Below are 133,651 nucleotides of genomic sequence, written 5' to 3'. Positions count from 1 at the left end.
TTTATTGAGTGCTTACTGTGAGCAGGGCACTGTACTAAGCGCTTGAGAGAGTATAATATAGCAATAAATGGACACATTCCCTGCTCACAGCGAGTTTAAAGTCTAGAGAGGAAGACAGACATTAATATAATAAATAAATTACAGATCCGTACATAAGTGTTGTGGGGCTGGGGAGGCAATGAACAAAGGGAGCAAGTCAGGGTGACGCAGAAGGAAGTGGGAGAAGAGGAAAGGGGGGCTTAGTCAGGGAAGGCCTCGGAGGAGATATGCCTTCAGAAAGGCTCTGAAAGTGGGGAGCGTGATTGTCGGATAGGAGTAATTAGTAATTCTTAGTTTCCATTTTAAAGCAACATCAGTAATCTGGCTCTCTTACCCATCTGTCCAGGGATGAGCTTCAGCTCGGGAACATATTGAATCTGCCAGAATTTCTCGGCCAGCGCCGGCCTCCGGCTGATAGAGAACCAAGGAACCAGCCATCCTACCCGTCCACATCATGTGCAGGTAAAGATCGGCCCGGGCCGCGAGGTGCTCGGAGCCAGGTGGGCTCCGTTCTTGAGCGCCGGTAGTTGTCGTTTGGTCCGGGTGACCGGGTTTTCTCATTGCTGGTGTTCTGCTTTCACAGTTACCTTTGTATTTCTAAAGCAGTCGGTGATTTTAAAAATCACCCGATCTGAGGCAGCGAGGGGTTTGTACACTTGGACACCACATGACTATTGTTTGCGTAGGTAGAAGTTTTCCTCTCCTTCCTTCAGTACGTACCCTGTGGCGAAGCCCGCCCTGTCTGTGGTGTCTGTTTGTGTCCCGAATCCGGTAGTATTGGTCTCAGAGATAAGATGGAGGGCAATTTTCCAAACGGATTCACAGTGATAGAAAGAGGAACGAGCCAGAAACGAAATGTTATTTGCCCAAACGTCCCCTCACCCCCATATTTTGTCCCAAGGGTTCTGAGAAGCCGACAAAACAGCTACAGTCCTTCCTTCAAAACGTTGGGAATGAGGGTCACCGTGGAAAACGTTCCTTCCGTGTGCTTCAGTGTTCCAAGAGGGGTTCTGTAGCCCGACCTCTGCCTGATGGAAATGGTCATCTGGGCAATTAAAGAGCTGTTTTTTTCCGGGATAGTATCCATAGCTTTGGTGAACTTGCTGTAGAAATGTTTGCTGCGTATCATCTTGGCTAGCCTCAGCAGATAATTAGCTTCCGCAGGGCAGAGCCAAATCTGCCTCACGGCACCGCAGCCATGAGCAGTGTCGAAAAACATGATGGTTTTGTGGGGGGTGATGCAATAATTGTGTTCAAACGGCTGCACTGCTCTGTTGGTCCCCCCAGTTAACACCGAGTGGAAACGACTGAGGAACAAAATCAGGCAGTGAGTCGAAGAGATATTCAGTACACTCTGAACCGTCTTTCTGGTCTGGTTTTTTGTTTTGCTTTCATGGTGGTTTGTAGAGAAACTGCCAGTGCTCCTTGCCTCCCTCCAAGTCGAATCAAAGTTCCTAAACATTGAGAAGCAGTGTGGCCTTAGTGGATAGAGCATGGGCCTAGGAGCCAGAAGGACCTGGGTTCTAGTCCCGGCTCTGCCACTTGTCTGCTGTGTGACCCTGTGCCTCAGTTACTTCATCTGTAAAATGAGGATTAAGACGGTGAGCCCCATATGGGATAGGAACTGTGTCATAGTAACTGCTTAACAGATGCCACGCGTATAAAAAAAAGGCTGTTCACCAGCTCTCTCACCTTTCGACTTATCTGCCTTCTTGACTTGCCGTTCCTCAGCGTATGCTCTACCATCCTCAAGGCGCTTAACAAATACCATCATTATTATTGTTAACAAAACTCAGTACAAGCCCTGAAATGATTTCATCTAAGGGGTAGTGGCTTTCACTGTTTAGACTGGTGAAAGTTTGCAGAAAGAGACATTTGTGAGGTAAATAAGAGAAATGAAACAAAACGGTCCCTTCTTCCATTTATACCTGACAAAATTGAACAAGTTGTAAAAATACCCATTAGGACAGAAGAGTTCATTGATCACTTTCCATGGGTGAAAACATTTCAAGCCCAAGGGTCCAGTGAAGTGACCGAACTGCAAGTGGTAGCTGCCAGTATTTCATTTTGGCACATTTTTAAGTGGGCATAGAGGCTTTTGGAAGGAACCCTAGAAATAATAGCACAGAGAAGTTAAGTGACTTGCCCAAAGTCACACAGCTGACAATTGGCGGAGTTGGGATTTGAACCCATGACCTCAGACTCCAGAGCCCGGGCTTTTTCCACTGAGCCACGCTGCTTCTCCAAGCAGAGCAACCGAGTCCCCTCGGTGTCTAGGGTAGGAAACACATCTGTCTTCCGTCAGTTTCTTCTTTAAATATCTCCCCAAGTCGACTTTTATGGGGGCGGGTGGGGGAGACGGTGACTATCCCTTTCTCTCTGGATCCTCAAGTTAACAATACCCCCTGGGACTCGAAACACAAGATGTTTCATTCAGGAAAGAGGTGCACTCAAGTAAGCAGAGATCTTTGTGACAGTGTCTCCCCTACGCACCGCTGCCCCATGCCCAGCTAATCACATTACCATGAGAGTGAGGAGGTGACGGCAGTCAGCAAAATAAAGAGGAGGAGAAAAGCAAGACTAATCTTGTTAAAAGGGAAGCAAAGATAGACGCTACTTTTACACAGCAGCTTAAGACGTCCCAATTTTCCCAGGACTGGCATCACCTGTACGCTGAGGACCGTGGGGGCGGCTGGGTTCGGGAGTATTGTAAGGACAGGCCGACTCCACTTCACAGTTTTCTGTGAAAAGGGACAAAAAGCCCAACTTCCGGGAGCCCCCTGCCCTTCTCTCCTTCCTCTTGCTTTCAGACACGTAAGGCGAAACGTTTTTTAGCTCCGGAATATCTGGCAAGAAAAATATTGATGATGAAATGCCCTGTGCGTGCATGTGCTCTCTCTCCTCCCTCCCCAGCATGTTTCATCAAAAACAATGAACACAAAAAGATAAGCTGCATTATCTGTATTCTGAATCTTTCAGAGAATGATGGGCGGTATTTAAAGCAGATTTGGCTCCAATTATTCCTCCCCATACACCTGACACCCGATCAGCCTTCAGAACAGCTTGTGCCACAAGTTCCTCTGATTAAAAACGAGCAAACGTTTCATTTTCTCCAATTTGAGAACTGTGTTTTACGGGCTAAGAAAATAGTCGCAAAGGTGAAATGTGGATTTAGTGTACTTCGAATGTGAGCCCCATGTGGGAGAGGGACCATGTCCAAACTGATTAACTCGTATCTGCCCCAGTGCTTAGAATAGTGCTTGACAAATAGTAGACACATAAGTACCATAATAATAATAAGTTATTGAGCACCTTTGCCTACAAAGGTGCTTATATTCTACAAGGGAGGCAGACATAATAATAATGATGCTGACAAAACAGGTACTCAGAATAAACCAATTGACTATACAACTGATTTTATATATGTGTGTATATGTGTCTGTGTATGTACGTATATATATATGTGCTGAGGGAGGACATAAAGAACTAAATGTGTAACTGCAAGAGGTGATGAAATCTTGATCAAGGAGAGGGGCATAACTATTCTCAGCTGCCTATGGAACACCTTGGAAATAAAAATAGGAAGTATTGTGCTCTCCCAAACGCTTAGTACAGTGCTTTGCATGAAGTAGGCACTCAGTAAATACCTTTGATTGATTGATTAAATGATAGTAAGCAGCAGCCCAGAAGGAGGGAGAGGAAAAGAGGAGGAAGGGCCTCCTGACTTGGCTGAGAACTGGATGTCTGGTTGGTGTTCTCAGCCACCACCCTGGTCCTGCCAAAGAGAGTGGCATCAATCAATCAATCAATCAATCATATTTATTGAGCGCTTACTGTGTGCAGAGCACTGTACTAAGCGCTTGGGAAGTACAAGCCCAGGGGACCCCGCCAAGTGCCAGCTCATCCCTCAGCATCATCAGCCGCATCGCCAATCTATTTACGTAGGCAAAGCCCGTGTTCTGTGCCCTCAAGGAGCTTACAGTCAAACTGGGCTTAACTGCCAGGTTATTGCAATTGGCTTGCCTTTCACCTTGAAGAATTTTATTTTCTTTGGCCGGGAAATGAGAAACTTTATACCGAGTTAGTAGTACCATTCATTTATTTTAGTGCTTATAAAAAAAGCCAGTGAGCCCCATTCAGTCAGGTCTGTAGATCCTGGAACCTTCCCCAAGGTTGATGTTAATCTTCTGCCCAGAAGAGGTGGGGTTGGGGGGCTCCAGGATTCAAGCACCCACTGCTTTCCCCTAAACAAACCACTTCTGAGTTATTGTGTATGCACCCCAGCCCCTAGTCCAGGGCCTGCCACAGAGTAAGTGCTTAATGCCATTATCAACCCGTCAACGTAACAACTCCCCCAAAAATGCAGGTGGACATATGACCCCCAAAGTCTTGAGCAGATCGAATGGACTATTGGTCTTTAAAAAGTCAAACGGAAGAAGTTACTTCCTCCTTCCTTCCTTCCTTCCTACTTCCTTCCTTCCTCTCCCCCTCGTCCCCTTCTCCATCCCCCCATCTTACCTCCTTCCCTTCCCCACAGCACCTGTATATATGTATATATGTTTGTACATATATATTACTCTATTTATTTATTTATTTATTTTACTTGTACATATCTATTCTATTTATTTTATTTTGTTAGTATGTTTGGTTTTGTTCTCTGTCTCCCCCTTTTAGACTGTGAGCCCACTGTTGGGTAGGGACTGTCTCTATACGTTGCCAATTTGTACTTCCCAAGCGCTTAGTACAGTGCTCTGCACACAGTAAGCGCTCAATAAATACGATTGATGATGATGATGATGATGAAGTTACAAGAGAACAGGACACCTCTGCCATTTACACTCCACGGCATCCTATGTCAGTCATTCAATCAGTTACTGAGCACATGCTGTGTGCAGAGCACTGCACTATTTATTATTGTTTGAAAACAAATTCATCCATGAAAGGGAGGTGTTTCCTCTCAAATGTTAAGTATTTCGATTGGGTAACTTACTTCCTTTCTATTTCCCTTGATGGGATAAAATGTATCAGATGATTAAAGGAGCCAGCAACCCTCCCCAAACAAACCGACCCAAGTCGAATAAATATTTCAGTAGCAAAGAAGAGATGTTCAAATGAGCATCAGTGTTTTTGTGAGAATTCAGCATCTGGAGGCACAGTAGAGGGAACAATTTAGAAATCAAAAACCACAAAGAATAATGAAGGAAAAAGCATTTCATGGAGCTTTTTGCTTTCCCAAGGTGAGTCATTCCCAAGCACAACAGTAATGTGCTCTCAGCATGGCTTCTGGAGCCAGCAAGTTACCTCTCTATTAAGCACAAATAGCTGGCTCCAGGCCATTATAACATCTTTGCAGGGGGGCTTCTTCACTGGACCCCGTTTATCAATCAGTCAGTCCATCCATCAGCATTTAAACACCTTCTGTGCCCAGAGCACCGAGTTAAAAGACACCATCCCCGCCCTTAAGGAGTTTACAATCCAATCGATCAATCGATTGCTTGTGTTTATTGAGTGCTTGCCATGTGCAGAGCACCATATTAAGCTCTTGGGAGAGAACAATCCCTGCCCGCAGTGAGCCTACAGTCTAGAGGGTCACAGTTATGGGGAAAGTGAAGGAGTTGCAGAACAAAGTCAACATGTGGGCAATAAGTAACCAGATGTCTACTGACCACAATTTAATGGACTTTGGAGGATGGCACCAGCTTGAAGCATCTCTTCAGGTCCTCCATGGTGAGAGATTTGGGTCGGGGGATAATGGAGGGGTACAGTGTAACAGAGCTGGTAGACACGTTCCCTGCCCGCATTGAGCTTACAGTCTGTAAGCGTGGAGGCAATGCAGAAGTGCTGAAGTGGTAGTTGGAGGAAAAGAAAGTTACGTTGGGGAAGGGTCTAAGTCGGTAGAAATTATCTTCCTTTCACCTCTCTGGACACTGGCTCTTGGAGGCACCAGTGTGTCTGGGGACAGGGCTGGGGCAGAGGGGAAAGGCCCATTTATTACCTAAAGGTCACTTGGATTGCCTTTCTTTTGTTCAAGGCAGTATCACTGGTGATTTTTCAAAGTCCCCTCCCCTGTCCCGGCTCCCCAGGCCAGGCCGGGCCCCGGGCGCTGTTTGCGAAGGTTCTTGGGGTGGGCAGTGGGGTGGTGACGACTTCACCCACGGGCACGGTGTCCTGGGGCTCTGAGGAGCGACTCAAGTCTTGTTGGTGTTAGCCCAGTGACCACCAGTCCCTTTCCTGGAGGAAGAGCTCGAGGCCCAGTGGCTCTGATCTCGTTCTTTCATATCGGGAGATTAAACCAGCCCCAGGAATGTAACCCAACCCAGGGGAACAGACTGGTCGGTGTCAGGAAGGGGGGCACTTGGAAACCAGGCACCCAGAAACCTCCCAAGATGTGAAGTTTGGTGCCTTGCCATCTTCTAGACTGTGAGCCCGCTGTTGGGTAGGGACCGTCTCTATATGTTGCCAACTTGGACTTCCCAAGCGCTTAGTACAGTGCTCTGCACACTGTAAGCGCTCAATAAATACGACTGATTGATTGAATGAGCCCACTGTTGGGTAGGGACCATCTCTATATGTTGCCAACTTGGACTTCCCAAGTGCTCAGTACAGTGCTCTGCACACTGTAAGCGCTCGATAAATACGATTGATTGATTGATTGAGCCCACTGTTGGGTAGGGACTGTATATGTTGCCAACTTGGACTTCCCAAGCGCTTAGTACAGTGCTCTGCACACTGTAAGCGCTCAATAAATACGATTGAATGAATGAGTGAATCATCATTATCGTACCTCACATCTGGAGGACACTTTTTTTATTTTCCAGAAAAACTGTCCTACCAGTTGCCTTGTTTCGTAATAACCGTGGTATTTGTTAAGCACCTATTATGCGCCGAATGAATGAATGAATCATCATTATCGTACCTCACATCCGGAGGACACTTTTTTTATTTTCCAGAAAAACTGTCATACCAGTTGCCTTGTTTCATAATAACCGTGGTATTTGTTAAGCACCTATTATGCGCCGAATGAATGAATGAATCATCATTATCGTACCTCACATCCGGAGGACACTTTTTTTATTTTCCAGAAAAACTGTCCTACCAGTTGCCTTGTTTCGTAATAACCGTGGTATTTGTTAAGCACCTATTATGCGCCGAACGCTGTTCTAAGCTCTGGGGTAAATGCAAGTTCATCAGGTCAAACACAGTCCCTGTCCCTCCAGGGGCTCAGAGTCTAAGTAGGAAGGAGAACGGATATTGAATCTTCATTTTGCAGGTGAGGGAACTGAAGCACAGAGAGAATTAAGGTCTGGGGAGATTTTGGGGTCCAGTTTGGGGTGTCGTTTGCCCTTAGAGCTGCTTTGCCAAAGGCAGGCAGGTTGGGAAAACCTCTCTCGGAAGTTGTTCGTAGCAGTTTGTTCATGGTGATCTGTACCAACCTCACTTGCACTGAGAGGGCTCTGAGAGGGCACAAGGGGAACGGGGTTGGGGGGGGGGGTGCTTAGTACAGTGCTCCGTACACAGTAGGCACTCAGTAAATACCCCTGATTGATCATCATCATCAATCGTATTTATTGAGCGCTTACTATGTGCAGAGCACTGTACTAAGCGCTTGGGAAGTACAAATTGGCAACATATAGAGACAGTCCCTACCCAACAGTGGGCTCACAGTCTGAAAGGGGGAGACAGAGAACAAAACCAAACATACTAACAAAATAAAATAAATATTGATCAATCCCAAAGCATCCAGAGAATGAGGGGCAGTTTCCAACTAAGCCACTGAGGGTTTAGAAGCGTGAGCCCCTTTGGCTTCTCTACCCCTGGATTTAGGGATGTCTCCCGAGCCTCAATTTCACCTCCTTCAGTGAGCATGATCAGGGTTATAAAAAAAGGCCTAGTGCAATCCTTCAATTAAAAGGGATAATAGAATTATTATTCCCCTTTCTTCAATGGCACCAACTTGTGTTTTCTAAGTTCCTGAGGGTTTAAAAGGTTAGAGTTTGCCTTAAGGTATTTCACCAAGGAGATTAGGGAGATGCCCTAAAGCCTTATTCACACATTGCTGCCCTCTGAAGACCCTGACAACCTGGATCTGCTCCCTAAAATTGATTTTAACCTAGACCTGGGCCCCCCCTAGGTTTTGCTGATTTGGTTCTTAGCTCCACAGTATTTGTCCAGGCAAAGTAAACTTTGAGAGATAGGGAATGAGGTCAAAAGGGCTTAGTTATTCCAGGTCTGGAGCCACAGGGCTGGCCTCCCCCCATCTGAACCCTACTCCACTGAAATCTACCCCATTGGATCTACTCCGTTGGATCTATCCCAGTTTCCTTAAGGGATCACCCCCTCTGGGAACTCAGGCCAGGAGCCTCCCGGGAGTAGATTCTTATCTTACAGTTGTGCAACAAGTTGTGCTAAGCACTGTTCATAGCTTTGGAGTAGATACAAGCAAATCAGTGTGGATACAATTCGTGTCCCACGTGGGGCTCACAGTCTTAATCCCCGTTTTACAAATGAGAGAACTGAGGCACGGAGAAGTCATCATCATCATCATCAATCGTATTTATTGAGCACTTACTATGTGCAGAGCACTGTACTAAGCTCTTGGGAAGTCCAAATTGGCAACATATAGAGACGGTCCCTACCCAACAGTGGGCTCACAGTCTAAAAGGGGGAGACAGAGAACAAAACCAAACATACTAACAAAATAAAATAAATAAAATGGATATGTACAAGTAGAATAAATAAATAAAATCTAATTGCCATTCAGGTGGGTGTTGGGGAGACTGGACTCCAGTGTTCCAGTGTTCGAATTCTCATCCAATCAATAATAATAATAATGGTATTTGTTAAGCATTTACTATGTGCTAAGAACTGTTCTAAGTGCTGGGGAAGATACAAGATAATTGGGTTGGACTACGTTCCTGCCCCATATAGGGTTCACGGTCCCCGTGTAATCCCCGTTTTACAGATGAGGTAACTGAGGCCCAGAGAAGTTAAGTGACTTGCCCAGGGTCACACAGCAGACATGTGACAGAGCCGGGATTAGCACCACGTCCTCTGATTCGTGCTCTTGTGAGTTGCCCCAAGTCACACAGCAGACAAGTGGCAGAGCTGGGGTTAGAACCCGGGTCCTCCCCACAATGTCGGGGACCGCGACCAACTCGATTTGTTTGTATCCACACCAGCACTTAGTACAGTGCCTGGCACATAGTAAGCGCTTGACAAAAGCCATCATTATTATTATTATTAGGTGCTTCTGACTCCAGGGCCTTTGCACTACCCATTAGGCCATGCTGCTTCTCAGGTTCGCTGAGCTGCCTGGTGGGAGGCCAGAGCTGGGGCAGACAGGTGGGGGCATGTGGACCCAATTGACGGGGGCAAACCTGAGGGAGGTGGCCCATGGGGGGCCCAGGGCACTCCAAGGGGGCTGGAGTGTTGCCAACTTGTACTATAAGTTGCCAACTTGTACTTCCCAAGCGCTTAGTACAGTGCTCCGCACACAGTAAGCGCTCAATAAATACGATTGATTGATCAGAACGTTAGGAAGCTTACAGTCCATCTATCAGTGGTATTTACTGAGCCCTTACTTCATGCAAAACCTTGTGCTAAGCCCTTGGGAGAATGCAACAGGTTTGGGAGACGCAATCCTGACTTGGAGCATACGGTCACTGGAGCGGAAGGTTCCCGGGCAGAAATGGGGCCTAACCAGAGCCCCCCCAAATATTCAACAGAGACTCCTTTCTAGACTGTGAGCCCACTGTTGGGTAGGGACTGTCTCTCTATGTTGCCAACTTGTACTTCCCAAGCGCTTAGTACAGTGCTCTGCACACAGTAAGCGCTAAATAAATACGATTGATTGATTGGAAGGGAGAGGCTTCTGTGGCTGCCTCCTACTCCAGGGGGATGGAGAAGAAACCAGCTCTGGCCTCTGGACTGTAAGTTCACTGAGGGCAGGGATTGTGTCAGTTATATTGTTATATTGTACTCTCCCAAGCACTTAGTACGGTGCTCTGCACACGGTAAGTGCTCAATAAATACGATTGACTGACCGACAGACTCTGGCTATGGTATGTGGCACCAGGCGCCCACTGATCCAGGGGGACGATCTCCCTGACCCCCACAGTCCCCTCCCCACCCCCTCATACGAGGAGGAGCTTGAAGAGAAACACGTTTACTAAAAGAAGTCAGAATTATTTCCAAGGAGAAGCGAGGAGCAGCCTGCCCTAGTCGAGAGAGCGCAGGCCTGCGAGTCAGAAGGACCTGGGTTCTAATCCCGGCTCTGCCAGCTGCCTGCTGTGTGGCCTTGGGCAAGTCGCTTCACTTCTCTGGGCCTCAGTTTCCTCAACTGTTAAACGGGGAGACCCGTTCTTCCTCCTACTTAGACTGTGAGCCCACTGTTTGGTAGGGACTGTCTCTATGTGTTGCCAATTTGTACTTCCCAAGTGCTTAGTACAGTGCTCTGCACATAGTAAGCGCTCAATAAATACGATTGATTGATTGATTGATTGACTGTGAGCCCCATGCGGGACAGAGCCGCGTCTGACCTAAGAAACCTATACCTACCCCAGCACTTAAAACAGCGTTTGACACATAGTGAACACCTAACTCAATGGAAAGAACACGGGCTTTGGAGTCAGAGGTCATGGATTCAAATCCCGCCTCCGCCAATTGCCAGCTGTGTGACTTTGGGCAAGTCACTTAACTTCTCTGTGCCTCAGTTCCCTCATCTGTAAAATGGGGATTAAGACTGTGAGCCCCCCCCGTGGGACAACCTGATCACCTTGTAACCTCCCCAGCGCTTAGAACAGTGCTTTGCACATAGTAAGCGCTTAATAAATGTCATCATCATTATTATTGTTAACAAATGCCATAAAAAAGAGCTAACTCCTGCCTGCCCTTGAGAGTCTGTGTCATCTTGCTGAGTTTTGAGATTATTATGAGTGCGCATTGGCATTTACCGAGTGCTGTGAGTTGCCTGCTGTTTAATAAGAACAACTCCGGTGTTTGTCAAATGCTTCCTTTTTCCTTGAGGTGGAGGGGAATTGGGAGCCCTTGTGGGGATTTGAGGAGAGGGGAGCTGTGGATTACTCTATTTATTTATTTATTTTACTTGTACATATCTATTCTATTTATTTTATTTTGTTAGTGTGTTTGGTTTTGTTCTCTGTCTCCCCCTTTTAGACTGTGAGCCCAATGTTGGGTAGGGACTGTCTCTATATGTTGCCAATTTGTACTTCCCAAGAGCTTAGTACAGGGCTCTGCACATAGTAAGCGCTCAATAAATATGATTGCTTGATTGATTGGATTGACAGATCCGTCAAGAAGGCGATCTTTGACACCCCACTGAGGCGTGAAGCCTCGAGAAAGGTCCCCGGTGGCTTTGCTGTACCCCGGTGTTTGTCGCCAGGCCTGGCACATCTGAACCCCCCGTTCTTAGGAGCCCGGAGCTTACCGGCTGCAGGGAGCAGTTGGAGGGGGTGAATTTGGGGTTCAGCAGTGATCAGTGCGGCCGGCAGCGTCTGAGAAGGGAGTGGGGGGCGAGAATCAATTCTCAGGGGCCTGTCAATCCAGTCCGGGCGGCGCGTTACCTCTGTGTGAATGGACTGTTTTATTCCTTGGTTGTGGCTGAAACTGTTTATTGAAAGACTGTGCAAATATGATTAGCCAGCTCCGGGGCCATTAATAACCCCGCCGGACGGGGCCGGCCGCCTACCGATTGATTTTCTCCTGAAAAAAATGATGGAAACCTTGCTGTGCCGGTGTTCAGCAACCAGATCCACTTACTGGGAAAGAGATCACACATCAGTGTTCGCCCCAGACGGGGCCTGGGCGGGTATTCCACTCCTGCCCCGTGCTGGTAGCCAGGACTGGATGTCATTGTTTATTGTTGTAGTGTTCTTTCCCAAGCGCTTAGCATCATCATCATCATCAATCGTATTTATTGAGCGCTTACTGTGTGCAGAGCACTGTACTAAGCGCTTGGGAAGTACAAATTGGCAACGTAGACAGTCCCTACCCAACAGTGGGCTCACAGTCTAAAAGACTGTGACACAGTCACACAATAGACACAGTCCCTGCCCACACAGGGTTTACAGTCTAGAAGGGGGGCGGGGGGCGGGACAGACATCAAAACAAGTAAACAGGCATTGATATAAGTGGTATTATAGGTATATACACATCTGTATATATGGTTTATATATGTATATATGGTTTATATATGTATATATGGTTGTACATATTTATTACTCTATTTATTTATTTATTTATTTATTTTACTTGTACATTTCTATCCTACTTATTTTATGTTGTTGGTATGTTTGGTTCTGTTCTCTGTCTCCCCCTTTTAGACTGTGAGCCCACTGTTGGGTAGGGACTGTCTCTATGTGATGCCAATTTGTACTTCCCAAGCGCTTAGTACAGTGCTCTGCACATAGTAAGCGCTCAATAAATACGATTGATTGATTGATTGATCTGCAAGGCACTGCACTAAGCTCTTGGGAGAGTACAATGTAACAGTAAACAAACACATTCCCAGCCCACAACGAACTGAGGGCTGGCTTAGACTGGAAACTCATTGAGGGACCCAGCCAGCTAATTCTGTTGTATCGTACTCTGCCAAGCGCTTAGTACACAGTGCTCTGCACCCAGTAAGCGCTTAATAAGGACGATCGAATGAATCGAACTCCCGTTACCTGGTTAACTCACACCTACAACGGTCCTTAGTACAGGGTTCGGCACATAGTAAGCACTTACTCGTATTTATTGAGCGCTGACTATGTGCAGAGCACTCTGCTAAGTGCTCGGGAGAGCACAATACAACAGAATTAGCAGAAGCGTTCCCCGCCTAATGCGCTTAACTAATTCCACAGGTAACTATTGTACTACCCTCCCACAGACCCAGAGTCTGAGGACCAGATGGCAGGAAGATTTCATGAACTGCACCCCCAGATCGGAAGCAGTGACTCCCATATCGGGTGGGGCCCAAAACGGGGCGATATAGGGGACAGTTGACCCCGGTTTTCTGAGGCCACAAATGACTTCCGCATCCGACAGGCTCCGAAACGCCACCCGACTTCCCGACTTTAGGAATTGACTCTGCGGCTGAGGGCGGGAATTTCCTTTTCCTCCTCTGCGGCCTCGCCTCTCCCGCTCTCCGTGATCCCTGGTGATACTTGGGGCGCTAAGCAGCATAGCACAGAATCCCCCAACTTTTCCACAAATGACACTGCACCAAAATCTGGGGAGTCATTCCGAGGGCTCATTCCTAGAGCAACAAATATAGCCAAGGATGAAAAGGTCTGAAACTGATAAGTGACGTTTTTATCAGTGGTGGGTGTGTACTGCGCTTATCGAATAGCAGGACAAAGTGTGCAATCATAAGGCCCTGCCAGACACTGTTCTCAGCCTTGATGTAGATACAAGATACTCAGGTTGGACGTAGTCCTTGTCCTGCATGTCGCTCGGAGTCTAAATAGGAGACAAACAGGAGAATTATTATTAGTAATAATAATAATTGTGGTATTTGTTAAGCATTTACTGTGTGTCAGGCACTGTACTAAGCCCAGGGGTGGGTACAAGCAATTCGAGTTGGACACAGTCCCTACCCGATATGGGGCTTACAGTCTCACTCCCCGTTTCACGGAGGAGGTAACTGAGGCACAGAGAAGTGAAGTGCCTTGCCCAAGGTCACACAGCAGACGAGTGGTGGAGCCGGAATCAGAACTCAGCTATCTACCAGGCCACGCTGCTAGCCTGGAGAGGGCAGGAAAGTGGGGAGCGAGCTGTGGCCAGTGGGAGAGGAGAGTGATATTACTTTATTTATTTATTTATTTATTTATTCATTCATTCATTCATTCATTCATTTCTCTATTTATTATTACTCTATTTATTTATTTATTACTCTATTACTCTATTTTACTTGTACATATCTATTCTATTTATTTTGTTCACATGTTTGGTTCTGTTCTCTGTCTCCCCCTTCTAGACTGTGAGCCCACTGTTGGGTAGGGACCGTCTCTCTATGTTGCCAACTTGGACTTCCCAAGCGCTTAGTACAGTGCTCTGCACACAGTAAGCCCTTAATAAATTGGTTGATTGATTGATTGGAGGGGGAAGAGAGGAGATTAGGAGCCCCCAAAATGGTGGAAAGGTAGGAAAGGGGGAGGCATATTCCCAACCTCCCGCAGTCCTTGTGAACATGTCCTATTGACCTGGCTTCTCAAGCACTAGGTCGTATACTTTTAGACTGTGAGCCCACTGTTGGGTAGGGACTGTCTCTATATGTTGCCAATTTGTACTTCCCAAGGGCTTAGTACAGTGTTCTGCACATAGTAAGCGCTCAATAAATACGATTGATGATACACAGTCCCTTTTCTTTCCTTGTCTATCTGTACATTATCTTGGTGTCTTTCTCCCCTGCTAGATTGTAAACTCTTCTAGGGCAGGGATCATATCTGCTAATCTTTACCATACCCTCCCCCGGTGCTCAGTACAATGCTTTGTACCTCAGTTTACCACGGCAGCTATCAAGGACTCAGTCAGCTCCCCCCAACCCCTTACCTCGCTGCTTTCCTACTGCAATCCAGCTCACACACTCTGCTCCTCTAACACCAACCTACTCACTGTACCTCGGTCTTGTCTGTGGTGACGCCAACTTTTTGCCCACATCCTCCCTCTGAAAGACCACCACTCATCCCTACTTCAAAGCCTTATTCAAATCAAATCTCCTGCGAGAGACCTTCCCCATCTAAGCCCTCATTTCATTGGCAACATCTAGAGATGGTCCCTACCCAACAGCGGGCTCACAGTCTGGAAGGGGGAGACAGACAACAAAACAAAACATTTTAAAACTCTATTTTACTTGTACATATTTACTATTCCATTTATTTTATTTTGTTAATTTCTTAACAAAACATATTTATTTTACTTGTACATATTTAGTTTTATTTTGTTAATTTGCTTTGTTGTCCGTCTCCCCCTTCTAGACTGGGGGCCCGCTGTTGGGTAGGGACTGTCTCTAGATGTTGCTAACTTGTACTTCCCAAGCGCTCAGTGCAGTGCTCTGCACACAGTAAGTGCTCAATAAATACGATTGAATGAATGAATTTCCCCTACTCCCTCTCCCTTCAGCGTCGCCTACGCATTTAGACCTGTTTCCTCTCAGTCCCAAAGCGCTTACGGATATATCTGCAATTTATTTTATTTTAATGTCTGTCTCCGCCGGTAGACCGTAAGCGCCTTGTGGGTACCTACTGACTGTTGTAGTGTGGTCTCCCAGGCGCTTAGTAGAGGAATGGCTAACTTAACCAATTAATGCCCCAAGATTGCCCTAGTTACCAGGTTGTTGGTCGGCCTTAAGACAACCAAGACTAACCCTTGGAGGGCCTCTCGAAGCCAAAGACAAGGGAATTCTCCGGGCATCTTGTGGAAAGGTGAGACACCTATTGGCTTCCATGCCTCCCTCCGTCTCATCCTGGGAAGATCTTTCCTCCAGAAATATCCCCCCCCCCAACCTGACAATAATAATAATAATATTTATTAAGCGCTTACTATGTGCAAAGCACTGTTCTAAGCGCTAGGGAGGTTACGAGGTGATCAGGTTGTCCCACGGGGGGGCTCACAGTCTTCATCCCCATTTTACAGATGAGCTGAGGCACAGAGAAGTTAAGTGACTTGCCCAAAGTCACACAGCTGGCAGTTGGCGGAGCCAGGATTTGAACCCATGACCTCTGACTCCAAAGCCCGGGCTCTTTCCACTGATAACCTCCCCAGCGCTTAGAACAGTGCTTTGCACATAGCAAGCGCTTACCAAATGCCATCATTATTATTATTATTCTCTTCTGACTCGCTCTGTCCTCACTCCCAACACCCCCAGGGCACCAACCCCAATTTAAGGAAGGCTGGGTTTGGGATAAGAAAGATAAGCGCTTAGGGCAGTACTCCGCACCCAGTAAGCGCTCAATAAATACGATTGAATGAATGAATCTCCCGGACCCTGAGATTCTAGGATTCGGTGACCCCCTTTCCCACCTCAGGGCCTGTAAGGCCACCAAGACTTCTATCAATGTTTTCTCCTCCAGGATCCGGGTTATCAGCCCTAGAAGGGGTGGCCGAGTCTTTAGGAATCAATCCGTTTATGGCCGCAGTTCGGATGAGCATATTTCCCTGGCTCCGCGGAATCCGTTGGAGAACTTATTGGTCTTATCTGGACTCTCCCCTGGAACTCGGGCCAGGCCGTGCAAAGAGCAGGTTGCCTCCGTTCACTTCTCCAGCGGGAAGTTCATAGCCGGGCCAAAGCCATTAAACAGATTACGGAAAATATATCTGGATCTGCTCATTCACTTGAGTGCTGCTTTCTCTCGTTCCCTCTCTCCCAGACCAGTGGGCTGGTTTGGGTCCCAGTGTCCGGTTATTTTCCTTCCGCTCGTTTCTGCTGGGTCGGAATGCATAATAGCACCTTTTCATTCATTCATTCATTCAGTCGTATTTATTCAATCAATCAATCAATCAATCAATCGTATTTATTGAGCGCTTACTGTGTGCAGAGCACTCTACTAAGCGCTTGGGAAGTACAAATTGGCAACACATAGAGACAGTCCCTACCCAACAGTGGGCTCACGGTCTAAAAGGGGGAGACAGAGAACAGAACCAAACACACCAACAAAATAAAATAAATAGGATAGAAATGTACAAGTAAAATAAATAAATAAATAGAGTAATAAATATGTACAACCATATATACATCTATACAGGTGCTGTGGGGAAGGGAAGGAGGTAAGATGGGGGGATGGAGAGGGGGACGAGGGGGAGAGGAAGGAAGGGGCTCAGTCTGGGAAGGCCTCCTGGAGGAGGTGAGCTCTCAGCAGGGCCTTGAAGGGAGGAAGAGAGCTAGCTTGGCGGAGGGGCAGAGGGAGGGCATTCCAGGCCCGGGGGATTTATTGAGCGCTTACTGGGTTCAGAGCACCGTACTAAGCGCTTGGAAAGTACAATTCGGCAGCAAATGGAGACCGTCCCTCCCCAACAATGTGCTCACAGTCTGGGGGTGGGGGGGGGACAGGCAACAAAACAAAGCAAGTTTTTGTAAATTTGCCTTAACTTAGTTTTGAGGCTCCGGAGTTCTTCACTTCCCCTTTACCTCCCTCAGCCTCACGGAGCAACAGAACATGACCGAATCAGATTCAGTACCTTCGGAAGCAATGCCTGGGTGTGTTTTGGGCATTTTGATGGTAATAATAATGGTAATGGTGATATTTTTTAAGTGCCTCCTACCTGCCAAACGCTGTAGTCAGTCTGTCAGTTGCCTTATTTTACTTGTAGATGTCTATTCTATTTATTTTATTTTGTTAGTATGTTTGGTTTTGTTCTCTGTCTCCCCCTTTTAGACTGTGAGCCCACTGTTGGGTAGGGACTGTCTCTATATGTTGCCAATTTGTACTTCCCAAGCGCTTAGTACAGTGCTCTGCACATAGTAAGCGCTCAATAAATACGATTGATGATGATGATGATGATGAATAATAACACTAACGATGGTAGTACATGAATAATAATACTAATAAACCGTGCCCAGCGCCTAGAACAGTGCACATAGTAAGCGCTTAACAAATACCAAATTATTATTATTATTATTATAATCAGGACACAATCCCCATCCCTCCTCGAGCTCACGGTTTAAGTGGGCGGGAGAACAGATATTGAGACCACATTTTATAATAACGGGGAATAAATGGGAAAGGGGAAGGGGTGTCCTCCACCCCCCTCCCGTTCCCCCACTCCTCTAATAATAATAATGATGGTATTTGTTAATCAATCAATCAATCATATTTATTGAGCGCTTACTGTGTGCAGAGCACTGTACTAAGCGCTTGGGAAGTACAAGTTGGCAGCATATAGAGACAGTCCCTACCTAACAGTGGGCTCACAGTCTAAAAGGGGGAGACAGAGAACAAAACCAAACATACTAACAAAATAAAATAAACCTACTATGTGCCAGGCACTGTTCTAAACAAGGTAATCAGGTTGTCTCACGTAGGGCCCATTTTACAGATGAGGTAACTGAGGCAGAGAGACGTTAAGTGACTTGCCTAAGGTCACGTAGCAAACAAGTGGCAGAGCCGGAATTAGAACCCATGACCTCTGACTCCCAAATCTGTGCTCTTTCCACTAAGCCGTGCTGCTCCCTAGACTCTAGCCTGTAAGCTCACTGTGGTGAGGGAAGGTGTCTTTTTATTGTTTTATATTTTACTCTCCCAAGCGCTTAGTACAGTGCTCTGCACACAGTAAGCGCCCAATAAATACGATTGACTGACTCCGCTGGGTCCCGGGTTCGACGAGTGCTTGGCACATAGTAAGCGCTTAACAAATTCCATCATTATTATTGTCCTGTGCTAATCTAGAGGCACTGGGGAAGCAGCGTGGCTCAGTGGAAAGAGGCCTGGCTTTGGAGTCAGAGGTCACGGGTTCAAATCCCGGCTCCGCCAACTGGCAGCTGTGTGACTTCGGGCAAGTCCCTTCACTTTATTACTCTATTTGTACATATTTATTCTATTTATTTTATTTTGTTAATATGTTTGGTTTTGTTCTCTGTCTCCCCCTTCTAGACTGTGAGCCCACTGTTGGGTAGGGACCGTCTCTGTATGTTGCCAACTTGTACTTCCCAAGCGCTTAGTCCAGTGCTCTGCACACAGTAAGCGCTCAATAAATACGATTGAGTGAATGAATGAATGAATGAACTTCTCTGGGCCTCAGTTACCTCATCTGTAAAACGGGGATTAAAACTGTGAGCGCCCTGTGGGACAACCTGATCACCTTGTAACCTCCCCAGCGCTTAGAACAGTGTTTTGTACATAGTAAGTGCTTAACAATTATTATTATTATTATTATTATTATTGTTATTATTATTATTGAATTCGGTTCTGAGAGGGTGGGGGCCACTTGGAGTCCACCAGGTGGCGCCAGCAGCCCACCAAGTTGAACCTGCCAATCTAAAACAATTCGATTTTGGCCCCACAAAGCCCAATTACCCGGTCTTTTCCATCAATCAGTGGTATTTATTGAGTGCTTACTATGTGCAGGGCACCGTACTAAGCGCTTGGGAGAGCACAGTACAACAGAATTAGCAGACATGTTCCCTGCACATAACGAGGTTACTCTTTTCAGTCAGTCAGAGAAGCAGCGTGGCTCAGTGGAAAGAGCCCGGGCTTTGGAGTCAGAGGTCATGGGTTCAAACCCCGGCTCTGCCAGTTGTCAGCTGTGTGACTTTGGGCAAGTCACTTCACTTCTCTGGGCCTCACTTACCTCATCTGTAAAATGGGGATGAAGACCGTGAGCCCCCCGTGGGACAACCTGATCACCTTGTAACCTCCCCAGCACTTAGAACAGTGCTTTGCACATAGTAAGCACTTAAGAAATGCCATTATTATTATTATTTTCCCAGAGAAGAACCCCCATTGGATAGGGACTGTCTCCATATGTTTCCAACTTGTACTTCCCAAGTGCTTAGTACAGTGCTCTGCACACAGTAAGTGCTCAATAAATACGATTGATTGATTGAAAACTTCCTCAGGGTTGCTTTTCTAGGTTTTCAAGATCCCTGGCAGAATATTAGACACTTGGGGTGGTTCGTACCGTCTAGTAGTGGCCCAATATTTCAGTCTAATTATTTTGCCTCTCCAGGAAGAATCTATCAAGTTCTGTATAGGATGGTGAGTGGCATAACTTAACAGCTCTTAACCCATAGGATCAAACTCTCAAAAGTCATTACGCCGACAGGCCTCAAGATACAGCCAGACAGGCGTGAAGTTCCTTTTCCTTCTTCATCAGTGAGGTGATGTAGTTTTGAGAACTTCCCGGGAAAGCTCTTCCTCACCCTTGCTCAGGAATTCGGACCAAACAAAGAAAACGGTTTTAGCTTGGCCTGATCCTCCGCAATATTCAGAATGGAAGCCAGGTCTGAATGGGAGAAGGCAGAGGGTTGGTGGCTCAAGTTCCTCCACCTTCACCGCTTCTCGGGGTCCATCATCATCATCATCAATCGTATTTATTGAGCGCTTACTATGTGCAGAGCACTGTACTAAGCGCTTGGGAAGTACAAATTGGCAACACACAGAGACAGTCCCTACCCAACAGTGGGCTCACAGTCTAAAAGGGGGAGACAGAGAACAAAACCAAACATACCAACAAAATAAAATAAATAGGATTGATATGTACAAGTAAAATAAGTAAATAAATAAATAGAGTAATAAATATGTACAACCATATATACATATATACAGGTGCTGTGGGGAAGCCACAGTTGGGTCCAAAGCCAACAGGGATCGGGTCCACCTGCCCCATGTACTAAGCGCTGAGGTAGAGTTACTCATTAATTAATTCATTCGTATTTTTTGAGTGCTTACTGTGTGCAGAGCATTGTACTAAGCGCTTGGGAGAGGACAGTGCAACAATAAACAGAAACATTCCCTGCCCACAACGAGCTTACAATCTAGAGTGGACTGCACGGTCACGCCAGAGCGGAAAGAAAAGCTAATAATTTATTTGTACACATCTATTTATTTTATTTTGTTAGTATGTTTGGTTTTGTTCTCTGTCTCCCCCTTTTAGACTGTGAGCCCACTGTTGGGTAGGGACTGTCTCTCTATGTTGCCAATTTGTACTTCCCAAGCGCTTAGTACAGTGCTCTGCACATAGTAAGCGCTCAATAAATACGATTGACGATGATGATGATGATGATTATTCAGAGACTTCAAGCAGTGTAGATGGCAAATCCAGCTCATCTGGGGCAAAACACCTGTTTTTTCCTCTGACAGCGGGTATAATTGGGCAAAAGCAGGGACTTATTATCTGGGTGACTACAGAGGTACTTATTGTCTTTATTATTCTTAAGTATGTTTATTAAGCATTTACTATGTACTAAGTACTGGGATAGATGCAAGAGAATTAGAGTAGATACAGTCCCTCCCAGTCTAAAAAGGGAGGGAGGGAAAATATCTTATCCCCATTTTACAGATGAGAAAATGGAGGCCTGGAGAGGTTAAGTGATGTAATAGTACATCCGGGGAAAGATTTTTTTTTTCCCCCACATCAGGGTTTGTTTGTGTTTTCGACCTCTCTCGTCTCTGTCACTTTCAGTGTCTCCTCTCTACTCTCGGAGGTAATATTGGAAGCGGAGACTACTAAATGGCAAATTTAAAGTGAGAAGATCCCATTTCTAATTTCCTGCTCCCAGAGAAGGAGCATCTGTGCTCACCAAGAGCATCACAAATGCTCTTCCTTTGTGGGAAGCTGTTTGAAGGCAATCGGCACCCTGGGTGAGGATTAATGCTCTCGTGTCTGTGAAGTCCTCTCCATTCTTTGGAGAAAAGCCTGATTGTTATCATCACCAGTATCCACAGCCAGACCTGTCAGATTGGAGTTTTCTGGGGTTTCGGGCGCACGCCCAGCACTCGAGTTTAGATCAGTTGGAGTAATAATAATAATAATGGCATTTATTAAGCACTTACTATGTGCAAAGCACTGTTCTAAGCGCTGGGAGGTTACAAGGTGATCAGGTTGTCCCACGGGGGGCTCACAGTCTTAATCCCCATTTTACAGATGAGGTAACTGAGGCCCAGAGATGTGAAGCGACTTGCCCAAAGTCACACAGCTGACAATTGGCAGAGTCAGGATTTGAACCCATGACCTCTGACTCCAAAACCCACACTCTTTCCACTGAGCCACGCTGCTTCTCCAGCTTCCAAGCTTCTCTGAGCCTCTTGGATGAGGTTGGGAGCTTCATCTCCACAGCCTCATCTCCACTGCCTCACTGCTCGGGGCAGAAGAATGGTAGGAGAGGTGCGGAGAAAAAGACGTCTGTGAAACCGTGCAGGTCGGACCCATCAACGGCATTTAAAAACGAGACCACTCCAGCCTCCACGTCCAGGAAAACTCCCACCCCCTGGAGAGGATTTTCCCCATGAATGTAGAAGAAAAAGATGTCTGTGAAACCGTACAGGTCGGACCCATCAACGGCATTTAAAAACGGGACCACTCCAGCCTCCACGTCCAGGAAAATTCCCACCCCCTGGAGAGGATTTTCCCCATGAATATTCATTCATTCATTCAATCGTATTTATTGAGCGCTTACTGTGTGCAGAACACTGTACTAAGCACTTGGGAGAGGACAAGTCGGCAACAGATAGAGACGGTCCCTACCCAACATCAGGCTCACAGTCTAGAAGTGGGAGACAGACAGCAAAACAAAACATAACCACGTAATCACAACCGGGGAACCCTAGGGACCTTCTGTGTGCCAAGCATTGACAAGAGAATCAAATCAGATGGCATCCCTGTCACACACGGGGCTCTCAATCTAAGAGGGAGGGAGAGCAGGGATCTTGTACTCATTTACCAGATGAGGAAACTGAGGCTCAGAGGGGATAACCGACTTGCCCAAGATCACCCAGCGGGCCTATTTATGAGCTGGGATTAGAACCCAGTTCTGTTGGCTCCCAGAGCATCTTCCCACTGTGCCCCATCCGACTACAATACCCCAGTGCTCACTATGAAATTTGGCACCTAGTAAACACATACTAGTTATTAAGTTAAAAATTAAAAACACTATCTCTGCCCTCAAAGTGCTCCCAATTTAAGGAAGCATGAAAAGAGGAAGGAGTTCAGTAGCTGGGAGGAGAGGATGGTGGAGGTCAGAGCGGGACCTCCCAGCTGCCTCTTGACTGAGGTGCGGCTAGTTCCCCGGAGGTGACTGAGTCAGCCCAGGCAACCGTGGCCACAGACCACCTTCAATCAATCAATCAATCAATCGTATTTATTGAGCGCTTACTATGTGCAGAGCACTGTACTAAGCGCTTGGGAAGTACAAATTGGCATCACATAGAGACAGTCCCTACCCAACAGTGGGCTCACAGTCTAAAAGGGGGAGACAGAGAACAGAACCAAACATACCAACAAAATAAAATAAGTAGGATAGAAATGTACAAGTAAAATAAAGAAATAAATAAATAAATAGAGTAATAAATATGTACAACCAAATATACATATATACAGTTGCTGTGGGGAAGGGAAGGAGGAAGACGGGGGGATGGAGAGGGGGACGAGGGGGAGAGGAAAGAAGGGGCTCAGTCTGGGAAGGCCTCCTGGAGGAGGTGAGCTCTCAGCAGGGCCTTGACGGGAGGAAGAGAGCTAGCTTGGCGGATGGGCAGAGGGATTGGGGGCATTCCAGGCCCGGGGGATGACGTGGGCCGGGGGTCGATGGCGGGAGGCCCCCCGCTTCGCTTCTGAGCAAGGGACAAGCTCGGACAGGCCCAGAGACCCAACATTTGGTTTTAAAAAGCCGCTGAATCTCTAGAGGTCAAGCTCATCTCTCTCCCCGACCGATGGAAGCAGCGGGGCTCAGTGGAAAGAGCTCGGGCTTTGGAGTCGGAGGTCGTGGGTTCAAATGCCGGCTCCGCCACTTGTCATTTCTATCCTAGTTGTTTTATTTTGTTGGTATGTTTGGTTCTGTTCTCTGTCTCCCCCTTTTAGACCGTGAGCCCACTGTTGGGTAGGGACTGTCTCTATGTGTTGCCAATTTGTACTTCCCAAGCGCCTAGTACAGTGCTCTGCACATAGTAAGCGCTCAATAAATACGATTGATTGATTGATTGATTGATTGATTGTCAGCTGGGTGACTTTGGGCAAGTCACTTCTCTGGGCCTCAGTTCCCTCATCTGGGAAATGGGGATGAAGTCTGTGAGCCCCACGTGGGACAACTTGATTACCTTGTATCTACCCCAGCGCTTAGAACAGTGCTTTGCACATAGTAAGCGCTTAATAAGTGCCATCATCATTATTATTATTATTATGGAAACCCCCAGCTTCAGACCCTGGGTCCACCCTCTGTAGCGAAACCAGGGGCCTCTAGACTGTAAGCTTGTTGTGGGCAGGGAATCTGCCTGTTCATCGTTATAGTGTGCTCTCCCAAGTACTTAGTATTCCCCCCAGCGCTTAGAACAGTGCTTTGCACATAGTAAGCGCTTAACAAATACCAACATTATTGGTACAGTGCTCTGCTCACAGTAGGCGCTCAATACATATGCTCGAATGAATGAATGGGCCTGAACCCTCCCCTTCCACAGGCTCAGGCCTCGGGCCTGCGATCCCCGGCTCGCTCAGCAACCACTGGGGAATCCAGCTGCGGCCCCCAGCTCCTCGCCCCCGCTCCCAGGATGATTTCCCTTCTGGTGAATTCGGGAGACGAGGCTCGGGGCCGCCCCTCAGCTCTCCATCTCCTCCCTCTCCCGCCGGGCCCCCGCGCCACACGGCTCTCTCCGTGACCTAAATCCCGTGTTATCGGTAAGTGGATGATTCCCAAATCCCTTGCATTTTAACCCCCCCAAATGCATTCTAAAATCCAGCTAGATCATCACGGATCAGGTCCTTGTTCCTAATCAGTGCTCTGCACACTGTAAGCACTCAATAAATAAGATTGAATGAATAATCTCTAGCTCTGCCCTGCCCCCCACCTTCCCCTCCCCATGACACTTTTGTATATTTGTACGTATTTATTACTCTATTCATTTTATTAATGATGTATTATTTTATCTTATCTTAAGATCTTAAGATATGATCTTACCTCCCTCCCTTCCCCACAGCACCTGTATATAATGTATATATGTTTGTACATATTTTTTTACTCTATTTATTTAATTTATTTGTACATATCTATTCTATTTATTTTATTTTGTTGGTATGTTTGGTTTTGTTCTCTGTCTCCCCCTTTTAGACTGTGAGCCCACTGTTGGGTAGGGACTGTCTCTAGATGTTGCCAATTTGTACTTCCCAAGCGCTTAGTACAGTGCTCTGCACATAGTAAGCGCTCAGTAAATACGATTGATGATGATGGAGGAACTAGGCACCAGGGCCGTTGGCCCGCCGAACTGCCTTAAGCCCAAATCAGCTAATGCCTCCCTCCACTCCTGTAAGAGCGGCAGAGAGCCTTCCACCTAGCACAATCATTATTAGGCAAGCCCTCCCTTTAGGGCCATTTTGCCGTAATGAAGCATGAGGACTAATGATTTTTCCAGCAGCCCTCTCCCTCGGTCCCAATCCAGCATAACCCGGCTGAGTACTCAACGGACTCTTCCCCATTAAAAAGTATTAACACTCCACTTCTCTCCCTTTTACGTGGCAGTGGGCCGATCTGCAGAATCGGGCAAAGTGTAGGAGCCCGAGAAGGGCTATAGGAAGGTAGATAAGTTTGAAAACTTTCCAGGGCTGGTTCCTGCTCCCAGCACAATTCCTCACTATCGATCAGTCAATCTATGGTATTTATTGAGCACTTACTGTGTGCAGAGCGCTGTACTGTTTTGTTTTGTACTGTACATGTTTTATTAGGAGGCGTTCCCAGACTGAGCCCCTTCCTTCCTCTCCCCCTCGTCCCCCTCTCCATCCCCCCCATCTTACCTCCTTCCCTTCCCCACAGCACCTGTATATATGTATATATGTTTGTACATATTTATTACTCTATTTATTTTACTTGTACATATCTATTCTATTTATTTTATTTTGTTAGTATGTTTGGTTTTGTTCTCTGTCTCCCCCTTTTAGACTGTGAGCCCACTGTTGGGTAGGGACTGTCTCTATATGTTGCCAATTTGTACTTCCCAAGCGCTTAGTACAGTGCTCTGCACATAGTAAGCGCTCAATAAATACGATTGATGATGATGATGATGTTTTGTTGTCTGTCTCCCCCTTCTAGACTGTGAGCCCGTTGTTGGGTGGGGACCATCTCTATATGTTGCCGACTTGTACTTCCCAAGCACTTAGTACAGTGCTTTGCACACAGTAAGCGCTCAATAAATATGAATGAAGGAATGAATGTACTCAGCGCCTCGGAAAGTACGGTATAACAGAATTGATAGCCATGTTCCCTGTCCATCACCAAATTCCTGCCAGATTCCCTTTGGCGACTGTATCTGTTCTGATCATCTTGTGTCTACCTCAGCCCTTAGCACAGTGCTTTGGCACTTAGTACTCTTTCATTAATGGTATTTAGTGGGTGCTTACTGTGTGGAGAGCACTGTACTGGGCGCTTGGGAGAATACAATCCAGTTGCATTGGTAGACATTGTCCCAGTCCAGAAGGACCAATGCCCCATTAGCCCAAGATGAAGATGGCCATATTTTGGGGAGGTCAAAGAGTAGGACCCAGAATGGGGCCTCCACAGGGTAGGGCTGAAAACCTAGGGAAGGAAACCAGAAAGAGACAGACAGATAGACACACACACACACACACACACACAAAGATGGGGGAAGAGAGAAAAAAGGGACAAAAACAGATGGAGATGGATGGCTAGGCAAAGAGAAGAGGACAACAGTGACACAAGCACCAAGAGAGACGGTGCGGGGAGCACAGAGCAGGCGAGGGACAAGAGTGAGAAGCAGCGTGACTCAGTGGAAAGAGCCCGGGCTTTGGAGACAGAGGCCATGGGTTCAAATCCCGGCTCCGCCAGTTGTCAGCTATGTGACTTGGGGCAAGTCACTTCACTTCTCTGGGCCTCAGTTCCCTCACCTGTAAAATGGGGATTAAGACGGTGAGCCCCCCTTGGGGCAAACAACCTGATCACCTTAAGTGCTTAACAAATACCATTATTATTACTATTATTATTATTATTATTATTATTATTATTATGTAACCTCCCCAGCGCTTAGAACAGTGCTTAGTAAGTGCTTAACAAATACCATTATAATTATTATTATTATTATTATTACCGTCACCCAGGCGGGGTCCATAGGGCCTCTGCCTCCAGGGCAACCCGGGCCCTGGAAGCCGGGCTCCTCCTGGCAGCCCCTGAAGCCTGGCAGTTTGTGATGGGGTCAGAACTGCGGCAGGAACCTTCAGGGAACCACCGAGTGGCGGCCACTTCCAGCCAGGTCCTACCGGAGGCTTTTTAGGGATGTGGCAGGATCCTCCAAATCACGTCCAACCTGCTCAGCGGGTCTGTTGGGCTTCTAACTTACCCCCGCACCATTAACCTCCCCCTCACTCTCCTCCTCTTCCCAGCACACCCGTTTCATAATTGTCTCCAGGAGAGCTTAGGTTCCCACGGCTTTCGAAGAGTCGTCCCTCCCACGCACTGCTCAGTGAAATTCTCCAGGGAAATCTTTGTTCAGGCCCGCGGCTAGGCCTCAACCGCAATTTAGAACAAGCTCCCAGAGCCCCAAGTGAAGGGGAGGTTTTGTATTTAAATCCCCATCCCCGAGACGGGTCCAGCACCGAAGAAGCCTGGTGGCGGAGATGGTAGGAACCGGGCCCAGGGACTGTGTCCAACGCGATTTGCTGGTATCCACCCCAGCGTTTAGTACAGTGCTTGGCACAGAGTAAGCGCTTAACAAATACCGCAGTTATTATTATTATTATTAAAATAATGCTGATTGATGACTACCCCTCCTGGTTGCCGACGATTGGCAGACAGGAGCATCCAGCACAGAGCCTCTCAGGGAGGTGGGGAGGGCCAGGAACCTCTCTCGTCAGGGAGGACCGATTCACTTCAGAGCCTCAACCCTTTCTGAAATCGAACCAAGAAGTCTCTACTAGGAACCCCACAGAAGGCCCTGGCTTCCCTGTGGGCTCTCCCGAGCCCAGAGGACAATGCCACTTTGGCCCAAAAGGTCGCAGACAAGGCTGGGCCAGAGCGATCCCGCTTCTTTCTTTCCCTCGACAAAGCCCGATGGGGCTATCCCGGATCACACGATGATGGGCAGCACGAAGCATGGATTATTTGGGTCAGCGGAGAGGGAACAAAGGAGGCAAGCGAGGGCAGAAACAAGGGCTTCTGCTCCCCGCATTTGTCTGGGGATGACGTTTATGAGTGGGACCTGTTCTGTACGACGAGGGACAAGCCGATGAGCAGTCCCGTTCCCTTTAGTTGAGGTCGCTCCTGGCTAGGAAAAGGGGAGCTGGAGGGAGTTGACCGGGATCTGTGAGACCACTGTTGGGTAGGGACTGTCTCTATATGTTGCCAACTTGTACTTCCCAAGAGCTTAGTATAGTGCTTTGCACACAGTAAGCATTCAATAAATACGATTGATTGATTGATCGATCTGAGGAGACCAGTCAAGTTTGGTCAGCATCAGACAGAGAATTGAGACTGCTTCCAGATCTTGGAGGGGCTCTCCCATCCCTTCTATAATTTTCTTGAAAAGTCTCCATTGAGCACATCATTAGTCACCCATCCTCCCAAACATTTCCCATTCCTAGGTTTCCATCCAGTTCATCCAGGCCTGGGGCGAAATCTAATCTTGGCCCCCAGAAGTTACCCAGTGGTCAGTAGTCATACCATTACTGAGAAGAAGGATAACAACAGCTTGGGCTTTAGACCACGGACGGCCAGCGCAACGGGGACGATTGATTATTCAAGCCGTAGATTTAAGACGGAAGGTTTGTCGGGTCGACCTCTGACCTGCGATAACCGTAGCATCGGCGATGTGTGACTGACGTCAGCAGCGAGGCATGTCAGCATTTTCAGCGGAGGCAACAGACCCCTCCCACACCGCTCTAGGTTCATTGTGGGCCTCAGCAATGCCGAGCTTCAGAGCTAAAGAGTAAATGGAGATGCTCCGGAGACAGCTGTGCCTTCCAGCTCAGGAATGGCAGTCGGAATCCAGGACAGCATCTGCCTCTGGCAGAGTACTTCTTTTCCAGGGCAGGGAGCAACACCGTTGTCTGTCCTTTGCTTTGAAAGCCGTGGCCCTCTGGCGAAATTGCATCTCCTGATTTAGTTCCCACTCAAACACGTCGGCCTTCGAAAACCACCAGCAACAGGAGAGAAAACAGTCACCCTTCCTCTCCTCCCACAGCTTAGTCACAGAACCTGAAGATGATTTGTCTATGCGTAATTGCCCCCCCCCCCCCCCAAAATAGAAAAGATAAGAGAATTTTTTTGCGGTTCCTGCCAAATGCTGCTAAATACTTTCTTTTAAGAAAAAAAAAACACTTAGGGAGCTATTTGTTAAGCTCTGCCTCCCACTCAGAGATATTCCTTTTATAGCGTTCAGAAGGAATCTGCTTCATTTCCCCAAAGGTTGGTTTTCCTTTTCCCTGGCCTCTTCTCAAAACTCGGATGTTGACAGTGTCCAAAGAGAAGGTGCAGATTAATGGAGATTTGAATGAACCCCACTGTGTCCCCCTCTCCCCCCACCATCCTAGCCCACTGTGCATCCACTGTGCCCCCCAGTTCACAACAACGTACCGACCTGGGTGAGCCGAGGTGAGATACTTAGACCTTGCAAAGGGCCTCATTTTCCCAACAGCCTCTACTGATCTACAAAACCCCACATATGGAAAATAGAGTGGCAGGATTATGCCACTTTTCGTAATGAGTCCAGATTGCCAGTGTCCATTAGCATGTACCCGGGAACAATTATCATTCACCTGAAGCGTCCTGATTACTTCAGTCCGTCTTTAAATGGAAGGCTGGTTTCCAAGGTGATGAAGCTGACCACATCTGCCGTCTTGCAGCCCAGGGGCTGTGAGGAATCTGCCCCCTCCCTGGCCCAGCTGGGGCAATGAGTAGCCAACCCCATCTTCCCTCTCAAAACTGGGTCCCTGTGGAACTGGGGCTGTTCAAGACGATTCTGGGATGTAGAAGGAAAGCATTCTCTAAGCAAAATACCCCAGTGAACCCGGGAACATAAATGTGTTTCCCCAGATGTTAGTGTATACTCTGAAATTCTTAGTATAGTGCTTGGCTCTGTCAACTGATCAATTGATTTAGCTTCAAATTCCAGAACCACAAAATAAGAAAGTAAATCTGACCCAGGTTCCTAATCAGCTCCTTTCTTCAGATTCTCCTACCCCCGTCTTTCTTTCTGCTTCCTTTTTTTTTTCCTCTCTTTCCTGAGGAGTCAGAGTTCCACCTGCCAGCCTTTCAGTCATTTTTTTTATGGTGTCACTCTCGCTTTTAAAATGCGCACTCTGCAGACTGACCTGAAAAGCCTGAATCCTATCAAACCGGACACCCCTGGACATTCCTTTCTTGTCCGTGGGTTCGTTTGATTCTCTTTCTTTCATTCTTCCTCCTTCATTTCACGCATTTCAACTCAGTTTAGAACCCACTCCTTTCCCCTCCAACTCATTCTTGTCGTTCCCGTGTCTATATGAGTACACTTATTTTAATTACATGATGTCTGCCTTGTTTAGCTATTTGATTGTACGTTTTCACGGACAGGAAACATTTTTTTTTAAGCACAAATTTTTAAACATGTTCTAAGAATGGGTGTTGTGTTTGATATGATGTGACGTGCGTGTCGGTTTCTCTGTGCCTCTGCCCCTTTCTGGTCCCTATCTTCTGTCATCTTGTGTCTCTGGCTGCATCTTTTTGTCAATGTTCCACCTGCCTCTTTTCCTAGAATAAAGTGCCTCACTTTGCCCAACTCTTTCCGTACAAATGAGCTTTAAAGCAGAGTGGTTGAGGATTAAAAAGAGTTGGTCGGCCTATTGGTGCCCAGTGAAGCACTGGACGTGTGCTGGAAATGGCAAAACTTAAAGTGAGTGATGAGGGGAGAACGGTTTGTCAAAGCAGCATGGTCCTAGTGGATACTTCACAAGCCTGGGAGACAGAAGGACCTGGGTTCTAATCCAGGCTCCGCCACTTTCTTGCCGTGTGACCTTGGGCAAGCCACCTCACTTCTCTGTGCCTTAGTTACCTAATTTTGTAAAACGGGGATTAAGACTGTGAGCCCCCTGTGGAACATGGACTCTTTCCAAACTGATTATCTTGCATCTACCCCAGTGCTTAGTGCAGGGCCTGGCACACAGTAAGTGCTTAACAAAAACTATTTAAAAAAAGCCAAACTGATCTGGAAAATCTGATTCTACATTGGTATTTATGGTTTCCATTCAACCACATGCGTCCACACGTTTTTTTTTCTTCGACCCAGGTACACGTAGGACCATATTGATCACTGCTAGAGTGGACCCATTTCTGCTCTTTCCCCCCCGGTCATCCTTTCGTTTATTCATGCAGTCATATTTATTGAGCGCTTACTGTGTGCAGAGCACTGTGCTAAGTGCTTGGGAAAGTACAGTACAAAAATAAACGGTGACATTTCTGCCCACAACGAGCTTACAGTCTACAGTGGGGAGAAAGACATCAATGCAAATAGATACGACTATAGAAATGAACCCCCCGGTAGCCTCAGTTCTCTTCCTGGCCGTTCTCTCCAGTTTCTCCCAATTCCCTCAGCCTTCTCCATGGGCCTGATTTATCCCTTCTACTTCCTTTCCCCAGACCAGGATGTCAGCTCCAGCGTCGTAGCAAGATAAACTCGGGGAAGGAATGTCAGCGTTCCGGCAGGCTACAGACGCCGGGAATGCAGAGAGCGGCTTAGGGCCCATTTCCAACCCTGGCAGCTAGCTGAGACTTTGTCAGGAAAAGTCCGTTGGTTTTGATTGGAAAAGCATGTCTGGATAGCCAGCATGTGCCTCTCGCTTCCTAGGGTTTTGTCTGCTGGCTCCAGGGCTAATTGGGCCAGGAGGAAAGTAGCCCCAAGAGCAGAAAAAGGCCGCGGGATGGGCAACCGCGATCCAGGCTGAACGGCAGGAGGACAGCGGGGATTCTCGGAGCTGCAGGGGCGTGAACTGTGGGCTGGAGTCTGGGGGCAATAATCCTCCCTTCCTTTGGCCTTCTAGACTGTGAGCCCACTGTTGGGTAGGGACCGTCTCTATATGTTGCCAACTGGTACTTCCCAAGCGCTTAGTACCGTGCTGTGCACACAGTAAGCGCTCAGTAAATACGATTGATTGATTGGTTTGGCCAGCTGGCAGCTCTTCCTGCATTCGGGAATATATTCCTGTATATATGTATATATGGTTGTACATATTTATTACTCTATTTTACTTGTACATATCTATCCTATTTATTTTATTTTGTTAGTATGTTTGGTTTTGTTCTCTGTCTCCCCCTTTTAGACTGTGAGCCCACTGTTGGGTAGGGTCCGTCTCTATATGTTGCCAATTTGTACTTCCCAAGCGCTTAGTACAGTGCTCTGCACATAGTAAGCGCTCAATAAATACGATTGATGATGATGATGATTCGGAATCCAATCATTAAGTCAATCCATTGGTCCGTCGGGTCGGAGGGCAGTAACTACGCAATGGGTGGGGTGCCAAGAAGACTGCTGGGGGTGGGAGGACTGTCAGACTGAACAGCTGCCATAGCTCGCCCAACTCGACTATGCTGAGGGCTCAGGGAGGACCCTCGTTGGTTTGGGCGCTGACGGCCCTGGAGCACGGAAAGCGGCACACGCCGCTTCTCTCATGCTCTGCACACAATAAGCACTCAATAAATACGATTGAATGAATTCACTCAATCCTATTTATTGAGCGCTTTCCATCGGCGGCCACGAGACGAAGCCTCGGGTGCCGGGGCTTGGAGGAACTCCAAAGAGGCTCAGCGGGTTTGTAGAGAGAATTCCGGCCCCTTCCCACCCGGACATAGGAAGGAGCTCCATAAACCAGCCCCACACAAAGGAGAGAACAAGTCAACTACCCAGCTCGAGGACAACTCCTCCTGTCCGGGGACGAGGGGCCGAGGCGAGCAAAAAAGCAGAGGACGGAGGAGACCGCATCTGGTATTTTCAGACTCGAGGCTGTGGGGTCACGGAGTAGATGTGTCCCAGCCCTTGACTTTTGTGGCTCTGCTTTGACTAACGAGAAACCAAGTGTAAAACATTCACACGCGACCAGGAAAACGGGGCCGATCCTCGGCAAGGCCCAGAGCGGCATCAGAGGCTGACGGGAGGGTGAAAACCGGCTAGAGCTGTTCATCAGGCCTAGACCTGCCTTTCTGGGGAATAAATAATAATAATGATGGCGTTTATTAAGCGCTTACTATGTGCAAAGCACGGTTCTAAGCGCTGGGGTAGATACAAGGTAATCAAGTTGTCCCACGTGGGGCTCACAGACTTAATCCCCATTTTCCAGATGAGGGAACTGAGGCCCAGAGAAGTGAAGTGACTTGCCCAGAGTCACCCAGCTGACAAGTGGCGGAGCTGGGATTTGAACCCATGACCTCTGACTCCAAAGCCCGAGCTCTTTCCACTGAGCCACACTGCTTCTCTGTACTGTGCTCTGCACACAGTAAGCGCTCAATAAATACGATTGATTGATTGATTTAGCGGACAATGCAAGATCTGGGTCTGAGTTCCGGCATCTATTAAGTGCTTACTATGTACAAAGCACTGGGGAGGTTACAAGGTAATCAGATTGTCCCACGTGGGGCTCACAGACTTAATCCCCATTTTCCAGGTGAGGGAACTGAGGCCCAGAGAAGTGACTTGCCCAGAGTCACCCAGCTGACAAGTGGCGGAGCCGGGATTTGAACCCATGACCTCTGACTCCGAAGCCCGAGCTCTTTCCACTGAGCCAAGCTGCTTCTCCATAAATCCTCCATAAATCTTCCAAGAAGGCAACCGCCCGTGAACTGGACGCCAATCCAGGTTGAGGGCTCAGTCTACCAAAACCCCCATCCAACTGTCCAAATGGGAGACAACCCAGGGGGTCAGAGTTCAACCCTGGAAAATGAAAAGGACCCCAGAGTCAAAAGGGGGAGGCAACATGGCCTGGGGGGAAAGCCAGTGACAGGGGGTCAGAAATCCCAGATTCTAGGCCCAGCCCCATTAACGGCCTCCTGTGACCCTGAACAAGTCACTTAAATATTAAGTTGCCGACTTGTACTTCCCAAGCGCTTAGTACAGTGCTCTGCCCACAGTAAGCGCTCAATAAATACGATTGATTGATGGATTAATATCTCTGGGCCTCATTTTCATCAGTAAAATGGGCATGAGACACCAGCCTTCCTTGCCTGTTAGATTGTGAACACTTTGCGGGACTGGATCCGATCCGACTGTCTCGTGTCGAGCCCAGCGCTGAGCACAGTGCTTGGCACTTGGCATTTAAGTGCCCTAATAATGATGATGATAAGAACAATAATAATGATAGTGATAATAATAATGTCCAGCCCTCCCTGGATGTTAGAGGTCAAGGCTGAGGAGCAGTTTGTTGTGGTCACACAACACACCTAGGTGCTAAGTGGGCTTCTGGGATTGAGACACTTTAGGGTGGAGGGAATTCATCAGGGAAGGCTACCCGGAGGAGGTGGCCAGTAAGAACATGAGGGAGGAACAGGGCAAAGAAAATCCGAGCAATTGCTAAGTGCTTGGCATAGGAAAAGTGTCGACCACCTCTGGGCCGTCTCGAATACTCCGGAGAACGCCCAGGTGACCCCCATCTCCGGAACAGTTTTTCTCCGGACCCCATGGGACCGTCTCTATGTGTTGCCAACTTGTACTTCCCAAGCGCTTAGTACAGTGCTCTGCACACAGTAAGCACTCAATAAATACAATTGATTGATTGAACTCCAGAGAAAACCTACTCTTCACCCGCAGCCAGATGAGCTAGAGGACTGCCAGATTGTTCTACAGCTTGGTCTGGTGAGAAGCAGCCTGGCCTAGTGGTTAGAGCACAAGCCTAGAAGTCAGAACTTGTCTGCTGTGTGACCTTGGGCCAGTCAATTCACTTCTCTGGGCCTCAGTTCCCTCATCTGTAAAATGGGGATTAAGACTGGGAGCCCCATGTGGGACACGGACTGTGCCCAACCTGATAAACCTGTCCTTACTCCAGTGCTTAGTACAGTGCCTGGCACATAGTAAGCGCTTATCAAATACCTCTGTTTTTAAAAAAAAGACACAGACTCTGAGTTCAGGATGGGTCCTCTTTTGTCCTCTGGCAGGAAGTGGGCCAGAAGTCAGATTGTGGCCAGATGGCCGTGTGCCATGTCATCATCATCAATCGTATTTATTGAGCGCTTACTATGTGCAGAGCACTGTACTAAGCGCTTGGGAAGTACAAATTGGCAACATATAGAGACAGTCCCTACCCAACAGTGGGCTCACAGTCTAAAAGCAGGGAGACAGAGAACAAAACCAAACATACTAACAAAATAAAATAAATAGAATAGATATGTACAAGTAAAATAAATAAATAGAGTAATAAATATGTACAAACATATATACATATATCCAGGTGCTGTGGGGAAGGGAAGGAGGTAAGATGGGGGGATGGAGAGGGGGACGAGGGGGATAAGAAGGAAGGGGCTCAGTCTGGGAAGGCCTCTTGGAGGAGGTGAGCTCTCAGCAGGGCCATGTGACATAGAAATATGGTAAATGCCCCCAGTACCCAATGTTTGGGTTCTTTTCTCCCTTCATTCATTCAATCGTATTTATTGAGCGCTTACTGTGTGCAGAGCACTGTACTAAGCGCTTGGGGAGTACAAGCTGGCAACATATAGAGTACTTCCCAAGCGCTTAGTACAGTGCTCTGCACACAGTAAGCGCTCAATAAATACGATTGATTGATTGATTGATTAATTTTCATTGCCCTTTAAAGGACCCACAGTCCTTTCATTCCTTCCCCGCTCCTGCCCGCCCGCTGTGTAACGTGCTCAACTGTCAGTGAGTGGCCCCGCCAAGCAAGCATTTGCAAAGAGACAGAAACCTGCCCGTTCCCTGAGAAAGCCGATAGGTTACTCTTTTTATTTATTTGACTTGTACATATCTATTCTATTTTATTTTGTTAGTGTGTTTGCTTTTGTTCTCCGTCTCCCCCTTTTAGACCGTGAGCCCACTGTTGGGTAGGGACCGTCTCTAGATGTTGATAATTTGTACTTCCCAAGCGCTCAGTACAGTGCTGTGCACCTAGTAAGCGCTCAATAAATACGATTGATGATGATGAAGGGTTCACTGGTCCACAATTGACCGCGGAGAGCAGATGACAGAGTCAGCTATGAGCCCTCTGTCCCCTGAAGAAATGAAAGGGCTTTTTTGTGTTCTCTTAAAAGAACGACACGATGAAAAATAGGGTTTTCTGCCCCCATCTTGCCTTCCAGCTCATCCGTTTACCTCAGAGCGTGAGCAGGCGAGAGGTCGGAAACGTCTGTTCTCCCGGCACCCGCTGACGGGCCGGAGACAGTCAAAGCCGACAGGAGACCTGCGGTGGGAAATCCGGGAGACGGGCAGAGAGAATGCTCCCACTTATCAACCTCTTGGGATCCTGTTCTTCCAAAGTCCTCTAACTTGGCAATGCCTGTCAGTGTCCAATCGAGCCAAGCGGCATGGCTTAGAGGAAAGAGCATGAATCAGAGGAAATGGTGCTAATCACATGTCTGCTGTGTGACCCTGGGCAAGTCACTTAACTTCTCTGGGCCTCAGTTACCTCATCTGTAAATCGGGGATTAAGACCGTGAACCCTATATGGTACAGGAACTTACTCCAACCCAATTATCTTGTATGTTCCCCAGCACTTAGAGCAGTTCTTAGCACATAGTAAATGCTTAACAAATACCATTATTATTATTACTGATTGGACGAGAATTCGAACACTGGAACACTGGAGTCCACTCTCCCCAACACCCACCTGAATGGCAATTAGATTTTATTTATTTATTCTACTTGTACATATCCATTCTATTTATTTTCTTTTGTTAGTATGTTTGGTTTTGTTCTCTGTCTCCCCCTTTTAGACTGTGAGCCCACTGTTGGGTAGGGACTGTCTCTATATGTTGCCAATTTGTACTTCCCAAGCGCTTAGTACAGTGCTCTGCACATAGTAAGCGCTCAATAAATACGATTGATGATGATGATGATTTGCACCATATTTATATAATAAATATATATTATAATATAATGTATATTTATATATTTATATAGACCTGTACATATGTATATATGTTTGTACATGTTTATTACTCTATTTTACTTGTACATATCTATTCTATTTATTTTATTTTGTTAGTATGTTTGGTTTTGTTCTCTGTCTCCCCCTTTTAGACTGTGAGCCCACTGTTGGGTAGGGACCGTCTCTGTATGTTGCCAATTTGTACTTCCCAAGCGCTTAGTACAGTGCTCTGCACATAGTAAGTGCTCAATAAATACGATTGATGATGATGATGATTTGCACCATATTTATATAATAAATATATATTATAATATAATGTATATTTATATATTTATACAGACCTGTACATATGTATATATGTTTGTACATGTTTATTACTCTATTTATTTTACTTGTACATATTTATTCTATTTATTTTATTCTGTCAGTATGTTTTGTTTTGTTGTCTGTCTCCCCCTTCTAGACTGTGAACCCACTGTTGGGTAGGGACCATCTCTACATGTTGCCAACTTGTACTTCCCAAGCGCTTAGTACAGTGCTCTGCACACAGTAAGCGCTCAATAAATACGATTGAATGAATGAATGAATGAATGAATTTGCAGCAAACCTCCTTGTGCTGATTATAGCCAGGCATCCCTTTCACTATCTGTGGAATTTGGGTGGTTTTTTCCCCCCATCTCTCAGTTCCGTTGAAATACAAAATGGCCCAAAGAGAAAATTGCACTACACATAGAGTTGCCAGTTGCCCTGGTCCACCCTTCTGAAGCAAATAAAGCAATGTAATATATTATTATGCCTAGTTTAAAAAAAATAAAATAGTTCCCTTTTTTTCCCTAGAGATGAACTGTTTGGGGAGCCTGTCATTCTTTAGGTGTTTAAAGATGCAGCATAAACAGGGGAAACTAGCGAAGTCAACTTGTGATCCAACCTCCCCTCCTTCCCTGACTTAACTGGGGCCTGAACAATGTCCCTTAGTAAGAATAATCATAATAAAAATAATGGTATTTGTTAAGCACTTACTATGTGCCAAGCACTGTTCTAAGCGCTGGTATAGATACGAGGTAATCAGGTTGGACACAGTCCCTGTCCCACATGGGGCTCACAGTCTCATCATCATCATCATCATCAATCGTATTTATTGAGCGCTTACTGTGTGCAGAGCACTGTACTAAGCGCTTGGGAAGTACAAGTTGGCAACATATAGAGACAGTCCCTACCCAACAGTGGGCTCACAGTCTAAAAGGGGGAGACAGAGAACAAAACCAAACATACTAACAAAATAAAATAAATAGGATAGATATGTACAAGTAAAATAAATCAATAAATAAATAGAGTAATAAATATGTACAGACATATATACATATATACAGGTGCTGTGGGGAAGGGAAGGAGGTAAGATGGGGGGATGGAGAGGGGGACGAGGGGGAGAGGAAGGAAGGGGCTCAGTGTGGGAAGACCTCAATCCCCATTGTACAGATGAGGTAACTGAGGCCCAGAGAAGTGAAGTGAGTTTCCCAAGGTCACACAGCAGATGAGTAGCAGAGCCAGGATTAAAACCCATGGCCTTCTGACTCCCAGCCCCATGCTCTGCCCACTGTGCCATGCTGCTTCTCTCGGTCTCTTTGAGTTTCAGTTTCCCCATCTGTGGAGGCCTTCCCCGATTTAATAATAATAATAATAATAATAATGGCATTTATTAAGCGCCTGCTATGTGCAAAGCACTGTTCTAAGCGCTGGGGAGGATACAAAGTGATTAGGTTGTCCCACGTGGGGCTCACAGACTTAACCCCCATTTTACAGATGAGGGAACGGAGCACAGAGAAGTCAAGTAACCTGCCCAAAGTCACACAGCTGACAAGTGGCGGAGCCGGGATTTGAACCCGTGACCTCCGGCTCCAAAGCCCGGGCTCTTTCCACTGAGCCACGCGGCTTCTCTGCGTGAAGATTTAAGCCAGCTTTTCCCAGGCTCCCTCTCCCTTCCGCGTCACCTACGCACTTGGATCTGTGCCCCTTTGGCCAGTTGGCGTTCGCCCCACCTTCAGTCCCACGGTACTTTGAGACATAAATGTCTGTCTCCCACTCTAGACTATAAGCTCGGTGTGGGCAGGGAACCCTTGTCGTACTCTCCCAGGAGCTTAGTACAGTCCTCTGCACACAGTATGCGCTCAACAAATACCGTTGACTGATCTGTAAAACTCCACTAATATTCCCTTCTAGTGACACAGGGACTTTTGGAGGATTAAAAAGGGATAGGTTTGCAGCACTTGAACTTTCGGTGTTTTCTAAATCAACTCTGAAAACGGGCTCTCAGGAGATAAAAAGGGCCAGCTGGGAAGCGGAGCAGCAGCCAATGTGTTGTTGTTTTTTTTTAATGGTACTTGTTAAGCGCTTACTATGTGCCAGGCACTGTACTCAGCTCTGGGGTAATAATAACAATAATAATAATAATAATGGGATTTATTAAGCGCTTACTATGTGCAAGCACTATTCTAAGCGCTGGGGAGGTTACAAGGTGATCAGGTTGTCCCACTTGGGGCTCGCAGTCTTCATCCCCAGGTAACTGAGGCACAGAGAAGTTAAGTGACTTGCCCAAGGTCACACAGCTGTCAGTTGGAGGAGCCAATTAGGTACAAATAGGCGCAAACTAATCAGTACAAGCTTGTCAATCAATCAGCCGTATTTATGGAGCTCTTACTGTGCGCAGAGCGCGCAGCACCTGACCATTTCTTCCCTCACCGGCTCTACTTGGGCCAACTTGTGGGTCCTTTTAGATGGCTCATACTGGGGACCGTCTCTATATGTTGCCAACTTGTACTTCCCAAGCGCTTAGTACAGTGCTCTGCACACAGTCAGTGCTCAATAAATACAATTGATTGATTGATGGATTGATGAGAATAGACTCACATGGTGGGGAGAACTGGCCCCCATCCTTTCAGCACATTTTAGCCAAACAGTGTAATGAAGTTGTATGCCCTGGCAGAACTGACTCTACTTTGTGCAGGGGTCTTCCCTCAATTATCCCAGAGAAGTTAAGTGACTTGCCCAAAGTCACACAGCTGTCAATTGGCGGAGCCAATTAGGTACAAATAGGGGCAAACTAATCAGTACAAGCTTGTCAATCAATCAGCCGTATTTATGGAGCTTTTACTGTGTGCAGAGCGTGCAGCACTTGACCATTTCTGCCCTCATCGGCTCTACTTGGGCCAACTTGTGGGTCCTTTTAGATGATTCATACTGGGGACCGTCTCTATATGTTGCCAACTTGTACTTCCCAAGCGCTTAGTACAGTGCTCTGCACACAGTAAGCGCTCAATAAATACGATTGATTGATTGATTGATTGATGAGAACAGACTCACACGGTGGGGAGAACTGGCCCCCATCCTTTCAGCGCATTTTAGCCAAACAGGGTAATGAAGTTGTATGCCCTGGCAGAACTGACTGTTACTTTGTGCAGGGGTCTTCCCTCAATTATCCCAGACAATTGTCAGGACCGGGTTCTCTCATGCTGCCATTTCTGGCCATTTCTGGCTCTCCCGTGAGCCACTGCCCCCAACTTAAGCATGAACCACGTCCTCTTTGAACAGGGAAGACCCTCTTTCTTGATGAACTTCCTCCTGCAAAAGGACTCGAGTCACCAAAGCAGAGACAGATGATGCCACTCCTCCATCTACATTTATTTTGCTCAAAACGTTCCGTGCAGATGGAGCAATTTCCTGAATGGAGGAAAGTTGGGAGAAAACATACGACTGCCTGAAGAGCAACGCTCAAGGGAGTTCGTCAGCCTAGCCTAGGCTTCAGGGAGTGTGACGCAGTTGGAAGTGAAATTTTACTAATATCGTCTTCTGTTAAGTGGTTTCTGTGTGCTGAGGCCTGAGGTAAATACAGGTACCAAGATCGGGCCCAGTTCCTGCCCCTCATGGGGGCTCACAGTTGAAGAGGGAGGTAGAGCGGGGATCGCATCCCCATTTCCCGGATGAGGAAACTGAAACCCAGAGAGGTTATGCGACTTGCCCGGGTCACGCAGGAGGTTGTTCGCAGAGCTGGGATTGCCAAGTCACTAGCAGTGACGTGTGAGAGGAAACGGGTTCGAATTGCAGCAGGGGAGAGTTTGGTCGAGCACAAAACCGCACAGGATCATCATCATCATCAATCGTATTTATTGAGCGCTTACTATGTGCAGAGCACAGTACTAAGCGCTTGGGAAGTACAAATTGGCAACATCTAGAGACAGTCCCTACCCAACAGTGGGCTCACAGTCTAAAAGGGGGAGACAGAGAACAAAACCAAACATACGAACAAAATAAAATAAATAGAATAGATAGGTACAAGTAAAATAGAGTAATAAATATGTACAAACATATATACAGGTGCTGTGGGGAAGGGAAGGAGGTAAGATGGGGGGATGGGGAGGGGGACAGGGGGAGAGGAAGGAAGGGGCTCAGTCTGGGAAGGCCTCCTGGAGGAGGTGAGCTCTCAGTAGGGCCTTGAAGGGAGGAAGAGAGCGAGCTTGGCGGATGTCTATTGAGATGACCCAACGCTGGTGGAGACCGCTAAGAAACTCTGGGAAACCGCTCTCTCTGAAGATCAGTGTGAAAGAGAGCCAGCCAGGTGTCCAGGATGAAGCAGGCTTCCACTTACCTGCAGCAAACTATTTGATCACGTGTCTCTGCACTTTCTCTGCCATAGCCGTTCAGTTGGGTTTTTTTTTAATGACATTTATTAGGTACCTACTGTATGCCATGCATTGGGTTAGATATAGTGAAATCGAACAAAGTCCCTGTCCCACATGGGCTTATAATCCAGGAGGAAGAGAGAGCGAGTATCATATCCCCACACTGTCACCCAGAAAGGTTAAGCGACTCTCCCAAGATCACACCACAGGGCAGAGACAGAGCTGGGATTCAAATACTGGTCTCTGGATTCCCAACATCCTTTCCACTAAGACAGGCTGGGCTCTCTTTTTCGGCCCAGCAGGTTCTGAGAATAATAATAATCATAATGATGGCATTTATTAAGCGCTTACTATGTGCAAAGCACTGTTCTAAGCGCTGGGGAGGTTACAAGGTGATCAGGTTGTCCCACGGGGGGCTCACAGTCTTAATCCCCATTTTCCAGATGAGGTAACGGAGGCACAGAGAAGTTCAGCGACTTGCCCAAAGTCACACAGCTGACAATTGGCGGAGCCGGGATTTGAACCCATGGCCTCTGACTCCAAAGCCCAGGCTCTTTCCACTGAGCCACACTGCTACTTAAGCACTGTAGTCCTGGAGCTGGTTACCTAGGAAGTAAAAACAGGAGGAGGAGGTGCAGGAGAATTTTTCTCCAAGGTTTCAGTCCGCTTGTGTTGGTTTCTATTGGGTTGGGGGAGAGAGTTGATTGATAAATATCCCCCCACTTAAATGCTAAGTACCTCCGAGAGCCTTTCTTACCAAACTCTGGGGGAAATAAATCCATTCGTTGGAAATCAGGGTCACGGGAACAGGTTCTTCCAAAACAGTCCATCGCAGCTTCACTGTGAAAACTGATTATTTCAGAGCATCCCACTCCATTTCTGTTGATCCACGTTCTGTCACCATGGCAACTGGACTTTCAGCAAGCATCGGGCATTTCAGTGACTAAAGGCATTTCAGTGACTAAACGCTCAGGGAAAGTAAAGATCATTTCTCCAAAACACAAAACGCTCTGTGGATCTCAGCGCTCCCCGTCACCGAGATCTGTGTTGGTGGAGAAATTGCATCGGGGGCGGTCGGGGAGAGGTGTCTAAAATTTCCATAGTTTGGCTTGAAGGGACTATGTTTATAAAACTGTTTTTCTACAGATTGATTAAGGAATTTTGAAAAATGGTGTTGGCAGAGAATAATGATAGCCAAACTACGGATTGTTTGAAGTCATTGAAAGTGAGAGAGCTGAGCGGCTCCAGAATTTTCAGGTGTCTGCTACTTTCGGGCCCCTGAGTTATCATGCTGAGATGGCTCAGTGGAAAGAGCCCGGGTTTTGGAATCGGAGGCCATGGGTTCAAATGCCGGCTCTGCCAACTGTCAGCTGCGTGACTTTGGGCAAGTCACTTCACTTCTCCGTGCCTCGGTTCCCTCATCTGGAAAATGGGGATTAAGACTGTGAGCCCCCTGTGGGACAACCTGATCACCTTGTAACCCTCCCAGCGCTTAGAACAGTGCTTTGCACATAGTAAGCGCTTAATAAATGCCATTATTATTATTATTAATATTATTATTATTATCAGGGAATCCCAGCTCAGGGAGAGCCTTTAGAGAGTATTGCATTGCTCTCCCATGCAGGTTCTCCGGGAAGGTTATTGACTGACCGTTTCCCGATGATGTCTCCAGCCGGATGAATATAGAGCACTTGCCCAAAATCACACAGCAGGCCAGTAGCAGAATTAGGATTAGAACCCAGGTGTCCTGACCCCAAGCCCCAGGCCCTTTCCACCAAGCCACGATGCCTCCTCATCATCAATCGTCATCAGTCGTATTTATTGAGCGCTTACTATGTGCAGAGCACTGTACTAAGTGCTTGGGAAGTACAAATTGGCAATATATAGAGACAGTCCCTACCCAACAGTGGGCTCACAGTCTAAAAGTCCTCCTAACCCACCTGAGTACCCTGGGATCAATCCGTTCCCTGGTGGACGTTTGAGTCTTCCAGCTTCCAGGTCTACCTTCCTTCTTCCGCTTAGTAGAGAAGCAGCGTGGCTCAGTGGAAACAGCCCGGGCTTTGGAGTCAGAGGTCATGGGTTCAAATCCCGACTCCGCCACCTGTCAGCTGGGTGGCTTGGGGCAAGTCACTTCACTTCTCTGGGCCTCAGTTCCCTCATCTGTAAAATGGGGATTAAGACTGTGAGCCCCACGTGGGACAACCTGATCGCCTTGTAACCTCCCCAGTGCTTTGTACATAGTAAGCACTTAATAAATGCCGTCATTATTATTATTATTACAAGCTCTTAGTACAGTGTTCTGCATACAGTAAGCGCTCAATAAATGGGCCTTCAATAAGGCTTTGAAGGTGGGGAGCGTCATTGTCAGTCAGATTTGAGGAGGGAGGGCATTCCATTCATTAATTCATTCATTCAATTGTATTTATTGAGCGCTTACTGTGTGCAGAGCATTGTACTAAGTGCTTGGGAAGTACAAGTTGGGAACATGTAGAGACGGTCCCTACCCAACAGTGGGCTCACAGTCTAGAAGGGGGAGACAGAGAACAAAACGAAACATACTAACAAAATGACATAAATAGAATAAATATGTACAAATAAAATAGAGTAATAAATATGTATAAACATATATACCGGTGCTGTGGGGAGGGGAAGGAGGTAAGTTGGGGGGGATGGGGAGGGGAGGACATGGCATTCCAGCACAGAGGCAGGACATGGGCGAGGGGTCGGCAGCGAGACGGGAGATATCGAGGCGGGGCAGGCGAGATGGAGGCCCAGTGAGAAGGTTACGGGTAAAGGAGGGAAGTGTGCGGCCTGGGTTGTAGAAGGAAAGGAGCCAGCCGCCAAGTAGGAAGGGGGCAAGGTGGTGGGCTACTTCAAAGCCAACGGTGAGGAGTTTCTGTTTGATGTGGAATGGATGTTGAGCCTGGAATGCCCTCCCTCTGCCCATCTGCCAAGCTAGCTCTCTTCCTCCCTTCAAGGCCCTGCTGAGAGCTCACCTCCTCCAGGAGGCCTTCCCACACTGAGCCCCTTCCTTCCTCTCCCCTTCATCCCCCTCTCCATCCCCCCATCTTACCTCCTTCCCTTCCCCACAGCACCTGTATATATGTATATATGTTTGTACATATTTTTTACTCTATTTATTTATTTATTTGTACATGTCTATTCTATTTATTTTATTTTGTTAGTATGTTTGGTTTTGTTCTCTGTCTCCCCCTTTTACACTGTGAGCCCACTGTTGGGTAGGGACTGTCTCTATATGTTGCCAATTTGTACTTCCCAAGCGCTTAGTACAGTGCTCTGCACATAGTAAGCGCTCAATAAATACGATTGATGATGATGATGATGAGGATGTATATATGGTTGTACATATTTATTACTCTATTTTACTTGTACATATCTATCCTATTTATTTTATTTTGTTGGTACGTTTGGTTTTGTTCTCTGTCTCCCCCTTTTAGACTGTGAGCCCACTGTTGGGTAGGGACTGTCTCTATGTGTTGCCAATTTGTACTTCCCAAGGGCTTAGTACAGTGCTCTGCACATAGTAAGCGCTCAATAAATGCGATTGATGATGATGATGATGATGATGATGTGGAGGTGGATGGGCAACCACTGGATTTTTCTGAGGGGCGGTGTGACATATCCTGAACGTAGGCCGTCTCTCCCTCCTCCATCCCCCTCCCATGGCCCGAGGACCACAGCGCCGAAAGGGGACGGTCCCAGAACCATCACCCTCTCCCGGACTCCTTCCGAGAGGGTGCGGGAAACTCACCGGGAGGTGAGGGCGCCTTGGCCTCGGCTTCAAGAAACGGGCCAGGAAGCTGTACTGGAACAATTTAGAGGGAGAAGGAAGCAAGAAATAAGAAAACAAAACACCCACCAACCACATCTTGGGCCCTTTTCCCTGGAGTTTTCTGCCAACGATTTCCTGGTACTAAATAACATCTTGTGTTTAGAACATAATTCTAGGACTCCACCTCCCTGCGATTTCCTGTCCGACTTTCAGAGTTTGACGCGTCACGTCGTGTTACTATTTCAGAGTCCTTCGTAGTGCCGTGGCGACCCGAGAGGGTTAATGCCCGTTCCTTCGTGGTGCCGTGGCGACCCAAAAGGGTTAATGCCCCTTCCCTTTCCTCCCAGCTGCAGTCTTGGGCCCAGGGAGAATCTGGCTTTTTGGGTGTCGGTGTAATCTTTTGATCTCCTTCTCTGAATAATCAGTGTAATCGGTCCATCAATCAGTCATATTTATTGATCACTTAGCGCAGAGCGCTGTGCAAAACACTTTGGAGAGTACACTTGTCCCTGCCCTTGAGGAGCCTATAGTCTGAGCAATCAATCAATCAATCAATCGATCGTATTTATTGAGCGCTTACTATGTGCAGAGCACTGTACTAAGCGCTTGGGAAGTACAAATTGGCAACACATAGAGACAGTCCCTACCCAACAGTGGGCTCACAGTCTAAAAGGGGGAGACAGAGAACAAAACCAAACATACCAACAAAGTAAAATAAATAGGATAGAAATGTACAAGTAAAATAAATAAATAAATAAATAGAGTAATAAATATGTGCAACCATATATACATATATACAGGTGCTGTGGGGAAGGGAAGGAGGTAAGATGGGGGGATGGAGAGGGGGACGAGGGGGAGATAGCAGGGAGATAGACACTAAAATAAACTACAGGTTAGGGGGTTGGAAGGGGTCATCATCATCATCATCAATAGTATTTATTGAGCGCTTACTGTGTGCAGAGCACTGTACTTGGGGTCAAGATCTATATTGACAGCACTTATGTACACATTTGTAACTTTATATTAATGTCTGTCTTCCCTTCTGGACTATAAGCTTCCTGTGGGCAGGGAATGGGTCTGCTGTATTGTACTCTCCCAAGCACTTAGTACAGTGCCCTGCACACAGTAAGTGCTCAATAAATACAGTTGATTGATTATATTTAAGTGTTTTGGAGAGGGGGGAGAGAGCGCTGGTGTGACCGTAGAGAGGGCAGTAGTGTGGGGGAGCGAGGGATGAATCCGGGAAGGCCTCTTGGAAGGGATGGGATTTCAGAAAGGCCGGGAAGATGGGGTGAGCCACAGCCTGCTGGATGTGAAGGGAGGGGAAGGTAGGTCCCTCACAGAATACAGAATTGTGAGATCAGAAACCTTCGCCACTGATTGCCGACCCCAGCAAGCTCTCCCTCAGTCGTGGGGGGCTGTTTCAGCCCCATCCCGCCACCTCGGGAGGCTCTGAGTCGGAATTTGCAGGGAACCCCTCACTGTAAATGACCCCGACCACCAGAGGACTGGCAGATGACCAGTGGGACTCCGGCCTGTAAGAACATTTCCAGCAGCGACCCTCTAGAACTCTAAATGGGTTTTTTCCCACTTCTAAACCGGGCAAACAAGCGCTTAGTCCAGTGCTCCGCACACAGTAAGCGCTCAGTAAATACGATTGAATGGATGAAAAACGGGGAGACTCTTTCATCGAATGTAGGCTCAGGGAGCGATTGGGAAAACCCAACCCACAGAGGGAGAGACCCTCCGGTTTCCGGAGGGGGAAATCACACTTCATTGATTTCCGGGAGTCCCCTGAAAGAGTGAGGAGGCATCATCATCATCATCAATTGTATTTATTGAGCGCTTACTATGTGCAGAGCACTGCACTAAGCGCTTGGGAAGTACAAATTGGCAACATCTAGAGACAGTCCCTACCCAACAGTGGGCTCACAGTCTAAAAGGGGGAGACAGAGAACAAAACCAAGCATACTAACAAAATAAAATAAATAGGATAGATATGTACAAGTAAAATAAATAAATAAATAGAGTAATAAATATGTACAACCATATATCCATATATACAGGTGTTGTGGGGAAGGGAAGGAGGTAAGACGGGGGGGATGGAGAGGGGGACGAGGGGGAGAGGAAGGAAGAGGCAGAAATGGGTAGGCTTAATGTATTGACTGGCCATCAGTCTGACCCCGCGTGCTCGGTGTGGCTTGAGATTTCGGAGTCTTGTGACTCGGTGGGACCCTTTCAAACTGAGCCTCGCATTCTGGGAACTCTTGGGTGGACTGAAAACAGGTCATGCCCTTTGGAGCTAAAGAAACTCTTCACTTTCATCATCAATCGTATTTATTGAGCGCTTACTATGTGCAGAGCACTGTACTAAGCGCTTGGGAAGTACAAATTGGCAACATATAGAGACAGTCGTCATCATCAATCGTATTTATTGAGCGCTTACTCTGGGCAGAGCACTGTAATAAGCGCTTGGGAAGTACAAATTGGCAACATATAGAGACAGGCATCATCAGCAATCGTATTTATTGAGCGCTTACTATGTGCAGAGCACTGTACTAAGCGCTTGGGAAGTACAAATTGGCAACATATAGAGACAGTCATCATCATCAATCGTATTGAGCGCTTACTATGTGCAGAGCACTGTACTAAGCGCTTGGGAAGTACAAATTGGCAACGTATAGAGACAGTCCCTACCCAACAGTGGGCTCACAGTCTTAAAGGGGGAGACGGAGAACAAAACCAAACATACTGACAAAATAAAATAAATAGAATAGATATGTACAAGTAAAATAAATACAGTAATAAATATGTACAAACATATAGACATATATACAGGTGCTGTGGGGAAGGGAAGGAGGTAAGATGGGGGGGGATGGAGAGGGGGACGAGGGGGGAGAGGAAGGAAGGGGCCCACTTTCACCCCCACACCTCAACTTCTGTTCCTATGTGGAGTTCAGCTCCCCTGGCTGGCCCACCAAACCACAGCTGTCTTTTCCTCGGTCTCTCCTCTTTCTCCCCACATTTCTCCAAACCATCTATTCCCTGGCCCCGATCCACTTGAGAGCCTTTTCTCGTGGCCCCAGCTGGAAAAAAGCCACACCGTGGTAGGCTCGGCATGGGTGAGGATATTTTTAGCGCGGATGTTTTCGCTGGAAATAGCTGCTTTTGAGCTGAATCTGCGCAGTGACAAATCAATCAATCATATTTATTGAGCGCTTACTGTGTGCAGGGCACGGTACTAAGTGCTTGGGAAGTACAAGTTGGCAACATAGAGAGACAGTCCCTACCCAACAGTGGGCTCACAGTCTGAAAGGGGGAGACAGAGAACAAAACCAAACATACTAACAAAATAAAATAAATAGAAATGTACAAGTAAAATAAATAAATGACTCTACCCCAGGTAAACACCTCAGGCAGGCAAGAGAAACCAGTCAACCCTCCTTTTAATAATGACTGATTAAAATGCTTACTGTGCGCCGAACTCTGCGCTTAGCGGTGCGGTAGATACAGGACAATCAGATCAGACACAGTCCCTGCCCTACACGGGGTTTATGGTTTAAAAGGAAGGGAGAGCGGATATATCCCCATTTTACAGCTGAGGCTTCTGAGGCCCAGAGAGGTTAAATCACTTACCCAAAGTCACACAGCAGGCCAGTAGCTGAAGTAGGATTAGAACTCAGGTGTCCCGACCGCAAGCCCCAGGCTCTTTCCACCAAGTCACGCTGCCTCCTCGTAGCCCGCCTGAGCACCCTGAGGCCAACCCATTCCCTGGTCGACATTTGAGTCTTCCAGCCTCCAGGTCTACCTGCCCTTTTCCACCGGCTCGTGAAGATCCTTGGAGCAGCCTTTGGAGTTCCGGGAAACTGGAGAAGGCCAGCAAGCAGCCACTGACCTCAGTATGGACGCCCAGCCCCAAACCTCCTGCCCAGGTTACCTTAGTAAGACATCATCATCATCAATCGTATTTATTGAGCGCTTACTGTGCGCAGAGCCCTGTACTAAGCGCTTGGGAAGTACAAATTGGCAACATATAGACACAGTCCCTACCCAACAGTGGGCTCACAGTCTAAAAGGGGGAGACAAAACCAAACATACTAACAAAATAAAATAAATAGAATAGATATGTACAGGTAAAATAAATAAATAAATAGAGTAATAAATATGTACAAACATATATACAGAATTAAATCATTCTGAAGTCCAAGTGCTGCTAAGAATTTTGAAGTATCCTTTAAGACTCACAAACATGTTTTTCACTCACACGTTTTAGTATTAGATTTGGCTAGAATGCTGCCGAAAGATTGGGAACCTTCTTTCTACAGTGCATTTCTGTCCTGGAGAGAGTGTGATCGGTGTTGAAGGAAATGACTGTAGGCATGTATGCGACTCACAGACATGTCCCTCCCTGTCTGAGCCTTTCCTTTTTTAAGTAGTATTTGTTAAGCCCATACTGTGTTCCGGGCACTGTACTAAGCACTGGGGTAGATACAAGATAATCAAATCGGTCACCATCCTTGTCCCACCTAGGGCTTACCGTCTTAATCCCTATTTTACCGATGAGGAAACTGAGGCCCAGAGACATTACAGGACTTGCTCAAGGTCACACAGTAAATAACTTTCCTTCCTTTTGTCTCTCTCCTCCCCGCTGATCTTTCTGTAGCCCCGGGTGAACCGCGGTCCGTTCTGCTAGCCTATTACGTAAGGGTAATATTAAAGTATAGAACACGCTCACTGATTCAGAAAAATGTCTCTTAATAGTGATGTGATCTATTATGTTGGACATTGGAGCCTCACTTTGATTAGCAGGGTGTCCTCAAGCCCGGGTGAATCGGATCTGATGGAGCCAGGAAATTTGACTTTCCTCAGCCTAATCCATTGTTGGAGTACTCAGAGAGAAAGAAAATCATTTTCGAATGTAACTCTCGAAAAAGCAACTTAATGGTCATTAGGGTGATTGGATCGCATTAGTGAGGACATTTTATTATTCCCTTTCAACTGGGACTGAGACTGGAATATTTAGGAGTGAGACGGAGGATAGGCGGGATGTGGAGGCAGAGATGGAGGGGGAGAGTCTACGAGACACGGAGTGGGAAACAGTGGGAAACGGAGCGGGCTCTGGCCCTTGCTGCACATACTACTGTTGTTTCAGCTCTCATTAATATCTCTTATGGGTGGGAAAAGGAATTTAACTTGGTAGTTTTGCCCTCTGGGGTCCTGAGTTTATTTCCTCTTTGACCTACTGGGTGGGCCATAGGGAAAGACACTGCCCTACCCAGAAGTCTGGGAGAAATGTAGTAGAATTAATAACAGTGACGGCAATAATAATAGTGATAATAATAATAACAATTTGTTAGGGGCCGCTCCGGACCAAGCACTACCCTAAGCACTGGGGTAGAAAAAAGATGATCAGATCGGACACAGTCTGTTTCACACACAGGCTTCCAGTCTGAGAGAGAGAACAGGTATTGAATCCCTGTTTTACAGATGAGGAAACCGAGGCACAGAGAAGCTAAGTGACTTGTCCAAGGTCCCAGAACAGGCACGTGGCAGGGTGAGAACCCAGGTCCTTTGATTCCCGGGCCTGTGCCTTTTCCACCGAGGCCACCCTGCTTCTTGGCCTATAGAGTTCAACCCCAGATAATAATAATAATGATAATAATGATGATGATGGCATTGGTTAAGCGCTTACTATGTGCAAAGCACTGTTCTAAGCGCTGGGGGTATACAGTGTGATCAAGTTGTCCCACGTGGGGCTCACAGTCTTAATCCCCATTTTTACAGATGAGGTAACTGAGGCTCAGAGAAGTTAAGTGACTTGCCCAAGGTCACACAGCAGACTTGTGGTGGAGCCGGGATTCGAACCCATGACCTCTGACCCCAAAGCCCGTGCCCTTTCCACCTAGCCACGCTGCTTCTCATGAGCAGATGAGTCCCAGATCCCTTTCTGCACGCAAGTGGGAGGTGGGCACTGGATTTTTTTTTTTGCCTTTCTTGACTCGGATTTCCTCCCTTTACCCACCCTTAGTACAGTGCTCTGCACATAGTGTGATTAAAGAAAAAAAGATCAAGGCTGAGATGCAATCTAAGAGGCAAGGAGAGTGGCATATCTTCCCAGACTGAGCCCCTTCCTTCCTCTCCCCCTCGTCCCCCTCTCCATCCCCCCCGTCTTACCTCCTTCCCTTCCCCACAGCACCTGTATATATGTATATATGTTTGTACATATTTATTACTCTATTTATTTATTTATTTATTTATTTTACTTGCGCATATCTATTCTATTTTATTTTGTTGGTATGTTTGGTTTTGTTCTCTGTCTCCCCCTTTTAGACTGTGAGCCCGCTGTTGGGTAGGGACTGTCTCTGTGTGTTGCCAATTTGTACTTCCCAAGCGCTTAGTACAGTGCTCTGCACATAGTAAGCGCTCAATAAATACGATTGATGATGATGATGATATCTTATCTTCTTTGTCTTCTAGACTGTGAGCCCACTGTTGGGTAGGGACCGTCTCTATATGTTGCCAACTTGTACTTCCAAAGCGCTTAGTACAGTGCTCTGCACACAGTAAGCACTCAATAAATACGATTGATTGATTGATTGATTGATTAAAGAACAGTGCCTGGCACATAGTAAGCGCTTCAGAAAATCTCCTCTCTTTCCCTCTGGCCCTCACCCCTCATGGCCTCAGAGCCGCTAAGCAATGGCCGTGCATCTCAGCCTTGATCTTTTTTTCTTTAATCGTACTATGTGCAGAGCACTGTACTAAGCGCTTGGGAGAGAACAATGCAACAATAAACGGACACATTCCCTACCCACACTGAGCTTATAGTCTAAAGTGGGGAAAGACTCCTGAGGGGGCCAGGCTAGGGCAGGGAGAGGGGAAAGCAGGTGATGTGGTCTTCCAGCATCATCAACCAATCGTATTTATTGAGCGCTTACTATGTGCAGAGCACTGTACTAAGCGCTTGGGAAGTACAAATTGGCAACAGCATGCCCTGGGCTGCTTTTTGAATCCCAGCCACACCCTGGCACAGATTTGTACACGGGCTGTGCGTGTGCACGTATGTACGTGTAGACGGGCGCACATGTGCAGGAAACCAAAGGCCATTATTTAGACTGTGAGCCCACTGTTGGGTAGGGACTGTCTCTATATGTTGCCAATTTGAACTTCCCAAGCGCTTAGTACAGTGCTCTGCACATAGTAAGCGCTCAATAAATACGATTGATGATGATGATGATTATCAGGGTTGTTACCTTAAGCTTCCAGGTGAGGAGGGGGATTTAGACTGTGTCTGACTTTTCTCCTGGCTGTTGGGAAGAATCTATGGCAGGGAAAAGGAGAAGCCATAGCACTCCCTTTCCCTCCAAGTCCAACGGGGAGAATCAATTTATTTATTGACGTACATTTATAGATCACCATCTTTTCAGGAAAGGTTTTATATTTGCTCCGTTCATGACGTCCCATGGTCCAGGACATTCTTTCCTGCAGGACTCTACTTCAGGTTGAAAGGTCTGGGCAGTGGAAAAACACTGATCCAAACGGATTGGATTTTGATCCAACTGAACCTGTTTTGTTGTTTCTTGAAAGCTTCTTAGCCAAATCCCTGATTTCACCTGTTTTCCCCCTTCTAGACTGTGAGCCCACTGTTGGGTAGGGACTGTCTCTATATGTTGCCCACTTGTACTTCCCAAGCGCTTAGTACAGTGCTCTGCACCCAGTAAGCACTCAATAAATACGATTGATTGATTGATTGATTGATTGATTTTCCCAAAACTGGCTCACTCAGATAACTGAGGGTCAGCTACTCAGCTTCCTGCTTCGTGTGCGTGTGTTTGTGTGTGTGTTGAGAAACTGCCAACAATTTGTATTTTATCCCAAGTGAGCAGCCTCAAAGTTTTTCACGGAGAAATCCATTTGCTCTCTGAGTGCTTTTTTGTATTTTCTGTTGGGTCATAATTCTAGCCAATTTATGAGAAAGGAAACAATTGATGCTATTTCATTACTCTGCCCCCCACTATGTGTCATCCTCAGCTGCTATCTCCTAGAGAACGGAGTTGTTGTGGATGATGTTGTGAGTCACTGTTACTGAGAAGCTGTTCCCCCCCAAAACTATCTGTTTCTCACACACACACACACACACACACACACACACACACACACACACACACACACACACACACACACACACACACACACACACACACACATATGGTGTAGGTGACCCAATTCCTGGCTCCAGAGCAAGGGAGGCTTGGAATCTCATCCCGACCCTTTTCTCCAGGTGGCCGGGAAGAGCTTGCTCCTCTCCGCTCTTCCTTTCCCCCCCAGCTATAAAACGGCAGTGATGAAGTCCCTCAATAATAATAATAATAATGGCATTTATTAAGCGCTTACTATATGCAAAGCACTGTTCTAAGCGCTGGGGAGGTTACAGAGTGATCAGGTTGTCCCATAAGGGGCTCACAGTCTTAATCCCCATTTTCCAGATGAGGTAACTGAGGCGCAGAGAAGTTAAGTGACTTGCCCAAAGTCACACAGCTGACAGTTGGCGGAGTCGGGATTTGAACCCATGGCCACTGACTCCAAAGGCTGTGCTCTTTTCACTGAGCCACGCTTGAGCCAGCCTCAAGAGACCCTCGAAGGTTCATTTTTGCTCCACCCAAATTGAACACTTATTGAATACCGTTGCGTGATGATGAAGATGAGGATGTCCAGGGTGGGGGCAGTGAAGAGGAGGAGGAAGGAGAAGGGGAGAGAGCAATAACAATAATTCTGGTAATTCATTCAATTCATTCAGTGGTATTTATTGAGCGCTTACTGTGTGCAGAGCACTGTACTAATCAATCAATCGTATTTATTGAGCGCTTACTGTGTGCAGAGCACTGTCTTAAATGCTTGGGAAGTACAAGTTGGCAACATATAGAGACGGTCCCTACCCAACAGCGGGCTCACAGTCTAGAAGGGGGAGACAGACAACAAAACAAAGCATATTCACAAAATAAAATAAATAGAATAAATATGTACAAATAAAATAGGGTAATAAATACGTACAAACATATATACAGGTGCTGTGGGGACAGGGAACACGGCTGCCAACTCTGTTATACTGAACTCTTTCAAGCACTTAGTACAGTACTCTGCATGCAGAGTGCTCAATAAAGTGCTCAATAAAACCATTGATTGAAAATCTTTACTATGTGCCAAGTGGGGTACTGTGTGCTAAGCATTGGGGTAGATACAAAATATCTATGGTCGGAATAGAGGAGGGGGAAAAGAATCCCTTCTGCATTGCCCTTGTAATTTGATTTTCACCTTTTATTCACTCCACCCTCAGCCCCACAGCACTGATGTAAATATTCATACTTTATTATAATGTCTGCCTCCCCCTCTGGACTGTAAGCTCCTTGTGGACAGGGAACATGTCTACCCACTCTGTTGTATTGTACTCTTTCAAGTACTTACTACAGTGCTCCACACATAGTAAGTGCTCCATAAATAACGTGGCTCAGTGGAAAGAGCCCGGGCTTTGGAGTCAGGGGTCATGGGTTCAAATCCCGTCTCCACCATCAGCTGTGTGACTTTGGGTAAGTCACTTAACTTCTCTGGGCCTCGGTTACCTCATCTGTAAAGTGGGGATTAAGACTGTGAGCCCCCCATGGGACAACCTGATCACCTTGTAACCTCCCCCGTGCTTAGAACAGTGCTTTGCACATAGTAAGCGCTTAATAAATGCCATTATTATTATTATTACTTACTACAGTGCTCCACACATAGTAAAGTGCTCCATAAATACTGTGGCTCAATGGAAAGAGCCTGGGCTTTGGAGTCAGAGGTCATGGGTTCAAGTCCCGGCTCCGGCAATTGTCAACTGTGTGACTTTGGGCAAGTCACTTAACTTCTCTGAGCCTCAGTTCCCTCATCTGTAAAATGGGGATTAAGACTGTGAGCCCCCCGTGGGACAACCTGATCACCTTGTAACCTCCCCAGCGCTTAGAACTTAGTGCTTGGCACGTAGTAAGCGCTTAATAAATGACATTATTATTATTATTATAATTGATCTATAGAGGGAGAAAAGGAGGAAGAGGAAATGGAGAAGGCAGAAGAAGGAAAGGAGGAAAAGCAGGCGGACTCAAATTAGAGAAAATCCCTCTGGGGAGCTGAAGCCTCACGCTGTGATTTCACATTAGTGGCCTTTCAGGCCAATATGCCTGAGCTGGAAGGATCAATATAGCAGGAGAGCAGTGACTGACACGTAGCAAACACTTACCAAATACCATTAAACAAAGAGAGAAGGGCATAGGAGGGTCTCCACAGGCAAAGCCAAGTGGGAAGTTGAAGAGAGTCACGGGACCTTCCCGACTAAGGAGCTCAGCCTCCAAAGGGAAGAACAAGAAGAAAATGTTATCCAGTAAATTCGATCTGTAAATTTACGCCGAACTGCTCGGCTTTCCACTTCACCTTGCCTGTGTACTTTCTTCCTACTACAACTCAGCCCGCGCGCTTCACTCTTCTAGCGCTAACCTCGCTGTACCTCCATTTCGTCCGCGTCCTGCCTGTGGCCTGGAAAGCCCTCCCTCCTCATATCCGACAATTACTCTCCCCCCCCTTCAAAGTGTTCAAAAGGCCTTCTCTGACTAAGCCCTCCTTTCCTCTTCTCCCACTCCCTTCTGCGTCGTCCTGACTCGCTCCCTTTATTCATCCCTTCCCAGCCCCACAGCACTTATGTACATATCTGTCATTTATTTATTTATATTAATGACCGTCTCCCCCGACTCTAGAATATAAGCTAGACTGTTAACTTGTTGCAGTCAAGGTAATATCAATCAATCAATCAATCATATTTATTGAGCGCTTACTATGTGCAGAGCACTGTACTAAGTGCTTGGGAAGTACAAATTGGCAACATATAGAGACAGTCCCTACTTTCCCACAGGCTTACTACAATGCTTTGCTCACAGTAAGCATTTAATAAACTGACTGCCTCTGCCCATCCGCCAAGCTAGCTCTCTTCCTCCCTTCAAGGCCCTACTGAGAGCTCACCTCCTCCAGGAGGCCTTCCCAGACTGAGCCCCTTCCTTCCTCTCCCCCTCGCCCCCCTCTCCATCCCCCCCATCTTACCTCCTTCCCTTCCCCACAGCACCTGTGTATGTAGATATGTTTGTACATATTTATTACTCTATTTTACTTGTACATATCTATTCTATTTATTTTATTTCGTTAGTATGTTTGGTTTTGTCTCCCCCTTTTAGACCGTGAGCCCACTGTTGGGTAGGGACTGTCTCTATATGTTGCCAATTTGTACTTCCCAAGCGCTTAATACAGTGCTGTGCACACAGTAAGCGCTCAATAAATACAATTGATGATGATGATGATTGACAACCAGAGTGTGCACATAGTAAGCGCTTAATAAATGCCATTATTATTATTATTATGAGGGTTCTGATCTTTCTGCCTTAGCTGCAGACCTTTAGGTAACTCTTCTCTTCCCTCCCTTTTCCTGACCCCCACGCCTTTCTCTCTCCCCCCAGGGTCTTAATCAAGCAGAGTCACCTCAGTTTCCCCTTGATGGCAGCAATGACTTTTCAGTTTAATTATATTAGAGCAACTCCTCTCTGTGAATTGGGAGCACTTTATCTGTGCTTTACTCAGTCAAGGCAGATTCAGGCCCGGCATCTCTCAACCCAAATCCCAGCTGCCTCATGGTGAGCAAACAGTCATGGGAAGAAGATGTTCTGTTGACTTTATGAGTCATGTAATAAACATAACTCGCTGACTCTTTGGCCCCAGTGAACTACCTCTTTCATAATAATAACAATATTTATTAAGTGCTTACTATGTTTCAAACACTGTTCTAAGCACTGGGGCAGATACATGATTAAGCAGGTCGGAGAGAGTTCCACATAGGGCTCACAGCTCAAGTTGTGAGCTTAAGTTTCTTTGCTACTCCACTTTTCTCTCAGATTTTGCTGACTTTAATTTCGGCTCAAGCAGACTTAGCATCGGGCCCCTCATCCGCCCGTCTGTGTGGCCCAGATTAAAGGAAAGGCCCAGGAAATGAGTGTTTGGTAGACGGGAAGCTCCTTGTGGGCACAGAACATGGCTTGGGCCTCAGTTGAAGTGCTTGGGATATTGCGCTTAATAAATCCCCTTCCTCCCCAACAACTGATACAAGTGCTCGTCTTCTCCTAGAGAAGCACCTCCCTCCGATCCCCGACAAGTCCTAGTTTAAATCGGAGGCAAGATTTGAATTCCGGAAGCTCAGCCGAGATGATTATTTTTGGCAAAATAAAAAACCAAAGATTTGTATCGATTTGCCTTTAATGAAAAGGACCGGCCCGCGTTCGCTTTGGCGCGATACAAATTCCTTTACAAAAGTCTCCGCGCGGCCGTGGGAGAACATCTTCTCACACGCCGCACACACACACACACGCACGAAAATCAATAACGGCTGTACAAAAATAAACTCTCAAGTGATAAAACCAGTCTGTCCCGCTGCCCGCCGGAATAGTGGAACCGCGCTCACCCCAACAGTGGGGGGGATCTGACTTTGGAGGCCAGGGCCTGCTTGAAACGCCTCTTCAGGTCCTGCACGTTGGGCGATTTGGGCCTGGAGGTGACGGAGGAGCGCCTCTTGTCCCCGCCGCCCTGCAGCTTGCCGACCTCCCTGCACAAGTGCCGGAAGACGGCGCACACGCCCTCGTAGTCCTCGCTGGTGGACACTTCCAGGAAGGCGCCGCCCAGCTCGTCGGCCAGCTGGACGGCGGCGCTGGCCTGCACCTGCCGGGCGTGCAGCAGGTCCCCCTTGTTCCCCACGATGACGACGGGGACGTTGGCGTCCGGGTGGACCTTGCGGATGTGCTGGTACAGGGGCCGGATGGCCTGGTAGCTGCTGTAGTCCGTGATGGAGAACACCAGCAGGAAGCCCTCCGCCCACCGCACACACCCGGACAGGGACTCCAATGCCTGGGCCGAGTCCTCTCGGACCTGTGAGGGAAGACCCGGTGGGAATTTGGCGGGGCGGAAGGGGACGTCCCTGGAAAGACTCAATTCTTGCACGGTTTAGTGTTCGGATCCGGACTGGTTAATAATAACAACCGAGGTATCTGCTAAGCGCTTACCATGTGCCAGGCCCTGTAGTAGAGACAAGCAATTCGAGTTGGACACGGTCCCTGTCCCGCGTGGGGCTCACAGTCTCAATCCCCATTCTACAGATGAGGTCGCCGAGGCCCAGAGAAGTGAAGTGACTTGCCCGAGGTCTTCTCGGACCTGCGAGGGAAGACCCGGTGGGAATTTGGCAGGGCGGAAGGGGACGTCCCTGGAAAGAACGCTAGTACTCAATTCTTGCACAGTTTGGTGTTTGGATCTGGTCTGGTTAATAATAACAACTGAAGTACCTGTTAAGCGCTTACTTTGTGCCAGGCCCTGTAGTAGAGACAAGCAATTCGAGTTGGACACGGTCCCTGTCCCGCGTGGGGCTCACAGTCTCAATCCCCATTTTACAGATGAGGTCGCCGAGGCCCAGAGAAGTGAAGTGACTGGCCCGAGGTCTTCTCGGACCTGCGAGGGAAGACCCGGTGGGAATTTGGCGGGGCGGAAGGGGACGTCCCTGGAAAGAACGCTAGTACTCAATTCGTACAGTTTAGTGTTCGAATCTGGTCTGGTTAATAATAATAACTGAGGTATCTTAAGCGCTTACTATGTGCCAGGGCCTGTAGTAGAGACAAGCAATTCGAGTAGGACACGGTCCCTGTCCCGCGTGGGGCTCACAGTCTCAATCCCCATTTTACAGATGAGGTGGCCGAGGCCCAGAGAAGTGAAGTGACTTGCCCGAGGTCACACAGCAGACAAGCGGCAGAGCCAGGATGAGAACCCGGGTCTTTCTGCCTCCAAGGCCCCTGCTCTATCCGTTAGGGCTGCTCTGCTTCCTGGTTCACAAGGAGTTTCAGGGAGGGATGGCCCTATCCTTGCTTGGGAGATGTGTGTCCCTCAGCCTCGCTCGTGGTGTACGGCGGATCCTATCCTTGTCCTTTGCTTGCCAGAGAGGGTCATGTTGGATCAGGGCAGATCCGAAAAGACATCCGCCAAGGAAAACCTCTCAGACCCGCGCAGTTCCAACCACGAGCTCTGCAACGTTAAGCCCCTCGGGCAGTCCTGCCAAGTAAGCATCGATCGCCAAAACCTACTCTGTGCAACCAAACAAATCCTTTTTCAGGAGGTCCACTGAGGAAATAGGAGTCCTTTTGTCTCCGGGGGTTTCGCCGGAGCCCTGTGTGGTCTGAATAGCGGAGTCATCAGTCATCGGTTTGTGCCCCCGCCTCCCTCCCGGCTGAGATCTGATTGGGATAGGTGGAGGAACCAAAGAAACGCAAATGCTTTCCAGCTCCATTCCGGAGAAACTGAAGCTGCAAGGAAAACCCTAGTGCTTGTCAGCTGCTCCTAGGAACGGTTCCTTCCTCTCTCCCCGTTTTTCCCTTTCTCTTCTATCGCTGGGCTTTTTGGTGTCCCCCTCCCCAGCTCCACTTCAATAAGCTTCTTGTGAACAGGGATCACATCTATTAGCTCTGCAGAACTCGCCCGTACGCTTAGCACAGTGATCAGGCTGCCAAGTTTTTAGACTGTGAGCCCACTGTTGGGTAGGGACTGTCTCTATATGTTGCCAATTTGTACTTCCCAAGCGCTTAGTACAGTGCTCTGCACATAGTAAGCGCTCAATAAATACGATTGATGATGAAGTCGGTATTATCGATCGATTAGTTCCGCTCACTGCCGTCACGGACTTCCAGCTCGAGCCGGCTCGCGGCGCGTTACCGAATCGCGGGCAGATCTGGCCAGTAACTAAAAGAAACCGGCAACCAGGGTGGGAGTAACCCTTCCGGCTCCACCGAATCTTAGAAAGATCGGTCCCGAGGAAGCCAACGGGGCGACCCGGGGGAGAGCCTTACCTGAATACAGCCCGGCGTGTCCTGGATCTGTAAGGACAGCTGGTCTCCCTCTATGTGGACGAGTCTCGAATACAGCTTCCCTGAAGGAGCCAAGGGACGGGTGTGGAGGGAAAAAGGAGAAAGGGATTTGAATCTAGTCCTGGGGAGAGGGAAGAGTGATATCTGAAGATGCACATACACGTATATATTAAAAAAATCGGTCTTTACCTGCATTGGGTTCATAATCGCCAATAAATCGCTTGGTCAGGAAGCGTACAATAATTGCTGAAAGGAAATAATCCCTCGTTATTTCTGGCAGGAAGAAGGAGAGGGGGATGAAGGATAGATCTTTTGAGTATTTCCATCACAGATGGTCACGACTGTCCAGCTCCGAGGAGGGTTTTGTTGGTCAGACAACCTAGAGGAGCGGAGACGGAGGGACGAAACCACCGTACCACGATCTGACCCAGAAGGGCAGATGACCGTGGGCAAGTCGCTTTAACTTCTCTAAACCTCAGTTCCCTCCTCTGTAAAATGGGGGGTGAAGACCGTGAGCCCCCCGTGGGACACCCTGATCACCTTGTATCCCCCCCCAGCGCTTAGAACGGTGCTTCGCACATAGTAAGCGTTTAACACACACCAGTATTATTATTATTCCTGCCCACCCAGGGCTTTCCCGGTACATTTTTAAAGGTCCCGGACCCCGATCCCCATCCGTGCCAACCTCTTTGCCCGCCACTCCCCAGGGCCACTGGGTCCGAGGCCTGGGCAGCACCAAGGTAGGGTGGTTGGGGATGGGGCTGCCCAGGAGGGTGGTGAGGAGGAGGAAGAGGGTTGTTTTAAGGCTCCGCAGGAGGGGCTGCGACCCCAGGAACCGGCCACGGCTGCGACTTTTCGACCGTGCCCCTTCAGCCCGGCACTCAATCAATCAATCAATCGTATTTATTGAGCGCTTACTGTGTGCAGAGCACTGTACTAAGCGCTTGGGAAGTCCAAGCTGGCAACATATAGAGACAGTCCCAATCAATCAATCGTATTTATTGAGCGCTTACTGTGTGCAGAGCACTGTACTAAGCGCCTGGGAAGCCCAAGTTGGCAACATATAGAGCCAGTCCCTACCCCACAGTGGGCTCACAGTCTAAAAGAAGCAGCGTGGCTCAGTGGAAAGAGCCCGGGCTTTGGAGTCAGAGGTCATGGGTTCAAATCCCCACTCTGCCCATTGTCAGCTGTGTGACTTTGGGCAAGTCACTTCATCATCATCATCATCACCAATCGTATTTATTGAGCGTTTACTGTGTGCAGAGCACTGTACTGAGCGCTTGGGAAGTACAAATTGGCAACATATAGAGCCAGTCCCAACAGTGGGCTCACAGTCTAAAAGGGGGAGCCAGAGAACAAAACCAAACATACCAACAAAATAAAATAGAATAGATATGTACTCAGTTCCCTCATCTGGAAAATGGGGATTAAGACTCCCCCTTTTAGACTGTGAGCCCACTGTTGGGTAGGGACTGTCTCTATATGTTGCCAATTTGTACTTCCCAAGCGCTTAGTACAGTGCTCTGCACATAGTAAGCGCTCAACAAATACGATTGATGATGATGATGATGAAGACTGTGAGCCCCCCGTGGGACAATCTGATGGCCTTGTAACCTCCCCCAGCGCTTAGAACAGTGCTTTGCACATAGTAAGCGCTTAATCAATCAATCAATCATATTTATTGAGCGCTTACTATGTGCAGAGCACCGTACGAAGCGCTTGGGAAGTACAAATTGATTAATAATTAATAAATGCCATCATTATTATTATTACTATTAAAAGGGGGTGGGGGGATAGAGAAGCAGCGTGGCTCAGTGGAAAAAGCACGGGCTTTGGAGTCAGAGGTCATGGGTTCAAATCCCGGCTCCACCACTTGTCAACTGTGTGACTTTGGGCAAGTCACTTAACTTCTCTGGGCCTCAGTTCCCTCATCTGTAAAATGGGGATGAAGACTGTGAGCCCCACGTGGGACAACCTGATCACCTTGTAAATTCCCCAGCGCTTAGAACAGTGCTCTGCACATAGTAAGCGCTTAATAAATGCCATTTTTTAATTATTATTATAGAGAAGAAACCCAACTCACCGCTCTTGCCCACGCGGCCGGAGCCCAGCACGGCCAGCTTGACATCTCTGCGCGCCGCGGAGGATTCTGGGATGGGGGCGAGCAGACAGTGCCCGGACATGGTGGGCAACCGCATGAGGCCACCCACCCCGGCCGGGCCCGGAGGGAGGAGCCGGCGGCCACAGCTGCTTGTGTGGCCGCAGTTACAATCAATCAGTCAATCAAATCAATCGTATTTATTGAGCGCTTACTGTGTGCAGGGCACTGTACTGAGCGCTTGGGATAGTCCAAGTTGGCAGCACATACAGACAGTCCCCACCCAACAGCGGGCTCACAGTCTAGAAGGGGGAGGAGGCCGGCTGCTTTTAAAGGGCTCGGAGGGGCCCACAAAAGGGTAGGCCGCGATGGCCGCCCTCCTCCTCCTTCTCCTCAGAGGGAAGGCGGGCTCAGCAACGCGTGCGCAAAGGCTCTGACGCCGCCAGGGGCGCCCCCTCCCCGCCCAACTGCGCAGGCGCGGCCGCCTCGCGCCGTCCTCGCGCCCCCCTCCCTCGCGCCCTTGGCGCGAGGCGGAGCCCTGTAGTCATTCATTCATCATCACCATCAATCGTATTTATTGAGCGCTTACGATGTGCGGAGCACTGTACTAAGCGCTTGGGAAGTACAAGTCGGCAGCACATACAGACAGTCCCCACCCAACAGTGGGCTCACAGTCTAGAAGGGGGAGGAGGCCGGCTGCTTTTAAAGGGCTCGGAGGGGCCCACAAAAGGGTAGGCCGCGATGGCCGCCCTCCTCCTCCTTCTCCTCAGAGGGAGGGCGGGGGGAGGGGCGGGCTCAGCAACGCGTGCGCAAAGGCTCTGACGCCTCCAGGGGCGCCCCCCCCCCGGCCCAACTGCGCAGGCGCGCCCGTCTCGCGCCGTCCTCGCGCCCCCTCCTCGCGCCCCGCCTCCCTCGCGCCCTTCGAGGCGGAGCCCTGTAGTCATTCATTCATTCATCATCATCATCAATCGTATTTATTGAGCGCTTACAATGTGCGGAGCACTGTACTAAGCGCTTGGGAAGTGGAAGTCGGCAGCACATACAGACAGTCCCCACCCAACAGCGGGCTCCCAGTCTAAAAGGGAGGAGGAGGCCGGCTGCTTTTAAAGGGCTCGGAGGTGCCCACAAAAGGGTTGGCCGCGATGGCCGCCCTCCTCCTCCTTCTCCTCAGAGGGAGGGCGGGGGGAGGGGCGGGCTCAGCAACGCGTGCGCAAAGGCGCTGACGCCGCCAGGGGCACCCCCCCCGGACCAACTGCGCAGGCGCGCCCGTCTCGCGCCCCCCCTTCCTCGCGCCCTTGGCGCGAGGCGGAGTCCTGTAGTCATTCATTCATCATCATCATCAATCGTATTTATTGAGCGCTTACGATGTGCGGAGCACTGGACTAAGCGCTTGGAAAGTACAAGTTGGCAGCATATACAGACAGTCCCCAATCAATCAATCAATCGTATTTATTGAGCGCTTACTATGTGCAGAGCACTGTACTAAGCGCTTGAGAAGTACAAATTGGAAGTAAAAGACGAAGGAGGCCGGCTGGTTTTAAAGGGCTCGGAGGGGCCCACAAAAGGGTAGGCCGCGATGGCCGCCCTCCTCCTCCTTCTCCTCAGAGGGAGGGGGGAGGGGCGGGCTCAGCAACGCGTGCGCAAAGGCTCTGACGCCGCCAGGGGCGCCCCCCCCGCCCAACTGCGCAGGCGCGCCCGTCTCGCGCCGTCCTCGCGCCCCCCTCCCTCGCGCCCTTGGCGCGAGGCGGAGCCCTGTAGTCATTCATTCATCATCATCATCATCAATCGTATTTATTGAGCGCTTACGATGTGCAGAGCACTGGACTAAGCGCTTGGGAAGTACAGATTGGCAACACATAGAGACAGTCCCCTGCCCACAGTCTAAAAGGGGGAGACAGAGAACAAAACCAAACATACCAACAATAAAATAAATAGGATAGAAATATACAAGTAAAATAAATAAATAGAGTAATAAATATATTTAATTGAGCGCTTACTATGTGCAGAGCACTGGACTAAGCGCTTGGGAAGTACAAATTGGCAACACATAGAGACAGTCCCCTACCCAACAGTGGGCTCACAGTCTAAAAGGGGGAGACAGAGAACAAAACCAAACATACCAACAGAATAAAATGAATAGGATAGAAATGTACAAGTAAAATAAATAAATAGAGTAATAAATATATTTAATTGAGCACTTACTGTGTGCAGAGCACTGGACTAAGCGCTTGGGAGGTACAAATTGGCAACACATAGAGACAGTCCCCTACCCAACAGCGGGCTCACAGTCTAAAAGGGGGAGACGGAGAACAAAACCAAACATACCAACAGAATAAAATGAATAGGATAGAAATGTACAAGTAAAATAAATAAATAAATAGAGTAATAAATATATTTAGTTGAGCGCTTACTGTGTGCGGAGCACTGGACTAAGCGCTTGGGAGGTACAAATTGGCAACACATAGAGACAGTCCCCTACCCAACAGCGGGCTCACAGTCTAAAAGGGGGAGACGGAGAACAAAACCAAACATACCAACAGAATAAAATAAGTAGGATAGAAATGTACAAGTAAAATAAATAAATAAATAGAGTAATAAATATATTTAATTGAGCGCTTACGATGTGCAGAGCACTGGACTAAGCGCTTGGGAAGTACAAATTGGCAACACATAGAGACAGTCCCCTACCCAACAGTGGGCTCACAGTCTAAAAGGGGGAGACAGAGAACAAAACCAAACATAATAACAAAATAAAATAAATAGAATAGATATGTACAAGTAAAATAAATAAATAAATAAATAAATAAATAAATAGAGTAATAAATATGTACAAACATATGTACATATATACAGGTGTATATATGTATATCTGTATATATATACATATATATACATATATACCTGTCCTCTCTCCTACTTAGACTGCGAGCCCCATGTGGGACCTCATTACCTCGCACCTATCCCGGCGCTTAGTACAGGGCTTGGCACTTGGTAACTTGTATGTTCCCCAGCACTTAGAACAGTTCTTAGCACATAGTAAATGCTTAACAAATACCATTATTATTATTATTGATTGGACGAGAATTCGAACACTGGAACACTGGAGTCCAGTCTCCCCAACACCCACCTGAATGGCAATTAGATTTTATTTATTTATTCTACTTGTACATATCCATTCTATTTATTTTCTTTTGTTAGTACGTTTGGTTTTGTTCTCTGTCTCCCCCTTTTAGACTGTGAGCCCACTGTTGGGTAGGGACCGTCTCTATATGTTGCCAATTTGGACTTCCCAAGAGCTTAGTACAGTGCTCTGCACATAGTAAGCGCTCAATAAATACGATTGATGATGATTGATGATGGTAAGCGCTTAACAGATACCACAATTATTCTTATTTGGCGTCTGCCGATCTGAGCAACGGTACAGAAGCTGCTGTTTGAAAGGGCTCACTGCCAGCGCTGGCCCTCCCCCCGTCATCAATCAATCAATCAATCAATCGTATTTATTGAGCGCTTACGGTGTGCAGAGCACTGTACTAAGCGCTTGGGAAGTACAAGTTGGCAACATAGAGAGACGGTCCCTACCCAACAGTGGGCTCACAGGCTCATTCTCATCATTCGGTATAGCTTTTTCACCTCTATTTTATCACTGCTGCAGAACCTGCCTAAAAGATAGGCCATAGCCTAGCAACAAGGGCCCACGAAGCCTTCTGCTGGAAAGACGCTAAGTAAAAGCGAACTACGCCATAATTCATATTCCAGTTGAATCAACAGCGGTAAAAGCTATTTATGCTTTATTTAAGAAAAAACAGCAACGCACCCAGGGTAAATAAATCTCTTGGCGGTAACGTTTTTTTTTTCCCTCCTAAATATAGGGATGCAAAGCGGAAAACTGCAATGACTCTTGGCAGTAACGTTTTTTTCCCTCCTAAGTATAGGGATGCAAAGCGGGAAAACTGTAATGACCTAGGAAAAAGAGACCTGGGCAGGATCTCTATCCTCCCGTTGCTCTTTTCCCGGGGCTGCAACTTGGGATGTACAATCAGGGTTGGGCTGTAAGCTGTGACCCTGTGGACCACCCCCTTTTTCTTGAAACATCATCATCATCATCATCAATCGTGTTTATTGAGCGCTCACTATGTGCAGAGCACTGTACTAAGCGCTTGGGAAGTACAAATTGAAACATCAGCTGACCTTGTTTTCACTGACCCTAATCCTCTCCTGGTTCGCCTCCCAGCTCTGCGACCGCTCCTTCTCCATCTCTTTGCACGTCCCAAGCGCTTAGTACAGTGCTCTGCACACAGTAAGCGCTCAATAAATACGATTGATGATGATCTCTTCTGCAGGCTCCTACTTGGCCTCCCTCCCTCTTACAGAGAAGCAGCGTGGCTCAGTGGAAAGAGCACGGACTTTGGCGTCAGAGGTCATGGGTTCGAATCCTCGCTCTGCCTCTTGTCAGCTGTGTGACTTTGGGCAAGTGTCACTTAACTTCTCTGGGCCTCAGGTACCTCATCTGTAAAATGGGGATGAAGACTGTGAGCCCCCTGTGGGACCACCTGATCGCCTTGTATACCCCCAGCGCTTAGAACAGTGCCTTGCACATAGTAAGCGCTTAATAAATGCCATTATTATTATAGTGGGACACCCTCACGGCTCAGCTCTGGGTCCCCTTCTATTCTCCATCTACACCCACTCCCTTGAAGAACTGATTCGCTCTCATGGCTTCAACTAATACTAATGATAATGATGGTATTTAGACTGTGAGCCCACTGTTGGGTAGGGACTGTCTCTATATGTTGCCAACTTGGACTTCCCAAGCGCTTAGCACAGTGCTCTGCACACAGTAAGCTCTCAATAAATAGGATTGATGATGCTGGGATTTGTTAAGCGCTTACTAAGTGCAAAGCACTGTTCTAAGCGCCGGGGGGGGGGGGGGGGATACAAGGTGATCAGGTTGTCCCACGTGGGGCTCACAGTCTTAATCCCCATTTTCCAGATGAGGGAACTGAGGCGCAGAGAAGTTAAGTGGCTTGCCCAAAGCCACACAGGATTCGAACCCATGACCTCTGACTCCAAAGCCCGGGCTCTTTCCACTGAGGCACGCTGCTACTCTCCCCCCTCCACTCCCTGTAGATGAATGATTCCCCAACCTCCTTTTCCAGCCCTGATCTTTCTCCTTCTCTGCAGTCTCGCATTTCCTCCCGATTCAGGATATCTCTACCTGATTTTCCAGCCAACATCTCAAACTAAACATGTTCAAACAGATCTTCTCATCTTCCCACCCAAACCCTGTCCTCTTTCTGACTCTTCCATTGTTGACAACACCACTGTCCTCCCTATCTTTGCAAGCCTGTACGCTTGCTCTTACCTCCTTCCCTCCCCCACAGCACCTGTATATATGTATATATGTTTGTACATATTTATTACTCTATTTTACTTGCACATATCTATTCTATCTATTTCATTTTGTTAATATGTTTGGTTTTGTTCTCTGTCTCCCCCTTCTAGACTGTGAGCCCACTGTTGGGTAGGGACTGTCTCTGTATGTTGCCAACTTGGACTTCCCAAGCGCTTAGTACAGTGCTCTGCACACAGTAAGTGCTCAATAAATACGATTGATTGATTGATTATCTTTGACTCATCCCTCTCATTCAGCCCACATGTTCAGTCTGTCACCAAGTCCTGTTAGTTATACCTTCACAACAGCATTAAAAGCTGTCCTTTCCTCTCCATCCAAACTGTACTGATCCAAGCACTTATTTTGACTATTGGGATCGGCCTCCTTGCACATATCTTGCACATATCCATTCTATTTATTTCATTTTGTTAATATGTTTGGTTTTGTTCTCTGTCTCCCCCTTCTAGACTGTGAGCCCACTGTTGGGTAGGGACTGTCTCTGTATGTTGCCGACTTGGACTTCCCAAGCGCTTAGTACAGTGCTCTGCACACAGTAAGCGCTCAATAAATACGATTGATTGATTATCTTTGACTCATCCCTCTCGTTCAGCCCACATATTCAGTCTGTCACCAAGTCCTGTTGGTTATACCTTCACAACAGCACTAAAAGCTGTCCTTTCCTCTCCATCCAAACTGTACTGATCCAAGCACTTATTTTGACTATTGGGATCGGCCTCCTTGCTGACCTCCGTGCCTCCGGCCTCTCCCCATTACAGTCCATACTTTACTCCGCTGCCTGGATCATTTTTCTAAATAAAGTTCAGTCCACATCTCCCCGCTCCTCAAGAACCTCCAGTAGTTGCCCAGCCACCTCCACATCAAAAGGAAACTCCTTATCATCGGCTTTAATTAAAGCATTAAGCGCTCGGTAAATACCATTGATTGATTTTTTTTAATGGCATTTATTATTAATAATAATAATAATAATAATGGCATTTAAGCGCTTACTATGTGCAGAGCACTGTTCTAGGCACTGAGGGGGACTACAAGGTGATCAAGTTGTCCCACGTGGGGCTCACAGTCTTAATCCCCATTTTACAGATGAGGTAGCTGAGGCTCAGAGAAGTTAATTGCCTTGCCCAAAGTCACACAGCAGACAAATGGCAGAGCCAGGATTTGAACCCATGACCTCTGACTCCAAAGCCCGGGCTCTTTTCCACTGAGCCACGCTGCTTCTCTGATATTGATTGGATTGGAGTGCCCGGTGGCACCTTGCAGTCCAGAAACTGCATCCTATCGGCCTCCCCTTCATTCATTCAATTGTATTTATTGAGCGCTTACTGTGTGCAGAGCACTGTACTAAGCGCTTGGGAAGTACAAGTTGGCAACATATAGAGACAGTCCCTACCCAACAGTGGGCTTACAGTCGTTTCTGACGCTGTCTTCACTGCCCAGCTTTCCTCAGTGGATTTCCCATTTCCCTCCACACCTTCCTCTCTGGAGGAACTCACTTTTGCTAGATTTGTCGCAGAAAGGTTGAAATTGCTGCTACAATTTCGGATCGGATTCAGACCTGGAAATTGGGATTAGCTTGGCATGAATGTCCTCGGCACTTGTTTTGTCTCTTGGCAGTCTGGGATGAATAAATGACATTTTGGAAAAACATAAGCCGGATCTACGGGTTTCCCATGCCCAGTGTCAGGTGTTGAAATCAGAATCTGGGTTTAATTTCTTTTTTTTCCCTCTAATTTACATCCGTTCGTCAAATTTTCTCCTTTTCTTCCGAAGGAAAAAAGAGAGACAACAAACTGCTTGACTGAAGGCATTACGCCGCCTGCTCCTTAACGTGCTTGAGTTTGGGTGTAGTTTGAACAGATTTTGGGGAGACTTGGCTTTGGTAAAAACAGATAGGAATGGTTTTGCCGCTCTAGCCTTATAACTGACTTGGGATGGGAGCTTACTACAACAGTCCTTAGAGCGGAATCCTTGAAAGACTAGAAAGGTAAGTGATGTGGCCTAGTCGAAAGAGCAAGGGCCTGGGAGTGGTAGAAATAACCAACAAAAAAGAGGAAGGGTATCAGAGTAGGGACGAGTTAAGGATTGGCAAGACTCTGCCTCCCAAGAGGACATCTGAGCTCTGACAGATACTTTCTTCCATAATTGGGGTACGTTTGTATCATCTTGTACTTTGCCCCATAACCTTTTCAGCTACAGTTCTTAAATTGTTACGGGTTCGGTAAATGGAAAAAGATTCCACTTCACGATAGCTTTCGTTACAGAAATTGGGGACGTGACACGAAGTAAACAAAGCTGCTGAAATGACACAGGGTAAACACCAAAATCCCTTAGAAATAAAACGCTTACAGTCCTTTTGATAAACCACTTAGTGAAACCTTTTTTTTTTTTTTGGAATAGTCACTCCATTTTATAGCCTTTTATTGATTTACTTTGAGGGGCAGTTAATCCAGTCATGTTTACAAAAGGAATAGAATTAGTAACAGTTGGAGATCAGGGAAGGCTCTCAAGTTTGACTTGGAGATTATCCCTTTTATTTCGTCCCCAGAAACAGAATCAAAGTAAGGGGAACTATTACCCAAGGGTAGCAAACTTGGATTCCCTTCCAGATGAGTAAATAGCACTCAATAACAGCTTCATGGGCTTTCCAGACTAAGCCCTTTTTTTCCCAGACTAAGCCCCAGTGCTTAGAACAGTGCTTTGCACATAGTAAGCGCTTAACAAATGCCATCATTATTATTATTATTCTCAGCTCCCCCCCATTGCCTCTACTCACTCCCTTTACTCCCCACCCCACTTGTGTGTATATGTACATATCTATAATTCTATTTATTTATAATTAATCCATTTACTTGATTTGTATATATGTATTTTATTTATTTATAATGATGCTTTTAATGCCTGTTCTCTTGTTTTGACACGTCTCCCCCCTTCTAGATTGTGAGCCCATTGTGGGCAGGGATTGTCTTTGTTGCCGAATTATACTTTCCACACGCTTAGTACAGCGCTCTGCACACAGAAAGTGCTCAATATATACGACTAAATGCTCTGCCCACAGTAAGTGCTCAATAAATACGACTAAATGAATGAATGAATTACACCACAAATCGGTTCAACAACTAAGTCCATTCAGGATTCCATCTTAAGTAAATGGGCCTAAATGGAGGTTAAAAATCTATCAATCATTCAATCGCATTTACTGAGCGCTGTGTGCAGAGCACTGTACTAAACGCTTGGGAAGTACAAATCGGCAACATAAGCCACTTAGTGAAACCTTTTTTTCACTAAGGCAACAACGGGCTCACAGCCCTTACTGTGTACAAACCTCTGTACTAAGTACTTGGAAGAGAACAGAGAAGGTAATGTAAAGTGAGTCGTAATATATCACTTTTACCTCACTTTACTTTACTGTTGCCAATTTGTACTTCCCAAGCGCTTAGTACAGTGCTCTGCACATAGTAAGCGCTCAATAAATACGATTGATTGATTTACTCAGCAGGAAGCAAGTATCACCCTAGCCCAGCTCAATATCCAATATTCATTCATTCAATTGTATTTATTGAGCGCTTATTGTGTGCACAACACTGTACTAAGCACTTGGGAGAGTACAATTCAACAATAAAGACACATTTCTTGCCCACGAGCTTACAGTCTACCTCCTACCAGTGGCTCTGCAGCTATCAATCGTATTTATTGAGCATTGTGTGCAAAGCACTGTACTAAATGCTTGGGAGAGTACGATATAACAATATGACATTCCCTGCCCACAAGCACACTGTCTGGAAGGGGAGACAGACATTGACAGAAACAAATTACAGATTCATTCACTCAATCGTATTTATTGAGCGCTTACTGTGTGCAGAGCACTGTACTAAGCGCTTGGGAAGTACAAGTTGGCAACATACAGAGACGGGCCCTACCCACCAGTGGGCTTACAGTCTGGAAGGGGGAGACAGATAACAGAACATTAATAAAATAAGTAGAATAGTAAATATGTACAAGTAAAATAGAGTAAAATAGAAGTAAAACAAGTAAACAGAAGTAAAACAAGTAAAATAGAAGGATGGGGCGAGGTGATGGACAGCCTTGAAGCCAAGAGTGAGGAGTTTCTGCCTGATGCGTAGGTCGATTGGTAGCCACCGGAGATTAGTGCTGAGGGGCTGGGAAGCGGGGAATGAATAAAAGGAGCAAGTCAGGGCAACGCAGAAGGGAGTGGAAGTATAACATGATTTAGTCATGGGAGGCCTCTTGGAGATGTGCCTTCAATAAAGCTCTGAAGGTGTGGGAGGGTAATTGTCTCTTGGATATAAGCAGGACGCGGGCACGAGGTTGGCCGAGGGATTAAGATAGTGAGTTGGCATTAGAGGAGCCAAGTGTGTGGGCTGGCTTGGAGAAGGGGAATAGCGAGGTGAGGTAGGAGGGGGCAAGGTGATTGAAGGCTTTAAAGCCAACGGTGAGGAGTTTGAACAAAGCCCCCCAGCTGGAACCATGTTTTCCAGGCACTGCGTGCTAAAGCAGCTCCACCCCTTGGCCCAGTAGGTTCAGATCTCCCCAAATGGGAGGGCATACCTGCACTCGGGCTTCTGACCCACCCTGAACCCCAATTCTGCAGACAGAGCAGTCTGTGCAAGAGTGGACCCAAATAGGTCACACCATCCATCTCTCCAGACTTCCCAGAACACACACTGAGTCGCAGCCACAAACAGTTCAGATCTCCCCAAATGGGAAGGCATACCTGCAGTCGGGCTCTCCTGACCCACCCTGAACCCCAATTCTGCAGACAGAGCAGTCTGTGCAAGAGTGGACCCAAATAGGTCACACCATCCATCTCTCCACAGACTTCCCGGAACACACACTGAGTCGCAGCCACAAACAGTTCAGGTCTCCCCAATTGGGAGGGCATACCTGCAGTCGGGCTTCTGACCACCCTGAACCCCAATTCTGCACAGAGCAGTCTGTGCAAGAGTGAACCCAAATAGGTCACACTATCCATCTCTCCACAGACTTCCCAGAACACAAGTCACAGCCACAACCAGTTCAAGCTCGGGCCCGGGACCTCATCCTACCCCCTGCCCAAACTCTGCTACAGAGTGGGAGATGAGTACAAACACAGAGCCCTCCTCTACTGCTGTAACCATAACACTGGTAGTGACTTTTGGGCTAAAATGCAATGTTATGGCTGGTTTACTGCCTAGTTGACATGAAGGAAACATCTCCTCCGGTCCCTTCAGAAACTTGAAATGCAGAAAGGGCAAGAATGTTTTAACCAAACATTCCATTTTAGGTTACAGTAGGGGCGCCTATGAAAGCTTTGAGCAAAATGGCAACAGCCCATTATGTTTATCCTGCTTGTTCAATCGTTAACACATTTACGAGAAATCAACTTTCCCTTGTCTCCCCCCTCCGTGTAGACAGCATTCCAATCTTCCTATTTTTACTTCCAGGGGCATTCTTGATCTTTTTTTCCAAAGCGATTTAAAGGGATTAAAGCAGTTACCAAATCGGACAATCTTCTGTCAGTTGCACATTCGTCACTCAAAAGCCCGGGCTGCTATGAGGCCAGCTTCTTATTGGCTACAGGCTCAGTCTCAACTGCACTCAGTTAAAGAAAAGAAAGCCACCACGGTCCTCCTTAGTCCAAAAGTTTTATTTCATGCATACACACATTATGCCATGAATTCGTAGGGAATTGGTTCCAGCAGTTCGGGCTCTTTGCCGTTGGTTCGCACAAAGTGGGCCTCTCTGGGTGGAGCGGGCTGAAAGGGGGGGAAGAAGAGGAGAGGTTAAACTCAGCCCAGAAGTCAGCTAACCACCCAGAACCCCCCCCCCCCCCCAATCTGCTCTCAGAACCGGTGAAATAATGCAATCATTTTGACTTTCGCTGAAGTCATCATGTAGGAAGATCGTCATCGAGCAGTTTCTCTTGAGTCAAGACAACCAAAGGGAGCGTTTCACTAGGGATCCTATCCACCAGCTAGTCTGGTGGGTGGCTCTTTTTAAACAGAAACCCCAGGGTCACAGATCACTAGGTGAAAATCGGTCCCAATTCCTTAGGCACTGTAGAGCTAGGCCTCTCTCTCCCCCCCCCCGGAAAGCTATCTCCGAGCTTACTATTTTTAGCCTGGCCCGTCTCCTTGAACTATTCTGAGCTTATCTTTCCCAGACTAAGGAATTCCACAGATAATGGGGCCAGCACTTAGATGTGACTTTGGGGGGAGAGGATAATTTGGGATGATGTTGAAGTGTCAGGAATCTCTTGGGGGGGGGGGGGGGGCCCGAGGCTTGGCACAGATGACCGGAATCAAAAACAGAAACAACTCATTCATTTCACGGGGTAAGTGGGAAAGGTTAGATGCGTACTTATTCTACACTAGTGCTGAGTGTACAACCGGAGGTATAAACATCTAATGTAGGGTCCATACTGCTTGGCACTCCTCACCAGGCACTGCCAAACTGACTTTACTTTCACTCGAAAGCCCCACTAGATCCTAATTTCACACAGGAGCCTTTTAACAGTCATTGGTCTCATTAGCACCTGAAGAACTGATAACTCCCACATATACCTGACGTTTTAGTTCAACCCAGATGCCCTTCTCTTTGGCTTCCTTCTTCTTCTGATCATTCTCCTTCACACGCTTAAGGAAGCTGTCTCGGCTCTTGGAATGCTTAATATGCTCAATTCGAACATTAATTCTCTTGGCAAGAATCTTGCCCCTGGAATGGGGGGGAAAAAGACCCAAGAATCACACTTAGGCCCGCAATCACTCTCGCCTACTCCCGAATGTGATCACCCAATTGTCTTTCATCTAAAAAAAATTCTTACGAGTCCCGACTTTGAAGACATTATGTAACCATTACCGGATTTGTTTGAATACACTGTTCAAAATCTTAAAGCAGATAAGCATTCGTACTATAAAATGACTGTCAAATCATTTATATACGCCAAAATGTCTCCCCTGACAGGATACAAGACAAACAAATCTGTTTGCTTGAGTTTTAAAAGGGAAGTTAATTTACCCCACTTGAATGACCAATAAAGACAAGATAAATGTCAAACTGGCAAAGTGAAAGGGGGAAAATGAGGCACTACAAAGCCCAGATTATCTCAAGACTGTACATCTGACTTACTTGACCTGTTTGTTTACAATAATCCCGACGGCGTGTTGGGTAACGTTATATACCCTTCCAGTCTTGCCGTGGTAACACTTATGGGGCATACCTTGTTGCACTGTCCCCATGCCCTGAAAGACAGAAACAATCAAATCTTAGTTCCAACGTTTAGGCCTTGTAACACTTGGTGACTAAGATTTAAGTGGGGATGCTCTTTCACAATCCAGATAAGCTCTCAGAGCCGGTGAAATGGTATGTTCATTCTGCTCTTGCAAAAGAACAATCACACGAGACAATCATCATCAAGCACCAGATCAAGAGCAGGACTCCCAACTCACAGTCTTAATCCCCATTTTACAGATGAGGTAACTGAGGCACAGCGAAGTTATGGGACTTGCCCAAAGTCACACAGCTGACAAGCGGCAGGCCCGGGATTAGAACCCACGACCTTCTACTAAGCCATGTCGTAACTAGCCCAGCGCTTAAAACAGTGCTTGGCACATAGTATAAGTGCTTAAATACCTTTATCATTATTAAGAGGAAGCAGCGTGGCTCAGTAGAAGTACGGGCTTGGGGGTCAGAGGTCATGAGCTCTACTCCGCCACTTGTCCGCTGTGTGACTTTTGACAAGTCACTTGGCTTCTCTGTACCTCAGTTACCTCATCTGTAAAATGGGGATGAAGACTGTGAGCCCCACATGGGACAACCCAGTCACCTTGTAACCCCCCCAGCACTCAGAACAGTGCTTTGCACATAGTAAGCGCTTAACAAATACCATCATTTACTATTATTATCATTAACTTAGTCGGTATATAGTAAGATCTAAATACCATTAGTATTACAATCTAGACTGTAAATTTGTTAGGGAACGTGTCCGCTACTTCTGTTCATTACACTCCCCGAGTGCTTAGTACAGTGCTCTGCACAAGAGTAAGCAAATACTAAGAAGTAGTTACTGGACTTTGAGGCATCAAATTATTCCACAGCACTGTACCGGTGCTGGAAAAAAAAAACAAACTGTACTTTTCAATGTGCTTCACAACATACCTTAATATCTACAATATCACCTTTCTTGTAGATTCGCATATAAGTAGCCAGTGGGACAACACCTGTGAACAAACATTTAATAAAGTATATCAGAATCAAAGGGCACAGAATAAGAATATTCTCTTGAATGGAGAATGCTACTTAACACCTCAAACTAGTATAAAAATATTTCGATAGCTTTACCACTTAGGTCATAACAGCTTTAGAAATGATAGGACACTTAATTTCTAAAGTCAATTCATGTTTCAACCAAGGCAACAACTTCATACACTTAGAACTTTCTGCTAAATTATTAATTCTGACAATTTTTCCAATGACGAGACAGCCGTTGAAGCTCTTTAGGGCAAAGACAACATGCCTGAATCAACTACTTCTGGGGGTGGGGGGAGACAGTCAGGTTATTGGAGTCTGAGAGCTTGACCGGTGATCGTTCTGGAGATTTCCAACTTACCATGTTTGCGAAAGGGCCGAGAGAACATGTAACGGGTCCCCCTCCTCTTTCCCTTTGTGTTCGTCATTTTGGCAAATTACTGAAACAAAAAGGCAAGGCGGACTGAGTACTTTTTCTTACAGGACGTTAGCGAACCAAAGATCACATCATACCACTCTGTCTTTCGAGACTTGCTGAACAACTTGACGGGGTTTTCAATTTGTTTTTGACCAACTGAGCTTTACCAAGTTACACGCTACCTGTTAAATTTAGGTATGGATAAGTCAGACCTAGGGTGACCAGCTTTTGTTTTGTTTCCAAGTAAGGAAACTAAAAAAGAAGTCTCTCCCATCACTCTGCCTTCAAGACATTCCAGTGTAATACTGATCCTCAGAGGGCCACACTTTGGGAGAGGACCAGGCATTTACTTCACATACTCTGGAAGTGGTATCAATAACCAATATATCCACATGTGGATAAGCAAGTGGCCAGCAAGCTGCCTAGGCAAGAAATTAAATATTCATTCATTCATTCAATCGTATTTATTGAGCGCTTACTGTATGCAGAGCACTGTACTAAATATCAACTTTAGCAAGGCAACCTCCCCCCAACACAAACACACACACACACACACACACACACTCTTAATGCACAATAATCACTCAGGCATATTACCCAAACCACTAGCAGAAATTGGGACTATTTGACACAAAAGGAATACCCTTGTCTAGTCTGGGCACTTTTTTGGCAGAATGTCGTTTAACATGGGATTTTAGTGAAGTTTCTTGCGTTAACAGTAAAGAACACGCATGTTGTATTATCGTGCACAGTGAGGATATGGAATGTATTTCCAGGAGAGATTCTTGGCAACTGTTTAGTTTCCCTCATCTGTAAAATGGGGATTAAGACTGAGCCCCAAGGGGGACGCGGACTGTTTCAAACCTGATTAGCTTATATCTTCCCCAATGCTTAACACAACTTAAGCATTAAATACATTAGAAAAAAGAGACTAACGCGGTGCCACCAGAATCCCTTTCGCTGCCTTTTAGACTGTGAGCCCACTGCTGTGTAGGGACCATCTCTATATGCTGCCAACTTGTACTTCCCAAGCGCTTAGTACAGTGCTCTGCACACAGTAAGCGCTCAATAAATACGATTGATTGCCTAGGCTGATGGGTCGGGTTAATAGTAATTGTGATATTTGTTAAGCGTTTACTATGTGCCAGGCACTGTACTATGCGCTTGGGTGGATACAAGCAAAACGGGTTGGATACAGTCCCGGTCCCACATGGGGCTTACGGTCTCCATCCTCATTTTACAGATGAGATTAACTGAGGCCCAGAGAAGTTAAGTCACTTGCCCAGTGTCACACAGCAGACAAGCTGGGATGATGGAAGTGGTGTGGACTTTAAAGCCCACTCTCCCGCCCTGTCTTTGGGCTTCCCAACCTACGTGGTAGCTGAGTCTGGTCCCCGCCGTTGCTCTCCACCCCAACCGAGGTGCTCAGTACAGTGCCCTGCACGCAGAGCGCCATCAATCCATAGGATCAATTGGCCGAGCGGGGAGGGGCGGCCGGGTACCTTCCCTGGCCGGCTCCGGGAAGCTTAGGAAAGGAAGCGAACCAACGTGAGAAGCAACATGGCTTAGTGGGGGAGTCAAGTTAAGTGACTGGCCCAAATCCCTGTGTGACTTTGGACAAGTCACTTCACTGAGCCTCAGTTCCCCCATCTGTAAAATGGGGATGAAGACTGCGAACCCCACGTGGGACAACCTGATCACCTTGTATCCCCCCCCACCCCCCCCCCCAGGGCTTACAACAGTGCATGACACATAGTAAGTGCTTAACAATAATAATAATGACATTTGTGAAGCGTTTACTATGTGCCAAGCATTCTTCTAACCACTGGGGTAGATACAAGGCAATCAGGTTGTCCCATGTAGGGCTCACAGTCTCAATCCCCATTTTAATAATAATAATATCATTTATTGAGTGCTTACTATGTGCAAAGCACTGTTCTAAGCACTGGGGGGGTTACAAGTTAATCAGATTGTCCCATGTGGGGCTCACAGTCTTAGTCTCCATTTTCCAACTGAGGCCTAGGGAAGTGAAGTGACTTGCCCAAAGTCACAGAGCTGACAATTGGCGGAGCTGGGATTTGAACCCACGACCTCTGACTCCATAGCCCGGGCTCTTTCCACTGAGCCACGCTGCTTCTCCGTGCCACAGTTCCCACTTCTGTACCACAGCCACTGCTCTGGGCCTCAGTTCCCTCATCTGTAAAATGGGGATGAAGCCTGTGAGCACCCCGGGGGACAACTTGATCTCCCCCAGTGCTTGGCACACAGTAAGAACGTAATACCGTTACTTTACAGGTGAGGGAACCGAGTCCCAGAGAAGCGATTTGCTCAAAGTCACACACGGCCAGTAAGTGGCCGCTCCGGGATTAGAACCCACGACCTCTGACTCCCAAATCCACGCTGCTTCTCTAGCAAGAAGCCTTCTAGACTGTGAGCCCACTGCGGGGTAGGGACCGTCTCTATATAATAATAATAATAATGGCACTTATTAAGCACTTACTATGTGCAAAGCACTGTTCTAAGTGCTGGGGAGGTTACAAGGTGATCAGGTTGTCCCAAAGAGGGTTTACAGTCAATCCCCATTTTACAGATGAGGGAACTGAGGCCCAGAGAAGTGAAGTGACTTGCCCAAAGTCACACAGCTGACAATTGGCGGAGCCGGGATTTGAACCCATGACCTCTGACTCCAAAGCCCGGGTTCTTTCCACTGAGCCACGCTGCTTCTCTGTTGCCACATATATACACATATATTGGCGGAGCCGGGATTTGAACGTACAAATGTTATGTTATACATACATATGTGCATACAATATACACATATATACTGGCGGAGCCGGGATTTGAACCCATTATCTCTGCCTCCAATCAATCAATCAATCAATCGTATTTATTGAGCGCTTACTATGTGCAGAGCACTGTACTAAGCGCTTGGGAAGTACAAATTGGCAACACATAGAGACAGTCCCTACCCAACAGTGGGCTCACAGTCTAAAAGGGGAAGACAGAGAACAGAACCAAACATACCAACAAAATAAAATAAATAGGATAGAAATGTACAAGTAAAATAAATAAATAGAGTACTAAACATGTACAACCATATATACATATATACAGGTGCTGTGGGGAAGGGAAGGAGGTAAGATGGGGGGATGGAGAGGGGGACGAGGGGGAGAGGAGGGAAGGGGCTCCAAAGCCCGTGCTCTTTCTACTGAGCCACGCTGCTTCTCTGTTGCCACATATATAGATGTATATATACATATATATTGGCGGAGCCTGGATTTGAGCATACAAATGTTATATTATACATATGTATATGTATACAATACATATATATTGGCAGAGCCGGGATTTGAACCCATGACCTCTGACTCTCTTTCCACTGGGCCACGCTGCTTCTGTTTTTAGACTGTGAGCCCACTGTTAGGTAGGGACCGTCTCTATGTTGCCAAGTTGTGCTTCCTAAGCTCTTAGTCCAGTGCTCTGCACACAGTCAGCGCTCAATAAATACGATTGAGTGAATGAATGAAAAGCATTTAAGAAGTACTAACATTATTATTGCGGCGCTTAGCACATGGTAAGCGCTCAAATACGATTGATTGATTATATGTTGCCAACTTGGACTTCCCAAGCGCCTAGTCCAGTGCTCTGCACACAGTCAGCGCTCAATAAATACGATTGAGTGAATGAATGAAAAGCATTTAACAAGCACTAACATTATTATTATTATTATCGCGGCGCTTAGCACATGGTAAACGCTCAATAAATATGATTGATTGACTGATTATATGTTGCCAACTTGGACTTCCCAAGCGCCTAGTCCAGTGCTCTGCTCAGTCAGCGCTCAATAAATACGATTGAGTGAATGAATAAAAAGCATTTAACAAGTACTAACATTATTATTATTATCGCGGCGCTTAGCACATGGTAAGCGCTCAACAAATACGATTGATTGATTATATGTTGCCAACTTGGACTTCCCAAGCGCCTAGTCCAGTGCTCTGCACACAGTCAGCGCTCAATAAATACGATTGAGTGAATGAATGAAAAGCATTTAACAAGTACTAACGTTATTATTATTATCGCGGCGCTTAGCACATGGTAAACACTCAATAAATACGATTGATTGACTGATTATATGTTGCCAACTTGGACTTCCCAAGCGCCTAGTCCAGTGCTCTGCACAGTCAGCGCTCACTAAATACGACTGAGTGAATGAATGAAAAGCATTTAACAAGTACTAACATTATTATTATTACTGCGGCGCTTAGCACATGGTAAACGCTCAATAAATACGACTGATTGACTGATTATATGTTGCCAACTTGGACTTCCCAAGCGCCTAGTCCGGTGCTCTGCACACAGTCAGCGCTCACTAAATACGATTGAGTGAATGAATGAAAAGCATTTAACAAGTACTAACATTATTATTATTATTGCGGCGCTTAGTGCATGGTAAGCGCTCAATAAATATGATTGATTACATGTTGCCAACTTGGACTTCCCAAGGGCCTAGTTCAGTGCTCTGTAGTCAGCGCTCTCTAAATACGACTGAGTGAATGAATGAAAAGCATTTAACAAGTACTAACGTTATTATTATTATTGCGGCGCTTAGTACATGGTAAGCGCTCAATAAATATGATTGATTACATGTTGCCAACTTGGACTTCCCAAGGGCCTAGTCCAGTGCTCTGCACACAGTCAGCGCTCACTAAATACGACTGAGCGAATGAATGAAAAGCATTTAACAAGTACTAACATTATTATTATTACTGCGGCGCTTAGCACATGGTAAGCGCTCAATAAATATGATTGATTACATGTTGCCAACTTGGACTTCCCAAGGGCCTAGTTCAGTGCTCTGCAGTCAGCGCTCAATAAATACGACTGAGTGAATGAATGAAAAGCATTTAACAAGTACTAACGTTATTATTATTATTGCGGCGCTTAGTACATGGTAAGCGCTCAATAAATATGATTGATTACATGTTGCCAACTTGGACTTCCCAAGGGCCTAGTCCAGTGCTCTGCACACAGTCAGCGCTCACTAAATACGACTGAGCGAATGAATGAAAAGCATTTAACAAGTACTAACATTATTATTATTACTGCGGCGCTTAGCACATGGTAAGCGCTCAATAAATATGATTGATTGATTATATGTTGCCAACTTGGACTTCCCAAGGGCCTAGTCCAGTGCTCTACACACAGTCAGCGCTCAATAAATACGACTGAGTGAATGAATGAAAAGCATTTAACAAGTACTAACGTTATTATTATTATTATTATTATTATTATCGCGGCGCTTAGCACACGGTAAGCGTCTATTACACAGCCTCGGGGAGGCGGCCCGCGTACCTGCAAGATGGCGGCTCCGGCCCCGAAAGAACGAGGCGCGGCGGCGGCGGTGGCCTCCTCCTTCCCGCGAGGACCCCTCCGGCCTGCCCCGCGCACCGCCTGATCCGGGACACGGCCGCCGCACCGACCAACCCCGCCGGCAAGACAATCCTCCGCCTCCCCGAGGGACCCTCACACACCGACAAACCCTCACTTCTTCCTCCTCGACAACCGGGAGCTTTTAAGCGACCACAAAGCCCGCTCAGGAGGCAGGCACCGCGGCGGGCAGCCCGATAAGGGGGCTTTCGAAGGGTCACGTGGGCGGAGCACCGCCTCGCACAGTGACCCGGATGTGCAGCGCCGGCCTCGCCGGAAGAGGGCGCCCGGCCGCGGCGGCGGTTGGCGCATGTGCGTTGAGGCCGGCTCTGCTCATTCATTCATTCAATCGTATTTCATTATCATCATCATCATCAATCGTGTTTATTGAGCGCTTACTATGTGCAGAGCACTGTACTAAGCGCTTGGGAAGTACAAATTGGCAACACATCAATCAATCAGTCGTATTTATTGAGCGCTTACTGTGTGCAGAGCACTGTACTAAGCGCTTGGGAAGTCCAAGTTGGCAGCATAGAGAGACAGTCCCTACCCAATAGTGGGCTATTTATTTATTTATTTTACTTGTACACATCTATTCTTGTTTATTTTGTTAGTGTGTTTGGTTTTGTTCTCTGTCTCCCCCTTTTAGACTGTGAGCCCGCTGCTGGGCAGGGACTGTCTCTAGATGTTGCCAATTTGTACTTCCCAAGCGCTTAGTACAGTGCTCTGCACATAGTCAGCGCTCAATAAATACGATCGGTGATGAGGATGATAAAAGGGGAGACAGAGAACAAAACCAAACATACAACAAAATAAAATAAATAGAATAGATATGTACAGGTAAAATAAATAAATGCATAAATAGAGTAATAAATATGTACAAACATCATTCATTCAATCGTATTTAATAATAATAATAATAATAATGGCATATGTTAAGCGCTTACTGCGTGCAAAGCACTGTTCTAAGCTTTCTTTCTGTCTGTTCTCTGTCTCCCCCTTTTAGACTGTGAGCCCACTGTTGGGTAGGGACTGTCTCTCTATGTTGCCAACTTGGACTTCCCAAGCGCTTAGTACAGTGCTCTGCACACAGTAAGCGCTAAATAAATACGATTGATTGATTGATTGATTGATCTAAGCGCTGGGGGGATACAAGGTGATCAGGTTGTCCCATAATAATAATCATTCATTCAATCGTATTTAATAATAATAATAATAATGGCATTTGTTAAGCGCTTACTACGTGCAAAGCACTGTTCTAAGCGCTGGGGGGATACAAGGTGATCAGGTTGTCCCATAATAATAATCATTCATTCAATCATATTTTGTAATAATAATAATAATGGCATTTGTTAATCGCTTACTATCATCATCGATCGTATTTATTGAGCGCTTACTGCGTGCAAAGCACTGTTCTAAGCTCTCTGCCTGTCTGTCTGTTCTCTGTCTCCCCCTTTTAGACTGTGAGCCCACTGTTGGGTAGGGACTGTCTCTCTATGTTGCCAACTTGGACTTCCCAAGTGCTTAGTACAGTGCTCTGCACACAGTAAGTGCTCAATGAATACGATTGATTGGTTGATCTAAGCGCTGGGGGTATACAAGGTGATCAGGTTGTCCCATAATAATGATCATTCAATCGTATTTAATAATAATAATGGCATTTGTTAAGCGCTTACTATGTGCAAAGCACTTTTCTAAGCGCTGGGGGGGATACAAGGTGATCAGGTTGTCCCATAATAATAATCATTCATTCAATCGTATTTAATAATAATAATGGCTTTTGTTAATTGCTTACTATGTGCAAAGCACTGTTCTAAGCGCTGGGGGGGATACAAGGTGATCAGGTTGTCCCACAATAATAATCATTCATTCAATCGTATTTAATAATAATAATAGTAATGATAATAATGGCATTTATTAACCGCTTGCTGTGGGCAAAGCACTGTTCTAAGCAGCGCGGCTCAGTGGAAAGAGCCTGGGCTTTGGAGTCAGAGGTCATTGATTGGTTCAGTGTTGAGGCCGGCTCTGCTCATTCATTAAATCGTATTTCATAATAATAATCATTCATTCAATCGTATTTAATAATAATCATAATAATGGCATTTATTAAGCGCTTACTGTGTGCAAAGCACTGTTGTAAGCAGCGTGGCTCAGTGGAAAGAGCCAGGGCTTTGGAGTCAGAGGTCATGGGTTCAGCGTTGAGGCCGGCTCTGCTCATTCATTCAATCGTATTTCATAATAATAATCATTCATTCAATCGTATTTATTAATAATAATAATAATGGCATTTATTAAGCACTTACTGTGTGCAAAGCACTGTTCCAAGCAGCGTGGCTCAGTAGCAAGAGCCCGGGCTTTGGAGTCAGAGGTTGTGGGTTCGAATCCCGACTCCACCACTTGTCAGCTGTGTGACTTTGGGCAAGTCACTTCACGTCTCTGTACCTCAGTTTCCTCATCTGTGAAATGGGGACTAAGGCCGTGAGCCCCATGCGGGACAACCTAATTACCTTGTATTTCCCCCCCCCCCCCCCACCAGCGCTTAGAACAGTGCTTGGTCCATTGTAAGCGCTTAACAAATGCCATCATTATTATTATTATTATTAGATGTATCTACCCCGGCTCTTGGTGCAGTGCTTGGCACGTAGTACGCGCTTAACAAATATTATAAAAAATCATATTTTAGAGAAAAATGAAGAGCTAAACAGAGCAATGCAGCTGTCAGTTGATGTAATTGAGAGTCAGCTAGCCTTCTGCCTGGGGATTTGGAAATTGGTATAAATATATTCTCTCTAAATATATATTTGTTCCAGCAGGCTGAGCCGTAGAATAGCAAGCTCTCACCCCAACAGTGACTTCAATGCATAAAGGGACAATGAGGAAGTTAATGTACACAGACGAGTCCGGGATTGGGGGAAAAGAATAGAGACAAGTTACGGGAATGACACACCAGCAATCTCTCCAGGGGAACATTTCCTCCTTTCTAATTTTAAAACGCAAAGCCATCGCACGCACCCGGGCCTCGTTTCCCTGCATTCTAGGAAAGGCACGCAATTCATCTCGCTTTCCGAAAGGCGGTCGGGGGTCTCAATCGGTCAATCGGGGGGAGACAAAATAAATGCAGTGCGGTTCATTGTATCCAACCCAACCCTGTCTAGCAGTGAAACTCTCCATCGCGTAGTCTGCGAACCCGAGGGCCGCTGGATGAGTTCGTTGGCGTGTCCATCAGACCGGTAAATGTTTTGGGAAACAACGCATAGAGGTCTTTATTCTATCCGAAGTAACCGTGAACCGGGAATATCTTAGATACCTGCCCCTCGACAGACTATTAAAGACTGTGAGCCCACTGTTGCCAGCTTGGACTTCCCAAGCGCCTAGTCCAGTGCTCTGCACACAGTAAGCGCGCAATAAAGACGATTGATTGATTGATGTAAAGGGGATCCGGGCCCAGTTGATGTTTTCGGGGAACTAAATCGGGTCGGGAATCATCCCATGTATCGTCAGCGTGGAATTAATGCATTCTGATCCGAAAAGAAATCCTCCCAGCTGCCGAAGTTATTCTGTGGCCCTGATATTTTTGATTTCCGTTTGCAATAGCTAAAGTCGTGACTACTGCAGGCTTTTACTTTTAGCCTCCCCGCCTCTTCCTCCCCCCAGACGGCCACCACGCTGATCCACCAAAAAGCGCAGGTGGACAGATGACCCCCAAAGTCTTGAGCAGATCGAGTGGACTATTGGTCTTTAAAAAGGCAAACGGAAGAAGTTACTTCCTTCTTCCTTCCTTCCTACTTCCTTCCTTCCTCTCCCCCTCGTCCCCTTCTCCGTCCCCCCCATCTTACCTCCTTCCCTTCCCCACAGCACCTGTATATATGTATATATGGTTGTACATATTTCTTACTCTATTTATTTATTTATTTATTTTACTTGTACATTTCTATCCTATTTATTTTATTTTGTTGGTACGTTTGGTTCTGTTCTCTGTCTCCCCCTTTTAGACTGTGAGCCCACTGTTGGGTAGGGACTGTCTCTATGTGTTGCCAATTTGTACTTCCCAAGCGCTTAGTACAGTGCTCTGCACATAGTAAGCGCTCAATAAATACGATTGATTGATTGATTGATTGATATACATGTCCACTTCTCATTCTTTCTCCTATGGCAATTATTTCAGTGTCTATCTCCCCTACTAGACTGTAAGCTCCTTGAAGGAGGATTCGTGTCTGCTAATTCATCATCATCAATCGTATTTATTGAAGCGCTTACTGTGTGCAGAGCACTGTACTAAGCGCTTGGGAAGTCCAAATTGGCAACATATAGAGACAGTCCCTACCCAACAGTGGGCTCACAGTCTAATTCTTTTGTACTGGCTTATACAGTGCCCTGCACACATTTGGCATGAAGTAAATATTATTGGTTGCTTTCTTCTCTTTGTGGAAGAAAACGTGGCAATAAAAAGGAGGCATTCTGGTGTTTTATTAAAACATTAGTCAAAATATGATCAGGTGGCCGAAAGCCAAGCTCTCCCTGATCCCATTTCAGCCCCAAACCGGCCTGGTTGGTCAATCAATCAATCAATCAATTGTATTTATTGAGCGCTTACTGTGTGCAGAGCACTGTACTAAGCACTTGGTCCTGAACTGAATTTCAGGGAAAGCAGTCACTCTCAGAATAAAATTCCTCAAGGGATGCGAAAAATTCCTAGAGTCCATACTGTGTCCCAAGTGCGGAGGAGAAGTCAGGTGCCTCCTGAGTCTCTGGACGGTAAGTTCATTAGAGTTGGCAGAGAGAAGCAGCGTGGCTCAGTGGAAAGAGCCCGGGCTTTGGAGTCGGAGGTCATGGATTCAAATCCCGGCTCCACCAATTGTCAGCTGGGTGACTTTGGGCAAGCCACTTCACTTCTCTGGGCCTCAGTGACCTCTTCTGTAAAATGGGGATGAAGACTGTGAGCCCCACGTTGGACAACTTGATCACCTTGTATCCCCCCCAGCGCTTAGAACAGTGCTCTGCACATAGTAAGCGCTTAACAAATGCCATTATTATTATTATTGTTGTTATTATTATTATTCTCTGGGCCTCAGTGACCTCATCTGGAAAATGGGGATGAAGACTGTGAGCCCCTCGTGGGACAACCTGATCACCTTGTATCCCCCCCAGTGCTTAGAGAACAGTGCTCTGCACATAGTAAGCGCTTAACAAATGCCATTATTATTATTATTATTATTATTCTCTGGGCCTCAGGTCCCTCATCTGTAAAATGGGGATGAAGACTGTGAGCCCCACGTGGGACAACTTGATCACCTTGTATCCCCCCCCCAGCGCTTAGAACAGTGCTCTGCACATAGTAAGCGCTTAACAAATGCCATTATTATTATTATTATTATTGTTATTATTATTCTCCGGGCCTCAGTGACCTCATCTGGAAAATGGGGATGAAGACTGTGAGCCCCTCATGGGACAACCTGATCACCTTGTATCCCCCCAGCGCTTAGAACAGTGCTCTGCACATAGTAAGCGCTTAACAAATGCCATTATCATTATTATTATTATTCTCTAGGCCTCAGTGACCTCATCTGGAAAATGGGGATGAAGACTGTGAGCCCCTCATGGGACAACCTGATCACCTTGTATCCCCCCAGCGCTTAGAACAGTGCTCTGCACATAGTAAGCGCTTAACAAATGCCATTACCATTGTTATTCTTCTTCTCTGGGCCTCAGTGACCTCATCTGGAAAATGGGGATGAAGACTGTGAGCCCCTCGTGGGACAACCTGATCACCTTGTATCCCCCCAGCGCTTAGAACAGGGCTTCGCAAATAGTAAGTGCTTAACAAATGCCATCATTATTATTATTATCGGAGGGCAGCGAACGTCTCTATCGACTCTTATCTCGTACTCTCCGTCCGGCCCACCCCTGCCCGTTCCCCACCCTGTTATAGGCGGGCTCTAGGACCCGGGGGAGGAGATTTGGGGCGGGGTGGGAGGACTCCCGTCCCGTCTCTGCCCGTTCCCCACCCTGTGCGGGCGGGCTCTAGGACCCGGGGGAGGAGATTTGGGGCGGGGTGGGAGGACTCCCGTCCCGTCTCTGCCCGGTCTCCACCCTGTTACCGGCGGGCTCTAGGACCCGGGGGAGGAGATTTGGGGCGGGGTGGGAGGACTCCCGTCCCATCTCTGCCCGTTCCCCACCCTGTTACAGGCGGGCTCTAGGACCCGGGGGAGGAGATTTGGGGCGGGGTGGGAGGACTCCCGTCCCGTCTCTGCCCGGTCTCCACCCTGTTACCGGCGGGCTCTAGGACCCGGGGGAGGAGATTTGGGGCGGGGTGGGAGGACTCCCGTCCCATCTCTGCCCGTTCCCCACCCTTTTACAGGCGGGCTCTAGGACCCGGGGGAGGAGATGTGGGGCGGGGTGGGAGGACTCCCGTCCCGTCTCTGCCCGTTCCCCACCCTGTTATTGGCCGGCACTAGGACCCGGGGGAGGAGATTTGGGGCGCGGTGGGAGGACTCCCGTCCCGTCTCTGCCCGTTCCCCACCCAGTTATTGGCCGGCACTAGGACCCGGGGGAGGAGATTTGGGGCGCGGTGGGAGGACTCCTGTCCCGCCTCTGCCCGTTCTCCACCCTGTGTTGGAGGGCTCTAGGGCCCGGGGGAGGAGATGTGGGGCGGGGTGGGAGGACTCCCGTCCCGTCTCTGCCCGTTCACCACCCTGTGAGGGCGGGCTCTAGGACCCGGGTGTGTGGGTGTGTGTGCGCCCGCGCTTGGGGGGGGGGGGGCAGCGTGTGTTCATTCATTCATTCATTCAATCGTATTTATTGAGCGCTTACTGTGTGCAGAGCCCTGGGCTAAGCGCTTGGGAAGTCCAGCTTGGCAACATCTAGAGACGGTCCCTACCCGACAGCGGGCTCACAGTCTACAAGGGGGAGACAGACGACAAAACACATTAACAAAATAAAATAAATAGAATAGGAAATATGTACAAGTAAAATAAAGAGTAATAAATATGTACAAACATGCATATATATGTGTATATATATATATATATAGAGAGAGAGAGAGAGAGAGAAGCAACGTGGCTCAGTGGGAAAGAGCACGGTCTTTGGAGTCAGAGGTCATGGGTTCAAATCCCGGCTCCGCCAGTTAGCTGTGTGACTTTGGGCAAGTCACTTCACTTCTCTGGGCCTCAGTTCCCTCATCTGTAAAATGGGAATGAAGACTGTGAGCCCCCCCCCCGTGGGACAACCTGATCACCTTGTAACCTCTCCAGCGCTTAGAACAGTGCTCTGCACATAGTAAGTGCTTAATAAATGCCATTATTATTATTATTATACACATATATGTATATATACATATGCAGGGTGTGATCTTGTGGTGGGCACTGTGTGTGTGTCCTTGTGGGGGGCTGTATGTGTGTGTGTTCTTGTGGGGGGGGCTGTGTGTGTGTGGTCTTGGGGGGCTGTGTGTGTGTGTTCTTGTGGGGGGGCTGTGTGTGTGTGTGTGTTCTTGTGGGGGGGGCTGTGTGTGTGTACTTGAGGGGGCTGTGTGTGTCCGTGTGTGTGTGGGTACATATTTATTACTCTATTTATTTATTTATTTTACTTGTACATATCTATCCTATTTATTTTATTTTGTTAGTATGTTTGGTTTTGTTCTCCGTCTCCCCCTTCTAGACTGTGAGCCCACTGGTGGGTAGGGACCGTCTCTCTATGTTGCCAATTTGTCCTTCCCAAGCGCTTAGTCCAGTGCTCTGCACGTAGTAACCGCTCAATCAATACGATTGATGATGATGATGACGATGTGTATCTATCCTATTCATTTTATTTTGTTAGTATGTTTGGTTTTGTTCTCCGTCTCCCCCCTTCTAGACTGTGAGCCCACTGTTGGGTAGGGACTGTCTCTATGTGTTGCCAATTTGTACTTCCCAAGCGCTTAGTACAGTGCTCTGCACATAGTAAGCGCTCAATAAATACGATTGATTGATTGATTGATTGATGTGTGTGTGTCTGTAGGACCCGGCGAAGGGCGCTCTCTCAGTGTCCTCCCCGTGCGGAGGACGGGCTCTAGGACCCTTGGGAGGCGGGCGGGCGGGGGGGGGGGGGGGGGCTCTCTGTGCGACCGGCGGAGTGTAGGACCCGGGGGGCGAGGAGGCCGGGCGGGCGGGCGGGTGGGGCGCGCGCGCGCGCGAGGCGTCGGCCCGATCTCGTGCCGGGCCCCCGCCTGCCATCGCGAGAGCGTCCGCGTGCGGGGGGCCGCGCGCCGGCCGGCGGCGGGCGGGCGAGAGCCCGAGGCCCGGCCTGAGCCGGCCCCAGCCGGTCTGAGGAGGCGGCCTGAGGAGGCGGGCGCGGCGGCGTCGTCGTCGTCGTCGTCGTCGTCGTCGTCCCCGCCGGGATCGGGTGGAAGATGGCGCCGGGCGGATGGAAATCCTAATGACAGTCTACAAATTGGCCTCCGTCTGTACCATGGTAAGTCACCCACCCACCGACCGACCGACCGGGCCCTTCCCCTGAGCCCCCTGAGGGCGGCCGTTGGAGGGCCGCCCGGCGGAGGCGGCCCCCCCCCCCACATTCATTCATTCGTACTTAAGGAGCGCTTACTGTGTTCATTCATTCATTCATTCAATCGTATTTACGTTGCCAACTTGGACTCCCCAAGCGCCTAGTACGGTGCTCCGCAATCAATCAATCAATCAGTCGTATTTATTGAGCGCTTACTCTGTGCAGAGCACTGTACTAAGCGCTTAGCACTGTACTAAGTGCTGTACTCCGCACCCAGTAAGCGCTCAGTAAATACGACTGATTGATCATTGAGCGCCTACTGGGTGCGGAGCGCTGTGCTGAGCGCTTGGGAAGGCCAAGTTGGCAACATAGCAATCAATTAATCGCATTTATTGAGCGCTTATTGGGTGCGGAGCACTGTACTGAGCGCTTGGGAAGGCCAAGTTGGCAACATAGCAATCAATCAATCGCATTTATTGAGCGCTTACTGGGTGCGGAGCACTGTACTGAGCGCTTGGGAAGGCCAAGTTGGCAACATAGCAATCAATCGTATTTAGTGAGCGCTTACTGGGTGCGGAGCACTGTACTGAGCGCTTGGGAAGGCCAAGTTGGCAATATATTAATCAATCGTATTTAGTGAGCGCTTACTGGGTGCGGAGCACTGTACTGAGCGCTTGGGAAGGCCAAGTTGGCGACATATCAGTCAATCGTATTTATTGAGCGCTTACTGGGTGCGGAGCACTGTACTGAGCGCTTGGGAAGGCCAAGTTGGCAACATGTCAATCAATCGATCGCATTTATTGAGCGCGTACTGGGTGCGGAGCACTGTACTGAGCGCTTGGGAAGTCCAAGTTGGCTACATAGCAATTAGTCGTATTTATTGAGCGCTTACTGTGTGCGGAGCACTGTACTGAGCGCTTGGGAAGACCAAGTGGCAACATATCGATCAGTCGTATTTATTGAGCGCTTACTGGGTGCGGAGCACTGTACTGAGCGCTTGGGAAGTCCAAGTTGGCTACATAGCAATCAATCAATCGCATTTATTGAGCGCTTACTGGGTGCGGAGCACTGTACTGAGCGCTTGGGAAGTCCAAGTTGGCTACATAGCAATCAATCAATCGTATTTATTGAGCGCTTACTGTGTGCGGAGCGCTGTACTGAGCGCTTGGAAAGTCCAAGTTGGCAACATAGCAATGAGTCGTATTTATTGAGCGCTTACTGTGTGCGGAGCACTGTGCTAGGCGCTTGGGAAGTCCAAGTTGTCACCATCTAGAGGCGGTCCCTACCCAACAGCGGGCTCACAGTCTAGAAGGGGGAGACAGACAAGAAGACATATTCACGAAATAAAATAAATAGAATAAATACGGACAAGTAAAATAAATAATTATTGAGCGCTGACACCCCCCCCCCCCAATTCACTCATTCAGTCATATTTATTGAGCGCTTACTGTGTGCGGAGCACTGTACTGAGCGCTTGGGAGGTCCAAGTTGGCACCATCTAGAGACGGTCCCTACCCAACAGCGGGCGCACAGTCTAGAAGGGGGAGACAGACGACAAGACATATTCACAAAATAAAATAAATAGAATAAATAGGGACAAGTAAAATAAATACTTATTGAGCGCTGACCGCCCCCCCAACATCCATTCATTCAGTCATTTATTGAGCGCTTACTGTGTGCAGAGCACTGTACTGAGCGCTTGGGAAGTCCAAGTTGGCAACAGAGACGGCCCTTACCCAACAGCGGGCTCACAGTCTAGAAGGGGGAGACAGACGACAAGACGTATTCACAAAATAAATAGAATAAATAGGGACAAGTAAAATAAATACTTATTGAGCGCTGACCGCCCCTCCAACATTCATTCATTCATTGTCATTTATTGAGCGCTTACTGTGTGCAGAGCACTGTACTGAGCGCTTGGGAAGTCCAAGTCGGCAATGTAGACGGTCCCTACCCAACGGCGGGCTCACAGTCTAGAAGGGGGAGACAGACAACAAAATAAAACGTATTCACAAGATAGAATAAATATGGACAAGTGAAATAAATAAATATTTATTGAGCACTTACTGGGTGCAGAGCACTGGACTAAGCGCTTGGGAAGTCCAAGTCGGCAACGTAGAGAGGCGGTCCCTACCCAACGGCGGGCTCACAGTCTAGAAGGGGGAGACAGGCAACAAAACAGAACATATTAACAAAATAAAATAAATAGAATAAACATGGACAAGTAAAATATATAAATAAATATTTATTGAACACTGTACTAAGCGCTTGGAAAGTACAAGTGGGCAACATAGACGGGTCCCGGTGTGCCCTGGCCGGAGAAGCAGGCCGCCCCAGGGTGGCAACGGGCCGCTCTCGGCAGCCGGAGGCCTTGGTTTCTAATAATAATAATAATAATAATGGCATTTATCAAGCGCTTACTATGTGCAAAGCACTGTTCTAAGCGCTGGAATCCCGCCGCCTGACCTTGGGCGGGCTTTTCCTACTGAGAGCTCACCTCCTCCAGGAGGCCTTCCCAGACTGAGCCCCCTCCTTAATAATGATGGCATTTATTAAGCGCTTACCATGTGCAAAGCACTGTTCTAAGCGCAGGGGAGGTTACAAGGTGATCAGGTTGTCCCACGGGGGGCTCACAGTCTTCATCCCCATTCTACAGGTGAGGTAACTGAGGCACAGAGAAGTTAAGTGACTTGCCCAAAGTCACACAGCTGACAATTCCTCTCCCCCTCCCCACCTTACCTCCTTCCCTTCCCCACAGCACCTGTATATATGTTTGTACAGATTTATTACTCCATTTTACTCGTACGTATTTACTCTAATATTTATTTTATTTTGTTAATGTTTTGTTGGCCGTCTCCCCCTTCTAGACTGTGAGCCCGCTGGTGGGTAGGGACCGTCTGTCTATGTTGCCAACTTGTACTTCCCAAGCGCTTAGTACAGTGCTCGGCCCACAGTAAGCGCTCAATAAATAACGATTGAATGAATGAATGAATTCTCCGGGCCTCGGCGACCCCCTCGACCGGAAAACGGGGAGGAAGGCCGGGAGCCCCACGGGGGACGGCCTGCTCACCCCTTCGTTCATGCTCTGTCGTATGTACTGAGCGCCTACCGAGAAGCACGTAGTAAGCGCTTATTGAGAATCATAGTGGGTGTCTGGAATGAGCCCGGGCTCTGGAGGCAGAGGTCGTGGGTTCTAATCCCGCTCCACCACTTGGCAGCTGGGTGACTTTGGGCAAGTCGCTGCTCTGGGCCTCAGTGCCCTCATCTGAAAAATGGGGATTAAAACTGTGAGCCACCCCCCGCCGTGGGACAACCTGTTCACCTTGTACCCTCCCCAGCGCTTAGAACAGTGCTTTGCACAAAGTAACTGCTTAACAAATACCACCATTATTGCTATTATTATTACTGTGTGCTTAGCATTCATTCGTTCATTCAGTCGTATTTGAGTGCTTACTGTATGCTTAGCATTCATTCAGTCGTACTTATTGAGTGCTTACTTAGCGTTCATTCAGTCCTATTTATTGAGTGCTTACTTTATGCTTAGCGTTCATTCAGTCGTATTTGTTGACTGCTTACTGTATGCTTAGCATTCATTCCGTCGTATTTATTGAGTGCTTACTTAGCGTTCATTCAGTCTTATTTATTGAGTGCTTACTTTATGCTTACCGTTCATTCAGTCGCATTTGTTGAGTGCTTACTGTATGCTTAGCATTCATTCCGTCATATTTATTGAGTGCTTACTTAGAGTTCATTCGGTCGTATTTATTGAGTGCTTACTGTATGCTTAGCGTTCATTCGGTCGCATTTATTGAGTGCTTACTGTATGCTTAGCATTCATTCAGTCGTATTTATTGAGTGCTTACTTAGCGTTCATTCAGTCGCATTTATTGAGTGCTTACTGTGTGCTTACCGTTCATTCAGTCGCATTTATTGAGTGCTTACTGTGTGCTTACCGTTCATTCAGTCGCATTTATTGAGTGCTTACTGTGTGCTTACCGTTCATTCAGTCGCATTTATTGAGTGCTTACTGTGTGCTTACCGTTCATTCAGTCGCATTTATTGAGTGCTTACTGTGTGCTTAGCGTTCATTCAGTCGTATTTATTGAGTGCTTACTGTGTGCTTAACGTTCATTCAGTCGTATTTTTTGAGTGCTTACTGTGCATAGCGTTCATTCAGTCGTATTTTTTGAGTGCTTACTGTGTGCTTAGCGTTCATTCAGCCGTATTTATTGAGCGCTTACTGTGTGAACTTCATTCGTTCATTCACTCCATCGTATTTATTGAGCGCTTACTGTATTAAGCACTTGGTAAGTACAAGTTGGCAACATATAGAGACGGTCCCTATCCAGCAGCGGGCTCATAGTCTACAAGGGGGAGACAGACAACGAAACAAAACCTGTAGACAGGTCTCAATACCATCAAAATAAATAGAATTATAGATACGTACACCTCATTAATAAAATAGAATGATAAATATGTACATATGATAATAATGGTTTTTGTTGAGCGCTTAGTATGTGCCAAGCATTGTTCTAGGAATAATAATAATAATAATGGCATTTGTTAAGTGCTTATTGTGTGAGAAGCACTGTAATAAGCGCGGGGGGGGGGGGGATACAAGGTGATTAGGTTGTCCCACGTGGGGCTCATAGGAGCGCCGTGGGGGGAGATAAAAGGTGATTAGGTTGTCCCACGTGGGGCTCATCGGAGCACTGGGGAAAGATACAAGGTAATTAAGTTGCCCCACGTGGGACTCATCTGAGCCCTGGGGTAGATGCAAGGTAATCAGGTTGTCCCACATGGGGCCAACAGTCTTCATCCCCATTTTACAGTTGAGGGAACTGAGGCACAGAGAAGTGAAGTGACCTGCCCAGGTCACACAGCAGACAAGTAGCAGGGTTGGGATTCGAACCCACGACCTCTGACTCCCAAGCCCGTGCTCTTTCCCTTAAGCCATGCTGCTGTATACACAAGTGCCCTGTCTCGGCACTTATAACGGTGCTTGGCACCTAGTGAGGTGCTTAATAAGTTGCTAGTCCGGGGCGAGGGGAGGAGGGGCAGGGAAATCCAACCCGAGAAGGGTTGCCAACTTGTACTTCCCAAACGCTTAGTACAGTGCTCTGCACACAGTAAAAACTTCAATAAATACGATTGAATGAATGAAAGGTAGTGGGAGTGGGTTGAAATGGAGACCCACATTTGGGCCACAGACAGCCATTTTTCTTTCATTTTTATCCCTTTCCCCGTGAGGAGCCGTCCTTCCATTTCTCCCTAGACCGTGAGCTCGTCGTGGGCAGGGAAATCAATCAATCAATCGTATTTATTGAGCGCTTACTGTGTGCAGAGCACTGTACTAAGCGCTTGGGAAGTACAAGTCGGCAACACATAGAGACGGTCCCTACCCAACAGCGGGCTCACAGTCTAGAAGAAAGCCTCTAGCAACTCAATTATACCGCGTTCTCCTAAGCGCTTAGTACAGCGCTCTGCACCCAGGAAGCGCTCAGTAATTTGGGTTGGTTGATGGCTTCTCATCACGCAGCCACTTGACCGTTGCCCTCTGAGGCTCGGTGGCCTTTCAAAAAAGCAGAATTCGCACGTCTGAAGTCTGTTTCCTGGAACATTACCAGGCAGTTGGACCCCGGCTCGAGTCTTCAGTGTTTTTGGGAAGGGACAGATGAGGACTGGCTGTTGAGGAGGGTGTGTGTGGTGTTTGGCGTCTTTCACAGGCTTTACCCGAAAACTAAAAGGCCACTAGTGCCTTTGAAAGTTCGAACAAAACAAAAATTTAGGACTTCAGGCATTTAGGTTAGCCATTGGGGCTGGACTGAGAGTGCGTTTCTTCAGGACGATAGGAACACCATGGGCAGTCGGGTTGCCCGATGCATCGTATGAGAAGCAGCGTGGCTCGGTGGAAAGAGCCCGGGCTTTGGAGTCAGAGGTCAGGGGTTCAAGTCCCGGCTCCTCCAACTGTCAGCTGGGTGACTTTGGGCAACTCACTTAACTTCTCTGTGCCTCAGTGACCTCATCTGGAAAATGGGGATTAAGACTGTGAGCCCCCCGATCACCTTGTAACCTCCCCAGTGCTTAGAACAGTACTTTGCACATAGTAAGCACTTAATAAATGCCATTATTATTATTATTATTATCGCATAAGGTAAATGAAAAGTTATTCCATTTTTAATGCTTAAAATCTTAATGCTCAAAATCTTAATGCTCTAAGCCCTGAGCTAAGGCCCAGGAAAGTACAGAAGCAGAGTCATTGTGGGCTGTGGCCACGAGAGGCTTCCAGTCCAAGTCCGGGGAAGGCAGGGTGGGAGAATATCATACAGGCCTAAAGAAAACAAGCTGAAATTACAAATATTGACAGTAATAAATATACCATCTAAACCGTCCACTCACTGCTTCCATTAAATATCTTTTTGCGGCACTTAAGGAATTAGGGACAGTTTCTCCAACAGCGTGGGTCTCTCTGGGTGTACCAACAAGTGTGGGCTGGAAGATAGGGTGCTCCTGTTATGTGAATTTTCCAGAGTGTGGAGGGGTTCTCCAAGAAGTAACTCCAAGCTCTAGGAGAATTGAGTGTACGTGGCGGGCAGTCCACAGGCATCTCCCCACCCCAGGCCTAGCCGTTGGTTTCAGAGGTCCACAACCCTGCTGAATTGTATTTTCCAAGCGTTTAACACAGTGCTCCGCACACAGTAAGTGCTCAATGAATACGATTGAATGAATGAATGACCCTTCCCAGTGATGGAAAAGGAAGCCAGCTCTGGTTCCCGCAATGCCCGGCGGAGTGGGCAAACTGGTCTGGGCACCGGGCAGGCCCACGAACCTCAGTGGAACAGGGACGCCGGTTGTGCGGCTCTGGGCTTCTACTCACCCTCGGCCCACTGGGGCAACTAGTTGGGGCCAGTTTTCATCCAGTGTCGCCTCTGCCGTGTTAATTTGTCTCGTTGAGGTAGTAGTGGTATGTACTGAGCACCCATTGGCAGTTGGGAGTTAATTAAGAGAGGTTTGTTTGGGAGGAGATGGGATTTTGGCAGGTCTCTGATGGGGGTAGATCTGAGGTCCGTGGATTAGGGAGGGAGGGTGTTCCAGGCCTGCCAAGTAGAGTGAGAGGCCTGAGAATTGACAGCAAGCTGCAGTTGGGAGGTGAAGTTGGGAAGAATGTGAAGAATTTTAGACTGTGAGCCCACTTTTAGACTGTGAGCCCACTGTTGGGTAGGGACTGTCTCTATATGTTGCCAATTTGTACTTCCCAAGCGCTTAGTACAGTGCTGTGCACATAGTAAGCGCTCAATAAATACGATTGATGATGAAGAACGAAAAGAGTGACCCAGGGAGATGCAGAAAAAGAGAGCAGTAGATAAGTGGGGTGTAGGGGGTTAGTGGCGAGACTTGGAGGGAGAGTTTCTTCTCTCCCTCCAGTGCTCTGCACATTAAGCACTCAATAAACACAATCGATTAATTGGTTATTTTGAAGCTGAAATGGGGAGCAAAGCACACCGATGTGGTGATTCAGCCTTGTCATTCTTAGGCCAGCAAAGTCAAATTTAACTTCTCTCCTGCCCAGGGTTGTTGTAAATCAGTTTTTTTTAATAGCTGCGGTATTTATTAAGCACTAACTAGGCGCTAACCGCCATGCCAGATACGAACTAATCAGATTGGACAAAGTTCCAGTCCCACAAGGCTCTTAATCTAAGATGGTGGCTGATATCTGCTCATTGAGGAAAGGATGTTTAAATATGCATGGCAAGTTAAAATCCAAAGGTATGCTTTAGTGCAGTATTTGAACATGTTTTCCCCCCCCTTAATAATAACGATGGCATTTATTAAGCACTTACTATGTGCAGAGCACTGTTCTAAGCACTGGATTGTAAACCCTGGTATGGGTGCAGAATCTTTTTCTGAACTGTAGGAATTGGATGACTTCAGTTTGGCTCAGTGGAAAAGAGCATGGGCTTTGGAGTCAGAGGTCATGGGTTCAAATCCCAGCACCGCCAACAATTGTCAGCTGTGTGATTTTGGGCAAGTCACTTCACTTCTCTGGGTCTCAGTTACCTCATCTGTAAAATGGGGATGTAGACTGTGAGCCCTCTGGGACAACCTGATCACCTTGTAACCTCCGCAGTGATTAGAACAGTGCTTTGCACATAGTAAGCGCTTAATAAATGCCATTATTATTATTATAATAACCAGAGTATTTTGTAAGCACTTATTATGTGCCTAGAACTGCTGTAAGCGCTGGGGTAGAAGGAGGCTAATCAGATTGTACCCAGTCCCTCTCCCATATGGGGTTCACACTCTCCATTTTATAGGTGAGGCAACTGAGGCCCAGAGAAGTTAAATGGCTTGCTCAAGGTCACATAGCAGACAAGCGGCAGAGCTGGGATTAGAACCCAAGTCCTTGAGACTTCTGGGCCCGTACTCTGTCCGCTAGGCAAGGCTGCTTCTCCTTTAGGGTTGAATTAGCTCTGTAATTTCTTGTAATGTTGACCAGGTGAATTAGGAGCCTCTTCCAAATTGGCAGGCACTCCAAATTCAACTAAACCGAAATGGAGGGGGAGGATCGTGGGAAGACCACATTTGACTGCAAGAGGGTTGGCTGGCCTGTGACGCGCGCTGAGTGGGAGCAGCGATCTTGCAAACTCTCTTGAATGTCTACCTGCTGGCCTCCTCTAGCCTGAAAATCCGGCGAAGACACACCTGTTCCAACTCTCTCCGCATGCCACGGCTGTCTGAGTCTAAGGACCCAACCCCCAAGTGGACTTCCACAGCTGGAGCCCAGAAACCCTTAATGTGGTTCTCCCTTTTCGAACTTTTGAGTCTGGGGCTAGCCAAGGCATTGACAGTGTCCATTTCGGCACACCCTCTCCGGCTCCGGTTGGGGACAACCAGGGTTTATTTCCATGAACTTGATTGGCAGTAAGCGAGAGAGTGTGGTTTGGGCCTGACTAGACTCGATGGAGGGAGGAAATAAGTGGCAGAAGTGGGAGACTTGTCCAAATTGCTGCAGCCCTCCCCGGGCGTTTGTGTCTTTCTGCGAACAGCGGCGGAAGATGCAGCGGATGCCCATTGCCCCATCCGTCCCCCCACCTCTCGTGACGGGGGCCGTAGAGCCCTTCTTCTCGGGTTGAATTAGCGGTCTAGTTTCTCGTAACTGGTCTTGGATTCTTGGTTCCTGGGCCGAAGTGCTAACGAATTGTCCCTTTGGCTGCTTATTAGATCCCCGCCCAGGATAATTAAATGACGTGGAAATGGCTGTGATGCAATCTGTGTATCGAAAATGAGTAGGTGGCAGGCAGGTGTGTTGTGTTGGCTGCTGCTGCTGCCCCGACCTGCCCGGCAAAGGGGCACAGTGGCGCCTTCGGACAGGCAGGGCAGCCTGACCCCCAACTCCAGGGCTGTGCGGAGCCACGCTCACTATGCCTGCATGAGGGCCCGTGTTTAGGTAACACACCCATCCCCATCCCCTAACCCCAATTAATAATAATAATGATGGCATTCATTAAGCGCTTACTATGTGCAGGGCACTGTTCTAAGCACTGGGGAAGATACAAGGTGATCAGGTCCCACGCGGGGCTCACCGTCTTAAACCCCATTTTACAGATGAGGGAACTGAGGCCCAGAGAAGTTGCCCGTCTGCACAGGCCCCTGCACACTCTCAAAAATGCATGAACCAATAGCTTTGGCCTCCCTCTCCCCTCGTGGATACTTAAATACAGAAACACTCAGATCCCTCTGGGCCCCTTCCCCCCCAACATGCGGGGACACATAATTATAATGATGGTATTTAATAAGCACTGGGTTTATTTCAAGCAGTGTGCTCAATGATAATGTATTTAAGTGCTTACTACGTGCCAAGCACTGTACTAAGCGCTGGGTTAGATGTTAGAGAATCAGATCCCACATGGGGCTCACATTCTAAGAAGAGGGAAACAGATACCGAACCCTCCTTTTAGCAGATGCGGGAACTGAGATACAGAGAAGTTAGGTGACTTGCCCAAGGTTACCCAGCAGACACGTGGCGAAGCTGGGATTAGAACCCAGCTCCTCTGATTCCCAGAGGTTTCCACTAGGCCGTGCCGCTTCTCTGCTAAACGCTTAGAGCAGTGCTTTGCACATAGTAAGCGCTTAACAAATACCATCTTATTATTATTATTAGACACTGATGCTAAATCCTGGGCTAGAGAGAATGTAATTGGATCCCACCCAGGCCCAGTCTCTCTCTCAGCGCACAGGGTGAGAGGGAGGAAGAACAGGTATTTTGTCCCCATTTTTCAGATAAGGAAATTGAGGCCCAGAGAGGTTTAGTGACTTGCCCAAAGTCACCTAGCAGGCCAGTGGTGGACAGGACTAGAACCCAGGCCCTCTAAGGAAAAGGAAAAACAGAAAGGGAGCCGGAATGAGAAGTAAAATAATCTCATTCGTAAAATGGAGATTAAGACTGTGAGCCCCACGTGGGACAACCTGATTACCTGGTGACTACCCCCGTGCGTGGAACAGCACATGGCACATAGTAAGCGCTTAAATACCATTATTATTATCATCTGTTTTATCCAACCTGACGATTTTTCAGCTAAAAATGTCAGCTCTTCTCTTTGTGTAGCGGATTCTGCGTTTCAAGGCTTTCTGTGAACTTTTCTTTGAGAATATTAGGTGCCGAAACTTCTAGGACTTGCCTGTCGGCTTGTAAGATTTGAAGAGACCACCGAAAACTCTTTAAAGCGGATCCATCCATCCGCCCAGTCAGGGGTATTTATCGAGTGCTTACTGTGCGCAGAGCACTGTACTTAGCGCTTGGGAAAGGTCAACCCAGTAGTCAGTAGACAAGATCCCTGCCCGCAACAAAGGAGCTTTCAATCTAGTCATGGGGTGGGAGGGTTGATGTTAAAATAAATTATAGGCAGGGGAAGCAGCAGAGCATAAGGGTATGGACATAAATGTTGTGGGGCTGGGGATGGGGAGGTAACCATGTCTGCTGTGTGACCTTGGGCGAGTCACTTAACTTCTCTGAGCCTCAGTTCCCTCATCTGTAAAATGGGGATGATGACTTTAAGCCCCATGTAGGACAACCTGATCACCTTGTATCCCCCCCAGCGCTTAGAACAGTGCTTTGCACATAGTAAGCGCTTAACCAATGCCATCATTATTATTATTATTATTAAAGACCCAGTGCAGAGGGGTCTTTAAAGGCAGGACGACTAGGGTGGATCTACCGTACAGGTTGTCGTCTGATAGATATCACACCATTTTGAGCCCACTAAGCTTGCGCTCCTTTGAAACCGACAACCACCCACCCACCCCTCAGCGGACCACTTTCTCCCTCGACATCTGGCCCAAGGTTTTGATAGTGGGCTTCAGGACCCCTCAGTCGGGGCCATCCCCTGAAATCGTCATCTCTTCCCTTCACCTTTCCTCAACAGCTGGGCCAACTACGGCTCCATGAGCCTTTGTTGAAGCCGGCTCGTCCTTCGCTCAGTCGAGGTCACCTCAGACTCCAAATTTCACCCAGCGTGGATCCCTCCGCAGCCTCCTGGCTGCCCGCCGCTGCCTCTTCCCCAGCCCAGCGGCATTAGAGAAGCAGCGTGGCTCAGTGGAAAGAGCCCACGCTTGGGAATCAGAGGTCATGGGTTCTAAACCTGGCTCCGCCGCCGGTCACCCGTGCGACTTTGGGCGATTCACTTAACGCTTCTCTGTGCCTCAGTTCCCTCATTTGTAAAATGGGGGTGAAGACTGTGAGCCCCATGTGGGACAACCTGATCACCTTGTATCCCCCCCCAGCACTTAGAACGGTGCTTCGCACATAGTAAGCGCTTAACAAAGACCATCACTGTATTTTCTGACTGTAACAGTCTTTCATTTGGTTTTATGTTTAAATTGGCCAGTTTGGATTGCGAGCGAAGGTCAGATCCTCTCGGTTCTGTAACCCCACCACAGATCGTGTACTGCCTTGCATCTTGGGAGTGTCCTCAATGACTCATTACCATGCACAGCCTCGATGTTATTATATGGCCTTTATTTAACTGCAACAACAAGCAAGGTGATTTATAGAGCACAACACCCATCTGGATTTTTTTTAAAAGGAAAAAAATGCAACACGAATGCAATTACATCTGGTCTTAAAGGGCAGAGTGGTCTAGCGGGAAGTGTATGGCCCTGGGTTCTAATCCTGGCTCCGCCCATTGTCTGCAGGATGACCTTGGGCAAGTCACTTCACTTCTGTGCTACAGGGATTCAGTGCTTGTTCTCCCTCCTCCTCAGACTGTGAGGCCCAGGTAGGACAGGTACTGTGTCCGACCTGGTTATCGTTCATTCATTCAAGTTGTATTTATTTAACGCTTACTGTGTGCAAAGCACTATACTAAGCACATGGGAGAGTGCAATATAGCAACAAAGACACATTCCTGCCCATTGCGAGCTTGCAGTCTAGAGGGGGAGACCTACGTCAATAAAAAATGAATGAATAGATAAATAAAATAAATTACATATATATACAGATATCTTGTAACAACCCCTGCCTTTAGTACAGTGCCTGGCACATAGTAAGTTGTTTACAAGTACTATTTAAAAATAAAAGGGGGGGCGGGGTTTAGTCCAGCGTAGATTGAGTCTGTTGGTAAAAATATCTCCTTAATTGGATGTGGTTTGTGAAAATTACATTCCAACTAATATTCTTAGCGAAATGAAATGCCAACTGCCTCCAAAAATAGAGCGAACAAACCAAGGGATGGTCATCTTAGAAAACGCTACTGGCCCTTGCTTTCAGCTGGTCCACCCAACCCCACGCGAACCTTTATTTCTCTTTTCCATTTCAAGACTGAGCAAATGTCGCTCCGGGCTGCTGGAAGCGCCGCGCCGCCATCCCCTTCCAGTCATTGCTGTGTGACTTTGGGCAAGTCACTTCTCTGTGCCTCAGTTACCTCATCTGTAAACTGGGAATTAAAACTACGAGCCACCCATGGGACAACCTGAACACCTTGTAACCTCCCCAGGTGCTTTGCACATAGTAAGCGCTTAACAAATACCATCATTATTATTATTATTATTGCAGCAGGAGCACCTTCTCGGTGCCGGGCACTGTGGGAGGGCCGCTCGGGAAGTACAGGATAATGAAGCCACCCCATCCCTGCCCACAAGGACCCGGCACCCTGAAATGGCAGGGGGGGTTGGGGGGCGACTGGCAGAAAAATATTTGTACCAATCGGTGGTACAGTCTGGGTGGTTGGAGCGGACCTCTAGACTTGAGAGGCCTCAGGCGGGGATATGGCTCAGGTGGTGGGAAACTCATCCTTCATCCCCGGAGCTGCTCCCTCATTTACCCCACTACTGACCTGGAACTCCAAGCATTCTTTTCCTCACTCCTGGCCTTCCCTTTTCTCACTTCATCCCCCCTTTGTCCTCCTTTATTCCTTTTTGCCCTTCGGAAGGAACCCTCACAGAAAGATCCAGGCCTTATCCCATTAGCCTGTTTGTGAAGGAGCACCGCCTTCCCCGGCTGTGGACATGCCTGTTAATTGCCCCCACCCCCGGGACTGCCAGGTCTGTTGGCCCAATTTGACTGCCACCAAAAAAACATCATCTTTCTCTCGATTGAACATCCCAATTAAATGCACATTCCAAGAGAATGAACATCTTGTAATTCTGTGGCCTCCCAAGGTCATTTGTGGCTTAATGTGCTCTGAGAACCTCACTTCATTTTACAGTGATTGATGGTTTGCAGAGTGGGGTGGAGCATAAAGACGATCCTGTCGTTCTCCACCCCTTTCCTTGGTCCGTGCGTAAGTGAAGCGTGTCCTTTTGACTGTGTACAGATGTGGCTGGGTGGATTTGTGAGGCCCAAATCCCCGGGAAGTGTTTTGGGCAGGGAACGAGGAGACCGTTTCCGGCAGAAACGACTTACTTTTGAGTTGTGGTTTTTCCACTTTGGAAGTCTGTGCAGGATCCCTGTGAGCATTAATCAAGACGAGGTAGATGCGAGAGAACCAAAATGTGACCTCTGCTTCCAATTTCAATCTTTCAGACTTCCTTCAGTTTTCTCTGTTAGATGGCCTGTTTTGATTTATTCTCCATATTCTGGTAAATAGCCTATCATTCCACGTCATTCCCTTATGTTCCTATTCTATAGGCAAATATTTATTGGCATAGTGTTGTTACTCAATCCGCTTTTAGCTCCCTTCCCCTACCTCCCTCTCTCACAGACTGAGCTGATTAATTAGATAACAAAGCACTATAATCTCCTTGGAAGACAAAGGTTATGTAAGAATAGTATCTGCATTACTACCATCATACTATGGGTTGCAGAAATTTAAACGGAAAGGTTAAATTTTGCACCATGTAAGAATTACAATATACACTGTTTAAAACCTGGAGGGAGAGGCTGAAAAGCGTGCTAGGTAAACGTTGCCTGGGACATGGCCTGCTCCTCTCGCCGGGATGGTGTGTGGCCCACGGCCCCTTCCCTCGTCAGGGCGGAGGGGACTCAGTTTACACATCCACCCTCTCTGGGACTGGCCAGTCGGAGATGCTTCTTGCCCTGCTGTTTAGCGTCACTCGGGTCACGCTGAGCATCCAACGGTCCAAGGTTGGGCAAGCTTGCCCACTCCAGAGCGCCGGGGCCTGGCCCATCTGTCGGCGTTCAGGCGGGGCCGGCTGTGATTCACCTGTACCGGCTGCGGCGGGGAGAATGGCGGACAGCCAGAGAGCCAGCCGGTCACCCACGGTTTTGTCTCCGTTTTGCTCAGTTTTATGACACCCGGTCTTTGTGGGAGCTCAAGGCTCTGGGCAGACATCTCTTCAGTAGTTGGCACACTGGGAATCTGGGCCAGGAGTTCCATCCTGAATCGCAGGTGGAAAATGGGCAGGATTTCCAAGAGAGGCTAAGCGCCTTGTCCGAGGGCCGTTCGTGAGGCTCGTTGACCCGGGGCAATAGACTGGGGACTTTTAGTCTTCTAGACTGTGAGCCCACTGTTGGGTAGGGACTGTCTCTATATGTTGCCAATTTGTACTTCCCAAGTGCTTAGTACAGTGCTCTGCATACAGTAAGCGCTCAATAAATACGATTGATGATGATGATGATGACTACTGACTCTCTGCGCTGTCACATTACTAAGAAAAAAGGCTATAAAATCAAGCCCCGTCAAGAACACAGTATGCAGGCGATAAAACATTTTACTGCTGTTCACTTGCCAGCTGAGCCGGATTTTCAAACTGTCCCAAGCCCTTGTTCTTTCCCGGGTGGCGGAGTAGGAGAGTTGTCGTTCGTCTGGAAGGTGACCGTGCAGTTGTGCAGCCCTCGAGCCCCGTACTGCCCGCCGGGGAGACGTTCCGGGATGTCGATTCCGACTGGTCCCTGGCCCCGCGGGGGCTCACTAACTAGAACTGAAGGAGGCCAGGCCCCCTGAGGAAGAAGATCGGGGGGAATCCAGTCAAAGCAGAGATCCTAGCCTGGGAAATCAGTCAATCAATTGTATTTATTGAGCGCTTACTGTGTGCAGAGCACTGAAGTAAGCGCTTGGGAAGTACAAGTTGGCAACATAAAGGGAAAGCGTCTGTGTTCTGGAGGGAAAGGCCCCCGGCTCCCCCCGCCCCCTCCCAGGCCCAACGGGCATTCAGTCCATCAACGGTGCTCAGTTACCGAGTGCGGAGCACTGTGCTAAGCGCTTGTACTAAACTGCCACAACCTTCGTGGCTCTCTACCTGGAAAGGAAGGTTCCCGCCCATCCTCTTCACTTTGCTCCTCATGCTTTTTTTGGGGGGGTGGTGTGCAGCTTGGGCTGTGTAAGATGAGGACGGTGAATAAAAGGGAAACCTTCCTTATGGAAGGACTGGTTTATTTGGTGCTCAATAAGTGCTGCTGCTGATGATAGCTGGACAGGACAGGGGCTCCCCTCTAAAAGAGCCCCCTCATAAGGAAAGCTGACAGCGTAGCCCACCTCCTTCGGCTGCCTCAATGTTTGTGTTCCCGGACACGTCTGCTGATACCCCTGGAGTTCTCTCCAGTCAGGTGCGGAACCTTAATTCCCCAACAGAGTTCAATACTAAGAAGTCCTAAACTAAGCACTTTGTACAGTGTTCTGCACACTGTAAGTGCTCAGTAAATACGATTGGATAATAATAATAATAGTGATAGCATTTATTAAGCGCTTACTATATACAAAGCACTGTTCTAAGCGCTGGGGTGGTTACAGGGTGATCAGGTTGTCCCACGGGGGACTCACAATGAATGAATTGAATGAATGAACAGAGCGTGAAGACACATTCATTGGAACTAAGGGTGTCATTAAGATTCTTTATGACATTCCGGATAAACCTGAGGTCTGCAGTGTTTAAAAAAAAAACATTGTGTTTTATATAGTTTCCCCCTAAAAGCCCTCCATACCCTTTCTCCTTCCTTCCTTTACACTGTGAGCCTCATACGGGACAGAGACCCTGTCCAACCTGATAAACTCTGTAGCTACACCAATGTTTAGAACAGTACTCGACAGAGTAAGTGCTTAACAAATAACGTAATAATAATAGCCTGTAACCTCACTCTTACTTTCCCGGTGGGAGAAAGGGGGTCCCGTTTCTCACCGTAGTTCAGGGTTATTTCGTAGCCAGTGGGAGGAACTTAGTAACCGAGTGACGAAGCTAATTCTTCTCGTTCACCCGGTCCCTCGGCACCCAACTGGGACCTGTGTCGGCTCGAGAAGCGAAGGACTAAAATGAAGCCGGACTCTGCAGAGCTCTGACACGAGCCACCTCTCTGTCCCGCTGGCCCCGAGTGTCCTTTATCATGCCAGCATAATGGAAAACCTAACCTAACGATCTTTAGCCCAGAGGTTTAATTGCGAGAAGGTCACAAGAATTTCTAAGGTGTTACTGCAGTCTTGGGGAGTGAAGATCACCTATCTGGTTCCTGGCGGCCGGAAGGCCGGCCAGCCAGCCAGCAGTCTTCAGCTTTATTGCTTTAGCAGAGTCCTGCAGCTGGTTCCCCAGAAATGCATTCACACCCCTGGTTGCGTAGTCATTTGCTTTATAAGATGGGTTTACGCAAGGATTATTTAACGGGTGCGCTGGAACAAGTAACCCAGCCATCTGGGCACATTTGGTGTTGCAGATGGCTCTTGCGACTTAATAATAATAATAATAATAATGGTTGCCATCTGACCCTTTACCTGCCGAGCCACGAGCTCCCTTCTGTATCACCACATTTTGGGGAGATTGTCGCCTTGAGCTTCTTGGACCACCCTAAGGAGACAAAAGTGGACTGGGGGCAGCTGCCGCCCCGCCTTCCACTCACGAGACCCCATTCTAGGAGGAAACGGTTTCATCTGGAGCTCTGCAGATCCCTAATTAGAGGATTGAGTCCCATGTGAAGAACCGCTCCAGCAGCGGACAGAAGGCCAGCATCCTCCCGTCCCATGGGCTTCCTCCTTGGGACAGCGTGGGCATGGCCAGTGGCCGGTGTGTGGGTGTCTGTCCATTAGTGCAGTGACGCGATGTCCCTGGCCCGTATCCCGATGAGGTTTTCCTTTGGCTGGAGCAGCGTGGCGTAGCGGAAGATCACGGGGCTGGGAGTCAGGGCCCCTGGGTTCTAGTCCCTGCTCTGCCACTTGCCGGCTGTGTGACCTTGGGCAAGTCATAGTCTCTCTTGCTTCTGTTTTCCCTCTCTCCCTCCTTCCTTCCCTCTTTGGTGTGAGCTCCTTATAATTGAGGGGCTATTCTTGATCTGATTATCCTGCCTTGCAGCCTAGTACAGTGTGTGGCACTTAGGTACCTCTCCATCCCCGTGTCTTACCTCCTTCCCTTCCCCACAGCACCTGTATATATGTACATATGTTTGTGCATATTTATTACTCTATTTTACTTGTACATATCTATTCTATTTATTTTGTTTTGTTAATATCTTTGGTTTTGTTCTCTGTCTCCCCCTTCTAGACCGTGAGCACACTGTTGGGTAGTGACTGTCACTATATGTTGCCAACTTGTACTTCCCAAGTGCTTAGTACAGTGCTCTGCACACAGTAAGCGCTCAATGAATACGATTGATTTGGGCAAGTCACTTCAGTTCTCTGGGCCTCAGTTCCAACTGTAAAATGGGGATGAAGACTGTGAGCCCCGCGTGGGGCAACCTGATCACCTTGTAAACCCCCCAGCGCTTAGAACAGTGCTTCATTCATTCATTCCTTCCGTCGTATTTATGGAGCGCTTACTGTGGGCAGAGCACTGTACTAAGCGCTTGGGAAGTTGGGAAGTAGCATGGCTCAGCCTGGGCTTTGAAGTCAGAGGTCATCGATTCAAATTCCGGCTCTGCCACTTGTCAGCTGTGTGACTTTGGGCAAGTCACTTCACTTCTCTGGGCCTCAGTTACCTCCTCTGTAAAATGGGGACTAAGACGGTGAGCCCCACGCGGGACCACCTGGTCACCTTGTAAATTCCCCAGCGCTTAGAACAGTGCTTTGCACATAGCGCTTAATAAATGCCATCGTTATTATTATTATTAGGTAGCCCTCAATAAATACCATCATCATCATTCTTTTTTTTTTTAATTCTTCTGAATAGCAAAGAAACCTTACAAGTAGTTTGGCAAAACCGCGTGGCCTGCCAAGTTATCCACTAGACTGTAAGCTCGTTGGGCGGCAGGGAGCGTGTCTGTATTTTGGTGTATCATTCTCTCCCAAGCGCTTAGTACAGTGGTCTGCACACAGTAAGCGCTCGATAAATACTAATGAATGAATGTGCCCGAGTCTCTCTCCTGCACACACCCACCTCGCCCCACCCCCTTCCTGTTCCATCTGTGATCTGGCCCAGGGCCGGCCCGGAGTATTTTGGCTTGGTGAATTGGAGCTTGCAGGAAGAGGAGGGGGACGGTGTGGGGCTGAGTGAGTGGGGCTGGTGCCGGGGAGCTAGATGGAGTCACACCCCCTCTCTCCTAAGAGAGAGGCCGAGGCGGCTCAGTCCCGGGGGTGGCAGGAAAGAGGCGGGAAAGCCGGCCAGCCGACTCGGGATGCAGCTCATCCTGGAATGAGAGGGCGTCTCGGAGCTCCACTAAGCGCAGTGTGAGGCCTCCAGGATGGGGAGAAAGGGAACTCATCATCATCAATCGTATTTATTGAGCGCTTACTATGTGCAGAGCACTGTACTAAGCTCTTGGGAAGTACAAGTTGGCAACATATAGAGACAGTCCCTACCCAGCAGTGGGCTCACAGTCTAGAAGGGGGAGACAGAGAACAAAATCAAACATAGTAACAAAATAAAATAAATAGAATAGATATGTACAAGTAAAATAAATAAAAAAATAAATAGAGTAATAAATTTGTACAAACATATATACATATCTACAGGTGCTGTGGGGAAGGGAAGGAGGTAAGATGGGGGGGATGGAGAGGGGGACAAGGGGGAGAAGAAGGAAGGGGCTCAGTCTGGGAAGGCCTCCTGGAGGAGGTGAGCTCTCAGTAGGGCCTTGAAGGGAGGAAGAGAGCTAGCTTGGGGGAAGCAGCAGCTGAGACGGCCTGGGGAGAACCGCGGGGGAACCATGTCTCTCCAGAGACCTGCATGGCTCCCCGACTCAACACCTGGCCCTGTCAGCCCCCGCAGAGAGCCCAAAAATGAGCCTTCTCACCCGGTCCGATCCGCAGCTTAGCCAAAGGGATCCGAGGGTTGGGCATGACGAGTCTCCACGTCAGGGCAGCGGCCTGCGCTGCCCCCATCCCCACCCCTTCCTTCTTCCTGTAGACAGGAGGCCACCCTGCCGCCCTTTCCTCGCGTGGACCAGGCGGGGGGCCGGCGGCCTCGGGATGCTGCGGCCTGCTCTCTCCCAGCCCTGGCTTCTCCTGAGCATCGTGACTGGAGCGGGTGCCACCCACCCGTGCTTTCGTCGGGGCAGATCGGGCCCACGTGAGCCCACTTCTGCCATCGATCCCCCTCCTGGAGCTGCCAGGCAGGGCTGGGTGGCTCGCAGACAAGCAGGTTTCTGTCTGGGCTCCCGGTGTCCCGGCTGTGACATCTGTAATGCCCACACGGGACCAGCCCTGCCTTCCGGCCCTCTGTGTGGGTACCGGGGCAGCCCTAGGGTAGCCCAGGGGGTCACCAGCGGGCCACCCCATGGCTCTGAAATGAGGGGTGGACCTTTAAACCTCAGAAGGAGAACAGACCATTTGACTCGAACCCTTTCGTGGCTCAGGCTGTAGAATAGGACTGACTGTGAAAATGTCGGTTAGTGATTACAATGCTAAGTTTTTGTTTTGTTTTGTTTGTTTTTCAGGGCACCAATGCCTCGGCTTTAGAGAAAGAGATTGGTCCCGAACAGTTTCCGGTCAACGAGCACTATTTTGGATTAGTAAATGTAAGTATCTGCAGGAAATTGGGAGACATCATGGGGCTAACTGAATGTGGAAAGAGAAAACCGTGCCAAATGATTCCTTTCAAAGGACGGAGGCGCAGGCAGGTGCGAGCTGGCAAGTCGCAGTTGTTTCCCTGCTTTCCAAGCTCCGGGAGCAGAGCACATGGTGAACCAACAGGAATCCCTCCTGTTTCTGGGGAGCTAATATTTAATGGGGTCCATGGGGGAGGGGGACGTGGCCCAGGGGTAGGCCCTTTGGGGTTGGGCGGCGATGGGCTCGCTCCACTGCTGGAGTTGGACCTTGCTTTCCTGAAGTCGGTGAATTCTGCGTGGGGTTCTTCCAGCTCCTTTGAGCTTGCTTGCTTCCTCGGGCAGCTCAGCCGGGGCTCCAGTGGGAAGCGATCCTTGCCAGCTTCTTGCAGGAACGTCTCATTTCCTGGTGCCCCTCTCTGTTTGCGTGGCCCCCTGTGGGCTGTCAGCCAAGGTTCATTGCCGGTGAAACCTGGGCAGTGGAGCAGCTGGGAGCCAAGGGCAGAGCTGCAGTGGGGAGCTGGCTCCAGGCAAGGGCTTGTATCCTGTGGGCCCCCGCCCAAGCTTCATCCTCCTGAGCAGGGGTGGGGGCGGCTTGGCAAAGCCTCGCCCCAGCGAGGGGGTCCGTCGGCGAGGCTGGCCGTGGGCCGTCACTCGCTTCCTTTCCCTCCCTCCGGCTTTCTCAGTGGCTGAGTCCTTTGGGAATGTCTAACGTTCGTCCCGAGTAGCTTTTTGGCCTTTGCCCCACTCTGCGGTGAAGAGTGCCCAGTGGCCACATTGTAGCCAGCCCCACTCCAGGTCAGATCATTTCCAGACCCACGTGCGGCATTCCAGTTGGATCGAAAACCGCTCTGACAAAATTGGATGGAACGGGGTGGATTGCCGGCCCCCCCCTCCACTCCCACCAGGAATGTCCTTTTGGAGCCAGGGAGACCCTGCTCGGAAATGGTAGGGTGGAATCCTGATTTTAGCGCTTGTGGGACGTCTTTGGTTTTGTGTCCTCGGCAATGTTAATAGTGAAAGCCAAGGTACTTTCATCCAAAGCGTGAATGGATTTAAAAAACTTGAGTGTTCACGAATAATTAGGCTATTCATTCAATTGTGTTTATTGAGCGCTTACTGTGTGCAGAGCACTGTACTAAGCACATGGGAAGTTCAAGTTGGCAACATTTTGACAACTGGCTGATTGTTCAAAAGAAAAATTCCCAGCAGCATTAAAACCTACTCTCATTTGCTTTGTTTGCTTACCTTAGCAACAAGCTGAGCTCTGAGCTCTTAATTTTCTTGGCTTGCTGATTTTGGCAGCCCGTCCTGCATTTCAAAATGGAGGCTTGATACCCCTCCACCATATTGGAGGGCTAAAATTGCCAAGCGTAACTGCCCAATTTCACCCCTCGTACTGAACTAGAGAACTGACGGGTTAGCGGGGGAAAGCTCTTTCTTTTCAGTCGGACACTCTAGAATTCTGCTGGACCTGGGAATGGTTTCCTCTAGCCTCGAGGGACTCATAGGGTGTTCAAGTTGGGCCACTGTCACACGGTCCCCAGTTCAGACCAGTGGAGAAACTGAGGTAGTCGAACCAAAGAGTGTCCGTTACTCCAGTCGGTCCCAGGTCATCTGACCCTAGGTGAACTGACGGCTCCAAATAGGCCCGTGTCCCGGGAAGCTGACTTCCCATTCTTGGCTTCATGTCCTAATGGACTTTGAGGGGCACACTTTCTCCACAGCAGCTCGTGGAGCAGACACTGACTCTCACTTAGCTGGGAAGTTTCTTCAGAGAATTAAAAAGCCCTCTTTTTCCCAATTCCCTGTCTCTTCTGCATCATGTAGTCTGGACCCTCTAGCCTGCGAGCTTGTTGTGGGTATGGAATGTGTCTGTTTATCGTTGTATTGTACTCTCCCAAGCGCTTAGTACAATGCTCTGCACACGGTAAGCTCTCAATAAATACGACTGAATTTGGTATTCACCCCACTCTCAGCCCCACAGCACTTATGTCCATATCTGTAAATTATTTACATTAATGTTCATCTCCCCACTTCAGAATGTAAGTTTGTTGTGGACAGGGAGTGTGTCTGCCTACTCGGTTGTATTGTACTCTCCCAAGTGCTTAGGACAGTGTTCTGCGCACACAGTAAGTGCTCAAGAAATGCCCTTGATTGATCGATTAGAAAAACCACATTGAAAGAAAATAGTTTCACTTCCCACCTGGCACTCTTGGGCCAACCAGTTTCCAAACGAGCCAAAACAAACCGGCAGTGGGCAAAACTGCAGAGAGGACGATTTGGGAACGGCAAAAATGGAAGCCGGTATGCGGCTCTCTCTCGCTCTGTCCCCAGACAGGTGGGAGGAGATTTCTGCCGTTCGGCAAGGAGACAGGAAGAGAGCCAGCACGATGTTGCGCTTGTAAAAGCTGACGCCTCATACTGGTCTTGGGGCCTGGCAGATTTGACGGTTTCCCGCCCCACCCTTTCAGACAAATCCCAGAACAACCCGGGGAGGATTTCATTATTGGCAGGAGAATTTGGGGTCCGCAGGGAGCCAGGCACCCCATGCGGCGGTTGCAAGACGGGTCCCTTCCCCTTTTAGACTGTGAGCCCACTTTTGGGTAGGGACTGTCTCTATATGTTGCCAATTTGTACTTCCCAAGCGCTTAGTACAGTGCTCTGCACATAGTAAGCGCTCAATAAATACAATTGATGATGATGATTGAGATCTGACGGGGGCCGTGTTCCAGGGCTGGATCAGCCCTTTCTCTGGGGGGGCCTGAGGGGACAGTGCTGTCCCGGGGCCCTGCCCCACCCCGCATCCCTGGCTCTACTCTGCCCAGCCAGTGGCAGGGCGAAAAGTGGAAAGGGAGCATCAGATAACTCGCAGTTACTTGCCTGACCCAGGGAAGTTGGCCTGGGTCCATTTCATTCTTTTGCTCCCCTTTAGGGTTTGCCGTTGCCGAACTCGAACACCCGAGTTGTGAATCTGAAAAGAGAGTAGATGGGTGAGACGGACCGCTTGACCTGTAAGGGGTCCCGGGCGCGGTCGGGTCCCTGTCGGTCCCAGAGGACCCAATTCGGCCCGACACCAGGCGAGCTCATGCCGGCCCAAGCGGGTGCCCCCAAGGGCCCCTCAGTCTCCTGTGCCTTCTGCCCCAGATGGGTGATGCCCACCAACAGCAGGGCAAGGTAGGGCTCTTGCAGTGGGCTTATAGGCCCACACACACGTGCCCTTCAGAGGAGAAAAGCTGGCCAGCGCATCCCGGTGGGCCATTCCAAGGGACTGTGACCGCCCCCCCCCCCCCACCCCCCTCCGCCTACAACCCAGACTTGGGGGTACCAAAGCCCAGACTTCACCCCACTTTGGGGAGGGCCGATCCCGGGAGGCGGTGGGGCATCCGACTCTGGTTTGTGCTGAGCTTTCTGACGGATTCCTAAACGGAGGACAATCTTAGTTCGTGTCTATTTGCTAATCAATCAGTGGTATTCATTGAGGCTTTACTGCGTGCAGAACACTGTACTAACAGAATTAGCGGACAAGTTCTCTGCCCATAACGAGTTCTTTCAGTTCTCTCAACCTGTGTCTTGTTTGTCTGCCGATTTGAGTATTTCTGGGAGAGAATCTGGCTCTCGTGAAACATCAGATCGGTCGTGGCCTAACAGCCCTGTAGAGCCAGGAAGCCGAACTCTGAGGTTTGTTTCCAAGTTGTCTTAATGTTTCCTGAAAATCTCAAATTTTAAAGGACTTTCGATCGGTGCTTGTTCCCTTATTCGCCAATGGCAAAGGTGAGGTGGGAAACACCTCACATTTCACTTAAATGGAATCAGCACCCATTGGGCCTAAACCTGGCACTGCCTGGTCAGGGCCTGGATTGAAGTGCCTCTGGGGCCTTTTCTGCCCCTTGCCCCAGAACACGCCCGCCTCCCCGGGGGAGAGCTCTGGAAGATGAAACTAACGCAGCCTCCTTTCCTTCGTTTTCCAGTTTGGGAATACCTGCTACTGCAACTCGGTCCTCCAGGCGCTTTATTTTTGCCGTCCGTTTCGGGAAAAAGTTCTAGCTTACAAGAGCCAACCCAGGAAGAAGGAGAACCTACTTACGTGCTTAGCCGACCTCTTCCACAGCATAGCGACGCAGAAGAAGAAGGTGGGGGTGATCCCACCCAAGAAGTTTATAACCAGATTACGAAAGGAAAATGGTAAGATACTCTCTCTTCCCTCCCGACTTCCCGAAGCGTGTCTGTTTCCCGTCGGTCTTGCCCAGTAGAAGTATAACGTTCGGATGGCAACAGTGTTTGGCATGTGACTCTGTCGCTTCTGATGCCCCATGTGCCACGCGTGACCCCGCCAGCGGTGCTTCTCCAGAGAAGCTCTGAATGGCCCAAGTGTTTGTACTACCCCTGCTGACGTGAGCTGGATGAAAATCAGAGTCTGATAATAATAATGATAATACTAATTGTGGCATTTATTAAATGCTTACCATGTGCTAAACAAGCGCTCCGGTTGATACACAATTATGAAATTGGGCCCAGTCCCTGTCCCAAACAGGGCTCAGTTTTATAGAGAAGCAGCGTGGCTCAGTGGATAGAGCCTGGGCTTTGGAGTCAGAGGCCATGGGTTCAAATCCCTGCTCTGCCACTTGTCAGCTGTGTGACTTTGGGCAAGTCACTTAACTTCTCTGGGCTTCATTTCCCTCATCTGTAAAATGGGGATTGAGACTGTGAGCCCCCCGTGGGACAACGTCATCAACTTGTAACCTCCCCAGCGCACATAGTAGGCGCTTAATAAATGCTGTCATTATTATTATTATTATTTGATCTCACTTTATGGATGAGGAAACTGAGGTCCAGGGGTCTCATGGGCCCAAGATTAATCCTCTGTCAGTTTTGGGGGGAAAAATGATTTGGTGATTTTGCATTTAAAAGCCCAAGCGATGTCAGTGTGTCCGCATTTCAGGGTCAGTCATTTGGGAGATAGGTGCAGTCCTATCCCAGGAGACAAACTCGTGAGAAAATTCTCCTTTCCTCTCATTTCTTATGGGGCTAGGTTGACACTGGGAAAATAGGGCTAGTGTCCATCCAAGCCACTTGAAAGGGCACTTAAAGCCTCTTCCATCTCCAACCCAGTAGCAGTGCCAAACCCAACCGTTTGACGTCATTTGGGTGCTGTTCTTTCTGAGGAAAACTGGATCCCCTTCAGCCGTCGAGGTGGCCGGGGGGCCAGAGCCTTTGGCTCTCTAAGAGAAGGGGGCCGGAGCCTCTGTCTGTCTAGGTGGCTGCAAGGGCTGGGGACTGTGGCTATCAGAGGCTTGGTGAGCTTCACGCTGTCAGCCGCAGAGCCCCCCAAGAGTGATGAGCTGAATCGGGCCTTAGGGAGGAGGGAAGGGGAGGCCCCGGCCTCTCCCCCGCCCCGTGGCCTGCCTGGATCATCTCCCTTAGGACTCCAAGAGGACATCCTGGATATCCTAGCTAGCTCTGGGGGCGGTCAGAACAGTTGTCGGTTTTGTGAGCCCCTCCGGTAAATCTCTCCCTCCGTCGCCCCTCGGCCTGCCCCGTGACACCCCTGGGGGCCCAGGTCTTGGGATGTGGGGAGGGATTCATGTTGGGTCAGCTCTAACCTGGAAACTCACACTAACCAATCATTTGTTGAGCTGGAGGCTTCGCTTTTGTCCTCTGTTCTTCTCTCTCTTTCTGATCTCTGTAATGCTTCTCCTCCCTTACACCCCTGTGTCCCCAATTTCTTGTGTGTCTTTGCTCTCATTTCCCTGGGTTTTCATATGACTCTTTGTTCTCACACTGCTGAATCTTTTTACTCCCTGGTCCTATGGCCTTTAGTGCCTCACCTCCTTTTCCCTCCTTATTCTTCTCGGGGACCACTCTATTTTCCTGCCTTTCTGCTGTTTCTTTTTTTCCAATTTTAAAAATCTTTTTAATTTAAAAAATTTTAGGTTTTATTTTAGCATTCCCAAATATCTGGCCCCTGCAAAGAAAGAGAAGGGACATAATTGTACGCATTTATTATTACTCTATTTATTTATTTATTTTACTTGTACATATCTATTCTGTTTTATTTTATTTTATTAGTATGTTTGGTTTTGTTCTCTGTCTCCCCGTTTTAGATTGTGAGCCCACTGTTGGGTAGGGACTGTCTCTAGATGTTGCCAATTTGTACTTCCCAAGCGCTTAGTGCAGTGCGCTGCACACAGTAAGCGCTCAATAAATACGATTGATGATGATGATGATGAGGGCCCAGGGCGCGGGTTATCTGCCAGGCGTCAGGGAACTCGACAGCCACTCTCTGCCGTCTGCCACCCGGAGTGAAGGGCTGCTTCATCGTGACACTCGAGGGACTGACCGGTGACTTCTTTGCTTAGCGTAGGCCTTACTGTCCAACCCTTTCCAGTTCGCTGCCTTTTGGATCTGATCGGTGTGAGGTAAGGAAGATCAGCTGTGGTTGTCTTTAATAGTAGACTGTGAGCCCACTGTTGGGTAGGGACTGTCTCTATATGTTGCCAACTTGTACTTCCCAAGCGCTTAGTACAGTGCTCTGCACACAGTAAGCGCTCAATAAATACGATTGATGATGATGATGATGATGATAGCGCCTTAAGGTTCAGCCCCTATCCCCGGGACTCGGCTAGGCAAGCCTGCCTCCCCAAACTAACTTCCTTATCCCTCCGTTTCCGGTTTGGGATGTCTAAATAAAATCGCAGCTCATTTTGCTTGGCGGGGAAATGGCTTTCACCTCTTTTAAAAGCTGGAAGCGTTTCCGTTGCTCCGCCGAGGCCGGCAGTAAACCGCGTGGGCTGGGCCCAAGCCAGAACCTAAGGGATTCGGGCTTCCAGCCTCGCGTCCTCAGTTGGGGGTTCTGGTCAGCCCTGCTGGGATCTAATAGCTCCTTCTTCCTTCCAGCTGCTGTCGGGTTTGCTTACGAAGCTTTGAAATTGGCCTTTGATACTGCGCTCCCTGTTCTAGAATTCATTTACCGTGTAATTTAACATGGCATCCGTATTTTAAAAGCCGTCGGTTATGAGTGGTCTAGAAAAGCGACATCAAAGAATGCAGCTGGGTGGGGGTGGACTGCCTGGAACCCGTTCTCAAAGGAGTGGGGGAGAATCATCATCATCATCAATCGTATTTATTGAGCGCTTACTGTGTGCAGAGCACTGTATTAAGCGCTTGGGAAGTACAATTTGGCAACATATAGAGACAGTCCCTACCCGACGGTGGGCTCACAGTCTAAAAGGGGGAGACAGAGAACAAAACCAAACATACTAACAAAATAAAATAAATAGAATAGATATGTACAAGTAAAATAGATAGAGTAATAAATATATACGTATATACAGGTGCTGTGGGGAAGGGAAGGAGGTAAGATGGGGGGGATGGAGAGGGGGACGAGGGGGAGAGGAAGGAAGGGAGAATGCCTGGAAACTGGGTGTTCTCCATCCCTCTTGTATTTCTGTTTTTAAAGATCAACTTAGCCAGGAGGGTGGGCCTAGCTTTCTTCCCTTTGGGCCTGGTCTGGTTCTCTCCCAGCCAGAAGACACCAGAAAAGGGGCGACCATTTCGTGGAGTTTCAATTACCCGATTCCTCTTATGCCACCTGGTTGCTGGAGACGGGGCAGCACAGGGCCTACGTATAAACCCTTGTCGCTTCCTAGCCTGGAGTTCGCACTGCCACCTTATCATCATCATCATCAATCGTATTTATTGAGCGCTTACTGTGTGCAGAGCACTGGACTAAGCGCTTGGGAAGTACAAGTTGGCAACATATAGAGGCAGTCCCTACCCAAGCCCACCTTATGACCTGCTCGCCTGTCCTGAGCAACCAGACAGACCCCTTCTCTGTCACCTCCCAAATCTCTCCTCTCCTTTAAAAAGAGGCTGTTTGTGTCTATTTAGGGGGAACCGGAGGGAGACCTTGAATCCAAATGGCCTTGTTGAGGGGCTGACGGTTATTTTACCGCTCCTTTTCATAAAGAAGCCTTTTCAGGAGTCTCTTCAGGAAGGGGCCGGGCCCGGCTGTTGTCCTGTTGGCATGGAGGTAGGGAGCGTTGTGGACTATATGTTGCCAACTTGTACTTCCCCAGTGCTTAGTACAGTGCTGTGCACACAGTAAGTGCTCAATAAATATGATTGATGATGATGATGATCCGCCAAGCTAGCTCTCTTCCTCCCTTCAAGGCCCTGCTGAGAGCTCACCTCCTCCAGGAGGCCTTCCTAGACTGAGCCCCTTCCTTCCTTTCCCCCTCATCCCCCTCTCCATCCCCCCCCATCTTACCTCCTTCCCTTCCCCACAGCACCTGTATATATGTATATATGTTTGTACATATTTATTACTCTATTTATTTTACTTGTCCATATCTATTCTATTTATTTTATTTTGTTAGTATGTTCGGTTTTGTTCTCTGTCTCCCCCTTTTAGACTGTGAGCCCACTGTTGGGTAGGGACTGTCTCTATATGTTGCCAACTTGTACTTCCCAAGCGCTTAGTACAGTGCTCTGCACATAGTAAGCACTCAATAAATACTATTGATGATGATGATGACTAAGATTGGAGTGGGTGCTACCGCTCTATCCCCAACATCCAGCTCGCCAAGCTGCCCGGCCGAACTCTGGGTTAAAATAGATGCGGTCTCTTGGCTCCGCGTCCGGTCCGTCCCCCATCGAGGGTGGGCGAGGGTGGGAGGGTGGGCTTGCCCTGCTGCCAGCCCCATTCCTCTCATTTTTACTCTCCTGCATGGGACGCCAGGAAGAAAACTGGACACGAGCGGGCTTTTGGCTGTCATTTCTGGAATATTTTAGGGCCTGTGATCTGGGAACAGGAGCACGTGTTTCGTGTTCTTGCCGTTTAGCAAGAGGGAAACTATCTGAACCCTTAGATGAACATGTAATTAGGATGACTAGGTAGGTGTCACTCGTGAAAAGTTAGGCACTTTTGTTTAGAAAACCTCTGCCAACTGTGCCAAGAGTCTCTCCGTTTTCCTGAATAAATAGTTTCAACTTGGGTTCAATTTGAGGCTTTTCAAAGGTGGGCTGGGGGGCGGGGGGAGTCCTGTTGCATTAAGCCTCTAACTCTGTGTTAACCGCTTAATTTGCTTTTCTGTCTCCCGGTCATAGAGCTTTTTGACAACTACATGCAACAAGATGCCCACGAGTTCTTAAATTACCTTCTGAACACGGTTGCTGATATCCTGCAAGAAGAGAGGAAGCAGGAGAAGCAAAACGGCCGCCTGCTGAACGGCAGTCTCGACAGTGAAAATAACAACAGCCCACCCGACCCGACTTGGGTCCACGAGATCTTTCAGGGAACATTAACCAACGAAACCAGATGTCTTACCTGCGAAACGGTAAGTTGGCGCTTTTCACCGCCTTTCCCCTCCCAGTTCATTGTTGGCAGCCAGGGAGGGCGGAGGAGTTCTCCCCCTGTGCAGGCCACATTTACCCCACCCAGAGAAGGCGGCCACGCTTGCGGTTGCTGCATTTTCCAACAAACAGGAAAGCAGCGTGGCCTACTGGATACAGCCCAGTCCCGGGCGTCAGAAGGACCTGGGTTCTAATCCCACCTCTACCTCTTGTCTGCTGTGGGACTGCGGGCCAGTCACTTGACCTCTCCGTGCCTGTTACCTCATCTGGAAAATGGGGATTCTGGCTGCGAGCCTCATGTGGGACAGGGACGTGTCCAAACCTGATTAGCTTGTACCTACCTCGGTGCTTAGTTCAGTGCCTGGCAGATAGTAAGCGCTAAGACTTACTGTGAGCCCACTGTTGGGTAGGGACCGTCTCTCTATGTTGCCAACTTGTACTTCCCAAGCGCTTAGTACAGTGCTCTGCACACAGTAAGCGCTCAATAAGTACGATTGATTGATAAATACTTTTTTTTTTCCAATTTAGAAAAAAGGGGCAGGGTCATGCTGGAGATCGTTCCTAGACACTGTGAGGAGCTTTGTTGAGTTGCAGGGGAGGCAAGTGGGAATGGAGAACGTAAAATTTAACCTGTCACTTGCAAAGAGAAGCAGCGTGGCTCAGTGGAAAGAGCATGGGCTTTGGAGTCAGAGGTCATGGGTTCGAATCCCGACTCCGCCACATGTCAGCTGTGTGATCTTGGGCAAGTCACTTAACTTCTCTGGGCCTCAGTTACCTCATCTGTAAAATGGGGATTAAGACTGAGCCCCACGTGGGCCAACCTGATCACCCTGTATCCTCCCCAGCGCTTAGAACAGTGCTTTGCACATAGCAAGCGCTTAACAAATGCCAATTATTATTATTATTATTATTATTATTATAAATGGTCAGTGGGGAGTTTGGGCACGTGGCCCAGGGCCTCCCAGCCCCGCCATGGTCCCTCACGGCAGCAGCTCCCCAGAGCGACCTAACCTTTCCTCGTCCTCCCTCTGTTAGCATCTGTGTGATGTGCCCAGGCGAGACAAAGGCCAAACACCTCTAGGAAGGGGGTTGGAGAGATCAGGACCAGGGCCAAGAGTGGCAACTGCTCTGCCGCTCTCCCTTCCCCTGCCCCGAGGCCCAGGGCCCAGACACACAGGCGGTCAAGGCGGCCTTCGCGCCCCACATGATGGACAAAAGTTCCAGCGTGATCTCTCTCGTTCGGAACCACCTTAGTCCCCCTAACCTTCCATTTTCAACAGCCCTGAGGATTTCCTGTAATGCATCATTTCCCACCAGCCAGTTTCCCGGGAGTGTTTCAGATGAAAGGGGAGAGGGAATCTTTTGCCTGTCACCTTTTTTGTATTACGAAGGTAAACCTACTTTGCTTTGTTAGCTGAACTATTTTGGGCATTTTACTACAATAGTGCAGGAAATAATCAGTCAAGTGGTTTCATTTTAATGGCGTCTACTCGGTACTTTCTCCGTGACCAGCGCTGCAGCGGATGGATCATCAGATCGGACAGCCCGTGTCTCTCAGTCTAAAGAGGGCGATGGGGGCATCTCAGTCCCATTTTACAGAGGAGAAAAACTGAGGCTTAGGTCACCCAGCAGGCCGGGGCAGAGCTGGGACTGGAACCCGGCTCTCCTGAGTCTTTATTTACTGTAGGCCCCACTGCTGCTCTTTCCTGGACTGGGAGCGGGGTCGGAGAGGGGTTCGCGTGGGGCCGAGCGTGGCCGACTCAGAGGGGTCAAGGGTTGGAGGCTCTACTTAGCTTTCCCCTCCCGTGGTCGCTGCTGCTCGGGAAGCCAGTGGAAGGCCCTTCTGAAGGCGAGGAAACACAGAATATCCCTGGAGAGGAACCCAAGGACCGTGGAGCACCTGGGGAGGGGGACGGAAAAAGCCCACCCAAGCTGCTAGCCTTCCTTTCGCCTTGGGCCTGATTTTCCCTCGGAGTGAGCGAGCACTCTCTGCTGCTCCGGGGCTTGAAGGCGTCCGCCTGCCTCTCGCCACGGCTCCCGGCCCTCTCTGGGACCGCTCTGTGCGTCGGAGACAGGGAAGCGGCATGGCTTAGCGGACGTAGCACAGGCCTGGGACTCAGGAGGACCTGGGTTCAAATCCTGCCCCTGCCACTTGTCTGCTGTGTGACACTGAGCAAGTCCACTTCTCTGTAAAATGGGGATTAAGACTGAGAGCTCCCGATTTGCGTGTATCTATCCCTGCTCTTAGTGCCATTCCTGGAACACGGTAAGTGCTTGAAGGATACCCCATTATTATTTTAATAATAATAACATTATTATGAGTAGTAGTATTACAGGGCCAACTGGGCTGGCAAATCAGCCAAGGAGAGTCTGGGTCGGCTGCTGTCGGCCCCATGGGAAAGGGAGGCTGAAACTCCCTATTTTATTTGCTCCGAAGCATCTTGAAATCTCAAAGGAACAAATGGCAATCTCTCATCTTCACAGATAAGCAGCAAAGATGAAGATTTTTTAGACCTTTCTGTTGACGTGGAGCAAAACACATCGATTACCCACTGTTTAAGGTAAGCGCGGGCTCCCGGATCGAACTGAGCCGCTGCTGCCTCCGCCGCCGCCGCCGTCCCCTTTACTGTCACTGGCTTCGATTCGCCGGAGAACACCTAACACTGCCTCAAACAATGTTGGTGTCCAACCGTAGGAAAACCCACTTCTTTCAGTGTAGGTGACTAATTGATCAAAATGCCGAGTTTAAAAATACAACTCAAGCTAACCCGGTTAATTTTGTCCCGGTCGGATCACGTGGCCTCCGCGCATTTTCCCTCCTGCCAATTCCGTCATCTTATTTAAAGGCACCCGGGTTTTTTGACTCCCTGGAAAAGGGCGGCCGGAACCTGGTGGGCGGCTCTCCGAATAACCACTTTTCCCTTCTGAATTTATTCCCAGGGGTTTCAGCAACACGGAAACTTTGTGCAGTGAGTACAAGTATTATTGTGAAGAATGCCGCAGCAAGCAGGAAGCACACAAAAGGTGAATTCCCGTCTGTAAAGTGAAGTTGTGTTATTCTGTTTCTTGGCTCATACAGCGTTCTGGAAATTTGGGCAGTGTCCAAGGAAGGGTGGCATCACCGTCCAAATGGCAAAAAGTCATGTCTCACTCACTTTCTTCCTAACCAGTAGTCAGCGAGGGAGGGTCTGTCCCCCATATGCTTTCACTGACTGCTCATAGGCTTGCTCAGGTGAAAGAAATAGTCATTAATTCTCTCTTCCTCCGCAGCCACTGCCTGTCTTCTCCCCCAAACTGAAAGCTTCTCCAAGGGTTGGGAGGCACTGGGATTGCAAGCCCTCAGATCAGTGCTCCGCACAAAATACTACAACCTAAACCTGAGTTAGAGAAGCTTGATAAGCAGTTATCAGAAGTAGGAAGGAGGATTTCTGTAGGCTTTAATCCAAAAACAAAAGGAAACAAAAAATTCCACCTGAATAGTAAACATACTGGGATATTTCCAATTTTTTAAAAAAATGTGGTATTGGTTCAGTACTTACTAGGTCACAAGACCCGTCCTAAGTGCCGGGGCAGATACGTGGAACTCGAGGTATTTGTGTTAAAAGCCTGTTAGTTTGAATTCCTTTTGAGCCCCGCGTGCTCTGATGATGACGGTATTTATCAGGTGGTCACGAAGGGCCAGGCGCAGCACTGAGTGCTGCAGTAGAGACAAGATAGACCGTGACTAAGGAGGGAAGAAGAGGTATTAGGCCCATTTTACAGATGAGGAAATTGAGGCCCAGAAGGGAAATGACCACAACCTAAACGTGAGTTAGAGAAGCTTGATAAGCAGTTATCAGAAGTAGGAAGTATGATTTCTGTAGGTTTTAATCCAAAAATGAAAGGAAACAAATTCCAGCTGAATAGTAAACATACTGGGATATTTCCATTTTTTTTTTAATGTGGTATTGGTTCATTGTAGAAGGGAAATGACTCACCCAAGGTCATACAGCAGGCCAGTGGCAGATACTCTATATAATAATAATAGTGGCATTTATTAAGTGCTTACTGTGTGCAAAGCACTGTTCTAAGCGGTGGGGAGGCTACAAGGTGATCAGGTTGTCCCACGTGGGGCTCACAGTCAATCCCACTTTTACAGATAAGGTAACTGAGGCCCAGAGAAGTGAAGTGACTTGCCCAAAGCCACACAGCTGACAAGTGGCGGAGCCGGGATTTGAACCCATGACCTCTGACTCCAAAGCCCGGGTTCTTTCCACTGAGCCACGCTGCTTCTCTTCTCTATATCTGTTATGTATGTATATATAAATGTCTGTTTCTCCCTCAAGACCATGAGCTCGTTGCGGGCAGGGAATGTCTCTGTTTAACTGTTACGTTGTACTCTCCCAAGCACTTAGTAAGTGCCCAATAAATACAGCTGAATGAATGAAAGTGGGATGAAGTGCTTAGTACAGCGCTCTGCCCACAGTGAGCGCTCAGTAAATACGACGGACTGAATGAGAACCCAGGCCTCCAGCGCCGTGCCCTAATGACGGACAGAGCCAAGGATCTGGGGCGACCTAGAAAACTCACTGTTGGTTGTGGTTTGTTTAGGATGAAAGTCAAAAAGCTGCCGATGATCCTGGCGCTCCACCTGAAGAGGTTCAAGTACATGGATCAGCTTCACCGCTACACCAAGCTGTCCTACCGCGTCGTCTTCCCGCTGGAGCTGCGCCTGTTCAACACGTCCGGGGGGGCCACCAACCCCGACCGCATGTACGACCTCGTCGCCGTCGTGGTCCACTGCGGGAGGTAGGTGACCCCGGGCCCGGCCCCGAGGACGATGCCATCGGCCCAGTTGCCCGAAGGGCTTGCTTGTTGGCTCAAAGCAGGCGGGCTGGGACTCCGCCTGGGCGCCTCCCTGCACACAGAAGGTCCCTCTCCTGTCCCTGTCTCCATCCACAGCTCGCTCTGTGGCTTAGCTTTGTGCGTTTCTCTTCTTATCGGTCCATCCGTAATCTACGTCCGTCCAGGTGTCTAGCTCTCTGAGTTTCTCTCTGACCCCATCTCTGAATAGCATCATCATCAATCGTATTTATTGAGCGCTTACTATGTGCAGAGCACTGTACTAAGCGCTTGGGAAGTACAAATTGGCAACATCTAGAGACAGTCCCTACCCAACAGTGGGCTCACAGTCTAAAAGAGTGGGCTCACAAACTAAAAGAGTATCACCAACCGTCTCTCTGTAATCGTCTCTCCCCCCCGTCTCCACCGTGACGGTGTCTTTTTGATGTTTTTAACCTCTCCATCTCTGCCGCTCACCCAAGTCTCCGCTGTTTCTGTCCCTGTCTCTCTAGGTAAGTCCACGAGACTGTCTTTCCTGCATCTCTCAATTTTGCGGTGCTCCATCCTGTCTCTTCTTGGTTTCTCTCTCCGTGATCCCCGTCTCTTCCCCATTTTGTGCTAAATGACTGTTGGTATCACTCCCCGCTCATCTTCTCCTCCTCTTTGTGCGTCTCTCTCCTCTTCCCATCTCAGAAGCAGCGTGGCTCAATGGAAAGAGCACAGGTTTGGAGTCAGAGGCCAGGGGCTCAAATCTCAGCTCCGCCAATTGTCAGCTGTGTGACTTTGGGCAAGTCACTTCACTTCTCTGGGCCTCAGTTCCCTCATCTGTAAAATGGGGATTATGACAGAGCCTCCCGTGGGACAAACTGATCCCCTTGTAACCTCCCCAGTGCTTAGAACAGTGCTTTGCACATAGTAAGCGCTTAATAAATGCCATCATTATTATTATTATTATTATCAGCCGTGACTTTGGGCAAGTCACTTCACTTCTCTGTGCCAGTTACCTCATCTGGAAAATAGGTATTAAGACTGAACCCTATGTGGGACAACCTGATTACCTTGTATAATAATAATAATAATAATGATGGCATTTGTTAAGCGCTTACTATGTGCAAAGCACTGTTCTAAGTGCTGGGGGGATACAAGGTCAGGTTGTCCCACGTGGGGCTCACAATCTTAATCCCCATTTTACAGATGAGGCAGCTGAGGCTCAGAGAAGTTAAGTGACTTGCCCAAGGTCACACAGCAGACCAGTGGTGGAGTGGGGATTAGAACCCACGTCCTCTGACTCCCAAGCCCATGCTCTTTCCACTGAGCCCCAGGGCGTAGACCAGTGGTTGGTACATAGAGCTTAACAAATACTGTCATGATTATTATTGTTATTTTCTCTGTGCGTGTCTGCATCTTTGTGTGTTTCTTGTATCTCTGTAAGCCCGTCTGTCTCTTGGTAGCTTGTTGTCTGTCCATCCTCCTGTCCCTATCTCTCTCTGGGTGCCTCTGTCCCCTCCTATCTTTCTATTTCTCCCACTGCGTCTCCGTCTTTCTGAGCCTGTTGAATCTGTCACTGCCCTTCTCCATCTCCCTGGGTTTGTTCATCTGTTCTTTCAAGGTCTCTGCCTCTTCAGCCCAGGCCTGGTAACCACAGGCACCTCCACTTTCACCTCTTCCCCCTTGAAGCCCCCTTACCTGGCTTTCCTGCCATCACCTGTCCATTCTCCTCCGGTGTGGAAACGGCAGCCGGGAGGAGAGAAAAGGGAAATGGGAAGGGGGCGGATTGATGCTGGGCACACAGTAGGCACGCAGTAAATACGACTGAAAGAACAAATTCGGCCAAGCCCCCAACGCGGCTCGACCCGACTCACCCACGACGTGTGATGTTGGGCTGCGCTGATGGGCGGGCTGCCCTCTGACCCGGGCGGGAGGCCGACGGCCCGTCCGTCCGGGCCTCCTCCTCTGGGCACCGTGGGCCAGAAGGAGACAGGAATTCTTTCACATTTCCAGCTTGCCTTCCTCCGAAGCAGCCCGCAAACACCGTCCCGGGTCGGGGAAGGGTGAGGCTAGCCGTTAACGGGGAACAGGTGACCGAGCCGCTGAGGGCTCCGGCCCAGAACTGGCTTTTAATAACCAAATGAAGGTTGAAATTAGTTCTTACTCTCAAAAACAAACACATCAATCCAGATTATCTCTGGTTTGGCCATCACCCTAATAGCTAGAGAGTGCAGGATTCAAAGAGTTAGAGAAGTAGCATAGCCTCGTGGAGAGAGCACGGGCCGGAGTCAGAGGAACTGGGTCCCCATCCTGGCCCCGCCACTTGTCTGCTGCATGACCTTGGACACTTAACTTCTCTGTGCCTCAGTTGCCTCATCTGTAAAATGAGGATGAAAACTGTGAGACCTTATGTAGGGTAGGGACTGTGCCCAACCCATCTGGCTTGTAACTCCCCCATCACTTAGTACAGTGTCTGGCACATTGTAAGTTCTACACAGAAGCAGCACGGCTCGGTGGAAAGAGCATGGGCTTGGGAGCCAGAGGTCATGGGTTCTAATCCCAGCTCCGCCATTTGTCAGCTGTGTGACTTTGGGCAAGTCACTTAGCTTCTCTGGGCCTCAGTTCCCTCATCTGGAAAATGGGGATTGAGACTGTGAGCCCCGCGTGGGACAACGTGATTACCTTGTATCCCCCCCAGCGCTTAGAACAGTTCTTTGCACATAGTAAGCGCTTAACAAATGCCATTATTATTATTATTATTAAACACCCTCCCTCCTTTTCCAGCGGGCCCAACCGAGGACATTACATCGCCATAGTGAAGAGTCACGACTTCTGGTTGCTGTTTGACGACGACATTGTAGAAGTAAGTAATCGTCAGATATCGGGCCTACGCCCTCTCCAGCCACAAAACATTGCTCTTAACCACACTGCTCGTTCGCCTTCGCTTACCTTAGAGCTTCTTTCTCGCCGAGCGCTTTCCCCCCGGCCTGTGATGGAAGTCTGGTTTCCCCATTCCCTGCCCCCCGAGACCGTTCCCCGTGGCGCGGGAGCCGCGGGGCGCAGAAGGTAGCGTTCCAACGTTTGCGTTCTGTCTCCCAGAAAATAGATGCACAAGCTATCGAGGAATTCTACGGGTTGACGTCAGACATCTCAAAGAACTCTGAGTCGGGTTACATCCTCTTCTACCAGTCTCGGGACTGAGCCGGCCGGACCCGGCCTCGCCTCGCGGCGCCCCGAGATCCCCAGGGAGCCGAGGTGCCCGGAGGTGGCGGCGGCGGCGGGCGCCCACTGAGCTCAGAGTGACCGACCCCAAACCTCCGTGCTGGTTTCCCAGAGCCGGGAATGTCTCGGCTTCCAGGCACCGGGAACTTGCTTACCTTGGCTTGGGGAGCGGTGACGGACGGACGGACGGGACCCGGGGGTGGGAGTCTTGCGGCCGCGTCTGCTCTGGCGGCCCTATTCCGGGGGTTTTCCCGGCTCATCCGGAAAACGGGCTCGGACCCAACACTTGCAGTTTGCCTTCCTGACGGGGGCAGGTGATAGAAATCAGCGTCGGGGGCGGGGGGGCAAACAAGTTCTGCTTCTCTGAAGAAGCTTGTACTATGATGCTATACAATATATGTGTATATGTTGGGAACAATTGGTCCAGGTAGCGACTTTTTGTCTCCCCCAGGGGAAAGACTGGCTGTTGTAATTATAGATTATTTTTATTTATTTGACTTACCGTATCCGCTAGAGTCCGAGTATTGTCTGTATTGCCCCCGTGATTTTAACAAACATTTTGTGCATATATATATGTAAATATATATATATATATGTATGTATACATATTAGTTTTAGTGAAGATAATTCTATATCCTTTAACTATTTAATTTCCTGTTTTGAGGGATAAATTTGAATTCTACCTGCTATCAGCAAGACCCCTGCCTTTAAGTCCGAAATGCCCTTGAGAGACAAGGTAGCATTCTTTCTCTTTGTGTGCGCGCGCATACCTCTGTCTCTGGAGGCGTGGGGCTGTCTCCCGAAAGACGCGTCCTTGTTTCTACACTCAGGCCCAATGGAAACTCATTTCAACTGGAATCGCACCAACGAGTTTCCAAACTTGTTCCGGAGCTGCCTGAAAAAGAAGATCAGGGTCCCGGTCTTTCTGAGTTTCGTTCCCCCCTCCCCGCCCCACCACCTCCCTGGGAAGGAGCCACTCAGGGTGGCTTGGTCCGCACCTGAGGGGACAGAAGACCGGCCTCACACCGCAGCCCTCCCAGGATGAGATGCTCTCACCAATTATTAATCGCTAGACGAAACTCTCAGAAATCGGAAATGAGTTTCTATAATGATTTTCTGTTGGGGAGTTAAAGAAACCAAACCTCCGTGGTGGTTAAATTATGGCAGCACCAAGTAATAAGGATATGTGTGTTTGTGTGAGAGCGAGAGAGACTGACTAGGGGTGGGCAGCTGTGCCAGATGGATACCTTCTCCTATGATCAGAACGACGGCCGATTGTAGCGTGCGGCAACGACTGGCCCCGTACTTCAGCTGGGGGCCGGGGAGGGGAGTCCCTTCTCCAGGCGTGATCTGTTTTGACCTGATGGGGAATTTCTAGAAAGCATTTTAGGACGTGCTCAGTCCGGGAAAAAAGAGAATGTCTTACGTCTGCTGCTATGATGAACTTCTCTGTACCTTTTAGCTCAGGAAGTGTGACTTCACCTACTGGTTCGGTCCAACAGGGTGGCTTGGGAAACCGGGCTGTTCAAGCAAAAGTGCCAAGAGCAAGGCGGGTGTGCGGGCGAGGTTAAGATCCCCCCGTGACCCTCCGTCCACCGGCCTGGGCTCCGCCTGAAGATGGAGCGGCCCCTCAGTCGGTCCCAGTGCTCCTGCCCGTTACCGACGCGGCTCTGCCCTTGCCCAGAAAAAGTACACACCCATTAAACTGCAAGTTTTCCATCTAGAAGGAGCTCAGAATCATATGACAGGTTCCTTTTTTTTTTTATCCCCCACCCCATCCTCATTTTCTACAACACTGACTTTGGGGGAGTTCGGACAACGACTTCTCAATTTGCTCTTTTACTTCTAAGTGCAGCTGAAACTAAATGGAAAACCTTGGAGTCGAGGCCAGACACAGGACTTTGGCACAAGCGCCGGAGGGGTCGGGGCGAGGAAAGAAGGCAATAAGCACGAAAGCATTACGAGCCGGTCGGGGCTGACCCGCAGCGTACCTACCGCCGTACAGGTAACGGTGGAACGACAGGCGCCTCCGTTGTAAAGCGGGGTACGCATTGCCGGCGACGGATGTTCCCCGCTGGCCTCGTGCGGGATGGTGTTGCAGGGAGATTCGGTCTTCACAGCCTCCTCTGTTTTCAGGTGGCTAGTTCCTCGATACCGACCCCTCCAAACACATGGGGAGAGGGTGGTTCCGTCCCTCCCGGCTCCTCCCGCCACACTCCGCATCCACTTACCTCACAGGGTTGTTGTGGGGATTCATTAGGAAACGTCTGTAAAGCGCGTGGCGGGCGCCCCGTGGGCAACAGTGCTCGACGAACGTCAAATTAATATCCATTAAAGCTGGTTTACTTGTGCCCGGGGCTGTCTGGGTCATCTCTGGGGAAGGTGAGGGGGTTCAGGATTGGACTCACCTGATGAGGTCTGCACAGCCCGCTATAATTGCCTGAAAAGGGGGGTGGGGGAAGGGAGGAGGAGGAGGAAGGTATTCCACACACACGCTGACTACAAAGCCACTGGCAGGTAAGAGGAGGGGCAGAGAAGAGAAGGAGCCCTCCTTGTCCGGGTCAGAGCTCACGGGTACGCGGCGGGGGCTGCACCGGTGGCCATCTGTCCCAGAGCGGGCACCTGCCAGCGCCTCCCGTTGAAACGATTCCTTTGAGAAACGGGCTTCTGTAAACTGTTGGCAGCACCTGAGACACCATCACCACCGCCCAGCCTGGGGTTGGGGCGGACAGGAGCTGCTGCCACCCTCCCAGGACCTGGCTAGAACAAACGGAAACGTGCTTGCCCGATGCCAGGGGCCGTGGGGTCGTGTACCCGACGGCCCAGCCTACGGGCCTGCCGGTTAGGTCATACCCTGCTCCGGAAAGGGAAGCAAGCGGCCCAGAAAGGTCGATGCTCCCGGACTGGAAACCTGGACTAGCCAAAGGGCCAGACGTGGCTCCATCCCGCTCGGGATGGCACAAGCCACAAGGACTGCAGGCTCCGGCAACACGGACGGACCGGGGACAGGGCCTGTAAGATCCGGAAGGGAGAAGGTGAGAGGGAAAGATGGGAAACTCAGGTTCTGAGGTCACACCTAATTCAAGCACTCTGGGGGAGGGAGGAGGGAGGGAGGGGAGCAGGGGGCTCCGGAGAGACCAGCCTCCAACTCACCGGCCGCATCTGCTGGACGGCCAGGGGCAGGGGTTCAAATCGCAGCTCTGCAACTTGTCAGCAAGTCACTTCACTTCTCTGGGCCTCAGTTCCCTCATCTGGAAAACGGGGATTAAGACTGTGAGCGCCACGTGGGACAACCTGATCGCCTTGTAAACTCCCCAGCGCTTAGAACACTGCTTTGCACATAGTAAGCACTTAATAAATACCATCATTATTATTATTATTATGTGCACACGTACCCACATGTGAAGTCCCAGGACGGTCACCCACTAGTGATGTCCTGTCTTTCAGCCCACCCACCCAAAAGGCAGGCAGGCCCCCCGCCGTGCACCATCTGGCTACCTGATTGGGGGTGCAGAGCCCGGGCTGAGCCTTTCTCTCTTTCCTGTTAGGAAAACAGTGAAGCCTGGCAGAAACTGCCCGGGGCCTGGGACTTAGAGGACCTGGATTCTAATCCTGACTCCGCCACGGGCCTGCTGGGCGACCGTGGGCGAGTCACTTTACCTCTCTGGGTCTCAGTTTCCTCATCTGTGAAAGGGGGGATTAAATCCTACTCCCACCTATTTAGACTGTGGGACAGGGACTGTGTCCAACCTGACTGTCCGGTATCTGCCCCAGCACTTAGGACAGAGCTTGACAAATAGTAAGCACTTGAGTAGATGCTTGACGATTTTTTACGCTATTTATTTATTTATTTTATTTGTACATGTCTATTCTATTTATTTTATTTTGTTAGTATGTTTGGTTTTGTTCTCTGTCTCCTCCCCCTTTTAGACTGTGAGCCCACTGTCGGGTAGAGACTGTCTCTATATGTTGCCAATTTGTACTTCCCAAGGGCTTAGTACAGTGCTCTGCACATAGTAAGCGCTCAATAAATACGATTGATGATGACGAGAAGCAGCGTGGCTCAGTGGAAAGAGCCCGGGCTTTGGAGTCAGAGGTCATGGGTTCGAATCCCAGCTCCACCAATTGTCAGCTGTGTGACTTTGGGCAAGTCACTTCACTTCTCTGGGCCTCAGTTACCTCATCTGTAAAATGGGAATTAAGACCGTGAGCCCCCCATGGGACAACCTGATCACCTTGTTAACTTCCCAGCGCTTAGAACAGTGCTTTGCACATAGCGCTTAATAAATGCCGTTATTATTATTATTATTAAGTACCAGAATTATTATCTATCATCCAATCCTGTCGGTTCTAGACAAGTAGCGTGGCTCAGTGGAAAGAGCCTGGGCTTTGGAGTCAGAGGTCATGGGTTCAAATCCCAGCTCCACCACTTGTCAGCTGTGTGACATTGGGCACATCACTTCTCTGGGCCTCAGTTACCTCATCTGTAAAATGGGGATCAAGACTGTGAGCCCCCCCGTGGAACAACCTGATCACCTTGTAACCTCCCCAGTGCTTAGAACAGTGCTTTGCACATAGTAAAGCACTATGTGCTCCCCCTTCTAGACTGAGCCCACTGTTGGGTAGGGACCGTCTCTATACGTTGCCAACTTGTACTTCCCAAGCGCTTAGTACAGTGCTTTGCACACAGTAAGCGCTCAATAAATATGACTGAATGAATACTAAGCGCTTAACAAATGCCATTATTATTATTATTATTCTAAAACCTTCACAAATTGCTAAAATCCATCCTTTCCTCTCCATCCAAACTGCTACTATGCTGATCAAAGGATTTACTATGCCGCACCTTGATTCCTCCATCAGCCTCATCGCTGACCTCTCCCTGATCCAGACCTTACTTCCCCCTTCTGCCCAGGTCATTTCCTAAAAAACGGCTCAGGCAACATCTCCCCACTCCTCAAAAGCCTCCTATGGTTTAAGCCCCCTTCTAGACTGTGAGCCCACTGTTGGGTAGGGGCCGTCTCTCTATGTTGCCAACTTGTACTTCCCAAGCGCTTAGTACAGTGCTCTGCACACAGTAAGCGCTCAATAAATACGATTGATCGATTGATTGATTGCCCATCCGCCTCTGCATCGGATCACATCAGATCTCCGCTCTCTCATTCACCCCTCACATCCAAGCCGTCACCAAAACCTGCCGGTCTCAGCTCCGCAACATTGCCAAGATCCGCCCTTTCCTCTCCATCCAAACTGCTACCCTGCTCATTCAAGCTCTCATCCTGTCCCGTCTGGACTACTGCACTAGCCTTCTCTCTGATCTCCCATCCTCGTGTCTCTCTCCACTTCAATCCATACTTCATGCTGCTGCCCGGATTATCTTTGTCCAGAAACGCTCTGGACATATTACTCCCCTCCTCAAAAACCTCCAATGGCTACCGATCAATCTGCGCATCAGGCAGAAACTCCTCACCCTGGGCTTCAAGGCTCTCCATCCCCTCGCCCCCCTCCTACCTCACCTCCCTTCTCTCCTTCTACTGCCCAGCCCGCACCCTCCGCTCCTCCACCACTAATCTCCTCACCGTACCTCGCTCTCGCCTGTCCCGCCATCGACCCCCGGCCCACGTCATCCCCCGGGCCTGGAATGCCCCCAATCCCTCTGCCCATC

At 48.3% G+C, this 133,651-nt stretch overlaps 3 protein-coding genes, 1 long non-coding RNA gene and 2 other non-coding genes across 6 annotated transcripts; 1 reads left to right on the top strand and 5 right to left on the bottom strand.

Annotated features, from left to right (window-relative positions):
• Positions 1–57,507: 57,507 nt before the first annotated feature.
• Positions 57,508–62,492, bottom strand: RASL11A (RAS like family 11 member A). The gene is made up of 4 exons (XM_038761819.1): positions 62,251–62,492; positions 60,357–60,413; positions 60,150–60,229; positions 57,508–58,191 (listed from the first exon to the last, which is right to left on the bottom strand). The coding sequence occupies exons 1-4, from the start codon at positions 62,363–62,365 to the stop codon at positions 57,727–57,729; spliced, it is 717 nt and encodes a 238-aa protein (XP_038617747.1). The 5' UTR covers positions 62,366–62,492; the 3' UTR covers positions 57,508–57,726.
• A 10,811-nt stretch (positions 62,493–73,303) lies between these two features.
• On the bottom strand, positions 73,304–81,733 carry RPL21 (ribosomal protein L21). Its single transcript, XM_038761806.1, has 6 exons — positions 81,696–81,733; positions 76,284–76,362; positions 75,833–75,894; positions 74,804–74,916; positions 74,239–74,389; positions 73,304–73,431 (listed from the first exon to the last, which is right to left on the bottom strand). The coding sequence occupies exons 2-6, from the start codon at positions 76,348–76,350 to the stop codon at positions 73,342–73,344; spliced, it is 483 nt and encodes a 160-aa protein (XP_038617734.1). The 5' UTR covers positions 76,351–76,362; positions 81,696–81,733; the 3' UTR covers positions 73,304–73,341.
• LOC119941680 lies at positions 74,621–74,753 on the bottom strand. Its single transcript, XR_005455268.1, has one exon. It is a non-coding gene; the product is annotated as a small nucleolar RNA SNORA27 (small nucleolar RNA).
• LOC119941692 lies at positions 75,016–75,094 on the bottom strand. Its single transcript, XR_005455277.1, has one exon. It is a non-coding gene; the product is annotated as a small nucleolar RNA SNORD102 (small nucleolar RNA).
• An 8,360-nt stretch (positions 81,734–90,093) lies between the features above and the next one.
• Positions 90,094–130,337, top strand: USP12 (ubiquitin specific peptidase 12). The gene is made up of 9 exons (XM_038761511.1): positions 90,094–90,215; positions 110,494–110,574; positions 114,573–114,786; positions 119,710–119,939; positions 122,440–122,516; positions 122,896–122,979; positions 124,546–124,743; positions 127,549–127,627; positions 127,864–130,337. Exons 1-9 carry the CDS (start codon positions 90,168–90,170, stop codon positions 127,963–127,965), a joined length of 1,113 nt encoding a protein of 370 aa, XP_038617439.1. The 5' UTR covers positions 90,094–90,167; the 3' UTR covers positions 127,966–130,337.
• On the bottom strand, positions 124,420–127,079 carry LOC119941191. The gene is made up of 3 exons (XR_005455193.1): positions 126,639–127,079; positions 126,463–126,490; positions 124,420–124,585 (listed from the first exon to the last, which is right to left on the bottom strand). It is a non-coding gene; the product is annotated as an uncharacterized LOC119941191 (long non-coding RNA).
• Positions 130,338–133,651: the final 3,314 nt, after the last annotated feature.

The sequence above is a fragment of the Tachyglossus aculeatus genome, chromosome 20, assembly GCF_015852505.1.
Source record: "Tachyglossus aculeatus isolate mTacAcu1 chromosome 20, mTacAcu1.pri, whole genome shotgun sequence".
Taxonomy (NCBI): Eukaryota; Metazoa; Chordata; class Mammalia; order Monotremata; family Tachyglossidae; genus Tachyglossus; species Tachyglossus aculeatus.
This window is presented reverse-complemented; position numbering and strand designations above follow the sequence as displayed.

Coding starts and splice junctions, on each gene's coding strand:
- RASL11A (XM_038761819.1), bottom strand. CDS start 62,365: ATGCGGTTGCCCACCATGTCCGGGCACTGTCTGCTCGCCCCCATCCCA. Junction 60,414..62,250: donor CGGCCGCGTGGGCAAGAGCG/GTGAGTTGGGTT, acceptor ATTTCCTTTCAG/CAATTATTGTACGCTTCCTG. Junction 58,192..60,149: donor ACACGCCGGGCTGTATTCAG/GTAAGGCTCTCC, acceptor CTTCCCTCACAG/GTCCGAGAGGACTCGGCCCA.
- RPL21 (XM_038761806.1), bottom strand. CDS start 76,350: ATGACGAACACAAAGGGAAAGAGGAGGGGGACCCGTTACATGTTCTCT. Junction 75,895..76,283: donor TCGGCCCTTTCGCAAACATG/GTAAGTTGGAAA, acceptor GTTTGTTCACAG/GTGTTGTCCCACTGGCTACT. Junction 73,432..74,238: donor GGGTTGAACTAAAACGTCAG/GTATATGTGGGA, acceptor CCCCCCTTTCAG/CCCGCTCCACCCAGAGAGGC.
- USP12 (XM_038761511.1), top strand. CDS start 90,168: ATGGAAATCCTAATGACAGTCTACAAATTGGCCTCCGTCTGTACCATG. Junction 122,980..124,545: donor AAGCAGGAAGCACACAAAAG/GTGAATTCCCGT, acceptor TGGTTTGTTTAG/GATGAAAGTCAAAAAGCTGC. Junction 124,744..127,548: donor GTCGTGGTCCACTGCGGGAG/GTAGGTGACCCC, acceptor CTCCTTTTCCAG/CGGGCCCAACCGAGGACATT.